Source organism: Ranitomeya variabilis, chromosome 8 (genome assembly GCF_051348905.1).
Source record: "Ranitomeya variabilis isolate aRanVar5 chromosome 8, aRanVar5.hap1, whole genome shotgun sequence".
In the NCBI taxonomy this organism is placed as follows: Eukaryota; Metazoa; Chordata; class Amphibia; order Anura; family Dendrobatidae; genus Ranitomeya; species Ranitomeya variabilis.
This window is the reverse complement of record NC_135239.1, coordinates 176,989,317-177,133,495: the sequence shown is the minus strand read 5'-3', so window position 1 is coordinate 177,133,495 and position 144,179 is coordinate 176,989,317. Positions and strand designations below refer to the sequence as shown.

Here is a 144,179-nt window from a genome sequence, read left to right as displayed (position 1 = left end):
CCTGAACTGTGTGTGTGAGCTGAAGCTGCTACAGAGAGAACTTTGTGCTCTTTGCTACAAGAAAGGTCCCACAGCCTGGGACGGAGTGTACTTGTGAAATTTGCAAGACTTTTCTGAGTACAGCAAAGGTGGCTGTTCTGTGCTAGTTTGTGAAGCCACGAAGATACTAAGAAAGGGACTTACCGTTTCCAGGAGCATCCCTAGGACCCAGAAGCAAGGAGAAGACCACAGTTCACAGAGCTGACAGAAAGCCGTGCACACCACTGTATTAGACTGCTGGGGGCCCCCTGGGACTGGATCTGATTCCCCAACATCACCGTGAGTTTGTTCCTGTTTGGTGCACCTGTTAGGGCCTAGTGTAGGCTTCAATAGTCAGTACACGGGAGCCGTGTGGCCTGCTTAGTAAAGGCCAGGGAGGTTATATGTAGAGTAGCATCGTTATTTGTTTATTGTTTAAATTTGCTTGTGAGACATATTTTGAGTCTGTAATAGTTGGAGCACCGTGCTATTTTACAAAAAAGATAAAGTTTATAACTCTTGTAAAGTGTCTCTTGCCATTGCATACCCCTGTTTGCATCTTCCTCACCCACTCCATTCCTTGGCTCCCAATAAATCTACCCTTTGTTGTTTGCACCTCATCTTGTGTACAGTAGTCTTCCTGCACCGTGGTGGTCCCCCGGTCATCACTTCACGCACCTATCGACTTGTGTGGGTGTGTGATCCGATCATCGGATGCTCCCGCAACATGCAGCAATTATCTTCACACAGACCACCAATCTATATGAACAATTGTATGACGACTGATTGTATATGCAGCCAGTGTGCTGCCCATGATCAACGGACAGTACGAGACCAAATACACAATCATCTGAATGAGACAGAACTGGTAGAACTCTTGAAATAAATGTAACCCCTTGATCGTATGTCCTGGGTTGGGTCCTGGAGCTGAGTACGCTGTTATGGTTCTCAATGGCAAGAGAACATAGCCCAGCAAACATACGAACTAGCTCTTGGAAGGATGGAAACTAAACTGACCATGAACTAAACCTGCCGCACAACTAACAGTAGCCGGGTAGCGTAGCCTGCGTTTTATCCCTAGACGCCCAGCGCCGGCCGGAGGACTAACTAATCCTGGCAGAGGAAAATATAGTCCTGGCTCACCTCTAGAGAAATTTCCCCGAAAGGCAGACAGAGGCCCCCACAAATATTGGCGGTGATTTTAGATGAAATGACAAACGTAGTATGAAAATAGGTTTAGCAAAATTGAGGTCCGCTTACTAGATAGCAGGAAGACAGAAAGGGCACTTTCATGGTCAGCTGAAAGCCCTATCAAAATACCATCCTGAAATTACTTTAAGACTCTAGTATTAACTCATAACATCAGAGTGGCAATTTCAGATCACAAGAGCTTTCCAGACACAGAAACGAAACTACAGCTGTGAACTGGAACAAAATGCAAAAACAAACAAGGACTAAGTCCAACTTAGCTGGGAGTTGTCTAGCAGCAGGAACATGCACAGAAAGGCTTCTGATTACAATGTTGACCGGCATGGAAGTGACAGAGGAGCAAGGTTAAATAGCGACTCCCACATCCTGATGGAAACAGGTGAACAGAGAGGATGATGCACACCAGTTCAATTCCACCAGTGGCCACCGGGGGAGCCCAAAATCCAATTTCACAACAGTACCCCCCCCTCAAGGAGGGGGCACCGAACCCTCACCAGAACCACCAGGGCGATCAGGATGAGCCCTATGAAAGGCACGGACCAAATCGGAGGCATGAACATCAGAGGCAGTCACCCAAGAATTATCCTCCTGACCGTATCCCTTCCATTTGACGAGATACTGGAGTTTCCGTCTGGAAACACGGGAGTCCAAGATTTTTTCCACAACGTACTCCAACTCGCCCTCAACCAACACCGGAGCAGGAGGCTCAACGGAAGGCACAACCGGTACCTCATACCTGCGCAATAATGACCGATGAAAAACATTATGAATAGAAAAAGATGCAGGGAGGTCCAAACGGAAGGACACAGGGTTAAGAATCTCCAATATCTTGTACGGGCCGATGAACCGAGGCTTAAACTTGGGAGAAGAAACCCTCATAGGGACAAAACGGGAAGACAACCACACCAAGTCCCCAACACAAAGCCGAGGACCAACCCGACGCCGGCGGTTGGCAAAAACCTGAGTCTTCTCCTGGGACAACTTCAAATTGTCCACTACCTGCCCCCAAATCTGATGCAACCTCTCCACCACAGCATCCACTCCAGGACAATCCGAAGATTCCACCTGACCAGAAGAAAATCGAGGATGAAACCCCGAATTACAGAAAAAGGGAGACACCAAGGTGGCAGAACTGGCCCGATTATTGAGGGCAAACTCCGCTAAAGGCAAAAAAGCAACCCAATCATCCTGATCTGCAGACACAAAACACCTCAAATATGTCTCCAAGGTCTGATTCGTCCGCTCGGTCTGGCCATTAGTCTGAGGATGGAAAGCAGACGAGAAAGACAAATCTATGCCCATCCTAGCACAGAATGCTCGCCAAAATCTAGACACGAATTGGGTACCTCTGTCAGAAACGATATTCTCCGGAATACCATGCAAACGGACCACATTTTGAAAAAACAGAGGAACCAACTCGGAAGAAGAAGGCAACTTAGGCAGGGGAACCAAATGGACCATCTTAGAGAAACGATCACACACCACCCAGATGACAGACATCTTCTGAGAAACAGGAAGATCCGAAATAAAATCCATCGAGATGTGCGTCCAGGGCCTCTTCGGGATAGGCAAGGGCAACAACAATCCACTAGCCCGAGAACAACAAGGCTTGGCCCGAGCACAAACGTCACAAGACTGCACGAAGCCTCGCACATCTCGAGACAGGGAAGGCCACCAGAAGGACCTTGCCACCAAATCCCTGGTACCAAAGATTCCAGGATGACCTGCCAACGCAGAAGAATGAACCTCAGAAATGACTTTACTGGTCCAATCATCAGGAACAAACAGTCTACCAGGTGGGCAACGATCAGGTCTATCCGCCTGAAACTCCTGCAAGGCCCGCCGCAGGTCTGGAGAAACGGCAGACAATATCACTCCATCCTTAAGGATACCTGTAGGTTCAGAATTACCAGGGGAGTCAGGCTCAAAACTCCTAGAAAGGGCATCCGCCTTAACATTCTTAGAACCCGGCAGGTAGGACACCACAAAATTAAACCGAGAGAAAAACAACGACCAGCGCGCCTGTCTAGGATTCAGGCGTCTGGCAGACTCAAGGTAAATTAAATTTTTGTGGTCAGTCAATACCACCACCTGATGTCTAGCCCCCTCAAGCCAATGACGCCACTCCTCAAAAGCCCACTTCATGGCCAAAAGCTCCCGATTCCCAACATCATAATTCCGCTCGGCGGGCGAAAATTTACGCGAGAAAAAAGCACAAGGTCTCATCACGGAGCAATCGGAACTTCTCTGCGACAAAACCGCCCCAGCTCCGATTTCAGAAGCGTCGACCTCAACCTGAAAAGGAAGAGCAACATCAGGCTGACGCAACACAGGGGCGGAAGAAAAGCGGCGCTTAAGCTCCCGAAAGGCCTCCACAGCAGCAGGGGACCAATCAGCAACATCAGCACCCTTCTTAGTCAAATCAGTCAATGGTTTAACAACATCAGAAAAACCAGCAATAAATCGACGATAAAAGTTAGCAAAGCCCAAAAATTTCTGAAGACTCTTAAGAGAAGAGGGTTGCGTCCAATCACAAATAGCCTGAACCTTGACAGGATCCATCTCGATGGAAGAGGGGGAAAAAATATATCCCAAAAAGGAAATCTTCTGAACCCCAAAAACGCACTTAGAACCCTTCACACACAAGGAATTAGACCGCAAAACCTGAAAAACCCTCCTGACCTGCTGGACATGAGAGTCCCAGTCATCCGAAAAAATCAAAATATCATCCAGATACACAATCATAAATTTATCCAAATAATCACGGAAAATGTCATGCATAAAGGACTGAAAGACTGAAGGGGCATTTGAAAGACCAAAAGGCATCACCAAATACTCAAAGTGGCCCTCGGGCGTATTAAATGCGGTTTTCCACTCATCCCCCTGCTTAATTCGCACCAAATTATACGCCCCACGAAGATCTATCTTAGAGAACCACTTGGCCCCCTTTATGCGAGCAAACAAATCAGTCAGCAGTGGCAACGGATATTGATATTTAACCGTGATTTTATTCAAAAGCCGATAATCAATGCACGGCCTCAAAGAGCCATCTTTTTTAGCCACAAAGAAAAAACCGGCTCCTAAGGGAGATGACGAAGGACGAATATGTCCCTTTTCCAAGGACTCCTTTATATATTCTCGCATAGCAGCATGTTCAGGCACAGACAGATTAAATAAACGACCCTTAGGGTATTTACTACCCGGAATCAAATCTATGGCACAATCGCACTCCCGGTGCGGAGGTAATGAACCAAGCTTAGGTTCTTCAAAAACGTCACGATATTCAGTCAAGAATTCAGGAATCTCAGAGGGAATAGATGATGAAATGGAAACCACAGGTACGTCCCCATGCATCCCCTTACATCCCCAGCTTAACACAGACATAGCGTTCCAGTCGAGGACTGGGTTATGAGATTGCAGCCATGGCAATCCAAGCACCAACACATCATGTAGGTTATACAGCACAAGAAAGCGAATAATCTCCTGATGATCCGGATTAATACGCATAGTTACTTGTGTCCAGTATTGTGGTTTATTGCTAGCCAATGGGGTGGAGTCAATCCCCTTCAGGGGTATAGGAGTTTCAAGAGGCTCCAAATCATACCCACAGCGTTTGGCAAAGGACCAATCCATAAGACTCAAAGTGGCGCCAGAGTCGACATAGGCATCCGCGGTAATAGATGATAAAGAACAAATCAGGGTCACAGATAGAATAAACTTAGACTGTAAAGTGCCAATTGAAACTGACTTATCAAGCTTCTTAGTACGCTTAGAGCATGCTGATATAACATGAGTTGAATCACCGCAATAGAAGCACAACCCATTTTTTCGTCTAAAATTCTGCCGTTCACTTCTGGACAGAATTCTATCACATTGCATATTCTCTGGCGTCTTCTCAGTAGACACCGCCAAATGGTGCACAGGTTTGCGCTCCCGCAGACGCCTATCGATCTGGATAGCCATTGTCATGGACTCATTCAGACCCGCAGGCACAGGGAACCCCACCATAACATCCTTAATGGCATCAGAGAGACCCTCTCTGAAATTCGCCGCCAGGGCGCACTCATTCCACTGAGTAAGCACAGCCCATTTACGGAATTTCTGGCAGTATATTTCAGCTTCGTCTTGCCCCTGAGATAGGGACATCAAGGCCTTTTCCGCCTGAAGTTCTAACTGAGGTTCCTCATAAAGCAACCCCAAGGCCAGAAAAAACGCATCCACATTGAGCAACGCAGGATCCCCTGGAGCCAATGCAAAAGCCCAATCCTGAGGGTCGCCCCGGAGCAAGGAAATCACAATCCTGACCTGCTGAGCAGGATCTCCAGCAGAGCGAGATTTCAGGGACAAAAACAACTTGCAATTATTTTTGAAATTTTGAAAGCAAGATCTATTCCCCGAGAAAAATTCAGGCAAAGGAATTCTAGGTTCAGATATAGGAACATGAACAACAAAATCTTGTAAGTTTTGAACTTTCGTGGTGAGATTATTCAAACCTGCAGCTAAACTCTGAATATCCATTTTAAACAGGTGAACACAGAGCCATTCCAGGATTAGAAGGAGAGAGAGAGAGGAAGGCTGCAATATAGGCAGACTTGCAAGAGATTCAATTACAAGCACACTCAGAACTGAGAAAAAAAAAAAATCTTCAGCAGACTTCTCTTTTCTCTCCTTTCTCTGTCAATTAATTTAACCCTTTGAGGCCGGTCAAACTGTTATGGTTCTCAATGGCAAGAGAACATAGCCCAGCAAACATACGAACTAGCTCTTGGAAGGATGGAAACTAAACTGACCATGAACTAAACCTGCCGCACAACTAACAGTAGCCGGGTAGCGTAGCCTGCGTTTTATCCCTAGACGCCCAGCGCCGGCCGGAGGACTAACTAATCCTGGCAGAGGAAAATATAGTCCTGGCTCACCTCTAGAGAAATTTCCCCGAAAGGCAGACAGAGGCCCCCACAAATATTGGCGGTGATTTTAGATGAAATGACAAACGTAGTATGAAAATAGGTTTAGCAAAATTGAGGTCCGCTTACTAGATAGCAGGAAGACAGAAAGGGCACTTTCATGGTCAGCTGAAAGCCCTATCAAAATACCATCCTGAAATTACTTTAAGACTCTAGTATTAACTCATAACATCAGAGTGGCAATTTCAGATCACAAGAGCTTTCCAGACACAGAAACGAAACTACAGCTGTGAACTGGAACAAAATGCAAAAACAAACAAGGACTAAGTCCAACTTAGCTGGGAGTTGTCTAGCAGCAGGAACATGCACAGAAAGGCTTCTGATTACAATGTTGACCGGCATGGAAGTGACAGAGGAGCAAGGTTAAATAGCGACTCCCACATCCTGATGGAAACAGGTGAACAGAGAGGATGATGCACACCAGTTCAATTCCACCAGTGGCCACCGGGGGAGCCCAAAATCCAATTTCACAACAGTACGCGCTCTTACAGGAGCTGAGCACTTTTGCACCATCGATCTACAGGTTGTTTAAGGACCTACATTATATGCAAAAAACTTATAAAGGTTTAGTTACTTTTTAGTAATAATACACAGATGAAGGTGTTCTATTCCCCGTAGTTAATGTTTTCCTGAGTACAAATTTCCAAGATATGTATAGATAAAGTCTCTTCTTTCCTTTCATGGGACTTTGAAAATCACAAGACAGTCACAGTATAGATGAAACATATTATGTAGCTAATGTTTTGCTAAATTGTTAACTAATTTACCAGGTAGGAAAAAAAATGAATGGAATGATGTCAGCTCTCTAATTATAGGGAGAGACAATTAGGAGGAAACTTATTAAATGGAACCTGTCACCAGATTATTCTCATGTAATCTGAGAGCAGCATGATGTAGGGGCAGAGACCCTGATTCCAGTGATGTGTCACTTACAGTGCTGCTTGCTGCAGTTTTGATAAAACCACTGTGTACTCTGTAATTTTTTATAAAACCACTGCTACAGATCTAGCGGTTCTCTGAATGCTGAGCTGTGTATAACACGGCCCACATCACTGTGTACACACTGCAAAGGCAGAAAGGTGTCAATCAGTTTTGAGGACCGGGTTACACAGACCAACTTGTCTTGTAGTGATGAAACACTGATTTAATTGAAACTGCAACCAAGAGCCTCGTAAGTGACACATTGCTGGAATCAGGGTCTGTGCCCCTACATCATGCTGCTCGCAGATTACATGGCAAAAACCTGGTGACTTTAAGATGACCATACACATTAGATGTCTGTCAGACGATCAATGCTTTGGCACATCGTTCAGCTGACAGCCATCTTAGCCGACTATCTCATATACAGGAGCTCTCATTCAGTCAAGTGATCATGTGTTCTCTATGAGAAAGCTACCGACTGACAGCCAGACAGACAAAGTGATGATCACCTATTTCTCTGGCAGTCCAAGAACCAAAAAATAAAATCTGTGCCTGCCAGTGGTGGGCGTTGATTTCCTCTATGCAGTAATAATAGTAAATGTAATATACCTCTAGGGATTATATAACTTAAAAAAAGCTAGACCTACATTTTAGAAAAGGGTAATGGAAAAAAAGTTGCAAATTGTTGCACAAATAGGATGTGCCCCGTAATTTGTGAATTTTTGTATGTAAAAAAAATGGCAAATTCCCCATTATTCTACACGTACCTGAAATCTCCCATTAATATGCCTCATTTTCTCTCCATTTGTGCAGACCCTTTTCATTCCTATACCTGTTCTATTGATTTTTGTAGAACACTAACCCAACATATTAAATACATCAGCATAAAATATCAGTCACAAACAAATACAACTAATTCACCTCTTCCTGAGATAACCAGTTCTTCAATTAAGTTTTTTCATTCCCATCTTTCAAGAGTAAGAATTTTCTTGTTTCGACAAACGTACCAGAAAAAAAGAGAGGTAGAATAAATAAATAAATAAATCAGCTACCATATTTGATTTTGTGATTCAGTTTATTCATTTTATAACAGCACCAAATAGGTTTTACTTTTCCAATAACTTTAGTAACTTTTTTTTATTTTTTTTTCCCAATGAGGCAGTGTAAGGATTTGTTTTTTATGGGGTGAGCTGTAGTTTTTATTAGTATCTTTTTTTGGCATGGATATGGCATTTTGATTGCTTTATACTTCGTTTCATTGGGAAAGCAAAGTAACTAAAAAACAGCAATTCTGGCATTTATTTGTTTACAGCATTCAGTGTGTGGCAAAATAATGTGAGATTTTAATAATATTTTTACAGATGGTGGTGAAAAAAAATATATTTTTTAAGCAAATAGGGGAGATTTAAACTTTTTTTTGTATTAATTGTTTAAAAAATACACACACATCACAAAAGATAGAAGACAGAACACTATCACTTTTCTGACTTAGTATATGAAAGGAAAAAGAAGCACCTAAACACATTCATCTACAGGAATACTTGCCGTGTACCAAGTACATCAATAAAATATATCAGCTGTATCTTAATCTTTAGCCTTATATAAAGAGAGAGAGACCCTGAATGAAAAAATGGGTTAAATTAAAGGAATAGAAATTCTTCCGGGCATGCTCAGTTTAAAAAAACGGAATCCGTCTCTGGATTCCATCTTCTGATGGACACCGACAGATCCTGCGCCCATAGGCTTCCATTATAGCCAACAACGGACGGCGCAGGATCCGTCGCTGTCCGACTTTTCAATGTACACAAAAAACATTACTTTGTCTGTAGTCTCCAGCCGACGGACAAAGACTTTACGACGGATCCGTCAAAAAATGAAACGCAAGGCCATGCGTCACAATCCATTGCTAATACAAGTCTATGGGAAAAAACGGATCTAGCAGCAACATTTGCTTGATACGTTTTTTTTCTAAAAAAGACGGATTGTGACTGATGACAAAAAAACTGATGTGTGAAAGAGGCCTAAGTGCTTGCAGAGATAAGTAAATTGATCTGCAGGACCCTCCCCCGAGGAGCCTGATTGTGTCAGGGAGTGCGGGGTTCTGCAATCCCATCTGTAGATTTACTTGACTTTAATCTCAAGTCCCTGATGGAGACACTACCGTCCTATGGCTGTGACACAACGGATGTCCTCTCTCGGATTGAGGGCATCTTTGTGGAAAAAGGTACTTTACTAGACACGGCAGACATTGAGACCATATACTATACACTTGTATCAGCCATACACATGGCATGGATGTGATCTGCCTATACATCACTCTGCATACACAAATGATCATCAATTTCCAGAGAGATGTCCAGGAAATCTGTTTTTATTAGAATTATAATTATATGTTAGTCTGATATTGCGTGAGTTGGTGTTAAGTTGGTCCATGAACATCTGGAGCTGCGGCACCATCCCACCCCACAATATAAGGATGTCAGAGGCAGTGATATTATCCATACGGGGATCAGAGGTGGTAATATTAATAAAACTTCTAGCTCAATTTTAAACCAAATGGATAGTGACACTTGACACCATGACCCCTAAGGGTCTGATTGAGACCCCTTCCTATAGATATGTGGCACTTTGCCCATATTAGCTCTTTATTATGTTCACATCTTGCCTCCCATCCTCTTACGGATGTTCAATGTGTTTTTATTCATTTTTATTATTTCTTTTTTATTTTTCATATATTTTCTGTTATGTCTTTTATCATTTAGAGCTATGACCTTGCTGTGGGACCATCATTGACCTTTGATGGTCCCTCTTCCCACTGCTGTCCATTTCATCTTCCTACAATTAGTGATTGGATCATGCTGTTTGAACATTTTGTAATTTTGGTTACCGTATATACTCGAGTATAAGCCGAGATTTCAGCCCATTTTGGGGGGCTGAAAGTCCCCCTCTCGGCTTATACTCAAGTCGTTGTCCCAGGGGGTCGGCGGGTGAGGGAGTGCGGCGGCTGTCACATATTCACCTGCTCCTGGCGTGGTCCCTACATCTCCGATGGTCTCCGGGCGCCCGCAGCTCTTCCTGTGTTCAGCGGTCACGTGGTACCGCTCCTTAAAGTAATGAATACGGACGCATATTCATTACTTTAATGAGCGGTACGTGACCGCTGAACACAGAAAGATGCTGCTGGTGCCCGGAGACCATCTGACAGTGAGAAGCTGCCAGGGACCGCACCAGAAGCAGGTGAGTATAAAGGGGAGGGTGAGCATTGTGCGATATTCACCTGTCCCCGTTCCACCACCGGGCGCCACTCCGTCTTCCGCGTCCTCTGGCTGTGACTGTTCAGGTCAGAGGGCGCGATGACGTAGTTAGTGCACGCCCTCTACCTGAACAGTCAGAGAGCCGGAAGACAGAGCGGCGCGCAGCTGTGGAACAGGGAAGGTGAATATCGCAAGTGCTGGGGACCTGAGTGACGAGAGGTGAGTATGTGATTTTTTTATTTTAATAGCAACAATAGCACATGGGGCATAATCCTTGGAGCATTTTATGGGGCATAATCTATGGAGCATCTTATGGGGCATAATCTATGGAGCATCTTATGGGGCATGATCTATGGAGCATCTTGTGGGGCATAATCTATGAAGCATCTTGTGGGGCATAATCTATGAAGCATTTTATGAGGCCATCAACCTTTATACAGCATTGTATGGGGCATAATCCATGGAGCATCTTATGGGGCCATCAACCTTTATGCCGAATTGTATGGGGCATAATCTATGGAGCATCTTATGGGGCCATCAACCTTTATACAGCATTGTATAGGGCATAATCTATGGAGCATCTTATGGGGCCATAATCAACCTTTATACAGCATTGTATGGGGCAAATGTTTCTATGGAGCATCTTATGGGGCCATTATTAACCTTTGTGCAGCATTATATGAGGCATATTTTAATATGGAGCATCTTATGGAGCCCATCGTGAATAGTGTTGAGCATTCCGATACTGCAAATATCGGGTATCGGCCGATATTTGCTGTATTGGAATTCCGATACCGAGTTCCGATATTTTTGCGATATCGGAAATCGGAATCGGAAGTGTGCGGTGCGTATGGTTCCCAGGGTCTGGAGGAGAGGAGACTCTCCTTCAGGCCCTGGGATCCATATTCATGTAAAAAATAAATAATAAAAATAAAAAAAATTGATATACTCATCCTCGGACGGCCCCTGGCTCTTAGCGGTGCCTCCGTTCCTAAGAATGCAGGGAGTGAAGGACCTTCAATGACGTCGCGGCTTGTGATTGGTCGCGTGAGCGGTCACATGAGCGGTCACGCGACCAATCACAAGCCGTGACGTCATTGAAGGTCCTTCACTCCCTGCATTCTTAGGAACGGAGGCAGACGCTTGGACCGGTGAGAGCCGGGGCCGTCGGAGGGGTGAGTATATCAATATTTTTTATTTGTATTCTTTATTTTATACATCAATATGGATCCCAGGGCCTGAAGGAGAGTTTCCTCTCCTTCAGACCCTGGGAACCATTCCGATATTTTGTGTCCCATTGATATGAATTGGTATCGGGTATCGGTATCAGCGATATCCGATATTTTTTGGATATCGGCCGATCCAATCCGATACCGATACCTTTGCATATCGGAAGGTATCGCTCAACACTAATCATGAAGTGTATGGAGAATTATATGGGGTTCCTGATTCAATATGGATATTCAAAAACACTTAACCTACTGAAATCTCAATTAATTTTACTTTTATTGGTATCTATTTTTATTTTTGAAATTTACCAGTAGCTGCTGCATTTCCCACCCTAGGCTTATACTCGAGTCATTAAGTTTTCCCAGTTTTTGTGGAAAAATTAGGGGTCTTGGCTTATACTCGAGTATATACGGTATATATCATCATTTGTCTTATTATGTTATGTATTGCTATTTTGCACAATTTGCACAATATTGACTGATGTTTCCACTAATGTTTACTGCTCGCTACTACAGGGGGAAACGTTTCGATAGGTCATCAACTGTTTAATCCTTGATAACCCCTTTAAAAGGAACTTGACAGCTGGCATATGCTGCTTGATCCACAATCAGAGATTTGCTTTATGATTTACAGGTTTTACCCTATAAACATGCAAGAAGAGACCTTTCAGTCAAGAGTTGTGGACAGGGATACAAGTGTGGTAACCATGTGGTTGTCTTGAAGAAGAAGTCTGTATACTTCAAAACGCGTTGACAAATAAACCACCTACGCTACGATTGGCATCCTTCATCCTTTCCACATGGCAGCGCAGATTTAACCCATTCGCTTCTCCATTGCCTAAAGCTGATATGAACACAGCATTACAAGAAAAACTAATGATTGAATAGCTACTCCAGCGATATCACTATGGTTTGATTTGGTTGCACAGGTTTGCTCGTACACCAAGAAAACATTATATGAAATATTGCTTCTCCAAAGTCAAGTAAAACAACATGTTTTATCATAAGGAGAGGGAAAAGATTACACCTTCCCAACCGTGAAGCATGGTGGGGCAAACATAATAATTTGGGGGTGCTTTTCTGCAAAGGGAAAAGGACAACTATACCGTATTGAAGGGAGGATGGATGGGGTTATGTATTGTGAGATTTTGGCCAGCAACCTCCTTTTTTCAGTAAGAGCCTTGAAGATGGGTCATAGCTGGGTCTTCCAGCATGATAATGACCTGAAACAAACAGCCAGGGCAACTAAGCAGTGGCTCCCTAAGAAGCATTTCAAGGTCCTGGAGTGGCCTAGCCAGTCTGTAGACCTGAACCCAATAAAAAAATTTTGGAGGGAGCTGAAGCTCAATGTAGCCCAGTGACAGCCCAGAAACCTGAAAGATCTGTATGGAGGAGTGGGCCAAAATCACTGCTGCAGTGTATGCAAACTTGGTCAACAACTACAGGAAACGTCTGACCTCTGTAATTGCAAACAAAGGTTTCTGTACCAAATATTAAGTTCTGTTTTTCTATTGTATCAAATACTTATTTCAAGCAAAAAAATGGAAATTAATTATGGAAAAATCATACAATGAGATTTTCTGGAATCTTTTTAAGATTCTGTCTCTCACAGTTGAAGTGTACCTAAGATAAAAATTACAGACCTCTCTATTCTTTGTAGATGGGAAAACTTGCAAAATCTGCAGTGTATCAAATATTTTCCCCACTGTATGTTCATGCATGTGTCTGTCTGTCTGTATGTATGTGCATGAATGTATCTGTTTGTATGCATGTTAGTTTTCTTTAATGTCTAAATAGCTTTTTACGTATAAATCTTCTTCAGACTTTTAGTTAGCTAAGCATTACCTGTTATGGAAAAAACTGAAGTTGAAACTAACTACAGGCATGTTTTTTAAGGTCAGGGCGTTGCATGTTTGTTCCCCACTATTCTTAGTTTTGTTTGCATTTGCAACCCTGCAAAATTACATACATCCCCATTTTAAGCGGATGATTTTTTTCTTTAAAAAAAAGTGGTTTGTGGATAATTCATCTACGTCTCTAGGATGACAAATGTGAAAAATTGTGCAATACTGAATGTGCTGCCTTAGCCAAATTGCATCCAGGAGAAGGAAGAGTTGCGATGTGTGGTGATGACCACCATCGAATCTTCTCCAAACAGAATTGTCAATAAGGTTCTTGTCCAGACTGCAAAAAGGTGAATAAAATGTTCTGGATGAAACTGATGAATGCAATCCAGCTATACCGCATTAACAGAAGTTGCCTTTTTTCATATAATGTAAGAAAAACAGGAAAAGATGGTAACAAATTGCAAGCTTTCGAGACTACATACGTCTCTTCATAAATACGTGCATAAATATGTGATTCTTCAGAATTTGTTTTAGTCTTTGCCTGATGAAGAGACGTATGTAGTCTCGAAAGCTTGCAATTTGTTACCATCTTTTCAGTTAGCCATTAAAAGGTATCAACCACTGAGGACTCTCAATTCTAAATATTTTTCCAAAAATTATAGACACCCAAAAACAGTTATGAGCAAAAGAGAAAAACAAAAATATAATAGTATCTCAAGTTATCTAAAATACATGGTAGATTTCTATAGCTGATATGGACACAGGATTACAAGAAAAACTAATGATTGTGTAGCAACTCCATCGATAGCAACCATACAAATATACTATATGAAATTTCGCTTCTCCAAAAGTCAATGTAAAGCAACATATTTTGTCACAAGGAGAGGAAAAAAATATATATATTTTTTCTTGTATTTTTTTTCTCTCCTTGCAATATTTTTGTATATTTAAAAAAAATCTGTACTCTTACTAAAATTCCCAAATATATATAAAGTTCCCAAATATATATAAAAAACACTTCTGTATAAGTAAAACAAATATACTGTATATGTAAATAGATAAAGATTAAAACAATATAATTTAAAAATGGATCGAGATGAAATGAAAATCACTTTTTTGTCAAAATTTATGGATCTCGGCAAATTCAAATAATTTGATAGTTGATCAGCACGAATCCGGAAAAAATGCCCTGTGATATTTTACACATTGCAGAAGATTGCATCAGGCACAGAAGACTCATATAACCTCAGGCACAGCTATGTGGGCTTTCCCATAATGCCTTGCCGCTATCACATCACATGTTATAATTAGAGATGAGCGAATTTGCTTGGATTCCCTCTTATTTGGCCAGCTATAGTGCTTGCCGAATAGGCTGCAGAGGGAACCCGGCTTCCTGGATCGCGCCGGCTGATCAACTGATCGGCGCCGCAGCTGCATGCGCTACGGCTGTGTGACGGTCACTACACATGCATAGAGAACCTGTTTGTTGGGCTCTCCATGTATGTGTCATGATTGTGACACAGCCACGGCACATGCAGCTACGGAGCCGATCATTTGATCTGCCGGCGCGATCCACGAAGCCAGGTTCCCTCTGCAGCTTATTCGGCAAGCGCTATAGGTTGCCCAATAAAAGGGAATCTGAGCAAATTCGCTCAACTCTAGCTATAATACAGCCAATCAATAAATCAATAATGACTATCATAGCCTGTATAAAAGCAGGGCGAGGGAGTGCAGCAGCCACTTTGTTATGAATCTGGATTGTGCGAGGACATCACAGCTTAGGAATAGTTATAGAGAGCGAGAAAGCCATAAAAAACTGAAGAAACATTAAATATAGTGTGTGACAGCACAGCAGTAAAGGCAGGCTGTATGAATACTAGGATCAAAACTGATTATGAGAACTGGAGAAATATCTTGTAGGAATAATTGTACATATTACCTGCTATACAGCTCTGGCAAAAATGAAGAGACCACTGCAAAATGTTCAGTTTGTCTGATTTTTCTCTTTATAGATATATTTTTGAGTAAAATGTAAATTGTTCATTTATTCTATAAACTTCTGACAACATGTCTTCGAAGTTCCAGGCAATATTTTTTTTTTCTGAAAAGTAGAAATGGTCCAAATTAAAAAACCCAGGGCTTTCAGACCTCAAATGATACAAAGAAAACAAGTTCACAATCATTTAGAAACAACAATACTAATGTTTTAACTCAGGAAGAATTTTGTGGAATAACTATGTGTAATGCCTGCTGCAGCACAGTAGCACATAACCTCCACCAGGGGTGCGGGTGAAGGAAAATAGGTACACTCACAGAGAAACCACAGAGCAGCAGGCAGGAGCCACTAGGTGGTGGAAGAGCAGTCAGAAAAGCCGGGTCAGCAACAGAGAGGGAATGAAGTACCAGAGGTCACAGCAATACACGTGGTCAGAAACAAGTCAAAGAAGTCAGAGCTGGTGGGGAGCAGGAAAGCCAGAGACGGAAGACAATCAAACAGGTCAGGGGACAAGCCGAGTCAAATACCAAAAGGTATACAACACTGAGAGAGAGTACTAAGATGAGCGAAGTCACAGGGGAAAACAGGAATGGGGCCTAGGCAAAAGGGCAGAAGACAAATCAGGGTATAATGGGGTCAGCTGCTCAAGTCAGAGACTGAAACTATAACTGACACAGCTTGCAGGAAACAAAGGAGCTAAAATAGCCAGACAGATACCAAAATGAGGCAGGGGAGATTAACCCCCTCATGACCATCCTGGGGAGAGAGTAATCAGAAACAAACCCCGGCCTGGATCATGACACCATGATTTTTAATCACAGCTTTCATGTGTCTTGGCATGCTTTCCACCAGTCTTTCACACTGCTTCTGGCGCAAAAATGTAAGCAGTTCTTCCTTGTTTGATGGCTTGTGATTTTCCATCATCCTCTTGATTACATTCCTGTTGTGAACTATAGTTCTTGGCTCCCTCTTGTGGTCATTAGCGGTATGGCACTTGGAGTGTCTTTCCCCAGGTTGGCACTCACCTGCTTCGTTTGGCTTGGGTGTGCCTATATAAACTTCCTGGATACTCTGTATTGTGCCTGGATTCGTTGTTATCAGACCTTGTCTGTTTTCTCCTGTCTCCTGGTCTCCTGTTTTTGCAAGATAAAGCTAAGTCCTGCTTTCTTATTTTTGTGCATTTGAATTTCCTTTATTTTGTTCCAGCTTTGTTTAAAATGTGATTCCTGATTTTGCTGGAAGCTCTAGGGGGGCTGTTATTCTCCCCCCACACCGTTAGTAGGTGCGGGGGTTCTTGGATATTCAGCGTGGATATTTTGTAGGGTTTTTTGCTGACCGTATAAGTCATCTTGCTATTTTCTGCTATTAGTCAGTGGGCCTCTCTTTGTTAAATCTAGTTCATTCTTACGTTTGTCATTTCTTCTTACCTCACCGTTATTATTTGTTGGGGGCTTGTATTTAACTTTGGGGTCCTTTCTCTTGAGGCAAGAGAGGTCTTATTTTCTCTGAAAGGGTTAGTTAGTTCTCCGGCTGGCGCGAGACGTCTAGAACCAACGTAGGTACGTTCCCCGGCTGCTGCTAGTTGTTTGTGCTAGGGTCAGGTATACGGTCAGTCAAGTTACCACTTCCCTATGAGCTGGTTTTTTGTGTTTGCAGACTTAGCTGGTACTCCTGAGATCCTCTGCCATTAGGATCATAACACATTCCAGAGGTTTTCAATGGGGTTCAGGTCTGGAGATTGGGCTGCCCATGACAGGGTTTACATGTGGTGGTCTCTTAATTTTTGCCAGAGCTGTATGTAAATCCGATGAAGCACAGATCTTTACTTAATAAGGTTCTAGGATGAAATAATTGAAAATGTCACTTTTATTGGTTGAAACAATTGTAATACATTTTACAAAGGAATAAAGCATAATATGTTAATACAAAAACTTAAAAACATGTAATTTACTCATTAAATTCCTACTCATTTTGGGCTTTGGAGTCCAGTGGGCTGTCAACTCAGGGAATGATAGCCTTTGCAAGAGGAATGTGCTTCCTGAGATAGCTGTCAATCACTATGTAGGACCGCCCACTGGACTCCTAAGACCTGAATGAGAAGGGATTTAATGAATAAATTGACTAGAGGTACAGAATCTTTTCCCACAAAAATATATACAGCTCTAGCAAAAATTAAGAGACCATCGCATCAAAACCCTGTCATGGGCAGCCAAATCTCCAGACCTGAACCCCATTGAAATCCTCTGGAATGTAATCAAGAGGATGATGGATAGTCACAAGTCATCAAAGAAGAACTGCTTAAATTTTTGTGCCAGAAGCAATGTGAAAGACTGGTGGAAAGCATGCCAAGACGAGTGAAAGCTGTGATTAAAAATCATGGTTATTCCACAAAATATTGATTTCTGAACTCTTCCTTAGTTAAAACATTAGTATTGTTGTTTCTAAATGATTATGAGCTTGTTTTCTTTGCATTATTTGAGGTGTGAAAGCACTGTTTGTTTGTTCGTTTTTAATTTGGACCATTTCTCCTTTTCAGAAAAAAAACCCACAAAATTTAGTGCTTGGAAATTCGGAGACATGTTGTCAGAAGTTAATAGAATAAAAGAACAATGCGCAATTTAGTCAAAAATATACCTATAAAGAGGAAATTCAGACAAACTGAACATTTTGCTGTGGTCTCTTAATTTTTGCCAGAGCTGTATATGAATCAGTTCTCTGCATTTTGCTCTAAAAAATTTGTGTTTGCGGTAAAGACAGCATTTTTATACTGGCAGGTTTCCTTTAAAATGTCTTGTTAATAATCTGGTTTGCTTTAGCTGCAAAAAAAACATTGAATATACAAAATGTGAATATACCCTGTTTGTTACAACACATGTGGCCAACACAAAACCACAATCCAGTAAATAATGGTAATACCAACTTTATCCTTCTGCTCAGTAAAAGGAGTAGTAAAAAAAATCTTCTCGGCAAGCTGAAGAGAATGAAAATATTAAACTTTACAAACAACACTGGGAGTGTGCAGTGCTAAGAAATACTTAATTTGTCACAAATTAATAAGTAACGTGACAAAAGAGCTCACTTACAAAGAAGGAGGAGATTGCTCATTTTCTCAGTGCCCCTACACGTTTCGCCATGCTTCATCAGGGGCATTTCTGTAGTAACTGATGGTAGAATGACATTCAATGTCTGAATAGCTCTCCAAAATGCACAAGACATTTTGGCAATCTATCTTTTGTGGTTAGTGCACTGCTATTATGATAGAATGGGAAGATGAGGTATGAGGGGTCGCTGCAGAAGAATCTCTTCCTCAGTGTGAAGACATGCTGTGAGAGGGGAAGGAAATAACAGTGGAGACATACAATTATTAATCAAAATAAACAAGGCCTGCACCCACAACCAAAATAGGAATGGTGCATAAGTAAAGGTAAAGTGCCAATTGTAATGAGAAATCATATAAGAAAAAAAGCACCATAGATACCAATAAAATTACAAAAGTTATTCAAAGAACATTAAAAACAGAAAAGGTACAACAAAGTATAACAGGGATGTGACACGGTAAGCCAATAGTAGATGGCACCACAGGCAAGAACAGAGAAACAATCAGGTATGTATTAGGAGTACAAAGTGCATGCTCAAAGATAATAACCCAGCAGTTGTGCAAAAAAGCCTAAACAGCAAGTAGAAAGCAGAGCGGCTGTATACCACTCATGCAAAGAATGAGCAAACAGAATAGTAAAGTGACTAAGTGCTAAATATGATATACCTGAAGGTACTCTGGAGCTCTGAGGTGCCACCGTCCCCAACGCGCGTTTCGGCGCTTAAGCCTTCTTCCGGGGGAAGCCGGAAGAAGGCTTAAGCGCCGAAATGCGCGTTGGGAACGGTGGCACCTCAGAGCTCCAGAGTACCTTCAGGTATATCATATTTAGCACTTAGTCACTTTACTATTCTGTTTGCTCATTCTTTGCATGAGTGGTATACAGCCGCTCTGCTTTCTACTTGCTGTTTAGGCTTTTTTGCACAACTGCTGGGTTATTATCTTTGAGCATGCACTTTGTACTCCTAATACATACCTGATTGTTTCTCTGTTCTTGCCTGTGGTGCCATCTACTATTGGCTTACCGTGTCACATCCCTGTTATACTTTGTTGTACCTTTTCTGTTTTTAATGTTCTTTGAATAAACTTTTGTAATTTTATTGGTATCTATGGTGCTTTTTTTCTTATATGATTTCTCACATACAATTATTAGTAGACAGTAAACGCCATATCTCTAGCATACCTGCCCATTTAGAAGGTATAGTGAGAAAGAAAAAATTAAATCACGGAGAACTAGAAAGGCGAGAAAAAAAAACCAACAAAATATGCAAATTGGCTGCTTTACATCTGATGGATATCTACCGCTCATGGTGGCTTAAGGCCCCGTCTCACATAGCGATTTACCAACGATCACGACCAGCGATACGACCTGGCCGTGATCGTTGGTAAGTCGTTGTGTGGTCGCTGGGGAGCTGTCACACAGACAGCTCTCTCCAGCGACCAACGATCAGGGGAACGACTTCGGCATCGTTGAAACTGTCTTCAACGATGCCGAAGTCCCCCTGCAGCACCCGGGTAACCAGGGTAAACATCGGGTTACTAAGCGCAGGGCCGCGCTTAGTAACCCGATGTTTACCCTGGTTACCAAAAAAACCAAACAGTACATACTCGCCTTTCGGTGTCCGTCAGGTCCCTTGCCGTCTGCTTCCTGCTCTGACTGAGTGCCGCCGTACAGTGAGAGCAGAGCGCAGCGGTGACGTCACTGCTGCACTCTGCTCTCACTGTACGGCTGCACTCAGTCAGAGCAGGAAGCAGACGGCAAGGGACCTGACGGACATCAGATGGTGAGTATGTACTGTTTGGTTTTTTTTTACATTTACGCTGGTAACCAGGGTAAACATCGGGTTACTAAGCGCGGCCCTGCGCTTAGTAACCCGATGTTTACCCTGGTTACCAGTGAAGACATCGCTGGATCGGTGTCACACACACCGATTCAGCGATGTCAGCGGTACCTCAGCGACCAAAAAAAGGTCCAGGCCATTCCGACACGACCAGCGATCTCGCAGCAGGGGCCTGATCGCTGGTACGTGTCACACATAGCGAGATCGCTACTGAGGTCGCTGTTGCGTCACAAAACTTGTGACTCAGCAGCGATCTCGCTAGCGATCTCGCTATGTGAGACGGGGCCTTTACCTTATTTATTTATTTTTCTATGGACCAATTTGCTAAAACTCACAGATAGCCTTTAGGCAGACATTGAATATTCAAAGTGAATAAAAAGATAAGACATTTATTTCTACTGTACATTCTCTTTAGGTGATGTTTGGATAAGTTGTGCCAAAACTACAGATTGCCAAAGCACAAAATAATTATATATGGGTGCTATAGACCTGATGCACATTCCAGTCCTGTTAGCACAGAGGAGAAATGTTGTTTCATGTTTTATCAGATTACGTGAAGTGGTGGAGCAATCCGGAATTTCTTGGCCTTTAACAGCCAAGGTGCCTACCACCACCTACCCCCCATACTAAATGTATACTGGAAACACGGCTCCCGTATTAGATGTATACAGTATACAGAGCGTTTACACATTAGACACATATAGCACACTCACTGCTAATATATTACACACATACAGTACAGTCATATGAAAAAGTTTGGGCACCCCTATTAATCTTAAGCTTATATTTTTTTTTGCAACAGCTATTTCAGTTTCATATATCTAATAACTGTTGGACACAGTAATGTTTCTGCCTTGAAATGAGGTTTATTGTACTAACAGAAAATGTGCAATCTGCATTCAAACAAAATTTGACAGGTGCATAAGTATGGGCACCCTTATCATTTTCTTGTTTTAAATACTCCTACCTACTTTTTACTGACTTACTAAAGCACTTTTTTTGGTTTTGTAACCTCATTGAGCTTTGAACTTCATAGCTAGGTGTATGCAATCATGAGAAAAGCTACTTAAAGTGGCCACTTGCAAGTTGTTCTCCTGTTTGAATCTCCTCTGAAGAGTGGCATCATGGGCTCCTCAAAACAACTGTCAAATGATCTGAAAACAAAGATTATACAACATAGTTGTTCAGGGGAAGGATACAAAAAGCTGTCTCAGAGGTTTAACCTGTCAATTTCCACTGTGAGGAACATAGTAAGGAAATGGAAGTACACAGGTACAGTTCTTGTTAAGGCCAGAAGTGGCAGGCCAAGAAAAACATCAGAAAGGCAGAGAAGAAGAATGGTGAGATCAGTCAAGGACAATCCTCAGACCATCTCCAGAGAGCTGCAGCATCAACTTGCTGCAGATGGTGTCACTGTGCATCGGTCAACTATACAACGCACTGTGTTTTTTGCCGCCATGCATAACGCCTTTTTGTATTACCAAACAACTCAATCTTGGTTTCATCAGTCCACAGGACCTTCTTCCAAAAATAAATTGGCTTCTCCAAATGTGCTTTTGCATACCTCAGCCGACTCTGTTTGTGGCGTGCTTGCAGAAACGGCTTCTTTCGCATCACTCTCCTGGAGCGCCCCCACACCGCCGCAGGGCCGAGGGGTACCCGGAGCCGGGCCTCTGGGTCTCAGTCCTGGGGTTGTCACGGTGGCTAGACCCGGTCCGTGCCCTGTCTGTCAGTGGGGGACGTCCGGTACAATAAGTGGTGTTGTAACGGTGCAGTTGTGGGGTGCAGGTCGCGGTAAATAACGAGGACACCAGGTTGCAGTCTCTTTACCTCTTTACTGAAGATCTCTGAGTCCTCAGTCCAGAATACGGCTCACCAGGCTACGCAAGTCCGGCCGGTCCAATGGCACTTCCAGAGTTCTCTTCACAGGAGGAAATCTGTGCCTTCCCCCTAGCGCTATGTGTTGTAGTCCTTCCCTGCTGTGCTTACGGAAAGTACCCCACAACTGTTGTGTCTGTTTCTGATGTTCCCTCACAACTCGATTAGATGATGTTCTGCTAATCCTCCGTCCCTCCCTGAGGTTCGGGTAGGAACGGCACCCGTTTGACGGGTAGGCCTGGGGTTCTTCCGGGACCCTAGAGACGCCCCTCTCCCGCAATTGCCTCCCAAGACTTCATAGGTGATTTGAGTTAGACAGCCCGCCTGAGACTGACTGTCCTGCCGCTGTTTGGAGTATTGCTTGAAGCTGAATGTTATTCTACTCCCTCGGCGTTCCGGCCACCGGTAGTGCGCCTCAGTAGGATGTTGCTTCGGTCTTACAGCACGACTCCTACTGGTATTTCTCCTTTGCGTGATCCCGTTTCTCACTCAGCACAATCTATCTCTCTTCTAATCCTTTCTTGGGCACCGCCGCTACCCGGAGCAGGCACGGTCCCGTTACGTTCGTTCTCGTTGCCAAGCCTCTGTCAGGATCCCACCCCTGACAGAGACCCTACTGTATCTTCCCCTACAACACCCTCTGCCACAAGGTGTTGCCTGGTTCCAACCCAGTCAGCTTTCTGATCTAACTTCCTGCCTGACCCCCAGTTTACCCACTATGGTGGGGAGTGGCCTAATGAATAGCACCCTTAGCTCCCCCCGGAGGCCCAGCTGTGAAATGTATTGGTGTCTGTGATACCTGATCAGATGAACTCCTTCAGTGCCATCGGACGCACCATAGCTCCCCATAGTGGCGGAGCCACAGTACTGCAACGACCAGGACTCTGGGGCGCTGCACTCCCATACAGCTTCTCCTTGTGCAAAGTGCGTTGTATAGTTGACCGATGCACAGTGACACCATCTGCAGCAAGTTGATGCTGCAGCTCTCTGGAGGTGGCCTGAGGATTGTCCTTGACTGATCTCACCATTCTTCTTCTCTGCCTTTCTGATGTTTTTCTTGGCCTGGCACTTCTGGCCTTAACAAGAACTGTACCTGTGTTCTTCCATTTCCTTAGTATGTTCCTCACAGTGGAAATTGACAGGTTAAACCTCTGAGACAGCTTTTTGTATCCTTCCCCTGAACAACTATGTTGAATAATCTTTGTTTTCAGATCATTTGACAGTTGTTTTGAGGAGCCCATGATGCCACTCCTTGGAGGAGATTCAAACAGGAGAAGAACTTGCAAGTGGCCACTTTAAGTAGCTTTTCTCATGATTGCATACACCTAACCATGAAGTTCAAAGCTCAATGGGGTTACAAAACCAAAAAAAGTGCTTTAGTAAGTCAGTAAAAAGTAGGTAGGAGTATTTAAAACAAGAAAATGATAAGGGTGCCCATACTTATGCACCTGTCAAATTTTGTTTGAATGCAGATTGCACATTTTCTGTTAGTACAATAAACCTCATTTCAAGGCAGAAACATTACTGTGTCCAATAGTTATTAGATATATGAAACTGAAATAGCTGTTGCAAAAAAAACAATTTTTATAAAACATTAAGCTTAAGATTAATAGGGGTGCCCAAACTTTTTCATATGACTGTACATGCCACACACTTAATAGATGCATGCACTGCACAGCACTGACATATTAGACGCATACAGCACACACTGCTCATACATCAGCACATACAACACACACATTGCTCACATAATAGATGCATACAGTGGATACATTGCTTATATCAGACACATACAGCGCACATAATGCTCATACAATACATACAATGCTCATACAATACACAGTGCTCATACATTACCCATACTGCTCATACATTAGACATATACAGTATACACATTGCTCATACATCAGACCCATACAGCGCACATAGTGCTCATACAATACACCCACTGCTCATACAAAACACCCACTGCTCATACAATATACAGTGCTCATACATTAGACATATACACCACACACATTGCTCATACAATACACCCACTGCTCATACAATACACACTGCTCATACAATACACACTGCTCATACATTAGACATATACAGCACACACATTGTTCATACAATACACCCACTGCTCATACAATACACCCACTGCTCATACAATACACACACTGCTCATACAATACACACTGCTCATACATTACCCACACTGCCCATACATTAGACATATACAGCACACACATTGCTCATACAATACACACACTGCTCATACAATACACACTGCTCATATTTTACCCACACTGCCCATACATTAGACATATACAGCACACACACTGCTCATACAATACGCACACTGCTCATACAATACACACTGCTCATACATTAGACATATACAGCACACACATTGCTCATACAATACACACACTGCTCATACAATACACCCACTGCTCATATATTACCCACACTGCCCATACATTAGACATATACAGCACACACACTGCTCATACAATACACACTGCTCATATGGAGCGACCCCACTGCTGCAAGGCTGAGGGGTACCCGGTACTGGGCCTCTGCGTCTCAGTCCTGGGGTTGTCACGGTGGCTAGGCCCGGTCCGTGACCCTGCTGAGGGGCGTCCAGTGAAAGTTGAGAATGAGATGATGTTGTGGTGTGGTGTAGGTCACGGTAAATAACGAGGACACCAGGTTGCAGTCTCTTTACCTCTTTACTGAAGGCTTCAGGATCCTCAGTCCAGAATTCGGTTAACCAGGCTACCTGATTCCGGCCGGTCCGATGGCACTCCAGAGTTCCCTTTGCAGGTGGAAATCGGTGCCTACCTTCTAGCGCTTGTGTGTTGTAGTCCTTCCCTGCTGTGCTTACGGGATAGTCCTCACAACTGTTGTGTCTGTTTCTGAAGTTCCCTCACAACTCGATTATGATGTTCTTCTTCGTCCCCCCAGATGATATGGCTAGGACGCACCCGTATGACGGGTAGGCTCGGAGGTCTTCCGGGACCCTAGAGTCACCCCTCTCCAAATGTTACCCCCTGTGTCTGCTTAGGTGATTTTGGGTGAGACAGCCCGCCTAGAACTGACTGTCCTGCCGTAGGTTTGAAGTTAGGCCTGGAGCTCTATACTTCCTCGGCGTTTCCGGCCACCGGCTGCGCGCCTCAGTAGGATGTTGCCTCGTCTTACAGCATGACTCCTACTGGTGTTTCTCCTTGTTGCGTTGATCTCGTTTCTCACTCAGCACAATAAACCTCGCTTCTTGTCCTTTCTTGGGGTACCGCCGCAATGAAGTGCAGGCGCGGTCCCGTAACGTTCTTTCTGTTCGCTAGGCCTCTGTCAGGATCCCACCCCTGGCAGGGACCCCCCTGAATCTTCCCCTGCAACACCCTCTGCCACAGGATGTTGCCTGGTTCCAACCCAGTCAGCTTCTGACTAACTTCCTATCTAACCCCCAGTTTTACCAGATTGTGAGGAGTGGCCTAATACATAGCACCCTTAGCTCCCCCTGGAGGCCAGACCGTGAAGTGTATTGGTGTCTGTGATACCTGGTCAGGTGAACTCCTTCAGTGCCATCAGACGTACCATAGCCCCCCTTAGCGGCGGAGCATCAGTACTGCAGCGACCAGGCTCTGGGGTGCTGCACATATATTACCCACACTGCTCATACATTAGACATGTACAATACACACACTGCTCATACATTAGACACATATGCAGCGCCCCAGAGTCCTGGTCGTTGCAGTACTGATGCTCCGCCGCTAAGGGGGGCTATGGTACGTCTGATGGCACTGAAGGAGTTCTTCTGACCAGATATCACAGTCACCAATACACTTCACAGTCTGGCCTCCAGGGGGAGCTAAGGGTTCTATGTTGTAGGCCACTCCTCACAATCTGGTAAAACTGGGGGTTAGGCAGAAAGTTAGATAGAAGCTGACTGGGTTGGAACCAGGCAACACCTTGTGGCAGAGGGTGTTGTAGGGGAAGATTCAGAGGGGTCCCTGTCAGGGGTGGGATCCTGACAGAGGCCTAGCAAACAGAGAGAACGTTACGGGACCGCGCCTGCACGATATAGCGGCGGTACCCCAAGAAAGGACAAGAAGCGAGGTTCATTGTGCTGAGTGAGAAACGAGATCAACGCAATAAGGAGAATACTAGTAGGAGTAGTGCTGTAAGACGAGGCAACATCCTATTGAGGCGCATAACCGGTGGCCGGAACGCCGAGGAAGTATAGAGCTCCAGGCCAAACTTCAAACCTACGGCAGGACAGTCAGTTATAGGCGGGCTGTCTCATCCAATTGACCCAGGAAGACACAGGGGGGGTAACAACAGGAGTGGGGCGACACTAGAGTCCCGGAAGAGCTCCAAGCCTCCCCGTCATACGGGTGCGTCCTAACCATAAGATCTGGGAGACGTGGAAGAACATCGGAATCGAGTTGTGAGGGAACACGAGAAACAGACACAACAGTTGTGGGGACTATCCCGTGAGCACAGCAGGGGAGGACCACAACACACAAGCGCTAGAAGGTAGGCACAGATTTCTACCTGTGAAGGGAACTCTGAAGGTGCCATCGGACCGGCCAGGCTTGCGCAGCCTGGTTAACTGTATTCCGGATTGAGGATCCTGAAGTCTTCAGTAAAGAGGTAAAGAGACTGCAACTTGGTGTCCTCGTTATTTACCGGCACTGCACCGCACTACCACCATCATCCACATCTATTATTGGGCGCCCCTCAGCAGGGTCACGGACCGGGTCTAGCCACCGTGACAATCCCAGAGCAGAGACTCAGAGGCCCGGTACCGGGTACCCCTCGGCCCTGCGGCAGTGGGGGCGCTGCAAACTTGGCGTCACGAACAGGATCTACTTAAGCCTGAAGAATCGGGTCATGTGTGCCTTGGAACTGTGATTTATTGTGCTTGGACTGTGACTTATTGTAAAGACTGTGTATTGTCACTTGCCGCCAAAAGTTCCCGCCAAGATCCGCCGCCATTGCAGTACCACGGGGAGCGCAGAGGAAGAAGAGGGGCGTGCCATGGGATGAGACCACCAAAGCGGCGCCAAAAGTAGCGACCGTCCCCTCCGACTTCTGCTGCGAGATGATGACCTGCCCAGCAGCAGAGGAGAACCGCCCCCTGATTTGCAACGGCGGGAACGAGCCGAAGAAGGAGCTCGACCTAGGAGAAATGGCGGAGCCAGGTGCATGCGTTGCCGCCGAATGCCAGGCAGCGACGATGAGCAGCAAGTGCCCGAGCGACGGCGAAGTGATCCCGGCTTGCCCTCACCCACCAGAGGCGGACTCGCGTCCACCGCCGGTGAAGGATCTGAACTCCTTGGAGCCGCCGACGGAGGAGCTGAGCCTACCTATCCCAACCACGGAGCCATGGAGGGCAGAGCCACATCAAGAGGCCATCTCGGAGGAACCGCGGTCCGGGCTGCAGCCGATTCCAGTGTCCTTGTCGGCGGAACGGATCGACACCGGTGGAATCACATCAGGCGCAGGTATGGAAAGCGCCCCTACTCCCCCGGCCGATTCTGCTCCCCTGACCGATCCGGCTCCCCTGACCGCTCCCGCTCCCGTGACCGCTCCTCACCCCAGCAATAACTGTTTCCTCTCGGTGGAGCGGGTTATCCTTACCCCCGACATGATGGGGAAGCTGGTACCTCCACTACCGACCACGATGGGGGAACCCATAGATGTGAGCCCAGAAGGGGTGATCCTCCAGTGGGACACCCCCTGGACCGGGCCAGAAGGAGCTCGGGAGGAAGGCTTCATCCTTGCTGTGCTCACCTGGGAACAATATAAACAATGTCTGATCCTATATTGGAAGAACCGGAAAGAGACCGGACAGACTGATCCACTAACCGTACGGCGCCCAAAGCCTGCGCACGGCAGGAAGGACGCGGTAAAGCGGGGAACTGTGCTGGCCTTTCACCCAAAGCGGGGTTGGGGCTCCATACAGGAACCGGGACTACCGACTGACATCTTCGTTACTAGTTATAACGTGAAGACTCCCTGCCGCGATCAATATGGAGACCCACTATTGCAAAGGGGGGACCAGGTGACCTACACCCGCCACCGGAGTGCGCAAGGATGGTGAGCTCGGAACGTCCAGCGATGTGGGCCTGAGGGGGTGTCACCTGTTGTCCCGACCATGACTGATCCTGACCTGACAGATCTTGTTACTATTGCTACTGTACGCCTTGTTGCGGCTACCGAGCTTGCAGCCAGGGTTAGCCTTCGAATCCAGACACCGGGTGATCTGACTGCACCCGAGAGACCAACCCTTGACACTGACACCGCATCAGCCGCAGGAAGGAGACCGCCCCCTGCGCAGCCAGAAACTGAGTAAGCAAGAATGCTTCATAATGTAAATAGTTAACTGATTGTCTTTTTGCTGTTTTTGCTGCTACAACCCGATCAGGGTTAACTCTTAAAGGGATCCCTTTGTTTACCCGGGATCCCTTCTTTTGCTTTTTGTTTTCTACCTGTTTGCACAAGTTATCAAGAACTGCTGAATCAAGAACAATGCATGATTACAAACTTTTTGTACATAGTTTGCACCTTCTTAAAGGTGCTCTCTACTGGTTTTACACAAGGAAAGGACTCTTTGCGAAGACACTGGTCTTGGAACCAGCACCGGAGTCCTTACTGCGAACAGACTTGCAGCTTGAGAAGTTGCACTACCTCATAGAGACTTGGTCCCCTCTTAAATGGAATGTTCACATTTTGCACTTATGAACAGTGTTGCCTTAAGATGGTTAAATGGCAATAATGTCTTGAAAAGAAGAAGTTAAATGTAGCTAACTAGTTTATTGTGAGAAATGTTTAATGATGTTGATAAAAGAATGAGGACAGAAAGTGAACCCGAACGGGGTTAGTCAGTGAGTCCTCCTAGGAGCCATATAGAGATGGCTCAGTAATCCTGAACTGAAAGATGGATGATAAGTTCTATACCATGTATAGTAGTAGAAAGGCAGTAGGCCCGGGCAGAAAGGGGCGGTCCTGTAACAGAAAGGAGAGGCAGTAGGCCTGGAGCAGATAGGACAGGCGGTCCTGCAGATGTAAAGAAGGAGAATGCAGAAAAGTTGATTAGCCTTATAATGTTTTATAAGAAGGTCTTTAGTGGATTCAGCGAGTACGTCCTTAAAGGCAATGTTAAATTATTGTTCAAAAATTTTGCACTTAGTAGAATACCCGGTTGGGTAAGAAAAGTTATTTATAGTATGTTATTTAAAGTATTTAACCATGTTTGTAACGTTCAAGTGTCCTCACCTCCCATAAAGGGAAGCTCTGTTAAAAAGTTTACTTGTACTTGCATTTTCAAAATTGTATGTCTTTTTGCTGACATGTATTGTTGTTTTCTTCCCAGTCCAGGAGTACTGGATTTAACCGGGGGGGAGTGCAGCGCCCCAGAGTCCTGGTCGTTGCAGTACTGATGCTCCGCCGCTAAGGGGGGGCTATGGTACGTCTGATGGCACTGAAGGAGTTCTTCTGACCAGGTATCACAGTCACCAATACACTTCACAGTCTGGCCTCCAGGGGGAGCTAAGGGTTCTATGTATTAGGCCACTCCTCACAATCTGGTAAAACTGGGGCTTAGGCAGAAAGTTAGATAGAAGCTGACTGGGTTGGAACCAGGCAACACCTTGTGGCAGAGGGTGTTGTAGGGGAAGATTCAGAGGGGTCCCTGTCAGGGGTGGGATCCTGACAGAGGCCTAGCAAACAGAGAGAACGTTACGGGACCGCACCTGCACGATATAGCGGTGGTACCCCAAGAAAGGACAAGAAGCGAGGTTCATTGTGCTGAGTGAGAAACGAGATCAACGCAATAAGGAGAATACCAGTAGGAGTAGTGCTGTAAGACGAGGCAACATCCTATTGAGGCGCATAACCGGTGGCCGGAACGCCGAGGAAGTATAGAGCTCCAGGCCAAACTTCAAACCTACGGCAGGACAGTCAGTTATAGGCGGGCTGTCTCATCCAATTGACCCAGGAAGACACAGGGGGGGTAACAACAGGAGTGGGGTGACGCTAGAGTCCCGGAAGAGCTCCGAGCCTCCCCGTCATACGGGTGCGTCCTAACCATAAGATCTGGGGGACGTGGAAGAACATCAGAAACGAGTTGTGAGGGAACACGAGAAACAGACACAACAGTTGTGAGGACTATCCCGTGAGCACAGCAGGGGAGGACCACAACACACAAGCGCTAGAAGGTAGGCACAGATTTCCACCTGTGAAGGGAACTCTGGAGGTGCCATCGGACCGGCCAGGCTTGCGCAGCCTGGTTAACCGTATTCCGGATTGAGGATCCTGAAGTCTTCAGTAAAGAGGTAAAGAGACTGCAACTTGGTGTCCTCGTTATTTACCGGCACTGCACCGCACTACCACCATCATCCACATCTATTATTGGGCGCCCCTCAGCAGGGTCACGGACCGGGTCTAGCCACCGTGACAATCCCAGAGCAGAGACTCAGAGGCCCGGTACCGGGTACCCCTCGGCCCTGCGGCAGTGGGGGCGCTGCACATACATGCTGCGCTTATACAAGACACATGGAACACACATGCCTCACATTTCAAAGACATGCAGCACACCAGGCCAGCAGCTGATCCATAGGAGTGACATCATATGTTGCCCTTGGCAGTTACGCCGATGTCAGCTGCCAGCCTCTGTGCCGGCTAAAGAAGAGGGCACTGCACGATGTGGGAGCAGGGGAAGGTGAGTAGAATGCTGGGGGGTTTTATTAGGCATTAGAGAACAGCAGCAAAATGGGGGACATATGTATTAGGAAGGAACTCTGGATGGGGGTCCCACTGGAGTCTAGTTAAGCTTTACATTTACATTTCGAACAAATAATTCCATTTCTTTTTTTGGAACAACTAATTCATCCCCAAAACAGATCTGTTGCATAACTGATGCTGACGGAATTAGAGGGGTCCCAATGATTATTTTGGATTATGTTTGGTGTCTGCTTTTAGATCGAGAGGAGAAGACCCAGTGCCCAGTCCGGCCCCTGTGCACCGAAATCTAATTAGCGGAAAACATCAAATGGTGATTAAAGAAGAGCCACAAAGCGGATTTCTTTACCAAATGTATCAATGTAATCTGTACTACAGCCCCATAACAGCTATGTCAATTATATTATTACATTGTGCGAACAGGTTCTTTTTAATAGTACACAGCTTCAAGTATTTAGAGAATTTGCTGTTTTTGTGCATTTTTTTTCTCTATGAGCTTCTATGTGGAGCTGAAAATAATGCATGTAGAAAAATGCCATTGCATTTTCAAGAGCAGCAAAATCAAAACCTTTCTGTACTTATAAAAAGAACATTAAAACATCTGCTTCAAATCTGCACCAAAAATTGGTTGGGGGTTCAAATCCAAGTGGGACCAGAACTCAAAAAAAGAAAACTGTTCATTTAATTAAACAGCATGGGACTCATGTAAAGTACAATGGAGGGAGCTGCATGCAGAATCTAAACCCGTTCTGGAGTTTGAACAGGGACTTTCATCCTTCCAGTAGGAGAGGCTTGTGGAAAAAGGAATCAGCATGTATCAGACATTTATGGGATGTACATTCAATATGCTATAGAGGTCTCAGATAGTAATACACCTCCTCAGATGCACCTAAAGGCTCGGTGGCGGTCACACTCTGCAACCACCATTGTTACACCCATCTCCAAGTGCTATTGTTAAAAATGTGGCCGAGCAGAGAACACCGACCTCCTGCTTTGTCATTCAGTCTAGCAACCCAAATGTTGATTCAAGCACAATGTAGGCACTATTACGTCATAGAGTCACAATGAGGTAACTACTACTTTATAGAGTAACACTGTCATGGCACTGTTGCAGGATCTCCCTGAGTTAGGGGCTCTTTCCCTACCTCTAAAGCTAGAGGTGCACTAGCTATCCCTGCTCCCCAGATTACTTCTGATGGTGAAGATGCTAGGGCCACATGCCTTGCTGAGCTCCTAAATGAACCTTTCTCTTTCTCCCCCACCTGGGGAGGTAGAGAGTTGTATTGTATATGAATACACAAACCAGACTAACAGGGGAAGACGTACAGGGATAAATGAAAATACCAATCATAAAAATATGCACTCACAAACAACAGAGTGGAACACCGGGAAGTAAAAACCAAATAGGAGAGGATGAGGATATACACACACATAAATCATCAAGCAATAGTTTTCTGAATAACACTTCAAATACCACCTCAAACAACCAAAACTTCAAACTCCATAACCAGGCAGTATGAAATTAACACTGGCATCCCTGATTGCCAGAGGGAGTAAATATAGCATAGAGGTGTGGCCAACACTGAACAGCTGAGTTCATCAAAGCAGAAAAGCTCCAGGAGCTCTCAAATGAACAGATTAACCCTTGCACTGCTAACAGAAACTTGCACTGTTTAATATGATGGTGAAGTGCTTCTAATCAGTGCAGGAGTACGTGAAATCAGACACCACAATGTCCTGGCCTCCCTCTGTCACGGTAACCCCATAGCACACACAGGGGCCATGATTACTATACTGAGACACAGAGGGGGCACTACTATTATATGGAGGAACAAAATAGGTACAGTAAATGGAGGTACAGAAGGGGCCACTATCATTATATAGATGCATAGGGGAAGCACTATTGCTATATGGCGGCATAAAGGAGGCACTACTGTTACATGGAGGCACTAAGGGGTATTGTTACTATCTGGGGGCATATGTGTGCACTATTGCTATGTGAAGATATAATGGTGGACTATTATCATATTGAGACATAGAGAGGAATACTATAACTATACAGAGGTACAATAATATCACTATTACTGTCATGACTCTGTTGTTGGGTTTTTCGGGACCAGGGGCTCCTTCCCTGATCCCAAATTAAAGTTAGTGTAAATCTGAGATAGGTGTCTAACTTCTAGCAAGATCTATCACACAGCGTGTGCCACTGTGATCAATCTGATGTATATGCAGACTGCCAGGACTACATTTCCTGATTATTAGACAGCTGTCACGACTCTGTTGTCGGGTGTCATGGGATCAGGGGCTCCTTCCCTGACCCTAACGCTAGGGGTGCCCTAGCTCACCCTGTTCCCCAGATAACTTCTGATGGTGAAGTGCCATGCCTTAGCTCCTTAATGTGCCCTCATTCTGTAACCTTTCCGTACCCAGCGAAGAGGGGAGTAGTAATGTACCATAATACACCAACCAGAATAGCAAGGTAATACAAACAAGGATAAAGAATAAATACCAATTATACAAATATACTCACATAAACAACAGAGGTAAACACCGGGGAGAGAGGGATGGGGTAAAACCAAAGTAGGAGAAGGAGGGTATTAGCACACAACTGAAACCATGCAACAGTCTCAGATAAATCCACCAACAGATAAATCCACCAAACGCCTTCTCAAACAACAACAAACCACCATCTCCTAACCATGCAGCATAAACTACCTCTGACAATGAGTGCTTGCCAAGGCACAGAATATGTTGGAGAGGGGAGTGGCTAACAGTGAACAGCTGAGAGCCTTAAAGCAGGAAAGCTTCCAAGAGCTCTCAATGGAGCAGATTAACCCCTGCAGTGCTAAAATAAAACTGCACCGTTTAATATGAAGGTGAAGTGCTTCTAAACAGTGCAGGAGTAGGAGAAATCAGACGCTGCGGTCTTCTGGCTCCTCTCTGTCGCGGTAAACCCATGACAATTACTAAATGGAGGCACTATTTGTACATAGAGGCACAGAGGGGGCATGATAATTATATGGAAGAATGGAGGCGTAAAGGGAGTATCATTACTAAATAGGCATACAAAGGAAACATTATTACTATATGGTAGCACAGGGTGATACTATTACAATATGGAAGCACAAAGGGGGTACTATTACTACTATTAGGCCCAAAAGGGGGTGTTACTGCTCTACAGAGGCATAAAGGAGACACTATGACTATCTGGGGTTACAGAGGAGGCCACTGTTTTATAAAGGCACAAAGGGGTGTGGGTTCAATATGGAGGCATAAAGGAGGCACTGTAGCTCTGTGGAGGCACAATGGGGTGCTAATACTATCTGGGAGCATAGCTGGGCACTTCATTATGTGGAGACAAAAGGGCACTATAGCTACATATATAAAGGTACAATTGGGGCACTGTTACTATATTAGGGCACAGAGGAGGAACTACTACTATATGAGGGCTTAGATGGGGACACTATGAATATTTAAAGGCATAGAGGGAGCACTATTACCACATGGGAGCATAGAGCACATACATACGCTGTATGGAGGCTTTATAACTGTATGAGGCACAGAGGTAAACTAAAGGTGACGTTAAGAGCTGGAGAGAGAAGCTGCAACTGGGCTTCCTCCACGCTGAGCGCAGATACCGGTAGCCGGAAGACCGAGGTTGTGCAGTATTCTACATCTCGCAGCAGAAACCGGCGGGACAGCAGATTGCAAGTTACCTGTCCACCTTACACCTGAAGACACAGTAGCAGATAGATCCCGGGTCCTGATAGAGATCTTGTAAAAAGGCTCGAGTTACCTGTCAAGTATTGTCCTACCTAAAGGAGGACAGAGAGATAACGTGAGGACCTTGTGTGAGGCCTAAGGCAGCAAGGGACTACAACACCACAGCGCTAGTAGGAAGGCTTCCAATCCCACCTGGTTACAGGGATTCCAGATTCGAGTCCAAGCCGGCCGGACCATACCAGCATCTGTGATCCGGTACCCTGGACTGTGGCTGTACAAAGTTAAAGAGACTGCAACCATGTGTCCTTTGTTTCTTTCTACACCACCTACCACCTGACACTACTACACCGGGAGCCCTGGGGACCCTGCTTCACCTGTGGGAAGTCATATCATAATTGCTGCCATAACATCACCCCAGAGGACCCCTTTAAGCAGCGTCAGTCATCACTGACCAAGAACCACAGGTGACGTCACGAACAAACTTTATTCACAAAATCCCCTTAAAGACATTCCCTTTTACTTGGGCGCCCAGGGCCACGGACCGGGTCGCCGTCGCCGCCGTAACACATCCCCTTTAAGTACCGGACCCGGTATCAAGTACCCCATGGCCCTACCGGGCGTTCCACAAGGAAGCACTATTTCTATATGAAGGCATTATAACTATGGGGGCACAGGGTTGCATTATTACTAAATGGAGGCACAGGGGGGTATTATTACTATATGGAGTCACAAAAGGGAAGCTACTGCTATATGGATGCAAATAGGGGGCTTTATTACTAGTACAAAGGGTGAACAATGATTATATGGAGGCATAGGAGGGCAATATAGCAATATGGAAGCACAATAGGGGAGCTATTATTTTGTGGAGGCACAGAAGGGGCCACTATTACTATTTAGAGGCACGGAGTGGACATTGTTACTATGTGGAGGCACAATATGGAGCACACATACTGTGCTTTCAATTGTCAGCCATGAATTTGAGTCCCATTCTGGCACTGAGAGGGGGTGTTATAAAAATCAGATTAATATTAGGACTCGCTCACACGAGTGTATACATTGGCTGAGTACTATCTTATGTTTTATCGGATAGCACTCATATTATCATTATTTTATGGGGCAGGGCAGATCTGCGTTTTTTTCTCATACCGAGTCGCGTGACAAAAAATCATAGAATGCTGCAATCTGCAGGCAAATCGGATGCCACTCACCCATTCAAGCCTATGGGCGCATGGAAATCATGGACTGCACTCGGATAACATCCGAGTGCAGTCCCATTTTCCTGGGCTCACAGAATGGAGAAGGAGGATAAATTTAGTTCTCAATCTTCTCATCTGAGCTACGATTTTCTCATCGGATCACACTAAGCTGACACTCGGATGGAACTCTTACCAGTGTCAGATTCCTCTGCTTTTAGTCAATACACCGTGGATGAGTGTGACTGATGCAGCAGAGCTCAGTTGGCTGGTTCACTTAGCTCTTCTGAGGAAACCAAGCAAAACGCTTGTCCAGGGGACTCCGAGTCCTGATAGTTTAATCTGTATGGCATGACATCTTCCATAATTTATGTAATTTTGTGGGAGAAAAAGGTAAAAATCAGTCACTCTCAAGTGGATGAAAAAGGCACTTTATGGTGCAAAAAATAAGTAAAAAATGCAGCATATGAAAGACAAAGCAGTAACTGACGCGTCTCGAACACAGCATGTGTTCTTACAGTGCTACAATTAAGAATACACACCGTGATTGTCATTGATTCCTTGTCTTTCATATGTTGGATTTCTAACTTATTTTTTCTACAATAAAGTCATTTTTAATTTTTCATTAACTTGTAAGCGCCGGATGTTTTCCTTTTTTTCTTCGGTGTAGGCGATGCCAATATTGAATCCGAGCACCTACCCGGTCAGATCGAGGGTCTAAGTGCAGGCGCCAGGCGGATCAGAATACTATTAACCTGCAGATTAACCCCATACCTGAGGCTAATAGTGTTTTTTCACATGACAAGTTCCATTGAGGCACATTTGAGTATATGCATGATATATTTATTTTACCATGCCTGTCCCCATTGGGGCTCACAATCTAGATCCCCTATCAGAAGTGTGGGAGGAAACTGGAGAACCCAGGCAAACACGGGGAGAACACACAATCTCCTTGCAGATGTTGTCCTTGGTGGGATTTGAACCCAGGACCCCCACGTTACAAGGCTGCAGTTCTAACCATACACATGTCATTTCCTGATAGCTACATCTTATGTACTACGTTCACATGACACTTATTGCTTTGGATTACCATTAGGTTCTCTGTCTTCTATATATAGTATCCCTGTATATTTTTAGATGTTTTCTATTGTAACGTACTGCGAATCAATAAAGCATTGTTATCTTTTCTGATCACATTATGGACAGGAGTCTGTTCTTTTCTCTTCTAGTTAAATAGCGCGGACAAAACAGGGTGACTGCCCTCCGGCACCAAGGGGGTCCAGAGCATATGTTCCGCCATCTCTCTATCTGCTATATATTTATATAAATGTCAATTTTGATTAAAGAAAGAAACTTATAAGCCAGTAGGTGGCAGCATCTTCTAATCAGCTTTATTTGACAAATTTTGGAATTGCTCGGGGCACCCTACAAGTATTGGGATCAGACAGTCAGGGGCTGATAGTTCAGTGCAGATAGGACAGTCAGTAATGTGCTCTCTCCAGAGCCTAGGAGGGTTTGGGGTGGGGAGAGGGAGGATCTGACACAGGGAAGGGGAGTGACACACATTGGAGAGCTTGACAGTAGTACTGGCAGGGTCTGATGAGAGGGAAGAGGCACAGTGACAGAATAGTGGAGACTGAAGTGTCCTCACTTCATGTGACAGCTGCAGCTTTAAGTGGACACTATCCCCTCCAGTCTGGACTCTGCTGCCAGCTTATGGCTGACTACTACTGAGCTGCAAGATAGCACGCCTGTCCTACTGACTGACAACCATTGCAGGTCAGTGACATCCACCTTCTTACATTCTATTACATTCTATTACTCAGACACATTGGCACTTTAATTCCCTTCTGTTGCATGTGATATAAAGGGGGTTTCTGGTTATTTAATAACTTATCTGTTAGATATGATGGAGGTCTGGGAAATGTGACCCCAGCTGATAATTAATATAACATGGATCACAGCATTGACCAGTTCAGTCTGAATATTAGTGGGACCCCAGATTCCCAATGACATATTATGATCAGAGTACCCCCTTAACTTGACTTTACATAACCAAATGTTACTTTCCAGAGTAAATGACTGGATGTATTTGCTACATGATCCATAGTATTCTGTATTTTCTAGGCTTTTGTTTACAATTTTGCAACATTGTTGCACTTGTGTTATTTCAAGATTCTATACACTTTTTTCTTAACGCTATACCAGTGTTCTAATACACTGGGGTGAGAGAATGAAGAGCAAGTGATCAGCTGTACTGTACTGCTCATTCACACATCAGTATTTCATCAGTATTTGCAGCAGTGTCTCAGATACACAGAACAGGTTTCAATCTTTCAATTATAGTTTTTCTCTGTAAGGCCACATTCACATGTTCAGTATTTGGTCAGTATTTTACATCAGTATTTGTAAGCCAAAACCAGGAGTGGAACAATCAGAGGAAAAGTATAATAGAAACATATGCCCCACTTCTGTATTATCACCCACTCCTGGTTTTGGCTTACAAATACTGATGTAAATACTGACCAAATACTGAACGTGTGAATGTGGCCTAAGTTCCACTTCTGGCTTTGGTATACAAACACTGATGCAAAATACTGATGTGTGAATGAGGCCTTATTGTGGGCTACAACACTAATCATTAGGATTCATTCACACATCAGTATTTGGTCAGTATTTTCCATCAGCGTTTGTATGCCAAAACCAGGAGTGAAACTTACAGAGAAAAACTGTAACTGAAAGATTGACTCCTGTTCTGTGTTGTAGGCCATGTTCACACTAGCAGTATTTGGTCAGTATTTTACATCAGTATTTGTAATACAAAACCAGGAGTGGGTGATAAATATAGAAGTGGTGCATATGTTTCTATTATACTTTTCCTCTGATTGTTCCACTCCTGGTTTTGGCTTACAAATACTGATGTAAAATACTGACCAAATACTGAACGTGTGCAAATACTGATGAAATACTGATGTGTGAATAAGGCCTCAGAGACACTGTTGGGTATGACTTACAAATACTTAGGTTAAATACTGACCAAATACTGAATGTGTGCAAATAGTAAAATACTGATGTGAACGACTAACCAATTACTGAATGTGGGCAAATACTATTGAAATACTGACCAAATACTGATGTGTGAATAAGGCCTCAGAGACACTGTTGGTTATGACTTACATATACTTAGGTAAAATACTGATCAAATACTGAATGCGTGCAAATACTTATGAAATACTGACCACTACTGATGTGAACTACTAACCAAATACTGAACTTGTGCAAATACTGATGAAATCCTGACCAAATACTGGTGTGTGAATGAGGCCTCAGAGACACTCCTGGTTAAGGCATACAAATACTGATGAAATACTGATGAAAAATATTGACCTATGAATGAGACTTTAAATGGAGATATGTAGGTTCTTCAGACTACACATTGCTCAGGACGATGTTCTGAGGACAGGAGACTGGTCACTAGGCCTGGAGTGAGGTCGGTATGTAATGTACTGAAGAGCGTGGTCGTTACTGGTCAGGGTGTTTCTGTGATACGTGATATACACCAGTCAGTAATGGGGCTGATATGGGATGCAGTGTGTCCAGGTTACAGCCTGATTGCAGCAGACTGGTTTTCTCAGTATCACGTTACCTATTTTGTAATGTAGTAATGTCTCGGGTGATGTATTTGTAATGACAGATTAGCCAGATTATCTAAAGTGAACAAAGATTAAAGATTGCGGTTACATAATATGAATATTATTTTCTATGTATTCTCTTTGCTGTTTAATTCTGCACAACTGTATAGACACAGATACATTCCCCCCACCTGATCAGGCAAACACCAAACATACCAAAATGTTATGCCATAAATCATCCTGATCATAGCAAAAATAATACATAAACTCATTTTTTTATTATTATGCGTAATGATAAAATATGACTGTGGCAATAAGAACTGGAAGGTGCCTACATTTGGGAAATTAGAAATATATAGCAATATTTATATAATTTATTTTAGGGATACATTGTAGTCTATTATTCTCATACGACAAATGTGCCTCTAATCAAACACCGAAGTTTAAATCAAAATTTTTTGATTTTTTTTTTGGCCCGTGACGTCACAAATCACATTCTTCACGTGAATCAGCAGGAATACTTTGCAGAGTTTTCACTTCTCGGGTCACATGATTTAAAAGCGATTTAGGAAGTGAATTTTTGGGGAACCCACGTGCGCGTCTGAGCGATTTGCAATCAGGACAGACACTGACATGTTCTGTCAAGGAAAATGTTGCAAGAGAATTTTTTTTTTTTGTATTAAGAAATAAAAGGAAGTTTGAGATTTATTGAAAAGTTAGATTCCGGAATGTTATTCTATAAAATGATTATTTAATTAGAGCAGAATAGTTCCTGATCACAGCTCCTGGGTCATTTTTCATAACCATCCGCTATATATTCTATAGTGTATCCTAGATATTACTCCATGAAGAGCTGTGGACTTATCTGATCTATATATTATAGACAAGCAAAATATGTATAAATCCTGTTATCACTGATCGGTGACAAGTGTGAGCACTACATGTCCCCTGTTATATGAGTCCTACCGAAATCAATACATAGAAACCCTTTGAACCCTATCAGCAGTTCAGGTCAAACGAGTGCATATTCCACCCTACGAGTTACAGTAGGTCACAATGATCGTCTCCGTGCCAGGAGACTTTATACCGACCGCAGCGTGAGCACAAGTGTCTGTTCTCTGCTCTCTCCAAACTGATGAGACCTTGTCGTGATGATGTCTTACACTTGACTGCTCGTAGTGTCACATTCCTGCCATCTATGAATGATTATGAGGTTAGGCAGGTTTTTCTCTGACATTCAGGTTCCTGTTTGTTCTAGATGAAGAACAAGCAAACAGGTGGACATTAGCTAAGAGCCAAACTCCACTTAGTCTTATTCGAGGAATCCATGACATGCCATCAAAGAAAGACTCTCCACTAGCCTCCAGTCTGAAAATTAATACGTTTGTCCACTAGCCTCCAGTCTGAAAATGAATACATTTATACCCAACAGTAGAACGTAGTGCAAATCAGGTATTTCCAGCAAAATGGGTTTATTTTCAGGTTTCCTTTTGAGACAAAAAATACAACTATTTAACATTAATTTTGACATAAAGTCTTGATGGTCTATCTTTACAGAACCCAATGACCATGCTCAGGGCTGGACTGGCCATCTGGCAATTCTGGCAAATGCCAGAAGGGCCTGTCTGGTCATGGGCTGCCTTGTCTGCTACGTTGTTAACAGAATCGGTGTTCTCAAGACATCCATACTGTTAAGAGTTGTGATGCACCGTCACTTGCCCCAGCAGGCCACGGGCATCATTAGAAATATTGGTCTTGTAGAAAATCTTCCTTTCCTCCATCCAGAGTAATATTAGTAATATATCCCATCTGGTTCATCGGGATGAGGACAAAATGGGCCTGTGTGATTTCAAAAGCCAGGGCTAAATTTCAGCCCCAGTCCGTACCTGACCATGCTTGACCTGTTTCTGAGGTTGACAAAATTTAAGGGTAAATATAGCAAAAATCTTTATAGATTTACGAAATGTTCATCCTAAATGGATGTCAAAGATTAAAACCATCAGATTCGGAATAACATCATTAATATTCAATTAGGGAAACACAAATTCCCTTGTTGATGTTCTTCGGGTCGTCGGGTTTTCTCCACAATCACACAAGTACTTAGCTCGAAACTCCATCATCTTTTTTTACCTTTCCCAATTAATACTTTAGATCAGTGGTATAAAATATATCATCAATATAATATGTGATATTGCTCAAATTGTGGGGTGCCAGAGTGACGCGTTTCGATCACCGAGGTGATCTTTGTCAAAGCTCTGACAAAGATCACCTCGGTGATCGAAATGCGTTGCTCATTTGGACTGTCTGATATTCTATGTCCCAGAATTTCTATGGAATTTTAATGTTTTTCAAATAAAGAATTCTTGAATTTTATCTTAGGAGCAGGAAGAAATTTCCCTTGTTTTTGTATAGTACTAGTGCCCATGATATTCTATGGGGCTGTGCACGGTCCAATTTTTTTTCTTAGACCGAGCAGTCCAAGGAAAAAATTGGAGACATGTCAAATTTTGATCCGAGTATCAGATCAAAATGGCAATGCAAGCCTTTGGGTCCGTGAAAAAACATCGGACTTCACTCAAATGACATCCGAGTGTTGTCCGAATTTCATGGACTGACTGAATGGGGTAAGTGGAGAAAAACTGGCGCCACTCTGATCAAAGTCTGATCAGACTGTTTCTCTCAAATGGATAGAAAGCAGTTGTGTGGATCTACCCTAGTGGGAATCACTTGCCCTTTCAATAGATATTATATTGTGAACAAGTCTGAGAGGGGAGAATTGTGGACCGAGTGATCTGCACCGAAACATGGAGACATGTACAATTTGGACCCAACTCACGTATCAAACTAATCAATGGACGTCAATGAGTCTGGGGGGAAAAAAGGACAGCACTTGGATGCTATCCGTGTGCCATCCAAGTGCTGTCCACTTTTCATCTTTGTTTGAGAGAACTTTGCCAGTCTTTTGTATAGAAGAAACATCACTGAAGTCTGAATGAGCCCTTAGAATGACACTTTATCTCATCTACATGATATGGAAAGAAGAAGAACAGGTTCCTGTTACTGAATTGCTTGTAGGGGGATGAAATAGCAAATGGAAAAGGAGTTCACTTTTGCTTATCGGCCTCTTCTCCTGTATGCATTCTCCCAGAAAAAAAAGAATTATCGTAATTCTGAGATCTGTTTTATTATGTTTCCATAAGAAGAAAGTTATTCTGCTGTACCCGGTCTCTACTGTCTACTCTGATCATTTTGATGTCACCATATCTTTATTATTATCATGATATAAAACTATGAAATTACTTATTGAGTCCATTGATTGTAGAGACCTCATACACCTTTTGTTGGTAACTTATGTTTTTTGACGAACAATGGACTAAACATATTCATTATGTACGAAATAGAAGTAAGTTGTCCCTGGAGTCCATAGAGTCTTCTGTGAACATTACATTTGTGCAGTAGGTCTATGGGATCTATCTCGTCACTCTGGGAAATAGCCCATCTGAGCCTGAATGCCGTTGATAAGAAAAATGGCATACTTGTTGACATATATTCTTCCATACTGATATAGTATACGGCTTCATTACATTCATAGTTTCCTATTAGCTTTTCGAACAAGTTGTTGACATTTTGAGACCTTAGCCTAGATCTCAGCTAAAGTTCCAACCTCGTCGCAGTTTTGAAAACTTGTTTGGATGGACCAAGTTTAATTTTGATAATGTCTCTGGGATGAGCTACCATGTCGTAAGGAAAGTATAAGTCATCTTATTTATGTTAATCGATCAATTAAAGATTTGTTGCCAACTGCATGAGTCTGAGAGAGGACCTAAGTCTCTCTCCTACACTTTCACATTACAAGCAGTGCTGGCTTAGCAAATGAGTTATATGGCCAATAGATGAACCACTTACCTCCGGAAAAATGGTGCCAGGAAAGCTCAAAAGTTATAATTTATATTTCTTTGGGAATAGGAAACGGTTGGTTGTTTGGTAGTGAAGTGGCGCCTTGGCTCGGCATGTCGGAAGAGATTAATATGTTACAAAACATGTGTATAATATGGATGCGCCTTATAAGTAAGCCTGAAACAGAATGACTTCTTCAATATCAATTGATCGTTTCACTCAAGTGATGATGACTCTTATATTAAAGCCAATGGGAAGATAATATGATCATTGTAGTCCGATTTAGTTTTATAGGATTTAGAGTAAATGAAACTTTTTTAAATCTCTAATGTACATTAAAGGCCCGGAGCGCTTAGTTGTTCATTCCTGTGATTGTTGGGGTCCCACTTAATGGACGACAAGGGGCTTTCTTTGCAACTGTTTCATGGAAATATAGAAAAAAAAGTTCACATCACTTTATACCACTGTAATGTGGCTACATTTTATACAACGTCTTAATAGGGCTACAATACTGTCGAGAATATAACCCTTGATCCAAGACCATTAGTATTAGTTTGCCTGTCATATTCATTTTTACATGACTATAATTTTGACATGAACCTGTAATTAAGGTATTGCAATGAATTCAGGGTATGATTTTAGTACATATACTTTGGAGAAGGTCACATCTGATGTCTAGCAGACGTTGGTTGTGCTGTGTGTGACCAGTGGCATGTGACTTCTAGTGAGGGCTAGTTACATCACAGTACTGTATGTATGTTACTATGCTTACTGTGTCTGTGACTGTCTTGCAGTTCTTAGATAGGGAAAGTCTTACAATTAGCAGACTTTAAGAAGCCCTCCCAAGAACTTTTCTTGTCCCGCTAAATATATGTACATGTGTATGTAGTTTAGTGAGTGTCTTAATATATTCTCATCTATTGCCGTCTTCTCAGTGTCCAGTGCCTCTTTTGAGTGATGTCAGCATCACCGCTCTTCACACTCTCCGAGTCACACTGCGATCTGTGTGACCTGACCAGTAATTGGCTTTTACAGTGTAACTCTATGGAGCATCAGGACAAGACTCTATAGGCTTTCACTGTAAAAGAGACTTCAAGCTCACGCATAGCACATGGAATGATTTGGAGACTCTGAAGAGCGGTGACGTCACTCTGCTCACGCATAGAACATAGAGAACTCTGGAGACTCTGAAGAGAGGTGATATCTCTCAGCTCGTGCATAGAACATAGAGAGCTCTGGAGACTCTGAAGAGAGGTGATGTCTCTCAGCTCATGCATAGAACATAGAGAGCTCTGGAGACTGAAGAGCGGTGATGTCTCTCAGCTCATGCATACAACATTAAGTGATCCAGAGACTCTGAAGAGCGGTGATGTCACTCAGCTCATGCATAGAACATAGTGAGCTCTGGAGACTCTGAAGAGCGGTGATGTCACTCAGCTCATGCATAGAACATAGAGAGCTCTGGAGACTCTGAAGAGCGGTGATGTCACTCAGCTCATGCATAGAACATAGAGAGCTCTGGAGACTCTGAAGAGCGGTGATGTCTCTCAGCTCATGCATTGAACTTTGAGTGATCCAGAGACTCTGAAGAGAGGTAATATCTTTCAGCTCATGCACAGAACATAGTGTGATCCGGAGACTCTGAAGAGCAGTGACATCATTCAGCTCACGCATAGAACATAGAGTGATCTGGAAACTCTGAAGAGCAGTGATATCACTCAGCTCATGCAAAGAATATAGTGTGATCTGGAGAATCTGAACAGCGGTAATGTCACTCAGCACATGCATATAACATAGAGTGATCTGGAGACTCTGAAGAGTGGTGATGTCACTCAGCACATGTATAGAACATAGAGTCATCCGGAGACTCTGAAGAGTGGTGATGTCACTCAGCTCATACATAGAACATAGTGTGATCCGGAAACTCTGAAGAGCGGTGATGTCACTCAGCTCATACATAGAACATAGTGTGATCCGGAGACTCTGAAGAGCGGTGATGTCTCTCAGCTCATACATAGAACATAGCGTGATCCGGAGACTCTGAAGAGCGGTGATGTCACTCAGCTCATGCATAGAACATAGAGTGATCCGGAGACTCTGAAGAGCGGTGATGTCACTCAGCGCATTCATAGAACATAGTGTGATCCGGAGTCTCTGAAGAGCGGTGATGTCACTCAGCTCATGCATAGAACATAGTGTGATCCGGAAACTCTGAAGAGCGGTGATGTCACTCAGCTCATGCATAGAACATAGAAACTGTACAAGGAGCCATGTATCATGGTGAAGGAGCAAAACCTCAAAGCAGTTGATAACTTCACCTACTTAGGCAGCACACTTTCCCGTGAAGTAACCATAGATGCTGAGATTAATAACAGAATCGCCAAAGCCAGTGCCACCTTCGGGAGACTGCGTAAGAACATCTGGGAATGAAGGGGACTCAGCCTTACCACCAAGCTGAAGGTCTACTGCGCGGTGGTCCTCACCCCACTTCTCTATGCTTGCAAGACCTGGACAGTCTACAGCCGGCATGCTAAACAGCTTAATCATTTCCACATGAGTTGCCTCCGCAGACTCCTCCACATCAAGTGGCAAGACAATGTCCCGGACACAGCAATTCTGGAACAAACTGGGCTCTGCAGCATTTACACTCTCCTGCTGAAAGTCCAAGCCAGGTGGGCTGGACACGTGGTTAGAATGCCTGACAGCCGACTACCGAAACAACTGCTGTACGGAGAACTGTGCCAAGGAAAGCGAGCAGTTGGGTGGCAGAAGAAACACTATAAAGACTGCCTTAAGGTGTCTCTCAAAAACCTAGAAGTCAACACCAATGAATGGGAAGAGCTTGCCCTGGATCGTCCAGGTTGGCGGGGCAGGATCACCTCAGGAGCATGTGCAGCTGAAGATAGGAAAATCTTTGACGCAAAAAGAAAGCGCGCTGTATGCAAGGCACAAGTAGAATCTGGTGTACTGACCACATATGCTTCCTTATGTCAATTATGTGGGCGAACCTTCAGGGCCCGGATTGGACTCATCAGCCACCTCCGGACCCATAACTACTAATTCTTTTCTAACCCTGAAGTCATGATCATCTTCGAAAACGAAGGACGAACATCATCATCATCAGAATATAGAGTGATCCGGAGACTCTGAAGAGCAGTGATGTCACTCAGCTCATGCATAGAACATAGAGAGCTCTGGAGACTCTGAAGAGCGGTGATATCACTCAGCTCATGCATAGAACATAGGGTGATCCGGAGACTCTGAAGAGCGGTGATGTCACTCAGCTCATGCATAGAACATAGAGTGATCCGGAGACTCTGAAGAGCGGTGATGTCACTCAGCTCATGCATAGAACATAGAGTGATCCGGAGACTCTGAAGAGCGGTGATGTCACTCAGCTCATGCATAGAACATAGAGAGCTCTGGAGACTCTGAAGAGCGGTGATGTCACTCAGCTCATGCATAGAACATAGAGAGCTCTGGAGACTCTGAAGAGTGGTGATGTCACTCAGCTCATGCATAGAACATCATCTGCTTGCCACAGTGACTTCTATATGAAAAATAATATCATGTATCATGTTTTTTGTTTTTTTTAAGAATTATCATTATGATTTTCAGGTTTTGACCTAGAAAAAATGGCTGTAACTGATATGAGCAGTGCCTTCTGTAGACTGCAGATTTTACGTTTAGTATTCCGTGTGCCACAAGACTTATGGTAATATAGTAAAATAATTTTCCTTTATTTTTCACTTTAATTGCAATATTTAATGAAACAATAACATTATGATAAATTTGAATATTGCTGCACAATAACCTAGTGACTTTTAGGTATTAGCAAACCACATAGTCATCAGGTTCTGCCCACGTTTTTAATGTTTCAATCGTCATTCATGAATTGTGAAACCAGCAGGTTTCAGACATTTCCGTTTGATATATTCACTTGAACCCTTTCTATAAAACTTTGGGAAGTTACATTAACCACATCACATCCACGCTGTTATTAAAGAGCCTACAGTTCATTTATGACATCATTTATTGTGTAGGAGGATTTTATTTCACAATGGATTCAAATATAATTGATTGTAGGGAAAAGGTCAATGAAGTTAAAATATTGAGATACATTCTCTAAATTTCATCTTCTCTGACCTTTTCCCGACATGGGATAAAAGGCATGACTGTGACTGGTTAATAATGGAGGCCACAAGTTCCTTAAATGTAGTCACAGAAAAGTCTAAAGACCCCACTCATCATTGAGTTTTTCTTAAGTCACTATTCTCGTTCTGTCTTATGGTGTTCATTGACGTTCATTGCTCCAAATTCTTCAAAATGACGCATGCGATTTATGAACTTTTGCGCAAAGTCCAAAACGCTCTTTATTTTCGTCTTTACCTGTTTTGTGATTTTTTTTTTTAGTGCAGTTTTGAAAAATGATACAAAATTTACACCTAAATACTCTGGTGTACATAAAATCACTCAAGAGGAAAATGGAGAACATTTTCAGCAAATTTTCCGACTTTTTAAAAAGTTGCAATTGATGAATCAGCTAAAAAACAACTAGGAACCACAGACGCAAAATAACAACAGGTGAACACATATAAAATAGAATTTAAAAAAAGATGCAAAGAAGAATAAGGCGCAAATCAAAAACTGGTGAAAAACACCAAAAATTAGACCAAAATAAGGCACAAATGCACAAAGTTCCTATGAGTGATGAGGGGGCCATGTTCCAAATTTTCCACTGTTGCCCAAGAGCTTGAAATTGTATCTATGCCAGTGCTATATAAAAAAAATATAGTGGGCCCAGGGGGTCCCAAAAAATTATTTTGAACCATATGAAAATACAAGTACTATTGAAGACCAGTAATTTGGGGCCCTGTTTTATTTTTCACATCATATCTGAAAATCAAAACGTTGAAAGACACAGGCTTACTATTAAAGAGAATCTGATTCTGTCACCAGGTTTTTGCTACCCCAGCTAAGAGCTGCTTGATGTAGGGGCAGACACCCTGATTCCAGTAATGTATCGCTTACAGAACTGCTTGCTGTAATTTTGATAAAATCCCTAATTTATTTGCTGCAGTTCTCTGAATACTGAGCTGTGTACAGCCCCTCCCATACCAATGATTGACAGCTCCCTATTTACACTGTGCATAGGCAGAAAGCTGCCAATCAGACGTGGGTGGCGGAGATATACAGAGCTAAATACTTTGAAGGACTACCTGGCAACAGGATTACTATTTCTCTAGTGATAATCTCCTGCTGATAAAACAAAGATATTATAAAAACTACAGCAAGCACCCGAGTAAGTGACACATCGCTGGAACAGTGTCTCTGTCTCTACATTATACAGCTCTCAGATTAGTTGGTAAAAACCTGGTGACAGGTTCCCTTTAATTCTGTGAAGAGGTCAGCACTACTTTACAGCCATGATTTATAAACAGTGACTGTGTAATGTACCCTCTTTTTAAAATATAGCTTTACATGTTTTGATGCATATGAATCCATATGACATTTTGTGATCCTAGCATGTTTAAAAAAAGACTTCTACCCCATTTTTATTGGCATAGAATGGTGTAAAAAAAATACAAATACAGCTATGTTTTCTAAGTCTGTAAAGTCTCTAAGACTGGGTATAGGAGTTCCTGACTGCTTTGGGGGTTCTGTCTGAAAACAGGATTTGGACATGCTTCAAACAGAGCCATAAATTTCAATTTCAAATGGTGTCCAAACCATGCTTTTTTCAGACATATCCATTGTGACTGGCAAAGTACTGGAGAGGCGATATGTTTCACTGAGGCTATTAGCTTCAGTGATTTGAAACCTAGAAGTTTTGCTCCAACAAACTAAGTGCTGAGAGGGGTTAATCAGCCATGTTTTGGGCTGGGTTTTTTGTGCACAGCTAACGTGTGGTTGGGAGGTTGTCCACCTTATCTCCACCTCAGGGTGTGGTTTAGGATATACACTCACTGGCCACTTTATTAGGTACACCTGTCCAACTTCTTGCTAACACTTAATTTCTAATCAGCCAATCACATGGCGGCAACTCAGTGCATTTAGGCATGTAGACATGGTCAAGACAATCTCCTGCAGTTCAAACCGAGCATCAGTATGGGGAAGAAAGGTGATTTGAGTGCCTTTGAACGTGGCATGGTTGTTGGTGCCAGAAGGGCTGGTCTGAGTATTTCAGAAACTGCTGATCTACTGGGATTTTCACGCACAACCATCTCTAGGGTTTACAGAGAATGGTCCGAAAAAGAAAAAAAATCCAGTGAGCGGCAGTTCTGTGGGCGGAAATGCCTTGTTGATGCCAGAGGTCAGAGGAGAATGGGCAGACTGGTTCGAGCTGATAGAAAGGCAACAGTGACTCAAATCGCCACCCGTAACAACCAAGGTAGGCCTAAGAGCATCTCTGAACGCACAGTGCGTCGAACTTTGAGGCAGATGGGCTACAGCAGCAGAAGACCACACCGGGTACCACTCCTTTCAGCTAAGAACAGGAAACTGAGGCTACAATTTGTACAAGCTCATCGAAATTGGACAGTAGAAGATTGGAAAAACGTTGCTTGGTCTGATGAGTCTCGATTTCTGCTGCGACATTCGGATGGTAGGGTCAGAATTTGGCGTAAACAACATGAAAGCATGGATCCATCCTGCCTTGTATGGAGCATCTTTGGGATGTGCAGCCGACAAATCTGCGGCAACTGTGTGATGCCATCATGTCAATATGGACCAAAATCTCTGAGGAATGCTTCCAGCACCTTGTTGAATCTATGCCACGAAGAATTGAGGCAGTTCTGAAGGCAAAAGGGGGTCCAACCCGTTACTAGCATGGTGTACCTAATAAAGTGGCCGGTGAGTGTAAATAGTCGGCCTTCTGAGGCATTCAGTGTTCGTAGGCCTGGAGAGTGGAACTTCAGTGCTGTGTCCTGATAAGGAAACCTGAACCATCGTATGTTGATTTTTTTCCTGAGCGGGCGGATCTCCGCAACAACATGGACTGTGCTGTATGTTATGTTTTTCCCTTAGGCCAGAAAGGCCTTGTTTATTTTTGCTAACTCTGCACTAGTTTATGCAGGACCCTTAATAAACCAGTGAGAGATTTAAAGAGACAGCATTTCCTGTGCCTACCTCCGTGTGTAGCCGGTTGAGCCAATCTACCACACAGTCTTTGAAGTCAGAAACGATAGCTGAGTAGACTTCACTACTGTATACAACTTCAAAGATGGATACGGCTAAAAAAAAGCTCAAATGGAGTCCAGACTTGCATGTTTTGGAATGAATCTGATAAGTTTAAGGCAAATCCAAAATCCCGTTTTTTGGGTGGATCAAACGTATCAATCTATGGCGTCCCGAACATATGGCCAAGATGAGATATGAACCTGACTTTACTAGGACACAATCTAGTTAGGGCTGATATTCACTAAGGCTCTGTACACATGGGCAGTAATCATTCATTAGAACGTCTCCAGCAGTAATCCTTTGACAAAAATGTTGTGCAGAAACAACTTTCTTTGTCCGGCTGAAAAACCTAATTTCAACTGGATCCGTTTTTTTAACATTGAAACATTTGAAAAGGATCAGTTTTTTGCTTTCAGGATCAGTTTCAAATGGAAGAAAACAGATGGCTAGATAACAGATCCATTTTCTGTAGAATTCAGTGATAAAAAAAGGATCCAGTTTAAATCAAGTTTTTTTAGCCACAAAAATCACTGACGCTTAAATGAGCCTTAACGGTCTGACGTTTCAGCATTTCATACTATTGAGCACAACTCACTATAATATGTTTTCTCCATCCAAATCTTTCCAGTGTGTAATATTTCGTCAGATAGGCTTTTATAATACCTTCTTGTTGCATTTAAAAAAAAAAAAGTTTGTGAGTTAATGAACTTTTTTCCCTTGAAATCTCTTCACCTGCAAATTCTTGAATTCTAGACTTTGCCAAACACAGGAAGCCATCCACATCCTACCCACAGCGAGGTTAATGTATAACTCAAAGAAATGATTCTATAAAAAGAGAACATAAATACAAAGCATGCTAACTCCTGACAAGAAGGAGAAAAAAAAAAACTCGATAAAGATATCTAACTGGTTAGTCCTGCAGATTTTATGGTTGAGGAACTGGATAATAGGTGTGTCCAGGGCAGCAAATCACAAGCTGGTCAAACTGTAATGGGCCATACAGATCATTATCAAGACCAATACAAGTTCACACGCAAGATGCCGTCCTGCCCTGTGCAAATAGCGCTTGTATAATCATGGCTTCCAGCTTCACACCTCTCTGGAGAACCAGAACAAAGACTCAAATGTGATAGAGATAAATGTATTTAGCAAACACTGGTGGTAAAAGCTAGAAGGAAAACACCTTCCCTTTAGCTCAGAAATATAGTAGGCAAATAGCCCAACAAGCCTCTTGTGAAGTCCATTGGACATACAGTTTTGCTGCAATTTTTTATGTATTTTTTGGCCAAAACCAGTAGGTCTCAGGGTCATATACCCTAGATTTTGGTATGGGGTGTGTGGGCCTGTGTCTGCAAACTGACCTGGTGAAAGAATTCTTTTTGGTGGACCTATGCTTCGAAATATATAGTGAAGAATGACATAATTTGTTGGAACCATTGAGATGCCGTCGTTATCGCCTGGCTACCTTTGTAATTTTTTTCTAACAAGTCAAAGAAGAGTATTTGAATGTGGCTGAGGAACATTTCGGCTGTGTTGTTCAGTTCAATGGGGCCCTTTCCTGGAATCATGGGGTTTTCAAAACTTCTGGGCTCCCAAGATGCACACAAGTCCTGTAAACTTTCTCCTGCAGAAAGAAAAATTAAAATAACCACTGTGTCTAATGCTGTTCCCCAGCCAATAACTTCCATTTTAAGTTTCCTGTTGTCCATTTAAGCCTCAGTTCAAGGACATCGGAGTAAGTTGTTGGGTGACAAAGCAAAGTTAGAAAATATCCAGATCTCTGGGAATTGTAGACTATGATGTAAATGTAAGGTTATAAATGAAGTATACAGTAGGTAACACAACGAAAGTCAAATTGTGTGTTAATTACATAGATCTATCTATCTTTGGTATCATTGATCACAAACATATTTTCCAGAAAGACTTTGAGGTTACTTCTGAAATAAAATAATCAAGAGACAGATAGATAGATAGATAGATAGATAGATAGATAGATAGATGATAGATAGATAGATAGATAGATAGATAGATATTTTGTAAGTTTGCCCACTGACAAAGACATGAACAGTCTATAATTTTAAACGTAGGTTAATTTTAACGTTGAGAGAATAGAATATTAAAAATAAAATCCAGAAAATCACGTTGCATAAATTATATAAATTTATTTGCATTTTGCAGTGAGAAATAAGTATTTGATCCCTCTGGTAAACAAGACTTAATACTTGGTGGCAAAACCCTTGTTGGCAAGCACAGCAGTCAGACGTTTTTGCAGTTGATGATGAGGTTTGCGCACATGTCAGGAGGAATTTTGGTCCACTCCTCAATGCAGATAATCTCTAAATCATTACGATTTTGAGGCTGTCGCTTGGAAACTCGGAGCTTCAACTCCTTCCATAAGTTTTCCATGGGATTAAGGTCTGGAGACTGGCTAGGCCACTCACTGACCTTAATGTGCTTCTATTTGAACCACTCCTTTGTTTCCTTGGCTGTATATTTTGGGTCATTGTCTTGCTGAAAGACCCAGCCAAGACCCATTTTTAATGTCCTGGCGGAGGGAAGGAGGTTGTCACTCAGGATTTTACGGTACATGGCTCCATCCATTCTCCCATTGATGCGGTGAAGTAGTCCTGTGTCCTTAGCAGAGAAACACCCCCAAAACATAATGTTTCCACCTCCATGCTTGACAGTGGGGATGGTGTTCTTTGGGTCATAGGCAGCATTTCTCTTCCTCCAAATACGGCGAGAAAAGTTAGGCTATGTTCACACGCTGCAGATTTTGCTGCGGATTTTGCTGCGGATCTGCATCGTTTTCGCAGCTGCGGGTCCGCAGCAGTTTCCCATGTGTTTACAACACAATGTAAACCTATGGGAAACGCAATCCGCAGTGCACATGCTGCGGAAAAAACTGCGCAGAAACGCAGCGGTTTACATTCCGCAGCATGTCAATTCTTTCTGCGGAATCCACAGCGGTTTTACACCTGCTCCATAATAGAAAACCGCAGGTGTAAAACCGCAGTGGAATCCGCACAAAAACCGCGGTAATTCCGCAGGAAATCCACAGGTAAAACTCAGTGCCTTTTACCTGCGGTTTTCAAAAATCAGCTGCGGAAAAATCCGCAGACCTCAAGAATACGTGTGCACATAGCCTTAGTGCCAATGACCTCAATTTTTGTCTCATCTGACCACAGCACCTTCTCCCAGTCACTTACAGAATCATCCAGGTGTTCATTGGCAAACTTCAGGCGGGCCTGCACATGTGCCATCTTGAGCAGGGGGACTTTGCGGCCACTGCAGGATTTTAAATCTTTACGGCGTAATGTGTTACCAATGGTTTTCTTGGTGACTGTGGTCCCAGCTGCCTTGAGATCATTAACAAGTTTCCCCAGTATAGTTTTAGGCTGATCCCTCACCTTCCTCATGATCAAGGATACCCTATTAGGTGAGATTTTGCATGGTGCCCCAGATCGATGTCGATTGACAGTCATTTTGTATTTCTTCCATTTTCGTACTATTGCACCAACAGTTGTCTCCTTCTCACCCAGCGTCTTTCTTATAGTTTTGTAGCCCATTCCAGCTTTATGCAGGTCTATGATTTTGTCCCTGGCATCCTTATAAAGCTCTTTGGTCTTGCCCATGTTGTAGAGGTTAGAGTCTGGGTAATTAATAGAGTCTGTGGACAGGAGTCTTTTATAAAGGTGACTATGTAATACAGCTGTCTTTAATGCAGGTAACGAGCTGATTAGGAGAGTCTAACTGGTCTGTAGGAGCCAGAACTCTTATTGGTTGGTAAGGGATCAAATACCGATACTTGTTTCTCACTGCAAAATGCAAATAAATTTATATAATTTATACATTGTGGTTTTCTGGATTTTATTTTTGATATTCTATCGCTCAAAGTTAAAATTAACCTACTCTTAAAATTAAAGACTGTTCATGTCTTTGTCAGTGGGCAAACTTACAAAATCAGCAAGGGATCAAATACTTATTTCCCCCACTGTAGATAGATAGATAATAGATAGATAGATGGATGGATAGATAGATAGATAGATAGATAGATAGATTTAAGATAGATATATTATAGATAGCAGACTGACTTCCTATCTCTTTTCTTTAAAGGTACCGTCACATTAAGCGACGCTGCAGCGATAGCGACAACGATGCCGATCGCTGCAGCGTCGCTGTTTGATCGCTGGAGAGCTGTCATACAGACCGCTCTCCAGCGACCAACGATGCCGAGGTCCCCGGGTAACCAGGGTAAACATTGGGTTGCTAAGCGCAGGGCCGCGCTTAGTAACCCGATGTTTACCCTGGTTACCAGCGTAAAAGTAAAAAAACCAAACAGTACATACTTACATGCGTCCCCCAGCGTCTGCTTCCTGACACTGACTGAGCTCCGGCCCTAACAAGCACAGCGGTGACGTCACCGCTGGTGCTTTCACTTTCACTTTAGGGCCGGCGCTCAGTGTCAGGAAGCAGACGCTGTGGGACGCGCATGTAAGTATGTACTGTTTGTTTTTTTTACTTTTACGCTGGTAACCAGGGTAAACATCGGGTTACTAAGCGCGGCCCTGCGCTTAGTAACCCGATGTTTACCCTGGTTACCAGTGTAAAACATCGCTGGTATCGTTGCATTTGGTGTCAAACACAACGATACACAGCGATCGGACGACCAAATAAAGTTCTGGACTTTATTCAGCGACCAGCGACATCACAGCAGGATCCTGATCGCTGCTGCGTGTCAAACTAAACGATATCGCTAGCGAGGACGCTGCAACGTCACGGATCGCTAGCGATATCGTTTAGTGTGACGGTACCTTAATCTTTAACTTGATTTCTTTATCATTCTTTCATCTGTTTATCTATTATGTATTTATTGTTCTATGCATCTATCAAGAAGAAATAGTACCAGCTACGCTGTGGGATATTGGGTACAAGTCCCTGAACATCAATCTGAGGGCCACTATTTAAAATATAATAAAAGGCAGGCAGTACTCCAAGTAAAGTGTTTAACAAAAGTGGGGACATTAATAAAAAGTATATAAATGTATTCTATCTAAATAGAAAAAATGTAGGCGCAAAATGAAAAATTTAACAGCCCATAGTGACGGCAACGTTTTGGTCCAATCGAAAAAGGTCCTCAACTGGAACAAAATGTTGCCGTCACTATGGGCTATTACATTTTTCATTTTTCCTAGTTTGGTAGTGCTGCCTTCATTGTGTTCATCTATCTATCTATCTATCTATCTATCTATATCTATCTATCTATCTATCTATCTATCTATCTATCCCCTTGTATTTCCTGTAGGATTACGAACCATCTTATAATTTGTCTTTTTGAGGTCCTGTTTTAGAGTCATCCCAATGATCCCTTGCCATATTCCTTCACATAAAGGAAGTTCACCATCTCCCTTAGGGACAATTACGTGTAAACTGGATACTAAAATAAGAAAAGTGAGGGAAAGGTTATATCCTAATAATCTGTACACACTGAGCTTCTCATGAAGCTTGAAATAATTTCTGAAAACATTATTGAGTAGGAGTAACAGCGGGGGGACTCCAGTCCTGGACGTCTTATTGTCTATGTACATGTGAAATCAAGTGAACAGGATTCTGTTTGTTATCAAGCTTTTTTTAGGAAATCACTGGCTCGTTGTCAGGTTTCCTTTTAAGCATTTGTGTTTAGAGCTTGTGAGTATCTGGATGATGTTAATAATCTATAGACATTTTCATAAGGATAACTTGAAGCTCCTGAGGACCAATGTAGAACCTGTAAGAGCCTCCAAGGAAAAACCAACCTTTAATTTGCTTCCTGCTTTGATAATGTATTTCAAGACGGTACGTGTTGGGGTAGCCGGGCTCAGTTCTTCCTGGGGTCCCAATTGGCATTTAATTGGGTTTTGTGGTGCGGCCTTGGCCTGGCTAGCTTAAAATATTCCAGGAATAACGTGCAAAAGCCTCCATAGCTTATACGTGTTGCACAAGCGTAGCGGGACTACAGAGGAGACCTGTTATCGCAAGCTACAAATAACTGCACTCTTCTCAGTGAACTTTGGTTGGGAATCAATAAACCAATAAATGAGCATTTGCTGAACACATGTATTGAAGGAGAAAATGTTACTTTAATGCATAAATCTTCTAAATTACATGTTTATTAATGTGGTTAATTAAAGGGGATATTGTGATCTGATGCAAGCTCCCCGAACCTTGGGCAGCATGAATCAGCTACGTGCAGCCGTGCATGTTTTTCTCTGACTCGCTGCAGGGCTTCAGAGACAACATCTATGCATGACTTGTCTGAGGCCGGTCCTCAGACAGTTTCTCCCATCTCTGCTCCCCAAAAGTGACAGGTCTCTTCCTATATGTATGGGGAGACGTGTTAGTCTAGGGGAGCAGAGTCTGGAGAAGCCAACAGGTACCTACCACGGACTAGTCACACCTAGTCAAAGTAAGTGTAACATGGCGTGGGACGGTAGCCATGGGCGAGGTACTCCTCTCTCATGCCCTCGCACCAGGGGTGTAACTACAACAGGTGCTAGGGTTGCAATCGCACCCGGGCCCTGGAGCCTAGGGGACCGTAAAAGTCCCTTTGGCCTATAGAAAAAGACTATTGCTATTAAAGATTTAAAATGTTTGGGGGCCCCGTTGGAGCTTTCGCATCGGGGCCCATGAGTTTCAAGTTGCGCCACTGCCCGGCATGTTACATGAAAGTCGGGGTCCTGGCTGGGTGTGTGGACTTGTGTTGTGATGGCACTACGCTCATGCAGGCCTCATGTGATTGATTTTGCTGGTTTGCAAGAACCAGGTATTAAACAGTTCCGTGAGGGAGACCACCATTTGAATATAAAGATTTTACTGAACGGGAACTTAGTAGGGAACATATACAAAAGAGATAGCGGGTACAAAGTCTTATGAAGGCTTCCTTTACAACTCAAAGCATTTTCCACAGTGTCCTTCCCTCTGTCCTCTATTGTTCACCTTTCCTCTTTACTTGTCCTCTGTCTCCACTGTTTCTCACTACTTCACCACAACCCATCTAGACTCTACAATTTTGTTTAGCAAGACTCTTAAACTCGACTCACGGTTCCGCATCCTCCTTCCCCTTAATGTGACAATATGGTCTGTACTTATTTCCTCTGATGCTGATGCTCTGGAATTCCTGCCCAGGATATTTTATTTGTCTCATGAACTCAGTCCTGTAGGCCCGTTACCTACAATTGTTATAAGCTCTGGGTCTTTCAGTTAGGCGTCCTCTTCCAGGACCCGTCTCTAATAGATCACTCTGTCTCTTACTCACTTATGTTTCAGATCTCACTATCTCTTTTCCTTCAGTCTCCTCTCACTTAGGGACACCCAAGAATGCTCAAATGGGACCTTAGGTCCTTTCTCTATGTACTCCGGCCCTACCTAACATTCTGACAGGAAACTGTCTCCTTTCCCTTCATCTTATCCCCTCCCATTATGGGCTAGTCCCAACATTTTACCTTACTCACTCTCTGATGCTGGGCAGAACACAGCGTTCTCAACGCACAGTGCAAAAGACTACAATGCACCACAACACAATTAACATAATATACATTATATTATACACAACGTGGAACTTGGACAGTAAGTCCATCTCCTTAAATTTGTACTCTTTGAAACACCACAGCGTTTCAGAGTAAAATATACAGGGCAACAATAATGCAGCCAGTGTCCGATTCAGGCTGCCCATGGTTTGGCCAGCATGAATCAGAAGGTTTCATTTAAAACACAACAGTTACTGTATTTAACAGTTAATAATTAGAAATGCCATAGAATGCTGAGAGTTACAGCCTGTATTAAAGTCCAGAGCTGTATTTACAATTTTACATGCTTTAGAGCTGAAATCTTTCAGCTTTATTTGTTGATTTCAGTGTCCACACAGGGACGGTGCAAAATTTTGATTTTAGTAACTTTTTTCTTTACACAAGTGCTGTAATTTCATGCAGGAAAAACTAACTTTTAGTAACTGAGCTACAAGTTATGTTGAATTCTTCCATTAGCGACAAGCTGACTTATGAATGCAGCTCCAGATTATTATTCATAAACTTCATCGCAGTTTTATGACAAATGTTGACCAATTCTAAATGCAAACTGTAAAATCCGAGCTAATGACCGGAAAGCACGGCTGCATTGTTGGATGCAACTACGTAAAGTCCTTTAGGCACATACAGTAAAATAATCAGAGTTATTTGAGTTTGTTTGAAGACGTGAATGAACACATATATGTACATCTGGGAAACCTGCCAGGTCAATGTTCATTTCATGTTTAGCTATTATATTTCTAGGCGATATGCCAAATTAATAGAGTACAAGAAGTGTAAGTTATATATTATCGGTCTTAGCAGACAGTGTGCGTTATGTAGCATGAAGTTTGCTTTGTGATTGCACTGGCTGCAAATACATTTGTGGTTCTTGACATCATGATGCTGAAGAAAGCAAAATCGTTCGAAACCACAAAAGAAACTTGCTCAACAAATGGACGGTTTGAAGAGTCAGCAAATAAACAACAATCAGATGAGGTCGGTGACACAATATGATTTGAGATGGGTTAAACTTTGGATGCAGCCATAGGCCAGCAGCTCTTCCTCCAGATCCCTCAGACACATGCACACTCATCTCAGGTGTGCTATAAATGGGGAAGATTTAAAAAGAAAAAAAAAATAATTTTTAATAAATCACTAAAGAGGATGACCACTACTCGTTCTCGGATGATGGCCATTACTTTTATTATTATTATTATTATTATTTATTTATATAGTACCATTAATTCCATGGTGCTGTACATGAGAAAGGGGTTACATACAGGGTTATAAATATCGTTTACAGTAAACAAGCTTACATTGACAGACTGGTACTTTTGTATTGATGGCCTATCCTTGGGATAGACCATCAATGTACGATCGTTGGGGATGCGACCAACACCTGCCGGTCGACTGTTACGTCATCGGTGGCCAAATGTTCTCGGATGATGGCCACTTCTTTTGTTTTGATGGCCTATCCTTGGGATAGACCATCAATGTACGATCGGTAGGAATGTGACCAATATCTGCCGGTCGACTGTTACTGCGTCAGTGGCCAAAGGTTCTCGGATGATGGCCATTACTTTTGTATTGATGGCCTATCCTTGGGATAGACCATCAATATACGATCGGTGGGGATGCTACCAACACTTGCCGGTCGACTGTTACGGCGTCGGTGGCCAACAGTTCAAGGATGATGTTAACTACTTTTGTATTGATGGCCTATCCTTGGGATAGACCATCAATGTACGATCGGTGGGGATGCAAACAACACCTGCTGGTAGACTGTTACAGCGTCGGTGGCCAAAAGTTCTATAGTTGTCCGGGTACTGCAGACCCCCTTCTATTTCAATCAATAGGGGGTGGATCTGTGGTTTCTGGCCATGGCCACTATAGCTTTAATGGAGATTCTGTGGTATGGCAGCATCTGAGAACTTTTGGCCTTCACCGACACTAGTAACAACTGATCTGCGGGGATGCCGGGTGCCGCACACACACCTATCACATATTGATGGCCTATCCTAAGGCCTAAGGATAGGTCATCAATTAAAAAAAGCAGTGTCCAATCCCTTTACATACCTGTCACATGAAAAAAAAGCTATTAACCTGAAGATATGGGTTTGATCTGCAGGTTAATAGTGTTCTGAATCTGCCTGGCACTACTGGGAGCATTAGGGCAGGCTATCAGTCAGTGCCGGGGGAGCAGTTACAGCCGCCGCTCTCCAGTCCCATAGATAATTCACCGGCACCATCTGGCAATTATGTGGTTATGGGCCTCATGCTGGGTCCAGGATAATTCAAAACTCCAAGGAAATCGAGGCACCAGAAGGCAAATCCTTATAAAAACTTAAATCTTTATTCCATAATATTAAAAATGGGTCACAGCAAGAAGACAACTAGACAAGGCAACGTTTCAGCCTCATCTGGCCTTTCTCTTCATTTTCTCTTTGCTGTATAATTATGGTCTATAAAGTTTGCAGATACAGCTTTGAGGTCAAAAGTTTGCAGCAGGTATTCAGGAGCCGAACATCCTGTCAAATAGAAGTTTCTATAATTGGTGTCTTGAATGTGCCGCGAATTACGTTGTATAAACCACAAAGGTAAAATAATACAATGAATTTGAAAGAACATCTAAGTGACACCGGTATGTCAGATTATCATTACGAATCTCACGCCCTTTGCTTCTTTAAACTGAAGATCCCGTCTGTAACATGACAGTGACAGTCCATGGGAATGCATTACATGAGGGTTGCATGTCTACTTGTTGTTCCTATAACTATAAGTCTGATATACAAGCAAAAACGATAAGGAAGTTGCATGTGGTTAGACTACAAGTCACCAGTTTGTTGCTATTCAAACTCTCGTGGCAAAAGTCTGTGGATAACGTAAAGAGTGATTTTAATTTTTATTTCATAAATCAATAGTACACATGAAAATAAGCAACTTTGTAACATATCTTATCAGAAAAATCAGCTTCTTTCACCTCCTGAGCTGACATTTTATTCTCGATTAGTGAGTAGAATCTGTATTCAGTGAAGACAGATTTCCCATTCCGGAGATAGAAGATGACAGTTGATGACTATAAAATTCTATGGAGAAGGGAGGAGCTAGAGGCTGCAAGTTCTCCTGGAATGACAGTTACAGTTCTCCATAGAACTCTATGAGCACCAACTGTCATGTCTTGCCTCAATAATGGGAAAATCTGTTCATGGAAGACAGAGTTTTGAGAATTTTGAGAATTAATGATCAGCTCAGGTGCGGAAAGAAGGGGATTTCTCTGATATGAGATAGAGATATATATATATATATATATATATATATATATATATATATAACAAAGTTTCTTATTTTCATGTGCTCTATGGATTTAGGAAGAAAAAATAAAAGTGATAGTTACTCTTAAAATTTAGGCCAATGGTTGTTTTTGCTTAAAAGGTTTGTCAAGTACTCTTATGTTGATTGCCTAACCTTAAGAATTGGTCATCAATATCAGAGCAGTATCCAGCACAATGCCTATCAGCTGTTTTCAGTGCTGGTGGCGGAAGGATGTGATCAGTTGCGGAGCAAAACAGCACAGCTCCATTAATTGTATAGTGGCCACAGCGGGGTACTGCAGATCAATCCCCATTCATTGTAATAGGGGCAGATGTGAAGTACTCGGCCGCTACCACTATACAGTTGTACAGTTGATGGAGCTGTGCTGCTCAGCTCCACAACTGATACCTTCCGTCGGTTGCCGGCACAGAGAAAACCGGAACGGTGGGAGTGCCGGGCGCCTCATCCCCACTGATCTGATATTGATGACTTATTGTAACGATAGGCCATCAATATGAGCCCCCTTTAATGAAAAATACATTTGTAAAAATTGTACAAAAAAAAATAAAAATTAAATGTTGAACATAGTAAACTAAAAACTTCCGTCCACAAATTCCGCACTACAGATACATCTAATTTTAGCGTTTTGGTTCTTCACATCCACATATATAATGGGAAGGACTCACACACACTTGTGTTCTAATTAGGATAAAAGTCAACTGGTGTATGGGTGATGTACACATCATCAGTCATTAGACTGACCACCACGCAAGCAGCTTAGTTACTCATCCGAATTTCTCCTCGTACCAGTCATATTGCATCTGATGATGACGAATGCGCGTGGTCCATAATTAGTTTTGATAGCGTTCCAATGGAGACAGAGGTTAAGATGAAGTCCGAGCCACAGCTGTTTATCAGTTTCTTCTGGAATTATTGTCCAGTAACCACTTCAGATTTGATGCTGAAATATTTATTTTCTGTTGTATTGACACTGAAAACATAAGTATCGAGTGCCAATTTTAGTGACTCACTGGATTGAGGAACAAGTTGGTTGTTTCTGCTCAAGAAAGATTCTCGGGAGTAGCTCCTGGATCCTACTCGACAATTCTCAGAATAACTTTGTGACAAGACTTCTCACGGATTGTCAATTATACTAAAAGAAAATACATGATGTCCTAATGGTCTTGCATGTCTACTAGTACCTCCACCACCTTGTAGATGTATGGACCTCCACAATCTACTCATCCTGATGGATGTACAACGATCCTATTCTTTTTTTAATAGGAGTAAAGATGGCTACTCATTAGTGTGGCTCTTTCTTGTGAGTTAATTGCTTTCATACTACGCCAATAAGAATATGTGCTTACCTGGTGTCTTTAAGGAGAACCATTATTTTCTTGAACTCACATTTGTAAGAGGATTGTTGGCTGAAACGACTTTGTAAGTCTCCAAAAATTCAGCCAATAGGGCTACATGAATGCACAGTCATCTTCAATGTGTTTCTGTAATAGAGGCATGATCGATCTTATGTTGGATGATGCCCTACACAGTACTGCCTCTGTGTGGGTGCCCCCCCAACCGCAATGTAAGTGGTCATACAGTGACTCTACCACCTTCCATTGGAAAAAGTGATATACTGTCCTATACAGTGCCTAAGTAGGAATTATGGTAACATTTTTCTTGACCAAGCCTTCATGTGTTTTAAATGTCGTTAGTGGAGAGAGCCGTCGCCAGACAGACGTGGCAACGGCTTATCTCATAGACAACAAAAGGGTCAGATGTTTAATTTGAAGCTGCCTGTCCCTTATCCACCCCACCGTAATCATCTAGGATGACATTAATTTAGGCAATATGGCAGGATTTACCATTATACATAAGTAACTGGTGCTTTGTAACTTTTTGAAAAATGCCAAAACTTTCAAAAATGTCAAAAAAGATCATTTTGACTTGTGAAAAAAATGTAATCTTTTTGACTCCAGTTCATGCAGGTAACGATATACAGTGATCCCCGATAGTGCCCACCTTATTGCCAACATGCCAGCTTATAGTATGTCCAGTGACATTTCAATGATTAGTGTCAGACTCATGATAGTGCCCATATTCATGTTAAAATTCAACATACTTTCCTTTGTTGTCAACATCCAGGAAGTTACATGAGAGCATCCTCACAATAGTAGCTGTAGGGGGCAGCCTCACAGGTGTTGCTGTTGGGGACAGCCTCACAGGTGTAGCTGTAAGGGGGTAGCCTCACAGGTGTAGCTGCTGTATGGGGCAGCCTCACAGGTGTAGCTGTAGGGGCAGCATCACAGGCGTAGCTGTAGGGGGCAGCTTCACAGGCGTAGCTGTAGGGGGCAGCCTCACAAGCGTAGCTGTAGGAGGCAGCCTCACAGGTGTAGCTGTAGGGGGCAGCCTCACAGGGGTAGCTGTAGGGGGCAGCCTCACAGGCATAGCTGTATGGGGCAGTCTCATAGGCGTAGCTGTATTGGGCAGCCTCACAGGCGTAGTTGTAGGGAGCAGCCTCACAGGTGTAGTTGTAGGGAGCAGCCTCACAGGTGTATCTGTAGGGGCAGCCACACAGATGTAGCTGTAGGAGCACCCTCACAGGTGTAGCTGTAGGGGGTGCAAATGCAGCAGCCCCATACCAATATTATAATTGGTATAAGGTATGTAAGGAACCATGTTATAGATTTCGCATTCAGAAACTAAATCTTCAAGCTAAGTCTGTTGATTGGCCTTTTTGTGCTAATTTTGACCAACGCAAAGCTCCGACGCCACATGTAGCTCTTCAGCCCTCTTGCTCGTAGCTCACCAGCTTCAGCAAAGATGTCATATCAAAATTAGAACTTGATACGAAAGTCAAAAATATTTTACTAGCAATTTAGAAATATTACTCAGTTTGTTGTCCATAGATTGGGTTGCAGCATATGGACAAACTAGGGTTGTAAAATGCAAGATTAGAAGGGTGGTTGACCTTCGCTCTTTGCTTCATGGACTGCTTCTTACTGATTGCCGATCACCCTCACTGGGACACTGGAAGTTCTGGTGTGACTATGGTCAGTTTATATTGTGTCTGTCACAGACTCGAAATTGGCATGGTCTACTGGGAAAGTGTCATGTCTATGGCCAGCTGTAGGGCAGATATGGGAAACATATGTGCTAGCATGCTACCCCTGGCAGTCATGGAGGGGCACTGCCCAAGGCTAATTGAGCACATCGCCTTTTATTTTCAGAGCACAGCAACTATACTGTATATGCCAGATATTCCTACTTTAGTATTTTTCAATATATTTGTACTGGAATGTTTTGTGCTTCTGTTCCTGAGTCACGTCAAGTTTGTTCTACCCTTTGGTGTCTATCATCATTGCCATCACCATGGTCGGGATCCTGATGTGCTTTTTTTAGTTGACATGATAATTTTATATATACAGTATATATATATATATATATGTATATATATATATATAGATATATATATATATATCTATCTATATATATATATATAGATACATATATAATTATAATTATTTATATTCATACTATATGGTAATTAGTGTTGATTTACAGTAGTCAACCACATTTACGGAGCTTTCTCTTTATTGGCACTGGATTTCAGTTCACGGCAGACCTGTTTGCATGCTGTGTTCATTGTGTTCAAGTGTCTGATCGGTGGGGTTGGGTACTATTTGGACCCAGTTGACAAAAGGACTGGAGTCTCGTGTGTCCTGTTCAAATGCTGAATTGGTTGTCCATGCAAAGGAATTAAAAGTTACCTTTCATGAGGGACATAGATCAGTAGGGATCTCCGCAGCGGGACCCTTAGTGATCTGTCTATACTGTCGTACTCGTTATGTGATAAAATTGGAATTTTGGGACCACCTTTTTAATTATACAATCAAACAGGCAAAATGTAATAATATCATATGCCTTTTTATGCAATATGTGGCACCTTATCGGATGACACATATAGTATATTACATACTGTAATAGAAAGGAAGGAAATAGTGGATGTTAAGAAATAAGTTGACTTTGTCACTGTGCACCTTCCATTAGCAAACAGGATTCATTTAAGACATCCTCAATGACACTGATTTTACATCATACGTTACAACAGTCATATATATATCATACTCTCTGGAAAACTGGTAAATTTGTAGGATGGGCATTTACTTAAAGGAGTTCTTCTCTTGTTAGAAAAGTTCCTTGACAATTAGCTGATTGCACAAAGCCAGTGGCGTAGCATGGGCTGCCAGCAACCAGGGCAAGGCAAGTATTTGCCCCCCCTTATACCAGGGACCATTAGCACTCCCTTCTAATAGTCGATTAATGAATCTGTTATTCCCCAAGCATTCTAATAAAAATACTAATGTATTTATAGTTTGCCCTTTGGATCTCTATAATTTTTCTTTCTTCTAAAGTTTGGCACAAAATGTAAAAAATAATCCGTTATACGTTTTTAGAAAACAGTTCTTAATTGCACTTAAGTATTTTTTAATATAACTATTTTATTACAGCTGACCTAAACCTAACCCTAACCCTGCCCTAACTCTAGCCCTAACCCTAGTAGCTGCTCTGCCATTCCAGTTGTTTACAGAAATTCCTATGCAGAGCGCAGAATTCGAAACAGGTTTGTCATTGGCTGCTGTGCTCTGCAAAGGCAGTGACTGAGATGACAAAGCTCACTTAATTATACAATGATCTTCATCTTGGTTGCTGTCTCTGCAGAGTACAGCAGATGATGAAAAACTCATCCCGGCTGCTGCACTCTGCATAGAAATTTTCAGCATTGAACAAAGTGACAAAGAAGCTGCTTGCCAGCGAGCAGGAAAAAGCAGCTTTTACTGGCACTACTCAGTCAGTAGACAATGTGGACAGATTAAGGGTAAAATGTTGTGACCCCATAGAATTTGGCACCCAGGGTAACTGCCCCTATGACCTCCCCAAACCACTCAACTGTACTGAGCCCCTTGCAATCAACTGTAACATGCGGGAAACCTAGCAGTCCATTGCAGGACAGGACAGGTCCTCCAGAAAGAGAATCGCTTTTGGTAACTGCTTTCCTCTCTGGTTCAAACATGAGAATCCAAAATAAAGGACCCCCTACTTTCAACTCAACTTCATTTGTATACCCTGCCATCCCGCTATACACAAAATTATCCATAATTATATACCAGAGTGTCTGACGTTTCAACAGTCTGTTTCAATCGCAGAATAATCCTATGTGTTTAGCCATGAAACGACACATATTTTTCACAGTTTCTTAACAGACTATTTACTCTCTTCCAGGAAACAACAGCAATCATGGTCGACACAGAGATGCCATTTTGGGGGATGAATTTTGGCATGAGCTCAATAGACCTTTCTGCCATTGAGAGCCATTCCCATGACTTTGACATTAAGCCATTTGCAACGGTGGACTTTACAAGTATTTCTGCGGCTCAATATGAAGACATTCTAGAAGATAAGAACTTCCTGTGCCGAAATGACCAAATGGACGCTGATTATAAGTATGAGCTGAAACTACAAGACTGCCAAAGTATGCTGACTCATTCCATGCTCGTGATTGTTCTCTGGAGTCTTGTATAATTATTACCTTCATGTAATACAATATAATTGCTCAATAATGTACCGGATAATTTAAACAGTGGTGTCTTATATATCCTGAAGGCCTAAAAATTGCATCAGTAACTTAAAAGGGACAAATGTTAAAACTGGATGGTTATGTTGGTACACAAGGGTGAATAGCTAGACTGCATGGTTACGTTTAATGTCTTTATTCAAAACTGGCGGTCACGTCCTCCTGGGAGATCTGTGGGTGGAAGATCACTATGTATTGTTAAGTGCAGATCTTCCACTTAGCCTGTGTGTTTGTGTCACATATTAAATGGATTTGGTTTCCATTGGTGCTACAGAGGCTAGCGACCCTTTCTATGCTGGTCAGAAACTTGCAGCTCCATTTTCAGCTGCTTCTGATCTGGTCATTACCTCTCTCTATGAAACCTGGCCAGACCCTCTCTGCCTTGCCTGTGAACACTTTGCTTCCTAGCTCATTTGGAGAAGCTATGCTGAATAGGAATTTGTTCTTGCTACTGGAGATTCGTCTTCCTGTGCTGAGTGCTAAGCTTAATGGCTGGAGTGGAGTTGCTGTAGTAGTGATCTTTAGTTTGCTGTAGTACTTGTGTGTTTATCTCCTGGTTCCTATTCCCATTTGGTTGGTACATTCCTATCTTTCCCCATATACACCTTTACCTTTGGTGAGTGTTTGCATGTTTGTTGCTTTCTGATATTCCTGTTTTGTCTTTATGTCTTGTTTGCCTTATATTTCTGTCCCAGGCCTTTAACTTCAAGTGTACCCCCGAGACAGGGATAGTTAGGGTCACTGTTTCGGTGACAGTTTGAGGCCCCCCTTCCTTACCGAAGACTGTCATAGTGTGACACTAGCATACTTATTTTGGCTTATTTCAATCACCACCAGTGCAAGTTTGCATCATATCTGATTTATTTTACTGCAGTATATACGTTGGCTAAATTACCATTTTTGGGATATTGCCACAAAGATCATGAATGCATAATATGAGAGTCACGCAGGCCTCTTATGAGCTTTTATCCCCCATAACACCATGGTCTTCTCCTTCATATCTTCTGCAAGACAGAACAGTGTGTACCTACTATCATCCATGTACAAAGACGGTATAAGGCAAGATCTGCACACACTGAAATTGTCATTGCATATGAGATATTGCATCTAATGATCTGCTATGGTGTTATGTTGCAACCTGCGACCTACTGCGATTGCAACAGAAACTGCATATGTTTGCAAATGCATAGGATTTTCAGTCTCTGGCTGCTGGACACACGTGACTCACTAACCATGGACTTTGTTGAAAGTTGTATGCGACTGAGAATTGCTTGTCTACGATTTGACCATTTTTTTTTATAGCAAAATCAGCCCTCTAATAAAAAAGTTGCATACCTTCAAGTCGCAGACAAGTTGCACTGATGTTTTTGGTTGGACTTGTCTAAGAAATGCTTTAGCGAGACTCATTCATAGGCAGATACTGTATGTCGCATGCAAGTCGCAGATGTATGCGACTTGCATTAAAGTCTATGGCAAGTCAGAAAGCGTACAACTTGCAACTATCAACAGAAAGTAGAACCCATTTGGAAACATTTGGAGTTGCAGCAGGTCGCAAGGTGCAATGCGACACAAATGGAAATCATTAGTTGCGATGTTGCGACACTGAGATAAACTTGACGCAACACATATTGCTTTGTAGCCCTTTCCTTATAATTAAATGAATAACTTCACACACATTGTATGATTTTTACACAATAAATTTGCATTTTATTGCATGAAATAAGTATTTGATACAATAGAAAAACAGAAATTAATATTTGGTACAGAAACCTTTGTTTGCAATTACAGAGGTCAGACATTTCCTGTAGTTGTTGACAAAGTTTCTAGACACTGCAGCAGGGATTTTGGCCCACTCCTCCATACAGATCTTCTCCAGATCTTTCAGGTTTCGGGGCAGTCACTGGGCAACATTGAGTTTCAGCTCCCTCCAAAGAGTTTCTATTGGGTTCACATCTCGAGACTGGCTAGGCCACTCCAGGACCTTGAAATGTTTCTTACGGAGCCACACTTTAGTTGCCCTGGCTTTGTATTTTGGGTCTTTGTCATGCTAGAATACCCAGCCATGACCCATCTTCAATGCTATTACTGAGGGAAGGAGGTTGTTAGCCAAAATCTTGCAATACATGACCCCATCCATCCTCCCTTCAGTACTGTGCAGTTGACCTGTCCCCTTTGCAGAAAAGCACCCCAAAAGTATGATGTTTCTGCCACCATGCTTCACGATTGGGCCGGTGTTATTGGGGTTGTACTCACCCTTCTTCTACCTCCAAACACGGCAAGTGGAGGTGATACCAAAAAGCTTTATTTTGGTCTCATCTGACCACATGACCTTCTACCATGCCTGCTCTGGATCATCATGATGGTTATTGGTGAACTTCAAACGGGCCTGGACATGTGCTGGCATGGGCAGGGGGACCTTATGTGTCCTGCAGGAGTTTAATCCATGACGGCGCAGTGTGTTACTAACGGTAATGTTTGAAATTGTGGTCCCAGCTCTCTTCAGATCATTGACCTGGTCCTACCATAGTTCTGGGCTGATTCTTGACCTTTTTCAGAATCATACTTACCCCACAAGAGGAAATCCTGCATGGAGCCCTAGACGATTGACAGTCATCTTGTGTTTCTTACATTTTCTAATAATTGCGCCAACAGTCATTGCCTTCTCACCAAGTGGCTTGCCTATTTTCCTGTAACCCATCACAGCCTTGTGCAGGTCTACAATTTTGTCCCTTGTCCTTAGACAGCTCTTTGGTCTTGGTCATGGTGGAGAGGATGGAGTGTTATTGATTGTGTGGACAGGTGTCTTTTATACAGGTAAGAAGTTCAAACAGGTGCAATTAATACAGGTAATGAGTGCAGAGTAGGAGGGCTTCTTAAAGAAAAATTAATAGGTCTGTGAGAGTAAGAATTCTTGTTGGTTGGTAGGTGATGAAATACATATTTCATGCAATAAAGTGCAATTTAATTATTTAAAAATCATACAATGTGATTTTCTGGATTTTATTTTTAGATTTTGTCTCTCACAGTTGAAGTGTACCTACGATAAAAATTACAGACCTCACCATTTTTTTAGGTGGGAAAACTTACAAACTCCGAAGTGTATCAAATACTTATTTTCTGCACTGTATTTATGTTTGCAGTTTTCAGTTGCATGTTTAACATTACAAGTCTTGAGATACAAGGAAAATCCAAAATTCTTCTAAGAATCACATGATATCCAATGTCAAAAAAGCCACCAAGAAAACGCAATACAAATTGTTTGAACAGAGAAGAAATAACAATAGAGGTTTATAGAGGAAAAATGCCACAAACTGCACAAACAATGCTATATGTAGAGCATGGTTTGAATCTAAAAAAAAGCAATAAACACAAAAAAAAGAGGTGCTCTTACTGATACTTTTAGAAATGTTCTAAGTAATTACTTTACATTGCCTTATTTTGATTTCATATTGTGTTTAAAAGATTTTAACAAAGTTATATCAACTACGAGGAAAAACGCGAAATAGTTGCCTTCATGTAAATAAACATATCTTAAAGGCGACATTTCTTGCAATGATTTATTTTTCCATTTCCTTTTACTTCAGACACAATAAAATTGGAGCCTCCTTCTCCACCTTACTATTCAGACAAGTCACAGTCGTTTACCAAATCTCCGGACGAGGCCTCCAACTCCTTCATTGCCATAGAATGCCGCGTGTGTGGAGACAAAGCCTCGGGATTCCACTACGGGGTCCATGCATGTGAAGGCTGTAAGGTAACATATTTGTGTTATATTTGCTGTAATTATATTATTAAATAATTATTGACTAATATTAATTGTATGATCATATTCTGGGTGCCATTAATTAGACATTTCTGGAAACTCCCTGGTTAAAATAATACATTTTTTAAAATGTTTTGGGATAATCTATCAATATAATTGAATTGTGAACTATTCCTTGTGCAAATATTTCATGCAAAAGAATTTCAGAAACATTTATAAAAATTGTCTTCCGGTAAAACTGGACCACATTGCATGGACTGGCCAGCGGCTCTTCTGACCTGTCACACTCAGGTCGGTAGAGCCACCGGCCGGTCCGTGCACTGCGGTCCGATCTTGGCTGTCTGACTACACCCAATAGATCAGAGGTGTCAAACTGCATTCCTCGAGGGCCGCCAACAGGTCATGTTTTCAGGATTTCCTTGTATTGCACAGGTGATAATTTAATCACCTGCACAGAATGATTCCAGCACCTTGTGGAATGCTAAGGAAATCCTGAAAACATGACCTGTTGGCGGCCCTCGAGGAATGCAGTTTGACACCTCTGCAATAGAGGACAGTGGGGCTAAGTGAAACTTTTATAGGAAATGTTTAGCCCAAAGTTGGGTTTACATTTTTGCATGAAGTTAACACCTTCAGAAACTTTAATAGTCATAAATAGTGATGAGCGAGCGTAGTTGGATAAGGTGTTATTCTCGGGTGCTTACCGAGTGACTTCGGCGTGCTCGAATAATATGTTCGAGTCTCGGCGGCTGCAAGTCCCACGGTTGTTTGTTGGGCAACCCCTGCATGTGTTGTGACTGTTGAACAGCCATGAGACATGCAGCTGTGGGGACTCGAGCATATTTTTCGAGTACGCCGAAGACACTCTGGACACGAGCATGCTCAGATAACACCCTATCTGTGCATGTTCACTCATCACTAGTCATGAAAACTATGATATAGTTGTAAACATGAAACCATGTTACCTAAGGAAAATTTACACTGGAGTTCTTATATATCAACATGGTCACTTATTAAAGGGCCAGACTGTTCTTCCGTTACTGAGAAATTAGCGTTTGAATTTATATACAGATGGCTATGACAGATCTGAAGCCTCTGTCACTCCAGATCTATTCCCCACCCACCAGCTCCTCCCACTGTTTGACTGATAACACGTTGGCCTAAAGTCACACATCATAGATGCTTCAGATCTACCATAGCCATTTGCATATCAATTCAAACGGTGATTTCTCAGCAAGGGAGGAATGAACTGGCCTTGTAAGGGTACTGTCACACAGTGCAATTTTGATCGCTACGACGGTACGATTCGTGACGTTCTTGCGATATCGTTACGATATCGCTGTGTCTGACACGCTACTGCGATCAGACATCACGCTGAGAATCGTACGTCGTAGCAGATCGTTTGGAACTTTCTTTCGTCGCTTGATCACCCGCTGACATCGCTGGATCGTTGTGTGTGACAGCGATCCAGCGATGTGTTCGCTTGTAACCAGGGTAAACATCGGGTAACTAAGCGCAGGGCCGCGCTTAGTAACCCGATGTTTACCCTGGTTACCAGCGTAAACATTAAAAAAACAAACAGTACATACTCACATTCCGGTGTCTGTCCCCGGCGTCTCAGCTTCTCTGCACTGTGTGAGCGCCTGCCGGCCGGAAAGCGAGCACAGCGGTGACGCGGTGACGTCACCGCTCTGCTTTCCGGCTATGGTGCTTACACAGTGGAGAGAAGCTGAGACGCCGGGGACAGACACCGGAATGTAAGTATGTACTGTTTGTTTTTTTAACGTTTACGATGGTAACCAGGGTAAACATCGGGTTACTAAGCGCGGCCCTGCGCTTAGTTACCCGATGTTTACCCTGGTTACCCGGGGACTTCGGCATCGCTCCAGCGCCGTGATTGCAAAGTGTGACCGCAGTCTACGATGCTGGAGTGATAATCATACGACGCTGCGACGTCACGGATCGTGCCGTCATAGCGACGAAAATTGCACTGTGTGACAGTACCCTAAGGTATTGCTGGACTTGTCTTTGAAAGAGCTGCATTCACAAATAAATAGATTTGGATGTAAACTGCTGCTCACACATTCCCTTTAATGCCCTGTATCATATTATTCAGTACTTTATTAGCACAGTCGCTTAATTTTGTCTTCTTCCAATAACAAAGCTAAAGCTTGTGTGGTCCTAGGCTGATGACCTCATGTAATTCACTTAGTTTTCTATTGTAAACAGTTGGAAAATTAGATGCAGCTACTCTGTATACTCTGTTGATTGCTCTAGACAAAGTCTTGGCTGTAGGTTATAAAAAATACAACAAAAAAATCAGTGTTGCATGTAAGAAGCACATATAAACTAATAAAATATTGTAAAATATGGCCACGAGCTCCAAATTATATTGGTCTAATAATGACATACGCCTTCCTATTTGTGCACAAATAATTTCCAGTAGAAAAAAAATCCTTTATTTTTTTGTGTGTGTTTGGTTAATTAGAATCAACTATTTATATATATAAAAAAATAATAATATTCTGATTAATTAAATGTCTTAGTCACCAAATATTGATGTACATCTGCTGTACATCTAGCAATTAATGTTCTTTATATTGATATTCTAGAATTTACATTTAAATAAATCAGATCCATTGAATAAGTTATTGATTATTATATCAGAATAATCAAGGGCTGGATAAATTAGTCATCGTAAAACAAGACATCTTTATAAAATATCAGAATTGCATGTTTTTGGTATTTTTTCCTTGCGTTTCAAATTGTTTTGCTTTCTGAAAAAAACTAAAACTTTTGTTATTAGATGGAAACTATCAAATAGCCGCTGTTATAGCACTAGATATTTCTATGTGTATTAATTAACTTTTTTTTGGATCAAAGTAAGACATGTCTCCTTTTTTTGGAGGGGGGCATTACGGACAATCATTCCTCAAAAATATAGGACGTGTCAACTGTGATCTATGCATAAAAATAACGGATAGCGCACAATTTTACTACAAAGCTGCCTGGTTTTATAATAGATTTCACATAGCAAAAGCAAAAGGCAAAATGAAAACCATATCTGTCTAGTTCTTTTACCGACATGTTAAAAATGATAATATTCCTCTCTCCAGGGATTCTTTAGAAGAACAATAAGATTGAAGTTAATTTATGAACGATGTGAGCTCAATTGTCGTATTCACAAGAAAAGTCGCAACAAATGTCAGTACTGCAGGTTCCAGAAGTGTCTGGCAGTCGGGATGTCTCATAATGGTGAGTTGGATGATCAGTTGCTCAATACTATACATATATAGACAGATACACATTTATAAAAACATAAATAATGATAAAAATAAATAATGGGAAACGGCACTTTGAGTCAAATCCAAATTGGATGGGTGCAAAGATCCACAGAGTTAACTCAAGTTCATAAGAGAAGTAAAAAAAGTAGATCATCCCCCCCCACAAAAAAAAAAAATATATATATATTCATGTTACAGTAGGTAGATGTATATGTGTGTACGTGTGTATATACAGTGTATAAATAGATAGATAGATAGATAGATAGATAGATAGATAGATAGATAGATAGTTGCACATTATAATAGATATATGCAAAAAAATAGAATAAGGCAGAACTCCCAAAAAATTCCAGTTACAAAGGTTTTTTTTTTGGCTTTCAAAACATGCAAAAGATAGACTGCAACGTTTAAATCTTTATAGAAATGTTTATAGGCTCTACAGAAAAGCTGAAATGGTGCTGTTTATATCTCACATGTTTTGACAGCAATAAACCACCTTTTTTACTGAACTTTTGTGTTGCTGTATTCTATTTATTTCCATGTATACATATAATTTGTGCACAAAAAAAGAATAAGAAAAAATAAATATATATATATATATATATATATATATATGTACACACACATGTACTTGTATATTATCTCTCTATATATTTTGCAAGTACGTGTGTGTATATATATATATATATATATATATATATATATTAATATATTAGTTATTTATACATATATATACTTTTTTGTGCACAAACGAATATATACAGCCTTGCAGAAGCAGATACTATGTGAGTTTGTGGACATTATACTTTTTAGTATGTTAGGTATGTCTAGATAATTTTCCATCAGGTTTTCACCTTGACCTTTTCTGTCTGCCGCCCTGGAAATTTTCTCTCTTGTTTAACTTTAAAAAGTTGAAATTGATAATTTGTGAAGGGACTTGTTCCTCCTGGAGCGCAGAGTGCATGTTCATAACAGCGTGTGTCCGTGACAATGCTAGCTAAGGCGTAAAATACAGAGTCATTATGAAGGAGCCCACACCAGAATGGCCTGCTAAAAAGGAGGAGACTGGCAGGAATTACCTCATTCCTTCATCTCATCTCATCGTTATGACAAGAAGTGAAACTGGTTGGGCGGGTTGAGTGGACAATGCTTTTAAAACATCATTTGAGTAGTAATGCAAACACTAAACAGGCCAAGCAAGGACTGACGATGTCAATACACCCCCTCAGGCCTACTGACAGGGCACTAAATCAAGCAAAGTCTTGATTTCTTGGTCAACAGGTTTATAAACAATTATAATATTACTATGATACTGGGCTTGCGCGTTTTCTTTGTCACAAGTACATTGGCTCAAAACCGTCTATCAGAAAGATAGGCCTTGTTCCCAATAGCAACCAATCAGAAATAAGCTTTTATTTTGTACACTGCATTTGAAAAATATAAGCTGATTTGTGATTGGTTGCTATGAGCAACCAGGCCTACTTCTCTGTTCTCTGCTTTGATAAATTTGGTCTAGGATCTAGAGGGATGTGCTGAGGGGTTTTTCGAAAAGCCAATTTTATAGGGGTCAGATGCTTCTTGGTTCACAGAACCCTTTTTGTTTGAGTTGGGTATGGCTTCAGAGACCACTAGCAATGCCATCTTCTAACTGACCCCCCATCCTTGTGTTAGGCTGCTGTCACACTAGCAGTATTTGGTCAGTATTTTACCTCAGTATTTGTAAGCCAAAACCAGGAGTGGGTGATAAATACAGAAGTGGTGCATATGTTTCTATTATACTTTTCCTCTAATGGTTCCACTCCTGGTTTTGGCTTACAAATACTGATGTAAAATACTGACCAAATACTGCTAGTGTGACGGCAGCCTAAACCATGTCAATTTTCATGTTTAAATTTTTTTTAATAAAAGTTCATTCACATGTTCATGTTTAATCACATATGTGATAAAATGGTAGCGATGTAATCAGTGTTTTGGATCAGTGTGTCCGTTTTTACCATCCGTGTGTCATCAGTGTTTGGTCTGTGTGTCTGTTTTTACCATCAGTGTGTCATCAGTGTTTGGTCCGTGTGTCCATTTTTACCATCTGTGACATCAGTGTTTGGTCTGTGCGTCTGTTTTTACCATCAGTGTGTCATCAGTGTTTGGTCCATGAGTCCATTTTTACCATCTGTGTCATCATTGTTTGGTCTGTGTGTCCATTTTTACCATCAGTGTATCATCAGTGTTAGGCCCTTGTGTCCGTTTTTACCATCAGTGTATCAACAGTATTTGGTCCGTGTGTCTGTTTTTACCATCTATGTCATCAGTGTTTGGTCCGTGTCTCCGTTTTTACCATCAGTGTGTCATCAGTGTTTGGTCCGTGTGTCCATTTTTACCATCAGTGTGTCATCAGTGTTTGGTCCGTGTGTCCATTTTTGCCATGTGTGTCATCAATGTTTGGTACGTGTGTCCATTTTTACCATCAGTGTGTCATCAGTGTCTGGTCCGTGTGTCCGTTTTTACCATCAGTGTATCATCAGTATTTGGCCCGTGTGTCTGTTTTTACCATCTATGTCATCAGTGTTTGGTCCGTGTCTCCGTTTTTACCATCAGTGTGTCATAATAATAATAATAATAATAATTTTATTTGTATAGCGCCAACATATTCCGCAGCGCTTTACAACTTATAGAGGGGACTTATACAGACAATAGACATTACAGCATAACAGAAATCACAGTTCAAAACAGATACCAGTAGGAATGAGGGCCCTGCTCGCAAGCTTACAATCTATGAGGAAAAGGGGAGACACGAGAGGTGGATGGTAACAATTGCTTTAGTTATTTGGACCAGCCATAGTGTAAGGCTTGGGTGTTCATGTAAAGCTGCATGAACCAGTTAACTGCCTAAGTATGTAACAGTACAGACACAGAGGCTATTAACTGCATAAAGTGTATGAGAACATGATGGAGGAACGTGATTATGTTGTTGTTTTTTTATTAATAGGCCACACAGGGATAATTAGGTTAATGCGTTGAGGCGGTAGGCCAATCTGAACAAATGAGTTTTTAGGGCACGCTTAAAACTGTGGGGATTGGGGATTAATTGTATTAACCTAGGTAGTGCATTCCAAAGAATCGGCGCCGCACGTGTAAAGTCTTGGAGACGGGAGTGGGAGGTTCTGATTATTGAGGATGCTAACCTGAGGTCATTAGCAGAGCGGAGGGCACGGGTAGGTTGGTAGACTGAGACCAGAGAGGAGATGTAGGGTGGTGCTGAGCCATGGAGTGCTTTGTGGATGAGGGTAGTAGTTTTGTACTGGATTCTGGATTGGATGGGTAGCCAGTGTAATGACTGGCACAAGGTAGAGGCATGGGTGTAACGGTTGGCGAGGAATATGATCCTGGCAGCAGCATTCAGGACAGATTGGAGCGGGGAGAGTCTGGTAAAAGGTAGGCCAATTAGTAGAGAGTTACAATAGTCCAGACGAGAATGAATAAGTGAGACAGTAAGAGTTTTTGCAGAGTCGAAAGTAAGAAAAGGGCGAATTCTGGAAATGTTTTTGAGATGCAGATAAGAAGAGCGAGCCAGTGATCGGATGTGGGGGGTGAATGAAAGCTCGGAATCAAGGATGACTCCAAGGCAGCGGGCATGTTGCTTTGGAGTAATGGTGGAACCGCACACAGAGATGGCAATGTCGGGCAAAGGTAGGTTTGTAGAGGGAGAGAACACGAGGAGTTCAGTTTTTGACAGGTTCAGTTTCAGATAGAGGGAGGACATGATGTTAGAGACAGCGGTAAGACAATCACTGGTGTTTTCTAAAAAGGTCGGCGTGATAACAGGAGAAGAGGTATATAATTGGGTGTCGTCAGCATAGAGATGGTACTGGAAACCAAATCTACTGATTGTTTGTCCAATAGGGGCAGTATACAAAGAGAAGAGGAGGGGGCCTAGGACTGATCCTTGAGGAACCCCAACAGTAAGGGGAAGGTGAGAGGAGGAGGAACCAGCAAAACAAACAGTGAAGGATCGGCCAGAGAGATAGGAGGAGAACCAAGAGAGAACGGTGTCCTTGAGGCCGATGGAGCGGAGCATAGTGAGGAGGAGCTGATGATCCACAGTGTCGAAGGCTGCGGAGAGATCCAAGAGAATTAGCATGGAATAGTGACCATTAGATTTAGCTGTTAGTAGGTCATTAGAGACTTTAGTGAGGGCAGTTTCAGTAGAGTGTAAAGAGCGGAAACCAGATTGAAGAGGGTCGAGAAGAGAATTATCTGAGAGATAGCGGGTAAGACGGGAGTGGACCAGGCGTTCCAAGAGTTTAGAGATGAAGGGAAGATTAGAGACAGGTCTATAATTAGCGGCACAATTTTGATCGAGGGAGGGCTTTTTAAGTAGTGGATGTATGATGGCATGCTTAAATGAGGAGGGAAAAATACCGGAAGTGAGGGAAAGGTTGAATATTTTTGTTAGGTGAGAGGTGACAGCCGGGGAAAGGGACTGGAGGAGATGCGACGGAATGGGGTCGCTGGTGCAAGTGGTCGGGCGAGAAGATGCAAGGAGCCTGCTTACTTCTTCTTCTGTAACTGGTTCAAAGTCAGAGAGTGAACTAGATGCAGTGGGGGAGGGAGGACAGTGCTTGGTATGAAGAGATTGGGAAATGATTTCCTGTCGAATGTGGTCAATTTTTTCTTTGAAGTAATTGGCCAGATCGTCAGCGCGGAGATCTGTGGTTGGGGCCTGCTCTCTTGGGTTGAGTAGGGACCGGAAAGTGTCAAAGAGACGTTTAGGGTTATTGGACAGCGAGGTGATGAGGGTGTTGAAATAGGTTTGTTTGGAGAGGTGAAGGGCAGAGTTGTATGTTTTTAACATGAACTTATAATGGATGAAATCTTCGGGTAGATTAGATTTTCTCCACAGACGTTCGGCGCACCTGGAGCACCGCTGCAGGAAACGTGTTTGCAGCGTGTGCCACGGTTGTCGCCGTCTGTGCCGAGTTGTTCTATGTATAGGAGGTGCAGCTTCATCCAGGGCACTTTGCAGGGTTTCATTGTAATGCTTCAGAGCAGAATTAGGACAAGAGATGGATGAGATTGGGGCCAATGAAGACGGCAAGTTCTTCATAAGTTTCTGGGTGTTAATGGCCTGTATGTTTCTATAAGTGTGGAAAGTGGGGGTGACCTGAGCGGGATGGCAGTTCTTGATAGAGAATGAAAGAAGGTTGTGGTCAGAGAGCGGGAGAGGGGAGTTTGTGAAATCATCCAGTGAGCAAAGCCGGGAGAAGACCAAATCAAGGGAGTTTCCATCATCATGTGTTGGAGAGTTAGTATGCTGCGAGAGGCTGAAAGAGGAGGTTAGAGATAAAAGGTGAGAAGCAGATGGGGAGAGGGGAGAAGCAATTGGGATATTGAAATCACCCATGATGAGGGTGGGGGTCATCAGTGTTTGGTCCGTGTGTCCGTTTTTATCATCAGTATGTCATCAGTGTTTGGTCTGTGTGTCCATTTTTACCATCAGTGTATCATCAGTGTTTGGTCCATGTGTCCATTTTTACCATCATTGTCATCGGTGTTTGGTCCATGTGTCCATTTTTATCATCAGTGTGTTATCAGTGTTTGGTCCATGTGTCCATTTTTACCATCAGTGTGTCATCAGTGTCTGGTCCGTGTGTCCATTTTTACCATCAGTGTGTCATCAGTGTCTGGTCCGTGTGTCCGTTTTTACCATCAGTGTCATCGGTGTTTGGTCCATGTGTCCATTTTTACCATCAGTGTGTCATCAGTGTTTGATCCATGTGTCCATTTTTACCATCAGTGTGTCATCAGTGTTTGGTCCGTGTGTCCATTTTTACCATCAGTGTATCATCAGTGTCTTTTTTTACCATCAGTGTTTTTCACGGATGCATGAATAGTTAAATGACAAAGCTTCCCAATCCTTTGCAATGTTAAGTACGGACTGATAATTGATGGCACAGTGATGCCATCCATGTACTGTAATTGTTTCTCACGGACGCAAAGACTTATATTGACACTTTTCATCCTTGATATCGGAAAAAAAGTCTCCATAACGCTTAGGCCACGTTCACATGTTCAGTATTTGGTCAGTATTTTCCATCAGTATTTGTAAGCTAAAACCAGGAGTGGGTGATAAATACAGAAGTGGTGATGTGTTTCTATTACACTTTTCCTGTTCCATTCCTGGTTTTGGCTTACAAATACTGATATAAAATACTGAGCAAATACTGAACGTGTGAACATGGACTTACATGGTCCATGAAATAACACCAGACATGTGAACATTCTCATAAACTATATTGGGTATGTGTTGTATCCGTGAAAACCACTGATGGCACACGTTCGTGCAACACGGACATATGAATGAGGCTTTACTCTAATATTAAGGAACCCCGTGGATTGAAATCTATGCAAATATGAATGAGACCTTTCTTATAGGAGAACCATAAAAAGAAATAATTTCACATTTTATATCTTTTAGTCTGTTATAATAAATTGGATCCATTTAAATGCCCGTTTACGTGCCCATGTTAACAACGGACCTGCGAACATGCAAAACAAATTATTGGAAAGCTGGTTGCATCTTGTATGCTGACTAGGGGTGTACAGCCAACAATATGTAAACTGTATAGAGTCAATCAACCGTATTCATCTCAATGTAGTTTACATGGATCCTAAACTTAATTCTCCCTTATCCTTTTGCAAACACCCAGAAGGGGAGGAGCCAGACATGTGAGACCAAATCCCGCCCACATTTACTGCAGTCGTAATGCGAGCTAGCAGTACGCTAGGTTTTCATGGCAAATTTCAGCAGCTGCTCCCCCTAGTGTTTAAAAGATGAAAACATCAAAACTTTTTAAATACTTTTTCAGATTTTATACTATCATTTATTTAGTATTTGTAAATATTCTAAAAATATGAAAACATTAATTCTTTTAATTTTTTCCAATTGTTGAAAAGAAAAAAATTGGCAAGTGATTTGCAAAGTTTTAATAACTTTCCATACTGGATAAAGTTATTAATAAACAAATGATAGTTTAATTACTCTTTAAGTCAACCCCTTTAAATGATTGACTTATTGGTAGAAATCTGTCCATGTAAACTTTAATTCATATAAAAAAAAAACTATAAAATTAAGCGGTAGCTAAGCTACAGTATATGTGCACATAACTGGTTACAGAAACCTCGGCGCACACCCGTATGGATTTTTTTTAAAGGAAGCCTCAGATTTCTTGCTCCCTTTTGTCACCTTTTAGAGCTTTAAAGTTAGAAGATGAATGACCTTTGAATGATCGACTTAAAGAACATTCTGCTGACGGTTTCCCATTGTCGTCCTGTAACAGAAAACCAATGAATCGTGGTGCAGTTCAGATCTAATTGTTTGGACAGAAAATATTCGTTCACACTTAGTAAATACTACGATCGTCTATAGAGGTACATGGACAAACCTTGGGTAAATTCTGCAGCATTATAACATAACGTCTATTCACCGAGCTTTTGAGAATTGCCATTATTAGCAATTCCCGAATTTAATAGTCTTTTTGGAATGACTTCCTGCCCAACCAAGGGCTATATGAAAATGAAATGCCCTTCATCAGGCATTAAAATCAATGTGTCTCTGCACATGTCAGCGTGTTTTCACGGACCGTGTGTCCGTGTGCAAAACACGGAGACATGTCAGTGTTCGTGGGAGCGCACGGATCACACGGACCCATTAAAGTCAATGGGTCCGTGTAAAACACGTACCGCACACGGATGCTGTCCGTGTGCAGTCCATGTGCCGTGCAGGAGACAGCGCTACAGTAAGCGCTGCCCCCCAACGTGGTGCTGAAGCCGCCATTCATTTCTTCTCTGCAGCAGCGTTCGCTGGAGAGAAGATATGAAAAATCCTTTTTTTTTTTTTTTCGTGTTTAAAATAAAGATCCCTGTCCCCTCCCACCCCCCACCCCCTGTGCGCCCGCCCGCTGTTACTAAAATACTCACCCGGCTCCCTCGCTGCATCTTCTCCTCGCCGCACCTTCTCCTGTATGAGTGGTCACATGGTGCCGCCCATTACAGTCATGAATATGCAGCTCCACCCCTATGGGTGGGTCCACATGTAACACGGAAAACCAAACATATATGGACCAAACCTTGCAATGGATAAATGTGAAAGGGGTCCTTTGTGAAGGACTACCCTACATGGCATTTATATGCCTAAACTGAGTGACACAAACAGTGGTATTTTAAAAATGTTATTACAAAATATGTCCTATACATTTCTGTATCTGTGTCCTCTTCTACCTTTAAGACTGCTGCAGCCCATCGCTGGCCTCAGCTGAGTGCATTGATTATCTGCAGCGGTCACTTGGGTAGATAGGGATGTTATCATTGATGGAGGATAAATAAAAATCGGTGGAAAGCACACGGGAACGCTGGAGACAGGTATAGGGTTTTTTTTTGTTATTTTTAGCCATTTCCTCCTTTCTTTTCAGTTTTTGGAAAACCCCTTTAAGTCAGATTTCATATAATCCAATGAGGAAACGCTGATGAATGTATTTCTCGAGCAAACAACCAAATAGGTGTGGACTCCTGATAAATCATTTTCCAGTTATTAATATTTTCTGTTTGCACTTCGTATGGAGTTAGCCCTAGTAAAGTCATCATGTCCCTAATCGGTGTGCCCGGTCCAGAAAAAAAATGTGCTGATAAATAGACCCGTAATTTAGTATTAATGGGTTTGTTTTAAATTCATTCCACATTAACATCGTGCCAGGAACACAAATAGCCTGAGATAAAAAGTACAGGTTAAATTGTCCTTTGTATCAGCAAAAATTCCAGCAGACTTCACTGAAAGGTTAATGGTTTTTTTTTTTAATGGGTGCAGTACAATGTGTTATCTTATACAGATATCTTAAACACAAATGTCTAAACCAATATTGCTTTGTACTGACTATTTTGACACATAGCGGCAATTTATAATGTTTCCAGGTTTGCTACAGTAGCTAACAAAAAAAAGTTAGTTAGCATGGAAATAATCCTGGACCTGCAGAAGTCCATTCTGAAAAGGTCAAAATGACCTTTTGGCAAGTTATATTTTTAGAAAAAAAGTATTATTTCACCACTAGGGGGCATCTGATAAACTTTTATGAGCTTCAGATACAAGTAACCCTCACTCATAAGATAGATAGATAGATAGATAGATAGATAGATAGATAGATAGATAGATAGATAGATAGATAGATAGATAGATAGATAGGTAGTAGTCCAAAAAAGGAAGCAACACACCACTGTCTGTGAATAAGGAGCTATTTTATTTAGCCCATATTTCTATTTCTTAGATAGATAGATAGATAGATAGATAGATAGATAGATAGATAGATAGAGATAGATAATAGATAGATGATAGATAGACAGATATTAGATAGATAGATCGATAGATAGATAGATGATAGATAATAGATATAGATGATAGATAGAAGATAGATAGATAGATAGATAGATAGATAGATAGATAGATAGATAGATAGATGATGGATAGATATGATAGATAGATGATAGATATAGATGATAGATAGAAGATAGATAGAAGATAGATAGATAGATTATAGATAGATAATAGATGATAGATAGAGAGATAGATAAATAGATAGATAGATAGATAGATAGATAGATAGATAGTAGTCCAAAAAGGAAGCAACACACCACTGTCTGTGAATAAGGAGCTATTTTATTTAGCCCATATTTCTATTTCTTAGATAAATAGATAATAGATAGATATGAGATAGATAGATAATAGATAGATAATAGATAGATAGATAGATGGATAGACAATAGATGATAGATAGATAGATAGATAATAGATACATAGATAAATGATAGATAGATAATAGCTAGACAATAGATAGATTTGCTAAATGTGGCAGCAACTTATTTTTGAATATATATTGTATATAATTTTCTTTACAGAATTTACCTTTTCTTGATTGTGAGCTGTTTCTTACACAAGGACCTTCTACTTACGTTTCCTGCACAGTCAGTTGATTGTAGTGCTGCTCTTTGTCCGCACAGTGACTGCAGCCCCTCTGCGCCCCATTCAGATGGGTGTACTTCACAGTCTATATACGGACTCCAATGCCCGGATTGACCGTGGGTCGCCTGAGCTGAGCTTACAGCTTCATATATGCTTATTAGTAACATTGGCGGACACAGACATAAGAAGGCCCTTGTGCAAGAACACTATATGGGTCCTTTGCGGTCCTATAGCTCCTCTTGGGCCCCTGTGCGGCTGCTCAGGTTACACCAATGTTATGTCCGTACTCGATTACTAATACCTAAAAAACTGCCCATAATAAATAAGACCTCAAGTACCTAGTATTAATGTGATCACCCGGCATTACAAATCAATCCTAATAAGTTAAGAGGCATATATGTAATACAAATATATATCTTTATTAAATATAAAGGTTAAAAAGAATAATAATAAAGTAAAACAGACAAGACAGGAGGATTACAAATATCCCCCTAGCCCTTTAAGATCAATGTAGAACGCAGCCCAATAAGTGACACATCATAGATAAAAATGTATATGTTTCAATTCCTGTGGATTTCGCCTCAGGGATCAGTTTTAGGGCGGCATTTTGTTTACTACATGCCACAGATCACACCAGGACCCACACAAGATACTTTTCTGGCATCGATCCTGAACTGTAGGAAAATAGTCTTGTTTTCTGCTGTGGGTATTGCAACAACATTGTCAAATGACCAATAAATCAGGACATATTTGTGCAGATCACATTTTCGGGTTGGCAGTTCATATTGTCTTTAAGGGAGACGTTTCCTGTTTGTTTAACTCTAGATCTTGGAGAGGTCGTCCATATTATTTCAGGTCATATTACTAAACAATAGGATATTGGTATATCCGCTTCATGGCGGCCGTTGTCACAAATATGGCGCTTTACGGTCACAGCAATACTCAGGATATTTATATATAAGGTTACTGCCTTCCAATCTGCATTATAAAAATACAAAACTGTAATCTGATTGGTTGCTGTTTACTGGAAAATAATACCTGGAACATATTGGTTGCTGTAGGCAATACCTTAAGGTTTTTTAACTTTGATGCGTGTATTTGGGGACTAAAAACATTTTTTCAGTTGGATATTATTAAGAATTTTGTACGGTTTGCCTTCTGTAACCTCTGGGCTGCACTGTCTATTGCTGGCTGCTGAATGAGTTAACTGAGCACCAATCAGCGAGCTCGCTATGACAGAGCTTGCATAGAGTTAATCTGTTTTCTCTGAGCTCTTCTTATGACCAGAGACCACATCAGAGTTGAATGTCTAGGGAGAAAAGAAGCAAAATTAGTGTAAAATGTCTAATGAAACCCAAATGCAAAAATAATTTTTTGCCATAAAACATGCATTTAAGTTAAAAAAGTAATAACAATTGTGCCTAAATAACATCTTTAATGAGCATACACTGCTATATGTTGGAATTAAGATAATGCAAACCCAGGACGGAGTTATATCTATCTATCTATCTATCTATCTATCTATCTATCTATCTATCTATCTATCTATCTATCTATATATACATACATATATATATATATATATATATATATATATATATATATATATATATATATAGTACAATACATACAGTATGATATACGGTATATATATATATATATATATATATATATATATATATATATATATATATATACAAGCTGTAGGCATACTATGAAAAACCCACAGTGCAACTAGGAGCTGTTTTATGTCTAATTTAGAGGGGGCGTCCACTTCTTAGAGACTGTACAGTAAATATTGAATTGTTTCTCACAGACTACAAAATTGACGGCCTTTTTCTAAGAAAGGCCATTGACCTCAGATAGTGGGGGTCATACTGCTAATACTCCTGCTGATTATAATTTTACTTCTTTCACTGGTTGATTACAAACAACAGAAAATGTTCAAATTTTGCTATAAAAAAACAAATTTGCAAGAGGATAAATAAATCGGGTTGTCATTGTGTGCCTAGTAATAAACATACAGTATATTGAAATCACTGTACATTATGCCTGTGTCCTGCACTGAGGTAGCTCAGCTCATTTGTGACATTTTATATAAACTGGAAACTAATTAATCTGTGTTGGTTTAGTTTGAGAAATCTTCTTAAGTTATGCGGTTAAAGAATGACTGGATCACATAAACATTATCCTGTGTAACACTTGCTCTTCACAATTAACACGGCTTTATTCTTTCAATTATTTGGGGATTCTGCCATGGTTTCTTTAAGCTTTTCTGTTAAAGGTGTTATTCGCAAGTTATTAAATTGCTTTAGATAGTTAGACAGTATGAAAATAATCAAGTTTGCGATTGACATGCTTTTGCTATCTACTGTCATTCTCCAGCAATGACAGCTTTTATCTTTCATAGTGTACAGCGGGTTTCAGTGGAGCAAGGCCACTAGTACCTGCCCAGACACTGTCTGAGACTACACAGTAGTTACATTCCAGGAGAGGGATTAACATACCAGCCACCTTTCTCCGGCTAATTGATTTCTATAGAACATACGAATAGAAGAGAAAACGAGGCTGCACTCACCAATCTTCTTATGCAGGAATTTTATTAGGAGAAACTTCACGGCATCGGGGGTTCCACCCATTGAAGCACCGGATAGGTGCGAAACGGCCGTCGTTCCGCTTGCACATTTCCCTGCATGTACTCACCCCCGATGCCGTGAAGTTTCTCCTAATAAAATTCCTGCATAAGAAGATTGGTGAGTGCAGCCTCGTTTTCTCTTCTATTCGTATGCTACATTGGAAATCTCTGAGGCTTGTTGCACCCGATATCTGAGGACCAGCTGTAACCAATTAGTTCCTACGGTTTGCGGTGGTGCGGGTGTTTGCTTTTATTTGCTCTTCCTAGTAACGTTATTTCTATAGAACAGTTAGCTATTCTTCTACCTCCCACTCGCTCTTAGCTCCTGACAAGCTGCTGTTATAAATCTTGCAAAATCACCAACCCTGCAGCTTTCAAAGCAGATCTGCTAATCATGGCTCTCACTTGCAGCTTGGGCTGTCCAGAGCTGTGTACTTGTTCAGAGGCGCAGTTATCTCTATGTGTAGAGATGCATGACCAGCTCTATCCTCACCTACTGTATCCTCACCCATCCCTTGTAGATTGTGAGCCTTCACGGGCAGGGTCCTCTCTCCTACTGTACCAGTTATGACTTGTATTGTTCAAGATTATTGTACTTGTTTTTATTATGTATACCCCTCCTCACTTGTAAAGCACCATGGAATAAATGGCGCTATAACAATAAATAATAATAATAATAATAATAATGTGTAAATGCAGTGATATCAGTGTAAACTCAGACAAACCACTGATAGCAGAATGTGTTACAGGCGCAGATCTTCTGCTGAGCTTTAGGGTACCGTCTCACTATACGATTTACCAACGATCACGACCTGCGATACGACCTGGCCGTGATCGTTGGTAAGTCGTTGTGTGGTCGCTGGGGAGCTGTCACACAGACCGCTCTCCAGCGATCAACGATGCCGAGGTTCGCTGGTAACCAGGGTAAACATCGGGTTACTAAGCGCAGGGCTGTGCTTAGTAACCCGATGTTTACCGTGGTTACCAGCGTAAAAGTAAAAAAAAAAAACAGTACATACTGACCATCTGATGTCCGTCAGGTCCCTTGCCGTCTGCTTCCTGCTCTGACTGAGTGCAGCCGTACAGTGAGAGCAGAGCGCAGCAGTGACGTCACCGCTGTGATCTGCTCTCACTTTCCGGCCGGCAGACAGACAGAGCGGGAAGCGGACGGCAAGGGACCTGACGGACATCAGATGGTGAGTATGTACGGTTTTTTTTTTTTTACTTTTACGCTGGTAACCAGGGTAAACATCGGGTTACTAAGCGCGGCCCTGCGCTTAGTAACCCGATGTTTACCCTGGTTACCAGCGAACGCATCGCTGGATCGCTGTCACACACAACGATCCAGCGATGACAGCGGGAGATCCAGCGACGAAAGAAAGTTTCAAACGATGTGCTACGACGTACGATTCTCAGCAGGGTGTCTGATCGCAGTAGCGTGTCAGACACTGCGAGATCGTAACGATATCGCTAGAACGTCACGAATCGTGCCGTCGTAGCGATAAAAATGCCACTGTGTGACGGTACCCTTATAGTTCTACTAATACTACAGCTCGGGTAATCACCAGAACTGCCACTTTAGGAAGAGAGTCTGCTCTGCCGGAAACCATGAAGTTAGGAGAAGGTAGAGTTCTGAGCTGCTCAAGAGACAACTCAAGAATAACTTTTCAATGGCAAAAATAATACTACGCTATAGTTACCATCAAAAATATTAAAAACCTGAAGAACTATATTAAAGTCATTTTTGTACATTTTTTTAGTTTACTGCACAGACGTTTCAAAACAATATGTAAGGCTACTTGTTTTATTTAAATAAATGCCACAGATATTGATTGAGTTACGTCAAAGCTTAAAATGTGTTTTCTTCCCAGCATTTTATATATAAAATAGTGAGACGTCTCATTTATCAGTTACTTATACTTTTCATAAAGTTTTAAGATGGGGGTCATCGAAGTTCAATAAATTTATAGCGATAATTAAACATTATTTGCGCGGAGATATTGTATGAAAAGCACACCTCAGTATATGCTGAACTGCATTTATGGCATGTTTTATGACACCACATTCTTGTTTTACCACCATACGGTGTCTCTCCATAATGTTAATAATAATCCCACTCCTAGTAACAGAAAAAAAAATGTGTTTTTAGCTATCAGGTTTGGACGGATGCCGCAGGCTGAGAAGGAGAAGCTTTTGGCTGAGATTTCCAGCGACATTGACCAGCTAAATCCAGAGTGTGCTGATCAGCGAGTCCTGGCCAAGCACTTGTATGACTCATATCTCAAGTCCTTCCCTTTAACAAAAGCTAAGGCCAGAGCCATATTGACAGGAAGGACAACAGATAAATCGGTGAGTGGGAGTTATGAGTGTAAATGATTTACTATCATTATATTTTCTACTATTGTAAGACAAGGCTGGGGCTACACGGAGATCTGTCATGCTAGAGCAATTCTCTGGAAAGTCGTGCAACAAAAAACAGTTGTGCAGCTTGTCTGCGGACTTGCTGGCATGCAACTATCTTAGAGTTGTGATTTTGCTGTTAAAAAATGGCCAAATTGCCTAGAAGATTCACTGAAGTCTCTGGCAAGCGACCGGCAACCAGCAACGGAAAAGCCCACACATTTGGAAACACCTTCGACTCTAGAAGCAGGAGGTGCAACCTTACAGGAATTCATTAGATGCGATGTCATGTCGCTGTGTAGCTTTAGCCATATCCAGAATTATTTTCAAGAGGTTGTTTCCTTTTTATATAACTGAGACTAGTTTTGGAAGTTTGCGATTATTAGATACAGGACGTAAATTTAGACAAGGTCATGCATTATCTTTATCTTGGGCTTCCGATCTAAGTTGTGTAGAAAATCGGAAAAACTATGATATATGTCCAGAGCAAGGATATACTGTAGATATAGCAAAAGCCAAGGCCATCGTATGACTAGAGCCAAGTAATAATATGTTATGGGGATGATTCATCAAAGCTTTTACGCCAGAAAACTGTTGTAAAACGCTTTGAAAAAAAAAACAAAAATTTTTGTGCAACTCCACGACATTTGGTGTTTTCACGGAAGTTTGAAGTAATTCCACCAAAATTGGAGGAGGTGGGGAAGAGTTGGGGTGTAGATACTCTTGCCTGTTAAAGTTTTTGTGGCGTTTCTTATGCCAGAATTACTCTAGTCACATTCCACAGAGACGATGCGCCAAATTCTGTAAATGGGGTGGCCAGGACTATTATATATATTTTTTTACTATGGGCCTAAAAACTAATAGGCATGTAGTTGCTAACAGAGGCAACTACCTTCCTGTTCTACCCGGCGCCAGCTCAGAGCAGTCATTGACCTCTCCTGGCAGCAATGCAGCTGCTCTATGTCAACAGAATAGTTCTTCTTCTTCCGGGCTGCTATATTAATGGGGCATGACTGATGACGTCATGCTGATTGACAGCCGGGTCCCTGCGACTAGGCAGCGGGGAGCCAGCTGTCAATCAGCATGACATCAGCAGTCACACCCCTCAACAAAGCCGTATGGATGAGAAGCTGCTGTTCTGTCAGCGTGATGTCAGCGGAAGCCACAGAATTGGCAGCAGGAGAGGACTTTGATCGCTCTGTGCCAGCATAGATCAGGGCCAGGCGCAATAGGCAGGTGGGTAGGTAGGAATCTGCATGTTACTTCTTAGGTTTGTAGTAAAAAAATTATATATTCCTAGATAACCCCTTTAAGTAGCTTACTCTTAATGAATTTGGCATATCATTCTCCAGCAATACCTTTATTAAGACTGATATGCACAATGCCAGTCTTAATAAATCAGCAACTATGAGTTCAGTCCTTAAAAGGGTTATCCGGCCTTTGACATGGGGCCATGATGTGCACAAGCATTTGCCCCAAATCATTGAAGATTTTGCTAGTTTTCAAAAATGGGCCAGCCTATAGAGATTAGGACATTAATATATCTAAGTAGAACATATCTTTGGGAAATAGTAGAGGACACAAGAGTCATTTTAATGTCTGTGCTTCTTCTTTTAGCCTGTGGTGATCTATGATATGAACTCACTGATGATGGGAGAAGATCAAATCAAGTGTCAGTACTTGACTCCTTACATGGAGCAAAATAAAGAAGTTGCAATTCGCATTTTCCAAAGATGTCAATCTCGATCAGTGGAAGCCGTCCGGGAGATCACTGAATTTGCCAAAAACATTCCAGGATTTGTCAATCTTGACCTAAATGACCAAGTAACTCTCCTGAAGTATGGTGTCCATGAGATCATATTTACAATGCTGGCCTCTCTCATGAATAAAGATGGGGTTCTCATCGCCGACGGCCAAGGATTCATGACCCGAGAGTTTCTCAAGAGCTTGAGGAAACCATTTGGTGAATTTATGGAGCCCAAGTTTGAATTTGCCGTAAGATTTAACGCTCTAGAATTGGATGACAGTGACTTGGCCATTTTCGTAGCTGTCATCATACTTAGCGGAGGTAAGACATGTTTTGTGCCAGTGGGTGGTTTGCGTGCATGGCTTGGTTCCCAGCTCTACTTGGTAGATTTTATGAGATATGACATCAATGTTAGGCAGAGAAGGAGAATTTGTTAAAGTGTAACCATCTAGTAAACGTCAGATGAAAGCAATGTCATTTCAGGATAAGTTCACTGGGTGTACTTCTTTTCAGGTGTAGAAAGAATACAGCAGCAAGTTCAAACCAGACTCATCTACGAAGAAGTAGATGATGAAGGAAATGTTGAGTGTTTTCAAATTACAGACTATAAAATATTAACATTTTATTATATGCCATATAATACTTGAGGCATATTTTATTTGTATTTTAAGAAAAAAGGACAGTTTATATGACCACGTAAAAATCATGTGGGGAACATGAAGATGACCTGCAAATCTGTCCAGCATGCTATATAAATCATTGTTTCCATTTTTATTTCATAAATCAGTAGTTCACATGAAGATAAGCAACTTTGTAATATATCTTAAAGCTATAAGAGCAATATGTATTATTATAAGACACATTTTTAGTTTCCAAAACTCTAAATTTACGGGTAAAATCTGTCTTCAATGAAGACAGATTTTTACATTACTGAGATAGGAGACAGTTGGTGTCTATAAGATTTTATGCAGGTGGAGACGGGAGCTCTATCTCTATCTCTTTTCTCCCCCGTCCCTACAAATAGAATGTTATCAATTGCAACTGTGATCTCAGAAATATAAAAATAAGGAAAGAGGTAAGATGGTCCATGCCCAACTCCCAAGCATGACATAAAAAGGTGATGAACTATTGGACTGGAAAGGGCACACATGCTCGTCTTACACAGGGGCCCTCTTCTGTCTCTGTCCGGCCCTGCATCTAGAGATTCTTGCCTAATTATTCAAGTTAATATATTTTGTAATTCAGTATTTATTGTTGAAGCAGATCTGTCACAGGATTTCAAAATACACATGCATTATTAATCTCTTAGACCTGATGAGTCTTATGTATTTACTCTGAAATTTGATGTTAGAATGGCTGTATAATCTTTTCTGAAAGTTTCCCTCTCTGATATTACAATGGGCATTTTGAGTCCTTCTAGACTCCTTTTAATATCTGAATTATCCAGCTATTTTCACATGGATTTTCAAGTTAAAGTACATCAGGTCTAAGAGACTTGTTCGATAATGTATGCAGTTTATATTATTACATATGATGAGAGATTTGATTTCAAGAGGGCCTGTCACCACGTCAAAAGTTACCAGTCACTTTTTGCTCCTAATTTATTCCCACCACACCCCTGAGTATTCCAGTTTTTGTTTTGTTAAAATCCGACCTACAGTTCCAGAGATATGGGCCTTTTTGTTTAGGGCTAATTACTCTGGTCTTTGCAAAAGGGGTGTTGCTCACTGGGTAATTATGCAGAGTAGCCTAAAGATACGCCCCAGAGGATCCTGTGAGCACTTGCCCTTACATAAAAAGCCTATTATCTCTGGAACCGTATAGCGGATTTAAGTAAAACAAAGACTGGGATATTCAGTTGAGTAGCAGAAATAAAATAAGAGCAAAAACTGACCTCTTTTGACCATGTCACTGGTCATCTTTAAGTTGAAGTGCAACATTTCAGCAATCTGTAGTTCAGCTTTTCTTGCCTGCTGGCTCTTTAGGAAAAAGGCTCCTTATTCTAAATAAATCTGCCTAAAATAAGATAGGCTGAAGGGTAGGAGGGGGATGCAGCTGCAGTTTCTTACATTTTTAGCAAAACCACATGAGAAAGAAAAGGGAATGTTAGCAAAAGATAGGAGGGGGGCATTTTTAATCAGCTAAAAGCACACACATCTATGCGCTTACTTTATACCAAGAGGAGCCCACCCATTCAGGAGCCACTGGGGAAAAATGGGATATTTACACATACGAGTATAGAGAACAGAAAATGTCTCTATACGTACAACATATATACTATGTATGCAAATTTGACACACTGTTTCTAGCTGCTCTATAGCGAATACATATACAGCTGCCAAAGAAGTGATTATAATTTGTGATACACTTAAATCATTCTGATAAAATAAAAAATCATGCTGTACACTAAAACTGTAAGTCTTCTAAAAAAAGGGGTTTGTTCATCTTTAAGGTCACATTTTTTTCTTACTTAAATGCATGTATTTCGAGTTAAAAAAACATTTTGTAATTGAGTTTTATTGACCCCTTCAATTTCCATTTTTGCATTTTTCTTTTTTTCCCAGAGCTGTAACTTTTTTAAATTTCTGTCCACATAGAAATGCGACGTTTTTTTGTTACGTGGGTCGAGTTGTACTTTTGAATGACACCATTCATTTTACCCCATAGTGTACTGTAAAAAGGGGAAAAAAATCCAAGTGGGGAGAAATTGTGAAAAAAACGCAATTCTGACATTGTTTTTTTGGGAATTGTTTTAAGGTGTACATTTGGTCGTACAAATGACCCTGCAATATGATTATCCTCATCAGTACGGTTATGGTGATACCAAACATATCCAGTGCTTTTATTATTTTAGTGGTAAAAAAAACAGAAGTTTGCAAAAAAAAAAAACCATTTTTTTGGGTTGTGTAACCATTTTGTGAGACCCGTAATATTTTTTTATTTTCGACTGATGGACCATTGTGATGGCTTAATTTTTTGCGGGGTAAGACGCTTTTTTTGATACCTTTTTGGGATAGATATGACATTTTGGTCGCTTTTATATGGTATTGCAGTGACCCAAAAAGCGTAATTTGGGCGTTATTGACTTTTTTTTCATTTACAGTGTTTACCGATTGGGTTAATAATTGTTATTTTTTGATTGATCGGACTTTTATGAACGCGGGGATACCACATTTTTTTAAATATTATTATCTTTATTGTAATTAGGGAATTGCTGTCTTGGCAATCCATTGGTGATCACATCACAATCACATAGATAGACATGTAGAATAACGTGCCCCCGTACGGGCGCGTTGCTAAAGCCCCTGTCAGAGATTGACAGCGGCATTTAACAGGTTAACAATCGCAGGACAGAGCAGGTCCTGGCTGTAATACTCAGCCATCACCTGATGAGTATGGGGCGGGCTCCATACTCAGTCAAAAATGAAAAATATCCCCTGGAGAGGACAATCCCTTTAGAAACAGTAAATGTTCTAAGATAAAAGGTTTGCCCCAGATTGTTCTCAAACAGATGGAACCAGTTAAGCCATTATGTCCCAACCAGTGACTCTGGGCCACATGTAGCCATCCGGACCCATAGCATGTGGCTTGCCAGCTGTTGGCCGCTGCAGATACTATTGTGCACTAGCATTAATAGAACTTGGCACCAGGGTCAACGCTATATCACTGGCAGTGAACACTGGCATTAAGGTCATTAATTGGCTTTGGAGTGTGGTACAAATATGGTCTGAGAGTGGTCCGAGTGTAGTCGGAGTGTGGTCCAAGTTTGGTCCAAGTTTGGTACAAGTATGGTCCGAGAGTGGTCCGAGTATAGTCGGAGTGTGGTCCAAGTGTGGTCCAAGTATGGCCCGAGTGTGGTACAAGTATGGTCCGAGAGCAGTCTGAGTGTAGTCAGAGTGTGGTCCGAGTGTAGTCAGAGTGTGGTTCAAGTATGGTCCGAGAGCGGTCTGAGTATAGTCAGAATGTGGTCCAAGTATGGCCCGAGTGTGGTACAAGTATGGTCCGAGAGCGGTCTGAGTGTAGTCAGAGTGTAGTCAGAGTGTGGTCCGAGTGTAGTCAGAGTTTGGTCCAAGTATGGTCCGAGTGTAGTACAAGTATGGTCCGAGAGCTGTCTGAGTGTAGTCGGAGTGAGGTACAAGTATGGTCCGAGTGTGGCCTGAGTATGGCCGAGAGCGGTCTGAGTGTAGTTGGAGTGTGGTCCAAGTATGGCCTGAGTGTGGTACAAGTATGGTCCGAGAGCGGTTTCAGTGTAGTCGGAGTGTGGTCCGAGTGTAGTCGGAGTGTGGTCCAAGTATGGTCCGAGTGTGGCCCGAGTGTGGTCCGATTTTCTTTAGTGTGGAGAAATTTAAAAAAATCTCCACCTTCTAAATTTTGAGAGTCCGTGAAAATCAAACTGCATTCAGATGTCGTCTGATTTTTTTATGGAGCCATTGAATTGCATTACCAATTTTGATATGACCCTCGGATAAAAATCAGACGTGTCCAATACTGCCCTCCAAAACACTCGGTCCAAAGGAAAAAATCGAACACATGAATTTCCCAGAGACTAATTACTGGTACGAGTGCTATCCGTGAAAAACACGAATTGCACTTGTATGCAAAAATCACATGTCTGAATGAGACCTAAGTCTAGGTAGAAAGAAAATCTTGTTCTGGAGCTTTATAGATTAGTCAGTCCTGCCACTCATCTCGCAGATGCAGTGGTGTACATCATGTAGCGTTAAGGGGTTAAGTCCGAGTCATGTCATTATCACTTACGTACTTGTGTATATGGATTGTGTGAATGGTTTCATTGTTTTCCATTGCACTTTTATTGCTTTTACAGTGCAGCATAATGACTTTTTTATGGCCACAAATATCAATATTAGACCATTTACCTTGGATTAATTTCTTTTCATCTTCTTCTTTGCCCAGATCGCCCTGGATTAGTGAATGTGAAGCCCATAGAAGATATTCAGGACACTTTGCTACAGGCCCTTGAACTGCAGCTCAAGTTGAACCACCCGGACTCCTCTCAGCTCTTTGCTAAACTTCTTCAAAAGATGACGGACCTTAGACAAGTAGTGACAGAGCACGTCCAGTACTGGCAAGTTATAAGGAAAACGGAAGGAGAAATTAGTCTCCATCCACTCCTGCAAGAGATCTACAAGGATTTATATTGATAAAATTCCACCTAGAGCTGAAATAGACATAGTACAAAGACTTCTCTGCCTTCAACGACATCCACGTGAGATTGGCAAGGACTTGTACCGAGTCTGCACACAAAACTACAAGAAGTTGATAAGGATATATACAGAGACGTAACATACATTATTACTATATATTCAATTCCAACTAAAAACAAAAAATAAAGACTTGTGCGAAATCATCCACCCAAATCTCCGAGAGATCTACAAGGACTTGTTCTAAATGTCCAACCACACCTGCCAAAGATCTACAACTCTTCCAACGACAAAGTATTTTTGTGAACCTCGGCATCTGTAATAGATTTATAACAACCCATCTTAAACCTCCACCACTCCTGCAAGAGATCCATAGGGACCTGTACCGAACTAACCTTTTTATTTTCCAATTATGTATTTTTACAATTTGCACTATTTTTATGAGGGGAAACAGTAACAGCAGATACAATTACTGTGATAGAGCCTTAAAAGACGCAAAGCTTTCATATAACTGGTCTATTTTATGCAACTGGTTTATAAAGCACATGTACAATGACTTTTAATATTAAAATATTTTACGAAAAAGCGGATCTTAGTTATTTTTGCCATCCATGGTCATAACTTAGACTTCTGATTTTATTTTAATCTGCCCCCTCAAGTCTTTTGGTTCGAAAAAACGCATAGTATGATACTCCCAAAAATGTAACCTATCTTACGTTCTGCAATAGTAAAGGTCCCTATTAGGATATGTGCAAACGGTAACTTTTTTAGGTGGATTCCTCCTGGAAAGCACCGAAAACAATGAACATAGTGCGCAGCAATGTCAAAACAACAGTACTAAGCACATGTTTGGTCTTATGTCGCTTTTTTTTACTGCTTCAGGGTTCGGAAACTTGAAGCAGTCAAAAGAAATGACTTGTTAATTCATCAGGCTGCTTTGTTTGGAAGCAGCCTTCTCTATACACTTGAAAGTCTAGAGGAAAGCCACTGGATAAATGACAGAATAGACGCTGGTGAAGAGGCTTAGAGGGGTATTCCTATCCCAATATGTAGTAGGTATAATAAAAATATTAGAAAATACCTCCAATTAGAAATGTATAGTTTTTCTGATTCACTATGTCTCTTTTCTCATGTGCAGGCATTGCAGGACCTTAGGTATCCATGGTTACGACCACTGGCAACTAGCTAACTAACTGTCACTATATCGTCACTATATCAGTGTTCGTAACCATGGATAACTAAGGTCCTGCAATGCCCTGCACATGAGGAAAGAGACAAAGCGAATCAGAAAAACTGTACTACGTTTTTAATTGGAGGTATTTGATAATCTTATTATTATTTCACCTACTATATATTGGGATAGGATCTTGAAGATGGGAATACCCCTTTAAGGAAACCGCAACAGTTCTTCTGGTATCTTAAAGGGAACCTATCAGCAGGATTGTGCTGAGTAACCTACAGACAGTGTCAGATTGGTGCTGTTATACTGATTATAATTATATCTGGTGATGAAATCCGTCTTGTGGTTGTTGTTTAATCTTTATTTTCAGTTTTGAGTTAATGATATGCTTGTTCCCAGGGGTGGCCTGTGGGGGGGTCTTCATGTGGTGCTCTGATTAGATATTCATAATGCAGACTGCTGACAGGTCACTGATCCCTCAGTGACCTTCCCCCTAATTTGCATAATGAATATCTGTACATATTTAAAAGAAAAAACCTTCCGCAGGCAGGCGCCAGCCGTGGCACCTGCTCTGCAGCATAATCACATGTTTCATGTGCCTATAATAACTGTTCTTCGTGTTATTCAGCCAGAAAAAAAAAATCAATTTGAAAATGGCGCTGCCCGCTATTCATTATGTAAACTAGGGGGCAAGTCGGTGAGGGATCAGTGACCTGTCAGAAGCCACACAGATGAATACCTAATCAGAGCACCAAATGAAGACCCCTACAGGCCACCCCGGAGCACGAGCATATCATTAACTCAAAATTGAAAATGAATATTAAACAACAACCACAAGATGGATTTCATCAACCAAGGTATCATTGTAGTCAGTATAACGACACCAACCTGACACTGTCTGTAGGTTACTGAGCACAATTCTGCTGACAGGTTCCCTTTAAAGACGTGTATGTAACTCGCCCTAAGGCTATGTTCTCACAGTTCTTTTGAGCAGTTATTTGGAGCAGATCTGTTGTAAAATCCCCCTAAAAAAATATGGAAAACATCTTAGTCATTTCTATAGAAAATGCACTATGCTGTTCATATATCGTTTTTGAAAGTTGTTTTTTTTTCAAGAAGAGGTTTTGAAAAATGCCCATTAGAAAAAAAATGGGCATTTGACTTCTTTGTAACGGACCATGACGAAATCTGCTCCAAACTAGGCAGTGTCAAAGTAAAAGGCTGTAAAAAAACACTTTAGAAAAGAAAAACTCTTCCAAAATTCTTCAAAAACTCTTCAAGAAAAAGCTTCAGGAAAAGATAACTTCTCCAAAAAGTTTCCTGAAGCGATTCCAACTAGAATTAAAATCTCATCGGTTTTGCAAATCTCTGTGTGAAGATAGCCTAACAGGTCCTTCTTATTCAATCCTGAAAATTCTCAATAAGGATAAGTTCACACAGACATTTTTGAGGAGAATATTGAAGGAAAACGAATGTTTCCTAAAGGTAAATGCAAACGGCATGTTTTTCAGGTGGATTCTGCTTGGAACCCTAAAAAAGTGCTGAAAACCCCAGAGTCCTGGTCGTTGCAGTATTGTCCCTCTTCCACAAGGGGAGTGATGGTACGTCTGATGGCACTAAAGGAGTTCACCTGACCAGGTATCACAGTCACACACTACACTTCACACTCCGGCCACCAGGGGGAGCAAAAGGTTCTATGTATTAGGCCACTCCTCACACTCTGGTAAAACTGGGAGTTGGATAGGAAGTTAGAGAGAAGCTGACTGGGTTTTGCCCAGGTAACATCTAGTGACAGGAGAGCATTGCTTGGGAAGATTCAGGGGGGTCCCTGTCAGGGGTGGGATCCTGGCAGTGGCCTAGCACGAGACAGATTGTTACGGAGCCGTGCCTGCACTTCATTGCGGCGGCATCCTAAGAAAGGACACGAAGCGAAGTATATTGTGGAGAAGTGAGAAACGAGATCACAGCACAAGGAGGAGTGGTGCCCCAAGATCGGCAACATCCTTCTGAGGCGCTTAGCCGGTGGCCGGAACGCTGAGGAAGTAATAGACTCTACGCATTACTCTACTCAGGGCAGTTAACTCTAGGTTGTCTGTCTCACCTTTACACCTAATGAAGACAACGGAGGCAATTGTGGGAGAGGGGCGTCTCTAGGGTCCCTATAAAATAACTCCAGGCCTACCCCTTCATACGGGTGCGTCCTATCCAAACCATCTGGGGGACGGAGAGAAAGAACAGAAACATACATGACAGTTGTGAGGACTATCCCGTGGTGCTCAGCAGGGAAGTACTACAACACCCAGGCGCTAGTAGGAAGGCTACTGATTTCCACCTGCAAAGGGAACTCTGGATGTGCCTTCGGACCGGCCGGTCTCAGCCAGCCCTGTTAGCAGTGCTCTGGATTGTGGATGCCGAAGCCTTCAGTAAAAATGTAAAGAGACTGCAACCCTGTGTCCTCGTCATTTACTGCGACCTACACCATTACCATCTACTCATCAAGGGAAGCCCTGGGGACATACTTCACCTGTGGGAAGTTACAACATCTAGCTGCCATTCCATCACCCCAGCGGACCCCTAGCGGTGTCGGTCACCCTGACCGAATACCACAGGTGGCGTCACGAACACTTGACAAACTCTCACCTACACCTTTATTTGGGCGCCCCTTAGCAGGGCCACGGACCGGGTCGGGCCACCGTGACACCCCTAGAACCGAGACCGAGGGACCCGGTACCAAGTATCCCGCTGCCCTGCCTTTGGGGGCTACTCCATACTGCAATAGACGGCTTGCTGTGCATATGTTCCACCTCTTTTCACTTCTTTTAACCACTTCAGGTTTTGAAATTTGTGAAGTGGCCAAAAGACATAACCTGATCATTCTTCATTATATTATATGAAAATAAAAAAGAGATGCCGACTGCAATGCCCCCGCAAAGACAGCTACACATACGACAAAGAAAACGTTCAAGGAAAAACACAAGCAGCGTTTTCCTGAAGAGTCTTCTGCTTTAAAACCCATGCGGGTAAACCGGCGTTTAGAAGATGACATGTGGACATATCCCTAAGGCTGGGATCACACATGCGAGAAATACGTCCGCGTCTCGCATGATAATACCCGGCATTGCCGCCGTCACTCAGGAGCGGAGCATGAGGCCGCATGTGTTGATATGCGGCCGCACTCTCCGCTCCTGAGTGACGGGGCAATACTGGGTATTACCATGCGAGACGCGGACGTATTTCTCGCATGTGTGATCCTGGTCTTAAGTGGATGCTTCTTGAAAAACCTGTCGGATTTTTCTGTCTTTAAGGCCACATTCACACATTAAGAATTTAATGATTTTTTACCTCAGTATTTCTAAGCCAAAAGCACCATTGGGTGATAAATACAGAAGTGCTGATGTGTTTCTATTATACTTTTCCTCTGATTGTTCCACTCCTGGTTTTGCCTTAGAAATACTGAGGTAAAAAAAATGTTGGATTTTTCTGTCTTTAAGGCCACATTCACACGTTGAGAATTTGATGATTTTTTTACCTCAGTATTTCTAAGCCAAAAGCAGCAGTGAGTGATAAATACAGAGATGGTGAAGTGTTTCTACTATACTATTTCTCTGATTGTTCCACTCCTGGTTTTGGCTTACAAATACTGAGGTAAAAATAACTGACCAAATACTGAGGTAAAAAATACTGACCAACACGTGCACGTAGTCTTAGGTGGCAGTCAAGAGAATTTGATATGTTGACCTGACACTTAGGCATAATTCAGATCACTGGCTTAGGCCATGTTCATATGTTCAGTATTTCGTCAGTATTTTACATCCGTATTTGTAAGCCAAAACAAGGAGTGGAACAAAAAATGTATATTGTTAAGACAACTCCAAAACTAATAGATAAGAATTATCCTCACATCCGTGAATACTGTCTACACACTGAGTCTTTTTGTTGAGTTTTTGGTGCGTAATCTGAGCAGAAATTCCAAGCTTTGGATGAGTTTTGTATTTTTTAGGAGGATTTGGAGACTTTTTACTCAGTTTCTGTTCCAAAAACTTCTCCAAAAACTCATTGTGTACATTCCCTTAGATTGCATCCACATGAATCAGCCATGCTGCAATTGTGAACAGCTGCCTGTGCTTCACCGATACCCTGCACATCACATAGAAAGCTTTCCATCTATTTTACATTATTGTACTGCTGCAAAACAATCACAGAACATTCAAAGGAATCATTCTGCTCTGTCGCACAAGTAACTTGGAGATTGTGGTGGACGGTTCCATATTTGAGAGTCTTAAGGAACAAGACCAAGATATTATATTTTCATAAAGGCGATCTGTTACTAGATTTCACAATACAAACTGCATACAATAGAAAATTGATCTTAGACCTGAGGAGGATGGTGTAGTTACTTTGAAAAACCATGTCAGAATAAATGTATCATCCTGATATTCAAATGTGCATTTTACGAGTTCAGCTATAGAGTGAAAGAGGTCATGAGCCTTTGTTTATTCAGTCTCTACTCACCCAGCCTCCCTGACAGCAGCAGCTTGTACTGAGCAGTGTGAGACCTCAGCAGTAGCAGGGAGGAGGGACACTGAGGAGCTGTCAATCAGGCTTTATATGAGTTTTAAAAAAAGGATTATAGAATCATTTTTATATGGATTCGTTTAAGAAAGTACAACAGTCTCATGAGGTCTAACATATCTATGTGATAATGCATGCAATTTGTGAAATTTGGTGATAGATCCACTTAAGGTATTATTCCAGAGATTGTACTATACCTGGCATTTCTTCCTTGGGGTATTAGTAAAGTTCCAAAAGTACAGACTTCAATTAATACACCTATGTCTATATGACTGCTCTGAAATTTAACATAGGGATTTATAAACCATGAATGTAGTGATAATGATATAATCTGGTTACATGATTAATTAAAAAAAATATCTTTAGGAATAAACCGTATAAGGCAACATCACGGGAATTCATTCACGGTGCAAGTCTGCAGTCACTCTAAGTGACGGCAGACTGTGAATCCTCACATTGCGCGCACTTCTCGCTGTGAGGATTCTCTGGTAGTCCGGCACTGGGAGCTGGTATGCTTCAAGCCACATTCAGACTAGACTGTATCCGACCTCGCTCAATATATCAATATACTTGCAATGAGCATGGCTGCGCCCATCTAGTCGGCACGTGACTGCACATATGCAAATCACATACTTGCGATCATGCACCAGCCACTCCTTGCGCCGGCATCAGAGAATCCTCACAGCGTGCAATGTGCCCAACGTGAGTATTCACAAATCTGCAGTCGCAGAGAGTGACTGCAGACATGTGGGTTAAGACTGGACAACCCCTTAAATAAGAAAGATCTGTGTCAATCTACTTTAACCTATTCCTACTGTAATGATTCAGACAAAAGCACACAAAAAACAGTAAGGGTATGTGCACACAGAGTCTTTTTGCTGAGCTTTCAGAGCAGAAATTGAGTGGAAACGCAAGATTTTGAGGAGTTTTGAGATCTTGACAGTTTCCACTCAGTTTCTGTTACCAAAGCTCCCAAAAAAATTGTTTTCACATAGCCTATGGGTATGTGCACAAAGTGTCTTTTTCAGGCGGAATCCACCTGAAAAAGCACCCCATAAATGGATTTAATGCACAGCAATGTCAGGACAACATTGCTGTGCACATGTTCAGTCATATGTAGCATCTTTTAACCACTTCAGGGTTCGTAGCCCCTGAAATGGTAAAAATAAATGATATGCTCATTCTTCGGGCTTTCAATTGGAAGCCGCTTGCTCTCTATACTCTGCAAGAATGGAGTTTCTGATACAACAAAGAACCCTATGTATGGAGGTCAATACATGTATGTTATAAATAATGTACTGGTGTATAGCAGCCAAATTAAGAACAAAGTAAAGACAAAAAAAAGTGCAATATAGTAAAATGCCTTTATTAAAATATATATATAATGGGCAACAAATGACAACAACAGAAGTGTGCCTGTAACTGGAGGTAAATATATGAAAAATATTTAAGCAAAAAAATAGCAATAATTGAACGGACGCAAAGGAGGCAGTATAAATAAAAAAATTATATATAAATAAGTACAATTCAATGGCTAAAACTAGGGGCACTCAGCATTTGTAATGAGGGGTACACAAAAAAATGTATATATAAAATATATAAAAAGGTATGAAAACCGTGTGCTACACTCAAAGTGCAAAAATGGCAAATAAAGTGCACAAGAAAGTATACAGAGCCTGTATTACAGGCAACAATAGATGTGAAGCCAGCTCATAGGCAAACAGTGAAGAGTGCATGTAAACAGTGTCAATGGCATATGTGAATAGTGTGGCTAATGCCAAAGTCGCAAGATGCTGAGTGCAGAGTTAGATGAACAAAGGCTAATTACCTCCTTCTATAAGCCGTCCGATCCTCCAGGTACAGCGCACCCCGACGCGCGTTTCGGACTGTGTCCTTCGTCAGGGGGTGATGTACGGGAGGAACGGAGGTCTATTTATATGATTGAACATACTACCGATGAAGGGAGCAGAGGCGTAGCGGCGCATGCCCCGCCAGGAGGACCTGGAAGTGTGCGGCACCCACGTCATGCGACCCAGCAGAAAAAGGCTGCCATGGTAACAAAGACGCAGGACGCACAACTAGAGGGACACAGGCAGCGCATGCGCACAGCGACGGCATCCGATCATCAGATAAATATGCGTATCCATGTTACCGATGGAGGGAACAGAAGCATAGCGGCGCATGTGCCGCCAGGAGGACCCGGAAGTGCGCGGAACCCGCGTCATGAATCCAGGCAGTGAAGGGCTGCCAAGGCAACAGAGACGCGGGACGCTCAACTAGAGGGACACAGGCAGCGCATGCACACAGCGACGGTATCCGATCATGGGCAGATAAGAAAAAAGAAGAAAATACATATAAACGTAAGTGCAGTCCCAAAAGTTATGGTGCCGAAAAAATGGGTGCATCAAAATATACATTGGCACATAATAATGCCAAAAAAATCCATAAAAAAAGAATAAATACAACAACAAAACAATGAAAAATGAACAAGTGTGCTAACCACGTAAGAAAATATTCGAAGTGAAATACACATATACATGTAAGTATATACACAAGATACAAGGTATGCATAATTATAGTAGTATAAACATATGCAAGATAGTAACTCAATTAAAGAGATGGAAAATGTATGAAACACAAGAGAAATAGAAGAATTATTATCTATGCAAATATCTATATATACACTTGTACACATGTAAGAATAAAAGAAGAAATACAAAATAATAAAATAAACAAAAAATAAGAAATAATAAAATAAAGAAAATGAGAATGGTAAACAAAGTCCAATGGTATGAAGGAAGCAGTCACACCATGATGGTCCTGGAAGCGATGAATATATCGACATGGATGAATCAGATTCAACAATGAACGTATCGACATAGATGCACCAGGAGTTTCTGCAAGAACGATGGCGAAACCACAGTAAAAGCCATCAGTGTTTTCCTGAAGTGGCTGTACCTGTGAAAATTCGGCTGGTGCGCCGTCATCTTAAGGACACCATGTGCATGTATGTGTCCTAAAACAGCTGACAATTACAAGAGAAGATAAAATTTGCTTTTTGACTCAAAAATATCAAGCAAAAGAAATCCTTTGATCAAAGTCCCATCTCCTTTGAACTAGAACAGATACCTCGATATATTATGTTTTACAATTAAAGCATCCAAACTCCAACTAATTTAATGAGTCAGCTATTATACCGTCACTTGGCGAAAAGTTCCAAAATTCCAACGGTCTTCTAAAAAACATTCACCTTTCTATGTGTTTATTTGTCTTTTTATTTTCTTATTTCTATATGTCTTCAATATGTTGTTCTATGTGTATATACTCATGTGCATAAATATCAGTAAACCATATATATATTTCTTTTTACTGCATTCCCTTCCAATCAATTTTCCTATTTAGTCATTAGCCTCTGCCATTGCATACAATCTGCATGTACGGTTCCTCTAGCTTCATTTTTGTATCACAGGGAACATTCATAGTTTTAGTGCACTCTATACACTCTAATCTTGTGCATTCTACTTGCCTTGGCAAGTGACGTCTTCCTATTAATTTATATCCAATACTTTGGGAAATACATTTACATCTGGGATATTCTCTTTATGAAAGGCGTCCACTTGAAGACCTAAAGAAAGTATTTTTCCTTTATCAGTCACGTTTGGAGATTGAAATATAGGGTATATGTTCATTTTGTTTCTATCATAGGATTTATATGAGAATAGTGCAAGATATTAAAGGGGCTGTCCGGTCTAAATTGAACAAGTCTGCAGTCACTTTGTATGTTTGCAGACTTGTGAATCCTGCCAGCGTACCGACGGTGCCCCAGAAACGGCAGTCAAGAACACAATATGCACACTCCCTGGCAGCACCCGTCTAATGGACACGGCCTCCCTCAGTATACTTGTAGTGAGCGAGGGCCGTGCCCACTAGACAGGTTCTAGCATATCGCATACTCCACCACTGTCCTCGGGGCAGACATTGGCGAATCCTCGCAGCACATTGTGCGTGCGCTGGGAGGGGTTTACTAGTCTGCAGTCGCACAGAGTGACCACAAACTCGTCATTTTAGACCGGACAACTCCTTTAAGCAAGGTGCAAATATATGCTCATATTAAAGTGCAAACATTAAAGCCAATAAAATGTGTATACCGTAAATATGAACTAGCATACAATAACAATGCATGCATAAACTAAAGCACTATATATATTTATATACAGTGTATATATACAGTATATACAGCTCTGGCAAAAATTAAGAGACCACCACATCAAAACCCTGTCATGGGCAGCCCAATCTCCAGACCTGAACCCCATTGAAAACCTCTGGAATGTAATCAGGAGGATGATTGATAGTCACAAGCCATCAAACAAAGAAGAACTGCTTACATTTTTGCGCCAGAAGCAATGTGAAAGACTGGTGGAAAGCATGCCAAGACGCATGAAAGCTGGGATTAAAAATCATGGTTATTCCACAAAATATTGATTTCTGAACTCTTCCTGAGTTAAAACATTAGTATAGTTGTTTCTAAATGATTATGAACTTGTTTTCTTTGCATTATTTGAGGTCTGAAAGCACTGTTTTGTTTTTTTAAATTGACCACTTTTCTTTGTCAGAAAAAACTTCGGAGACATGTTTTCAGAAGTTTATAGAATAAAAGAACAATTTACATTTTACTCAAAAATATACTTATAAAGAGAAAAATCAGACAAACTGAACATTTTGCAGTGGTCTCTTAATTTTTGCCAGAGCTGTACGTGTAGTAAAATATTTAGTAAGACTAGGGACATGCCAGCTATACACCATATGCATGTTACACTACATTTTTACATTTATTTTGCTCACTTATATCGCGCTATTAATTCCACAGCACTTTTCAGATATTATCGGCCCTGTCCCCATTGGGGCTCCCAATCCAGATGAGCTTTTATGACATCAAAATTTAGATCTATAGATAGTAATATGGAGTTGGTTCCTCTTTTGCAGTTACAACAGCTTTCACTCTTCTAGGAAGGCTTTTTGCTAAATTTTGGAGATGACTTTGAGACACAGAAGAGCATTTGTGAGGTCAGACACCGGTGTTGATGGGCTGGCTTGCAATCTCCAATCTAGTTCATCCCAAAAATGTTGGATAGGATTGAGTGCTCTGTGCAGTCGGTCATATTCTTCTCAGAAATTTCACCCCAAACATTCCTTATGGACCTTGCTTTTTTGCCAAAGACACAGTCATGCTGTAACAGAAAAGTATGGTGCCCCAGGGTCCTGGTCACAGTGGCATTGCTTTCTTCCAGGGGAGAGTGATGTTACGTTTGGAGGCAAGGAAGGATAACTGCATCCAGGTACCACAAGCATGAAACATATTCACACTCCAGGCCACCAGGGGGAGCTTTTGATCCTATTTACTAGGTGACTACCCATATATATATAACTGGTAGTCTGTAGGGAAAGTTAGAAAGTTCCAGACATTCGTCTGAGGAGGACTGAGGGTCTACGGAGCTGTGCAAGCCCTAAGAGCTGCAGCTCCCAGAAGGAGACATTTCAGAAAGCAGAATACGTTGCAGTGAGCATGCAGGAAAGCAAAGCACAGGAGAGGATACCAGAAGGGGACCAGCCCTGAGCAGGCTGCCTCCTTCTGAGGCGCAGATAACCGGTAGCAGGAACACCAAGGTAGTAAGGACCTCTACGCCTCACTTCAGAGACCGGCAGGACAGCTAATTGCACGTTACCTGTCCGCACTTACACCCAGGAGGCACGGTGACACCCCACAGAGGATGGAGCATGCTAGAGTCCCCATAAACCGCCTCAAGCCACCAGTCATACGGGTTTTGTCCTATCCGACTACGGGGCACAGAGAGAGAGAGACACAACATCTGTGAGGACCTTATTTGAAGCTTATGCAGTAAGGGACTACACCACTACAGCGCAAGGGAAGGATACTGATTTCCACCTAGACAAGGGGACTCTGGAATTGCCTCCAAGCCGGCCGGACTCTACCTGCCCTGTGATCTGGTGCCCTGGACTGTGGCTGCTGAAACCAACAGTAAACAAGGTAAAGAGACTGCAATCCTGTGTCCTCGTTCTTCACTGCACCTCTCACCATTCTACTATCTACACACTGGGAAGCCCTGTGGATACACTTCACCTGTGGGAAGTTATACCATCTAGCTGCCATAACATAACCCCAGCGGACCCCTTAAAGCAGCGTTGGTCACCCTCACCGAATACCACAGGTGGCGTCACGAACATAAGCCTTATCCCTTTAAAGACCTTTCCCTTTTATATGGACGTCCCAGGGCCACGGACACCGTGACATCCCCCTGTGACGTGCAGGACCAGGTACCAAGTATCCCCCTTGCCCTGACGGGGCGCTCCAAACTGACCTTCCCCAAACTGTTCCCATGAAATAGGGAGTTACAATTATCCAAAATGTTTTAGAATGCTGAAACATTAGATTTCCCTTCACTAGAACTAAGTGGCCTAGGCCGACTCTTGTAAAACAACCTCACAGCATCCTCATCTACCAAACTTTGCAAATGGCACAATGCTGTTAAGATCGTAAAATTCTCCTGACATTCACCAAACTTCAACTCTTTTGTCAGACTTCAGATAGAGAAGTTTGATCCGTCACTGCACAGAACATGTTTCCACTGGTCCAGAGTCCAGTGGTGGCAGCTTTACACCACTCTATCCAACCCATGGCATTGTGCTTGGTGATATACAGCAGCATGCCGCTGCTCAGCCATGTTGTTCCCTGTGGGGGCACAGTTTTTATGCTGTTATTAATATCAGTGGGGGTTAGGACTCTGCAGTTATGGAGTCAGCAGGGCACTGGTGACAAATCTCCCTTCTGGTCCTCAGCACTTGGTGACCCCGCTCTGTAACTTTACGTGGTCTCCACTTTGGGGCAGAGTTGCTTTGGTTCCTAAACACTTCAATTTTTCGATAATATTACTCAAAGGTTATCATGGAATTTTAACGAACTGACATATTTCAACAGTGACACTGGTATTGGTGAACTCTTTAGAATGGCCTATTCTTTCACAAATATTAGTAAAGGCAGACTGCATGGCAAGAGGCCGTATTATATAGATCACCCATACTGTGCGGCTGGTCACATGTGGGCAAAACTTCTGATTTTGTTTCACAATTGTGCAGCGGTTCATCTGTATGTGCCGTCAAAACTGTGTCCCTATAAATTTATCCATATAGTCAGTGTCAGACTAGGGTGGCAAGGTCCCACCAGTAACATTGACTTGGGGGACCCACTGTTCATCCTAATGCAAAAATTAAATTACCGTCTTTCACAAATTTACTTCTGCTTCTATATAATAATAAACTAGGTCGTTTGTTTAATGAATGATGAGATACTGCTTTTATCTGTACATAGTGAATTAATGTATTGGTCAACTACTGCTCATATTTGGGGTAAATAGCTTACTCTTGTATAGGGGCCCACCGGAGGATTCTCCTGTTCTCCTGTTGGCCAGTCCGAGCTGGCATATAGTGTGTAGTTCAAGAGTACTTTCTAATATGTAAGTTGACCATTGCTTTATAAAGTAGTGTTCTCAAACAAAGTGACATATGACAAGGACAATACTAAATTGCTTATTTCTGAATATTTTCTGATCTGATTTACTGAATCTTCAAAAAAAAATCACCTTTGCTCCCTTGATCCAGGTGTAGTGGCATCCTGCTAAATAAACCTGCCCTTTAATAAAAATTCTGTTTTGTCAATTCTCTTAAGATCATTTCATAAAATATTTCGAGCATCAACATTTTTATGAGAAAACTGTTTTACGGCAGAGGAGTAATTATGGTTCTGTGTCATGAAATCCTAACTGCATATTGTGGTCATAACTGCCACTGACTTTACTACTGTACGAGAGCAAAGCCAACCACTAACATATCATCTCATATCATTCTTGTCTTGCAATTGAACTATTAACTTTGTGAAAAATCTCAATTAAAAGTCCCTGATCTGTGGGAAAAAAAGTTTAATACGTTTGGGAAAAATGCACAGCAATAGAATGATGCCCAGTCCTGAAATCGGTTCAATGGCTTTGCAATGTTAACATATATGAATGCATGGAATTTGTTTTAAATGTTTTTTTTTCCCATTTCTCAAAACCCCCTAGTATAACATTTTTTCTGTAGCAATGAAGTGGTATAAGTCACATGTGGCCATAGAAAACCAATCAGTTCCTGCAGTGGATACATCAGCATGACTGACCCATCACTTCTAAGGTCAGTGTTCACATGCTGTGATCACATGTTAAATATGTCATGCCATTGATATGGACCAAAAAAGCAAAGATCACCTGGAGACCGTGTATATGAGAACAGGGGAGTTTAAAAAAAAGATGCAAAGTGCATGTGTGATGCACTAATTTTATCCTTTTAAGGATTCACATATAGTACTTAAAGGGTAGTTAATGAGTAAAATTGCAAACTTGGGGACTTTAGTTTTATTGTGCACTCCTCGATGCTTAGGTTAGACTACATTGATGACTGGATTGCTGTTTTTTTAGGCAAAGATTGCAGCACTGACAAGCTCTTTCCATTAGAGTTTGCAAGTGATGTTCTAAAGCAAGAGTGACCATGCGCTCCTCTGATTCAGCAGAGGAAAAGATGCCTCTTAATGCCGGTTTCACAAGTCAGTGGCTCCGGTACGTGTGGTGACAGTTTCCTCACGAACCGGAGACACTGACACACGTAGACACATTAAAATCAATGTGTCTCTGCAGATGTCAGTGATTTTTCGCGGACCATGTGTCCGTGTGCAAAACACGGAGACATGTCCACGTTTCTCCGGCAGCACGGTCCACAAAACGTCCCGCACACGTGCACACGGAGAACAGTGTGCACTCTCCTCCGTGTGCACGTACCGCCGCAGGAGAAACAGCGCTAGAGTTAAGCGCTGTCCCCTGCTTTTGGTGCTGAAGCCGGCATTCATTCCTTCTCCCCAGCAGCGTTCGCTGGAGAGAAGGAATGAAAAAGCAAGGTTTTTTTATTTTTTTATTTTTTTAAATAGAGGTCGGGGTCACCTCCCGCCTTTCACCCCCTGTGCACCCGCCCGTTTGCATTAAAATACTCACCCAGCTCCCGCGATGCCTCCTCTCTGCGCCGGCAGCTTGTCCTGTGTGAGCGGTCACGTGGTACCGCTCATTACAGGGATGTATATGTGGCTCCACCTCCCATAGGGGTGGAGCCGCATATTCATCCCTGTAATGAGCGGTATCACGTGACCGCTCACACAGGACAAGCTGCCGGAGCTGATAGGAGGCATCGCGGGAGCTGCGGGAGTATTTTAATGCAAATGGGCAGGCACACAGGGGGTGGGAGGTGACCCCGAACTCTATTTTTAAGCAAAAAATAAATTAAAAAACCTTGGTTTTTCATTCCTTCTCTCCAGTGAACGCTGCTGGGGAGAAGGAATGAATGCCGGCTTCAGCACCAAAAGCAGGGGACAGCGCTTGACTCTAGCGCTGTCTCCTGCATGGTCCGTGTGGTCCTCAGTCGGCACACGGGCGGCACATGGCTGCCGCCCGTGTGCCACACTGATGTGCCACGTGAGCACGCGGACACACGGACACGGATAACTCTGGTACCGATTTATCCGGTACCGGAATTATCTGGACGTGTGAGACTGGCCTAATACAGCATCTTAGGAGGAAAAAGGAAAAAGCAGGGGGGCGGATATATTGAGGGTGCTTCGAAGAACTCCACATTATTTTTCACACAGCACAGTAAATGCATACTTATTTCTAATGTACAGACTAAGTCCAACATAACGTTTCTTTCTTGTACTTTTGTGCCTATTCATTTTTATCTGTCCCATTGTCTGTCTAGGTTCACATAGCTGAATGGGTGGTTCTATTCTCACACAGCTAAAACTACATTTGCCAGCAGCACTTGCTTCTCCTCGGTGCTGCACACCCCTCTAACTTCTCCTCAACTAGCTCAATCTTTCTGAGATATCATCAAGCTACATCAAGCTAATCTAAGTGTAGAATTCACCTTATGCTAATGTTCAAAGCTAAGATGCAGGGTAGCTTTGAAGTGTTGAACATTGGAGCCGCTTTGCCAAGCATGGCATGGAGTGAATGTCATGAGATAGACCAGGAATCACTTGAGAAGTCCACTCTACATAGGCTGACTGCTTCGGGCTTCTGAGATACCAAGGTCAAATCAGACCATTGGCACTAAGTAGGCAGAGGTTGAATCTTCCTTCTCTCCGAGAGCCTCCCAGCATACTAATGGGATAAAATGGCTTCTTATTAAATTGGCTCTCGTGGGTTTTTTTTGGAAGAACTTGTGGGAAATTTATTATGCATTTCCCAAGAACATCAGCTGATTTTACTAAGGCTGGAAAGACCAAGCATACAGACCGTAAATATATCCCAACAAAGCTTTAGTCAGATATAATGTCGATGTCAGGGATTTTAATATGAGTGTATGTGAAGAGAAGGGGGCTAGAGATTTCCAGTCTATGGGGACCTGCGACGCAGACCCCCTCCAAAGTCCCCAGCTTTCTGCGGTGACTACAAATTCCCACACACACACAGGAATGACATAGATCTTCTCAGTGGTTCACCAATGCTCTCTTCCACTTGCCAAATTCAACAATGGAATCTTGAAAATATGTCTCTCCTCGATTAATTCCATTCATTTTTTTACGACTACACTGGCTGAATTCTCGCTGCGTACCCAATGTATTTATGTTTCGTTTCAGTTCACGACAACCTTCCTTATTGTGAAACTCTCAGTGGAATTTTCTTGGTTTGAAAAGAATAATGATCCGAAATATTTCCCTGTTCCCCTAAATTGTAAAGCAAACACTGAAATAAGGGGCATTTTGTGGTTTGCCCTGGTCAATTTAAAAATAGCAAACGAGTCAAATAAGGTAGCAATGTACCAAGCACTGTAATCTCCTATACAGCATGACTTTATAAAACCCCCTACTATAATTTCATACATTAAAGTTAATCAGGTGTGCACTATATGGAAAGACGGTACCTTAAATACAGAAAAATAATGGCAGTATTTCCACCAGCAACTTTATCCCAGGATCAGATAAATAATCAGAAAAACATATCTGTTATTGGACTTGGTAGAGATGAAACTCTTCTTTCTAGCCTGCAACTGTGGCATATCATGGACCGATATCAATTTTTAAGGAATTTTGTCAAAGTTTAAAAAAGTTTTCAGAAAAGTAGTGAATGTTCTAATAAAAAAAGGCAATGCTTACCAGATCAATTCCATGCTGTGCCTAATGTGATGACGTCCCCGCACATTATTCATCTGATCATGCTCAACAATCACTAGCCTCGTAGGTTTGCCCAACTGCGGCCATTGATGGGCTACATTGGTCATGTGAATGATGGATGGGATGTCAGAGACCACAAGAGAAAATGGAAACAACTATTAAGTCATGCTTATTTTACTTTAGAACATTCACAAATTTATAAAATGTGAGACAATCTCCTTGAAAAAAAGTAATCCAATCAAAATAATTTTCTAATATCGATAGATGTGAGTCCGTGATACTGAATCGCCAATAATCTCTAGGATGAAATAATTATGACCAAAGTGACATTGAAATCAACTGCATAAAACAAAAAGGCATATTTAGGCTGACAGGACCCATCAGAGAAGTGTCAGCTTGTCGCGGTTGATGGGCTCACATGAATTGGCCAATTTATGCACTTTTTTGTAAGTACTTTTTTTGAAAAAAAAAATATTTTTTTTACATTTTTGGTACAATTTATTCATCAATTATGTTAGATTTTGTGTTTGCATATATATTGGTCTCTATAGAGTGCTGCTGCGTCCTTCTTTTTTTATTAAAATCAACTGCGGTGACTGCGTAGAAAATTTTGAAGCGAGCTAACCTAAAATTTTCATCAGACCATTTAGTGAGTGTTCAATTTTAGTTAATTTTAAATTTGGATTTAGTTTTAGGGCAATAAATCTGTTTACTATAGAGTCAAACTCACATATCTGTGCAGATGAATAAGGATTTGCCATAGAACCTTGTGGTATATCGATCATAGAGACAGGGCACATAACTCCCGTGTAATGTACTGAATTACCTCCCCTCCTTGTGTAGCTACTTAATTGCTGATGCTTGCAAGTTCCTCATGCAAATTTATCCAGCTCCCACTACATTTAAAGGGCTTGACCACTAATATGGGAACCCCTTCCTAATCAAAATGCTTGGCGCCGATAAAATAATAAAGCCTATCCTCACCTCCCGTGGTGTACTCACTCGCTCTCCTGAGCATGAAGAGGAAATCCTGGCTGGAGTTTATCTTGGGCTTCCTTTTTCTGCTCAATTTGACAGGAGGCGGGGATAGCAACGCTAGCGCTGACTGGGCGCCAGTGTCACATGTCACAACAACAACATGGGACCCTTGGAAATGGAGTGTCAACACCGCGGGAACCACACTGGCACAGGGTGAGTATAGTCTTTATTATTTTATGAGGGCCAAGTGAGGGGTATGAGAGGAAGTTGTCCAAGTAGTGGACAACGTCTTTAATAATAGCGGTATATATCAGTATGCTTCCCCAAGTGGTGTATTCATGCATCTAGAATTAGGGTATATGATATATTTAAAAAAGGATCAACCCTAACAAGCCATCTATACGGGCATGCAGGTCAAAGAAAGTTGAATAAAATGATATCTTGATATATTTGATCCGATGTCTTGTTCCAGAGTAATCCACATTTTTCTTACATGCAAGTGAGCTTTGAAGATCTATGGGCTGGACATAGATTGATCTTCTTGAGAACATGAATCCAGAGCTTATTTTAAATTAAAGGTGGTATTACCAGAGTGAGACATGTAATGACTGTCAGTCTGCTAGCCTGATCTCACTGCAGAGCTGTGCCTGATTACAACAAATACAGTACAGCAGAGCTAAACTTTGTCTCATTACAAGCACATTTAAGGCTGCAGCTCAAATCTCATAGAGATGTCAGCTATGCTGTACTGCCCTTCACTCCACACTGGATGCATGTGAAATGGAAGCTGAAGCACCATTAGGGAACAACTGCAGCTGCAGATGGGTTTATAATGGGACAAAATTCAGCTTTGCAGTATAGTGCTAGTTATAATCCCACACAGCTCTGCAGTGAGATCAGCAGAGATAGCCATTACATGTCTCACACTGGTGACGCTCCTTTCATTCAAAATAATTTGTGTAGGCAGATTCTTGTGCAGATCAGTGAGATCTTAACAGCTCATTTACATATAAAGAAAAAAGTGGATTTCTCTGGAATAGCACATTGGATCGCAGACATCATGGTAACATTTAATTTAAATTTCTATGACTTGCATGCCCATATAGACGGCTTAGGAAGGTTAATCTTTCTGACAGATTCCCTTTAAGAGAGCCCGTCAGCAGTTTTGTCAGGTTGATAGTTGTATTAGTTATGTTACCGTGAAAATGAAGTTTGTACTAGAATTTGTGTCCACTGGACATTTCCTTACTGAGTCTGGGGTTCTCTGCACTGAACGCCCCCAACTCCTCTCCTATAATTTTGAGAGACACCTGTAGCAGTGTCCTGGTACAGACCTCATGTCATATCTTTCTTAATGAGGAGGAATTACTTGCTTAAAAAGAGTAGATGGCCAGTCACAAAGCATGAAAATTAATTAGATGGCAGGTTTAGAGGGGTTGTTTTCTGCTTGATAGGGGATGATGCGCTTCTGCTTGATTCACAGTTAAGACCAGTGGCATTGCTGCCACTCTTGCCAGAGCCATGTACTCTCTGATGCTGTAAGAAGAAAAAAGAGAGAAAAGCACTACCTGTGTGAAGCGGCAACCGCATAGGACAAGGTCCAAGTAAGCATTTCATATCTTCACTTATTTATTGCCATCACTGATTTTTCAAAGAATGGTGAAAAAAATGTTGTTAGAAAATAGTGCTGCATACAGTATAACGGCCACAAAAAGTGCTCCATACAGTGTAATGGCCCCACATAGTTCTCGACACAGTATAATGGCCTCAAAAAGTGCTCCATACAGCATAATGGGCCCCACATAATGTTCCATGCAGTATAATGACCACAAAAAGTGGTCATTATACTGCAGGTTTTCATTGTCCTTATTAGTTGAATAAAAGTTAAGTTTTATTATAGTCTTTAGTTAGGGTCTTGTAACCATACACTATAATGGCCCCACATAGTGCTCTATACAGTATAGTGTCCCCACATAGTGCTCCATAAAGTATAATGGCCCCACATAGTGTTCCATACAGTATGATGGCCCCACGTAGTGCTCAATACAGTGCGATTATATTGCTCCATATAGTATAATTGGCTCACATAGTCCTCCATACAGTATAATTAATAACACAATTGCTGTTCAATAATCAGTATAGGGTTAGGCACATAATTAACAATTTGCCATAAGGCAACAAGACCCTCTATAGGCATAGGAGTGATTTTTAATAGTGAGTTAGCAGTGCCAAATAATCTGATTAAGAGTTTACGTAGCACCGCACCAATCCCACATAATTAATTAATACTACTAAAGACACCAGATATAAATCAAATAGATTAGATTACTACAAAATATCTTGGTGATGGATACAACTAACTCAGCAGGTTTTAATTGTCCTTATTAGTTGAATAAAAGTTAAGTTTTATTATAGTCTTTAGTTAGGGTCTTGTAATCATACAGTATAATGACCCCACATAGTGCTCCATACAGTATAATATCCCCACATAGTGCTCTATACAGTATAATAGGACACACATTCCTTCATGGTGTCTCCAGATCCTCTGCACATATGGGTACAGCTGGCTCCCTCTTTTATCATTACTTGCAACTGTATCGGCCTCTAGGATGCTGATATAGTTTAAAGTGCATTGTTGGGAGTGGGACTCGTCCGGCGTTGTGTGCCTAATATACTTGGGTGACCGCCCAGCGTCATGACCAAATATACTCACCCGGTGGGCCAGAGTTTGACATTTGTGGTCTAGATGTACTTGTGTGAGTAAATGTGCAAAATAAGTACTATATGCATTGACATGTTGTCCTCCATTTGCAAAATTATTTTGTATTTTTGTCTTGGAAAATTAAAAAATACTGTCATTTATGTGGTACTGTCACTTGTCCCAGGTGTCCTTCCTACCCTTTGGTCCGCCCTACTTGATGTGCTCCACATCGGGTTTTGGAAGTTGCCTGACATGGCTCAATGACATCATCTCCCTAGACCTATAAGGCCCACCAAGACACACACATGTGTGTTGGGATTGAGACTCTAAAGTCCTATGTTTGGCGGTCTTCACCTTCTGTACTTAATTGTGCTTCAACTTTCATTCAGCCCTGCTGGATTCCTGTTCATCTGCCCTACTGCTCCAGAGATTTGTGATTTCCAAGTCCTCACGGTTCCATGTGTCATCTGGGAAGTTGCACCCATGCCCTGGGCCCATGTCCCCACCTGGATCTGAGGCTTAGTGAATCTACCTCACCAAGTGAGCCTAACAGGTACTATGCAAAGTTGCATGACAAAACAAACTCAAAATACTGGTACATATGTTGCTTAAAATATAAAGTTAGTCTAGCTTGCTCTATGCTTGGCTGGCAAACAGTAATAGTAGCTAATATGGCTGAAAGGCAGCAACTTCTTGCTGTTTCAGAAACATTTAACCAAAATCTGGAAGCCTACACTTACATGGAGACCCCGGAAAAGGGGTCCCAAATGACATGACTGCACTCATTATTTTAAAGAGGTTTCCCCATCTATGATCCAGTCTCTGAGTCAGACAGGAGACTGGTGAGCATTGACTCCTTCTCCTGTCGGTTTTGCCACTCCATGTATAATGTATTATGTAATACTACATGTCTCTTGTAGCTGATTGCTGGAAGGACTTGGGGCTATTAGATGATTACTGTGTTGGCTTCATTTTGTGCATGGATCCTCTACACATAGAAACAAAACTATTGGGATTTAGTCTAGATATCATGGTAAGGAGACAAATAAACGCCAGGTTGTCATCTTCCAGTTGGTTAGTGCAGCGCCCCAGAGTCCTGGTCGTTGCAGTACTGACGCTCCGCCACTAAGGGGAGTGATGGTACGTCTGATGGCACTTAAGGAGTTAACCTGACCAGGTATCACAGTCACACACTACATTTCACACTCCAGCACCAGGGGGAGCAAAGGGTTCGATGTATTAGGCCACTCCTCACACTTGGGTAAAACTGGGGGCTGGATAGGAAGTTAGTCAGAAGCTGACTGGGTTGGATCCAGGCAACATCCTGTGGCAGAGGGTGTTGCAGGGGAAGATTCAGGGGGGTCTCTGTCAGGGGTGGGATCCTGACAGTGACCTAGCGAACAGAACAGATCGTTACGGAGCCGCGCCTGCACCCGTTGCGGTGGCATCCTAAGAAAGGAAACGAAGAGAAGTTTATTGTGGAGAAGTGAGAAACGAGATCGCAGCAAAAAGGAGATAAAGCCGGTAGGAGTCGTGCCTTAAGATCGTGGCAACATCCTACTGAGGCGCGTAGCCGGTGGCCGGAACGCCGAGGAAGTATTGGGCTCCAAGCATTACTTCAAACAGCGGCAGGACAGTTGATTATAGGTTGGCTGTCTCACCTAAAACACCTAAGCAGACATAGGGGGCAATTGTGGGAGAGGGGCGATGCTAGGGTCCCGGAAGAACTCCAGGCCTACCCATCATACGGGTGCGTCCTAGCCATATCATCTGGGGGACGGAGAAAGAACATCAGAACAGATACGAGTTGTGAGAAAGAACATCAGAAACAGACACAACAGTTGTGAGGACTATCCCGTGGTGCTCAGCAGGGAGGTACTACAACACACATGCGCTAGAAGGTAGGCACTGATTTCCACCTGCAAAGGAAACTCTGGATGTGCCTTCGGACCGGCCGGTCTCAGCCAGCCCTGTTAGCAGTACTCTGGATTGCGGATCCTGAAGCCTTCAGTAAAGAGGTAAAGAGACTGCAACCCTGTGTCCTCGTTATTCATCGCGACCTGCACCACACACCATCATCACATCTTTCATTGGACGCCCCTTAGCAGGGTCACGGACCGGGTCTAGCCACCGTGACAACCCCAGGACTGAGACTGAGAGGCCCGGTACCGAGTACCCTGCGGCCCTGCGTCTGGGGGCGCTCCATTAGGAGTGCAAGTGTTAAAGCTCAAGTGGATCATTTTAATATTTGCAATGGGGCCCACTTAACCTTAATTATACCCTTGACTGTTTCTCAACTATAAGACTCTGGTGTTCTTATCCATTTGAGCAATTGTGTATCTTGGCCCCCTACTCTTATTTCTATCACTAGAGCCATTTCACTCTTTTCTGACAGTACTTGACATATTTGTTTCAAATCTTCAGTTTCATTGTGATATGATTCATGGAATATCATTCATTTTAAATATAGTAAAATCAGATATTTTATATCAGTGCAGATAAACCTAAAGAAGTTGGCCATCAATGTTAGAGAGCTGGAGTTCTAATGACCGTTCGGCCAACAGTCTTCTCTTCCGACTCACCCATACACAAGAGTGCTCAGCTTGGCCAAGTGTTCTTGTATTATCTGTGAGAGACCTGCTGCCAGATTCATCTGGCACCGGCTTATCTCTGCTCCCAACAAAAGGATTGGACGTTGAAGTTTAACAGGCTTGATTCTTCTGTCTCGATATCATCTATCGGGGGAGAGTCAGGAGGTCACTATTCATGTTAGATGCTTGGCTGATCACTCCGAAATCAATAGGTTAGGTAGACTTTTATCTGACGTCTAGGTGGCCTTATGTGTCCAATGTGATAATAACAGTTAATAAGGTTCTGATCCATTATAAAAGACCATTCTTTTTTTAAGCAGTATATCATGTAGCATGGTGCGAAAAAACAATTTGAATTTTTGCACATTAAGTGAATCAGGCTGATACCAGACACAGACATAGCAGGCTCCCATTCAGGAGTGACACAGATCAGACCCTGATGACCTATCCTACAGAGGATGGTGAGGTCGCAAACTGATGACCACTTTTTATGACCAAGCTTGGTATAAATGCCTACCGTATAGTGATACTGTAGAAACAAAATTGCAAGGCAGCAACGTGTTTGTATTTTGCCTCCAGAGATTTCTCCATATCAAGTCTGGATAAGGGTTCCGGCATTTTTTGCTGTGTTAATGAAAGGCAGCGTTATCTTCTCAATTAAACTACAACGCGATATGTCAACATGAGCATACAAGACCTCCCCCCCCGGAGAATAAATAAATAGTAATAAATGAAAATTTTGTAATAAGTCTCCCAGGGCTATTATTGCAAAGTTATGATAGAACAATGGCAGCAATGGCCTAAACTGTCTGGAACAAGCAAGTCCTCCGAGGAGTGACCTCTCTATTTATTGCAAGACTCAGCAAATTATGAAATGACTGAAATATCAGTACTGCTAGTTTGATGAGTGCAATGTAATTTATAAAGCTAGTTTGGTGTGCAAGCAAATGCAATTATTACATTGGTCATATAAAGTTTATTTCTGCACTAAACCACCATGTAAGATGTGAGGCCATATTTTCATGGTGATTAGGCATACATCTATACCTGGCAACTTTGGAGAGGGACATTTGGCAAATTCTAAAGATATTAGGCAACCCAGAATTTTGCACTTTCATGTTGTGACCAACCTAGGGCATTTCACTCGCAAATAGTATTTATACCCCATTCATCACAAGGAAAATGAATACACATAATGCCCACTAAACAAATACAAACCACACGGAGTATAATAATAAGGGAGGACATTGTATGAATTAAAAAGGGACAGTAATAAGGGACAATGTTTTATGCTTAAGGGAGGACACTGTATATAAATGTAATGCAGGTGTCGGGATGCAACATGCAGAGATCACAAGGCGGAAACAGCCAAGGGTCAATATAATGGTATTTATATACAATAATAGATGGCTTCCTTGCAATTACTTGTGAGGCAACTTCAGAATTGGGTGAATGCCATGGCCAAAACTATAGACCAATGTGATGGCAACAGAGGTAACTAAGCCCTAAGGTGACCACTAATTATGATTGCTCCAGTCTGCCTTCCCTTCAACCACCTGTAATGAGCCTTAAGATCTTAAGACAGTAACAATGACTGTGATCTGGAATGAGAAGTGGTTCTATGGTCCGACAAAGTGTTAAGAACTGTGGCATGTGATGACGAGCTCCACCTTGGTCTGAGATCATGTAGTCAGCTGTGACCAGGAGTTGATATCATTTGTGGTCTGAGACAACAAGGACTCCAGGACACATCGGGGGGAGTACGTGTCTCCAAATTCTGTTGTCACCTACAAGTAAACATTGCTTGGGAGCAAGGATCAATGGACTGATTTGAGTGTAGCCTACTACAAGGTACTCAATGTAACAGCCCCCCAAAAAACATTGTTTTGGGGCTGTGCTCTTTACCAGTGGACAGTGCCTGCTGTATTTGTGAAAGACACTGTAAAAGTTAAATGTTTGCACTTTCAAGCTTTCTGACTTTTTCCAGCTTCACGTCACACTTCACATCTTCATGTTATTGTGTAACCGCCAAGTTCAAAGCCTCAGCGTTGAAGTGTAACCATCAAGATCTGTGCCATCATTTTTGTATAACCACTAACCTTTTAGCTTGACATACTAGAATTTAATGTTCTAGAACCAAAACAACTACATATGTTTTGCTTTCGGCATTTGTTAAGATTTACTGTAGTTATTAAGAACAGAACCTCAGAACAACATGTTTTCTGCCGCTGACAGAACAAGACTTTGGTGTTTGCATCATATAAAATGATGAAAGAGAGAAAAGACACCCCGCAGTAGTGTCGTCAGCTGCATGTCATATAATAATTTTATCCACTTGTTTTTTTCCCTATAAACCAGTAAGTATTTAAATCGCTGAGATTGAAGGCAATCCCTGCAGTTTCTATATAAGTTATTTCATTTTATAGTTTTATGTCTTTTCTAGAAATTTTAAAAGGCCTTGTCAATTTTACTAGAATTGCTGCCCGGGATACTTGGAGTCGATAGTAAACCTAGTCATCAGCCCATAAAGTATTCTCTTGATGGGTGCGCTATCATACTGAATGCATCACGTAGCTTATTGCTCAAAAGTGGCTTTAGAGAAGGTCCTTGTGGCTCTCAGAGTGTTTTTTTTCCACGTTGTATTTTATGTTAATAGTAAATTGAGGTCCACATGTTTTTAATTTATTGAAAAAAAAACCTGAAATTTGCAATACAATTTTGAAAAAAATTGCACTTTTCACATTTTAATGTTTCTGCCCTTAAAACACGTCACACCACACAAAATAGTTAATAATTAACATTTCCCATATGTCTACTTTATGTTGCCATCATTTTTATCTTGGGGGGAACATTAGATGGCTTATACATTAATAAGCAATTTTTCACATTTTCAAAAAACTATCAAAAACCTATTCTCTTTGGCGCCTGTTTAAGTTCTCAAGTTACTTTGAAACCCCCAGCAAATCATCCCATTTGAAAAAAATGAACTTGGTAAAATAATTAAAATAGTGTTTCAGAAGTCTGTTAAATCTTCAGGTGTTTCACAAGAATTAGCGTAAAATTAAATGCAAAAAATTAAAAATTCTATTTTTCCCATTAAATTGTAGTTTTAATCTCAAATTTCTCATTTTAACTAGAAGTAACAGGAGAACAAGAATCCCACAATTTATAACAAAATTTCTCCCACGTACTGCAATACCATTTATGGGGAAATACGGCTCTGGCAAAAATAAAGAGACCACCACATTAAAACCCTGTCATGGACAGCCCAATCTCCAGACCTGAACCCCATTGAAAACCTCTGGAATGTGATCAAGCGGATGATGGATAGTCACAAGACATCAAACAAAGAAGAACTGCTTAAATTTTTGCCCCAGAAGCAGTGTGAAAGACTGGTAAGCATGTCAAGACGCATGAAAGCTGTGATTAAAAATCATGGTTATTCCACAAAATATTAATTTCTGAACTCTTCCTGAGTTAAAACATTAGTATTGCTGTTTCTAAATGATTATGAACTTGTTTTCTTTGCATTGTTTGAGGTCTAAAAGCACTGGGTTTCTAAAAAAATTTGACCATTTTTCTTTGTCAGAAAAAAAAAATACAAAAATTATTGCTTGGAAATTCGGAGACATGTTGTCAGAAGTTTATAGAATAAATGAACAATTTACATTTTACTCAAAAGTATACCTATAAAGAGAAACATCAGAGAAACTGAACATTTTGCAGTGGTCTCTTAATTTTTGCCAGAGCTGTATACCACTGGTTTCACACACAGAGGGGTTCAGAACAGAAGGAACGCCATTTGTCTTTTAAAGCACAGATTTTGCTAAAATAGTTAGAAGAGCCCCTGAGGTTGCATTTGTCAAGCCTCTGAGGTATCAAAACAGCAATTAACTCATTTTGGAAATTAGTCCTCTCAAGAATTAACCTATGGTTTGAGGAACACTTGATCCCATGGGTGTTTCTTAAATTTTACAGCACTAAGCTGAGAAAATGAAAAAGCATATTGTTTAAAAAATGTTGTTTTAGGTATCTTTTATTAACTCAAGAGATAAAATGAGAAAAAAGTTTTCTTTACAAAATGTCTTCCGAATACAGTAATAATCTATATGTGGCCGTATACTATTGTTTGGACACACAAAAGGCTTCAGGAGGGAAGGAACATTTGCTTTTTGGACTTTGCTGAAATGGTTGCCGAAACCTTGAGGTACCAAAACTATGGAAACCCACATTAGTGACTCCATTTTGGAATGTACACCCTGTTGCGGTGGGCGGAACGCACTATATAAATTATAATAATAAAGTGTGTTCGCCACCCGGGGTCCACCGTGCAGAGATAGTACACTGCAGCTAAAAGGTCAATGGAGAGACTTGCAGCGAGCTAAACAGACTCGCACTGAGTTGACTTCATAGGAGTTCGTTTACTCTGAGGGAAGGGAACTGGTAGTGGATTCCATACACAGAACTCCTCACCGGAGGGGCCGGTATTCTAAAGACACTAGCGCCTGCACTGAATACAAATACACAAGCTCCTCTCCTGTTAAGCCGGAATTCTAAAGGCACTGAGCCTGCCCTAACATATGTAGCAGAGTACACACTACTGAAAGGTTCCACAAACACACCAAACAGAAATGATCTTAGCGCATTGACAGGTGCGCTAAAGATCCTTTTATAATTTCTGTCAATCAGACAGGACCTTGCTCACTGGCCAATCTGGAGCCAGACCAGGACCTGAGCATGTGACAGGCGACCACCAATGAGAAGTCGACCAGTGAGCATGCTCAGTAGAGCGAAATCTGGTCTCAGGAGTGACTGCACGCTGCTGAGAATAGCCAGTTACTATAGCAGGAGAAGACAAGGCTTGGGATCCCCCCTGTGCAGAGGGAGAATCTCGGCCCCTAACGCACCCCTCAAGGAATTCATTTAGGGGTGCAATGAACATTTTTACTCTATCGTCGTTTCACACATTACCAGTGGGCTGTGAAAATGAAATACCACATTTGTTACAATATTATGCTGTTTAGGTCAAAATTACCAATGTTTTACAAGAAGAAGGAAGACAAAATGTACCCCCAATACATTGCACAATTTCTCCCAAGCATGGCAATACCCGATATGTGGTTGTATACTATTGTTTGGGCACACAAGGCTCTGGAATGGTTTCTAGTCACAATATCACAGAGCAATTGACATATTAGTGTAATGATAAAAATTATAACCCCCCAGAAGTGACCCTATTTGGGAAATTATACCCCATCAAGGCATCGATCAAGGGCTATAGTGACCATTTTGACGCCAAAACTGTGTTCAATAAATTAATGAATGGCAGATGACAAAAAGTGAAAAACCAAATTTTTCCCGTTAGGGTTATTTTTTTCACAGCATTTACCATGTGACATAGCTTTTATTTGCTGGTCAGTATGATTAATGCAATACCAATGGGTCAGTGTCCGAGAAAAGAAACAGACAGCACATGAACGTATACAACAGATGTATGTCGGGTGACCCGGGACCAGGGGCTCCTTCCCTGACCCTACCACTAGGGAGCACCCTAACTTGTCCTATTCCCTGGGATACTTCTGAAGGTAAAGATGCAGGGGCCGCCATCCTTGCCTTACCTACTGAGTTAGCGCTCCGTCAGTTCTCATCCCTCACCGTAGGAAGAGGGGCACTATTGTGCACTGCGGTAAACCAACCCAACAAACAAAGCTACACAAACAAGGGTTAACAGAAAACTCCAGGCATACAAAATAATAACTCACAGATAACAGAGGAATGCACTGGGGAGTGGAGGATAAGGAATAAACAAAAGTAGAGAAGGGAAGGGAATTACCACATTTACAAACCACGCAACAGTCACAAATAACTTCTCAAACACTCCTTCTCATATGAACACCTCTTCCTCCTGAAGCCATGCAGCAAATGCTAGCTCTGACATGGATTTGCATCAGAGCTTAGATTATAAAGGGGAAGGGAAAGGCTAACTGAGCTCAACTGCGAGCTCACAGTTTTCCAACATGGCCGATTAACCCCTGTTCTGCCAAAAGTAATATACACTATTTAAAACGAAGGAGAAGTGCTTCTCAGCGCTGGAGTAGGAGCAATCAGACGCTGCAGTCTTCTGGCTCCACACTGTCGCGGTAACCCTGTGACATGCGTGAATGTAGCCTAACTCTAAATGGCAGGACCTATTGTATGTCCATGTATACAGATGTTACTTCTCACACTGACCCACCACCTAGATGTTTTATCATATAATCCCCTGTTTTCGCTTTTGCAAACTTACTGGAAAATCGGCTGTGCAGGGATTGTCCCAGTCTGTTTTATTCTGTCTTGAAACAAAGGTGATCAGAGAAACTCTAAATAAGTGACCCCTGGAGACTTCTGTCATTGGGGAACATCTCTGTCAGGATTTCCAAGTCATTGAGTCTTCAGAGGAAGACACTTCTGGCCAAAAGCGTAGGGACGGAGGTTCAGGCTCATTAGAGTGAGATCCGGAGATTTGTATTACTCCAGGAGATAAGATTTATTATATTGCAGGAAGAGAAATACAGGAAATCTTGTACAGGAACTGATTTTATTCTTGGTGGGGTTTTTTATACATAGATTTAAAACGTGAAGCGTTGACACATCTGTGTCTATTACGTATTATCTGGAGGGAGAAGTACCTTAAAAAATTAAATAGACATTTACAATAAAGGGTTAGAAGCCACTTTCTATTATTATATTTAGTGTTCAAAATGATTTTGCTCATTGAGTTGTTCTTGTAAATGCTGCTAGTTTTCAAGGAAGCATATTAAAGAGTTATTCCCCAAAAATGTAGTTGCCGTCCATCCATTGGGTAGGGCTTAATTTGCTGATAATTAGTGGTCCAACTGCTGGGACCTCTGGGACCTTCATGGATCCTGCTGCAGATCTATCCTCAAACGCACAAGCTGAATGGTGGCATAGGTTGCACCATTGTATTCAACTGTATCTGCATATTGAGTATGCGGATACTGATAAAATTGAGACTTTGGTCAGGTAGGAGTCAAGGCCACCACAACTTACGGGCCCCATAGTAGCCACGCGATCTTCCGCCATTAGCGATATAACCACTACCTCTGCTTTACTCATTATCTATGCAACTGCTCAACTGTCCCATAGAAAATGAATGTAACGGAGATCTAGCACATCCTCTCCATCCAGGACAGGGCTACAGATTCCCATTCTCTGGCATCCAGAGGCCTGATCTCAGGATTGCTGGAGGTCCCAGCAGCCAGACCACAGCAATCCACAAGTTATCCCCTTTAGTTTTTGAAATACCCCTTTAAAGAGATTTCCTGGATGAAAAGAAAAACACATTCTCAATGTGTTCATGCTTGGTCTTCTATTCACTATTAGCTATAGAATAGAGTAATTACAATGAGTGTTACTTGCACTGGAGGACCCCACATATTCACGCCTTCCATAGACATCTCATGGATATACATAGAAGCCATATACAGGTTGATGTTCCCTGGGGTGACACTGATGGGGAATAAAACTCTTGCTACTGGGCTCTCTTACCGATTAGAACTTATTGCTGGAGCTCCCTGGAAGACACCCCATAGTCAGTATGAAGGCCATACTAAAGAAAAGCCATTGTTGAATATCAGAATTATATAAGAATTTCACCAAACAATGAATTTCTCTTTAATTTGTTATAGTAAAATAATAGTTTTACTCTTTAACCCTCAATGTATATAATAGATCGAGTACATACCGATATATTTAGTATATTCTGAAACATGCCCTCCATATGGGGAAGATATAAAGTTGTGTTATCATTGGGTCTTGGCTGGTGGAGAGCGCTATCACTCATTGCACTCACTCTCTTGTGTTGCCCAACAAGACCCAATAACTACATAACCCCCAGAGACGTGGGAGGGAAGTGAAACAGAACAGACTATTGGTTCTCATTTTGGGAAGAGCTGGCAGCAAACAACTGGATCTTGTCCTATTTGTTGCAGTTGTGATTAAATCAATCTGTGGTGTCAGCATTATATTCTTAATTTGTTAGTGTGAAATCTCAGCTTCCTGCGTCCTGCCAGATTTTGAATCAGACGTTTCCAAGCTTAGCAGAATCTGCTTTTAAATAGAAATGATGCAGACGCTGCTCCGGAGAGATGTTCCCCTGTTCAGATTCCAGAATCTCCTCCTGTCCTTGATGAGGAAAGAGGCTATCATTGTGATAAATGCAGCTCATAAATATAATTGTATTTCTTAATGTCCTGGTGCTGTCGCCATCTCGCCATTCATTGTGAAACAATTGGAAGGGGTCACATAGTCCTACAGTCTGTCTGAAAGATAATGGAAGACATCGAGGGACATTGTACGCAATGATGGATGCTAGTTCATTAATCGAAATATTGCAAGTCAACACATTTTGTCATTGTATTTTTATGGGAGTAAATTATTTTTACAGACACTTTGATTTTAAAAAGTTGAAATCACCTTCCCTTCATTTCTAAACCCTCTGATATTTAGTTTGCTCCTGTTCCTAGCTACCCACTTTTCTTATTCAGATCTGTTACTCCCAGACATACCTGCTGGATGTAAGGTCTCCAAGGTCAGGGTGCTGTTGTCTTCACTCTCATGTACCTGCAGCGCCCCAGAGTCCTGGTCGTTGCAGTACTGTGGCTCCGCCACTATGGGGAGCTATGGTGCGTCCGATGGCACTGAAGGAGTTCATCTGACCAGGTATCACAGACACCAATACATTTCACAGCCGGGCCTCCGGGGGGAGCTAAGGGTGCTATTCATTAGGCCACTCCCCACCATAGTGGGTAAACTGGGGGTCAGGCAGGAAGTTAGATCAGAAAGCTGACTGGATTGGACGAAGCAACACCTAGTGGCAGAGGGTGTTGTGGAGGAAGAGACAGTAGGGTCTCTGTCAGGGGTGGGATCCTGACAGAGGCTTGGCATTGAAAAGAACGTAACGGGTCCGCGCCTGCTCCGGGAAGCGGCGGGACCCAAGAAAGGACTAGAAGCGAGATAGATTGTGCTGAGTGAGAAACGGGATCACGCAAAAAGGAGAAATACCAGTAGGAGTCGTGCTGTAAGATCGAAGCAACATCCTACTGAGGCGCACTACCGGTGGCCGGAACGCCGAGGGAGTAGAATAACATTCAGCTTCAAGCAATACTCCAAACAGCGGCAGGGCAGTCAGTCTCAGGCGGGCTGTCTAACTCAAATCACCTATGAAGTCTTGGGAGGCAATTGCGGGAGAGGGGCGTCTCTAGGGTCCCGGAAGAACTCCAGGCCTATCCGACAAACGGGTGCCGTTCTAACTGTAACATCAGGAAGGGACGGAAGATTAGCAGAACATCATCTAATCGAGTTGTGAGGGAACATCAGAAACAGACACAACAGTTGTGGGGTACTTTCCGTAAGCACAGCAGGGAAGGACTACAACACATAGCGCTAGGGGGAAGGCACAGATTTCCTCCTGTGAAGAGAACTCTGGAAGTGCCATTGGACCGGCCGGACTTGCGCAGCCTGGTGAACCGTATTCTGGACTGAGGACTCAGAGATCTTCAGTAAAGAGGTAAAGAGACTGCAACCTGGTGTCCTCGTTATTTACCGCGACCTGCACCCCACAACTGCACCGTTACAACACCACTTATTTCACCGGACGTCCCCCACTGACAGACAGGGCCACGGACCGGGTCTAGCCACCGTGACAACCCCAGGACTGAGTACTAGAGGCCCGGCTCCGGGTACCCCTCGGCCCTGCGGCGGTGTGGGGGCGCTCCAGAACTTGGCGTCACGAACAGGATCTACTTAAGCCTGAAGAATCAGGTCATGTGTGCCTTGGAACTGTGATTTATTGTGCTTGGACTGTACTTTATTGCAAAGACTGTGTGCTGCGTCACTTGCCGCCAAAATCCACCGCCATTGCAGCGCTGAGGAGAGCGCCGGAAGAGAAGAGGGGCGTAGAGTAGGCGTAGACAGACTGGAGAGCGCGAACAACAATGACCGCCCAGTCCAAATACTTCTGTGTCCTGAGGACGTGTCCGTCAGCGGCTGAAGTCCGCCTCCTGATCCTGTTTGGAGGGTGGAGACCATGGAGACGGAGCCGCCCACGAAAGAGACCGCGGGAAGAGGACACTGGAGAAGAGGCCAAGATGGCGACACCAGGAGCACCGCGTGGGGCTGACCCGATCCGGCTTGAGGCTGCGCAACCCGACACAGCCCCAGAAACGCCAGCGCTGCGGGGTCTGACCCTTGCGGAGCCACCGATGGGCCGACCCCCCTTGCCGTTGTCTGAGGAGTGTGCGGCTGCAGCCGAGGCCCGACAGCTAGCACGCCGACTGGAGGATGATGCCCGCGTGCTTACTCGGCTGGGCCAACCAACGGAGATCCGCTTGTCCCCAGTGTCCCCTGCTCCTTCCCACCTGGCCGCGGCTGAAGGTACGCTACAGACGCCGGGCCTGAAGATCATGCCGGACGCCGAACATCTACGGTGTCTGATGGCAACATGGCGGAGCCGGCCCCAGCCTGCAGAGCAGATCGATTTAATTAGTGCTCCAGAGGTCCCGCCGTCACATTGGGGTGTAGTGGTGGCCTTTAACCCCCAGTATGGAAGAGGAGTAATCCAGGAGATCGGGGAGCCACTACAAGTCCGCGTGGACCGGGAGGAGGTGGAGCCCTGCAGCGGGAGGTTCGCTCGTGATCTGGAGCCAGGTGATGCCGTGACCTACACGAGGTGGAGGAGGGACGCTGGCGAGACGGGCTGGGTCGCCCGAGGCGTCCAGCGGTGCATCGCCCTCCAGGCTGCTGCCGGAACACCGGAAGATGATGCTCCTGTGGACAAAGCTGCAGAGCCCGGCCCCGCGGAACCTCGAGAGGCCCGACCTCGCCGTGCCCCGGAGGGACGTGTGCGCCTACCCGTGAGAAGGGCCTCCCGGCGAGGGAGCTTATCGTTGCTGGGACCGGAACCGCTTCCTGGCTCACCGGTGCGATCTGTCGGCCTGGTGAGGCCAGAGATGAGACCATCTTCTGATTCACCACAGTAAGATTTGACTGTTTTCTTATATGTACATAGTTTAACTGTTTGTTTTTCTGCTTTTACTGCTGCTAAACCCATCCAGGGTTAATTCTTATGGATCCCTTTGTTGACCCGGGATCCCTATTGTTTGTTTTTGATTTTTCCTTCCCTTTTCATTTTTCTAAAGTTTTTACACACGTTTCCAGAACTGCCGCAATCATGGACCGTGCATGATACAAACTTTTTGTATATAGTTAGCACCTTATTAAAGGCGCTTCCTACTGGTTTTACTTAAAGACTCTTTGTGAAGATACCTTTCCTACTGGTTTTACTTAAAGACTCTTTGTGAAGATACCATACCGGAGCTTTTGCTGAGAAAGGACTGGTAGCTAGAGAACAAATGCTACCTCATAAAGACTTGGTCCCCTCTTAAAGGGGATGTTCACGTGTTGCACTTAAAGAAATGGTATTGCTTTAAGACTGATAGATAGCAATGATGTTTGATAAGAGAAAATGATGATACTTACATGTAAAAGTTATATGTATCCAACTGGTTAACTGTAAAGAAATGCTGATAATGTTCCTTAGAAGAAAGATTGAGAGACAGAAGGAAGGTGCAGTAGGCCCCTAGGGGTAGACAGAGTGTCCTGCATAGTCGGAAGTAAGAAAGTATTAATGAAGGTTGATGATATAAGGAAATAGTTAATAATGTTGATAAGCAATGGGGATAGAAGGTAAACCCTGAGTCCTCCATAGAAAGTTAAGAAAGAGTTAGTAATGTGTTACTAAGGACAGAAAGTGAACCCGAAGGGTTAGTGGGTGAGTCCTTATAGGAGCCAAGTAGAGCCGGCTCGGTGTTCTCAAACTGAAAGAAAAGTTATGTTCTATACTGTGTATAGTAGTTGAAAAGGCAGTAGGCCCTGGCTGAACGGGGCGGTCCTGTAACAGAAAGGAGAAGCAGTAGGTCTGGTGCCGATAGGACAGGCGGTCCTGCAGACTCAAAGAAGGAGAATGACAAAGTTGATATGCCTTATAATGTGATTATAGGAAGGTCTTTAGTGGATACAGAGTGTATGTCCTTAAAGGCAATGTTAAATTATTGTTCAATAATGTTTGCACTTAGTAGAATACCCGGTTGGGTAAGAAAAGTTATTCATAGCATGTTGCTATGTTATTTAACCCTGTTTTGTAACGTTCAAGTGTCCTAACCTCCCTTAAAGGGAAGACTGTTCAAGTATACTTATTGTTATTTGCACTCACAAAAATTGTATGTCTTTTTGCTAAACTTGTATTGTTGTTTTCTTCCCAGTCCCGGAGTACTGTGTTTAACCAGGGGGGAGTGCAGCGCCCCAGAGTCCTGGTCGTTGCAGTACTGTGGCTCCGCCACTATGGGGAGCTATGGTGCGTCCGATGGCACTGAAGGAGTTCATCTGACCAGGTATCACAGACACCAATAAATTTCACAGCCGGGCCTCCGGGGGGAGCTAAGGGTGCTATTCATTAGGCCACTCCCCACCATAGTGGGTAAACTGGGGGTCAGGCAGGAAGTTAGATCAGAAAGCTGACTGGATTGGACGAAGCAACACCTAGTGGCAGAGGGTGTTGTGGAGGAAGAGACAGTAGGGTCTCTGTCAGGGGTGGGATCCTGACAGAGGCTTGGCATTGAAAAGAACGTAACGGGTCCGCGCCTGCTCCGGGAAGCGGCGGGACCCAAGAAAGGACTAGAAGCGAGATAGATTGTGCTGAGTGAGAAACGGGATCACGCAAAAAGGAGAAATACCAGTAGGAGTCGTGCTGTAAGATCGAAGCAACATCCTACTGAGGCGCACTACCGGTGGCCGGAACGCCGAGGGAGTAGAATAACATTCAGCTTCAAGCAATACTCCAAACAGCGGCAGGGCAGTCAGTCTCAGGCGGGCTGTCTAACTCAAATCACCTATGAAGTCTTGGGAGGCAATTGCGGGAGAGGGGCGTCTCTAGGGTCCCGGAAGAACTCCAGGCCTATCCGACAAACGGGTGCCGTTCTAACTGTAACATCAGGAAGGGACGGAAGATTAGCAGAACATCATCTAATCGAGTTGTGAGGGAACATCAGAAACAGACACAACAGTTGTGGGGTACTTTCCGTAAGCACAGCAGGGAAGGACTACAACACATAGCGCTAGGGGGAAGGCACAGATTTCCTCCTGTGAAGAGAACTCTGGAAGTGCCATTGGACCGGCCTGACTTGCGCAGCCTGGTGAACCGTATTCTGGACTGAGGACTCAGAGATCTTCAGTAAAGAGGTAAAGAGACTGCAACCTGGTGTCCTCGTTATTTACCGCGACCTGCACCCCACAACTGCACCGTTACAACACCACTTATTTCACCGGACGTCCCCCACTGACAGACAGGGCCACGGACCGGGTCTAGCCACCGTGACAACCCCAGGACTGAGTACTAGAGGCCCGGCTCCGGGTACCCCTCGGCCCTGCGGCGGTGTGGGGGCGCTCCATACCAGCACAGCTTCATTTCTCTACCATTTTCCTTTCCACGGCCTATAAGGTGACACACTGTCATGCTAGTGACACGCACTGGCTGTAAGCGCCATCCCACACACTGCGCGCAGCGCTCTGCTTCTACCACTGTCAGACCTTTTCGCTGAGCTGCCTCATGCAATACTTCCAGCAATGCTACATTCTCCTGTTGCTGGAAAGTCTCCACCAGCTATAGAAAGATGTGGATAGACACTGCTGACATTTTAAACCAATATGTTTTGCAGAATTTTGCTTCCCTGGCCTATCCCGTGTCAACACTGGATATATCAGGCACCTCCTCCCTACACACATTGTCTGAGCTTAGGACCTATCTGCAGTTCGTCACTAGTTCCCTGTCAAGGTGTATTATTGTTCTGACTCTCCTGTTACCGACCCTGCATGCTGACTTGTTTTCCCAGATCTCTCTGCTCCTGACGCCTGCTTCATTTTTTGAACCTGCGCTTCCTGCCCTGTCCATGGACTTACTGTCCATTATTTCTTCTTTGCCCTCTATGCTTCATATTTTTTGCCTTTGACCTGCCGGTCAGCTGCTGCCAGCTGGGAACTAACCCGGAGTGGCACCTTGTGACTACCCTAACTGCCCAATCCTATCCTCACCATCAGAGGCTCTAGTGAAGACCATGTAGTCACTTAGTTACATCCCTCCAGGGTAAGCCCAGCCCGTGGCTCAGTGGGTCCACACCCACCGTCGTTACACACGTGCTAATTCTGAGGAACTACCTCTCCCTATCTTTGCAGATTTTGTCCTGTTGCTCTCCTCCACAGTAATAAAAAGCTTGTGTTGGTCACCCTCTCCACCTGCAGACTAAGCAATGTGGACTATTTCCGATGGGTGACCTCATTACATAGTACAGTCTGGCTCTCCTTGCTAGCAATTACAGAAATGCAATAGGATTCTCAGCTTGGCTGTGTCACGGGTTTACCACGACAGAGCAGTGACAGAAGACCGCAGCGTCTGATTTGTCATAATCCTGCACTGATTAGAAGCACCTAACTATAATATTAAACAGTGCAGGTTTCTGCTAACAGTTCAGGAGTTATACTGTTCAGTTTAGAGCTGCTAGAGCTTTCCAGTGTTGATGGTTTCAGCTGTTCAGTGTTGGCCACTCCTCTCTCCTGTAAATACTTGCCTCTGGATATCAAGGATGCCAGTGTTAGTTTCTTGCTGCCTGGCTCTGGAGCTGGAGTAGTTGGTTGTTTGAGGTGGCGTTTGGAGTGTTTATCTAAAGACTGTTGCTTGGTTTTTCGGTTGTGTGCATTTCCTCATCCTCTGCAATTTCTTTTTTTTTCCCCTTTCTTTCACTCATTGGTGTTCCACTCTCTTGTCTATAATAAGCAAAAGTGAACAATTTGTAGAAGTACATTAAAAATGCATGATGTTAGGTATATATGTACTTAGAGGAATAGGACTGTTAGTGGGGCTATGCACCACAAAGTTCATAAATCATATAACAAAAGGTGCAGAAAGACCAAATAATAAAAATAATGATAAAAGAATAACTCTTTATTAGGTCATATTAAAAAATGTACAAACAGACAAAAAAATGTAAAAGGGACAGTATCCCCAGCAATTGGTAAGATGAATAAATAGTCATATATACTCACAAAGTATGTACAGGTAAAAAAATTACATGAACGCTCATAATATGGCGGGATCAATCATTTCAGTTCCATAGAAAGTAGTACAATAATAAACCTCCACAATATGAGTATAAATACAAGTGCATAAATCCTATAGCCATGTAAAGTGACAAAATGAAATAGAGAAAAGTAAGTATAAATACCAAAGCTAGTAGATGCATGACAGGTCCCCTACATGCCTTTCGGTGCTTGCCTTCTTCGGGGGGGATTGGCTTCACACAGAAAAGAGTAGCTTTAAATATAAACCAGTGACCAATCAAAAAGCATCTTTGCGGATGCACCGCCCTCCCCCAAACAACATTATCAGAAGTATCAAGGTGACTCCGTGAACACAAGCCCTAGAAGGACCGCCCAAGTAGGTCACATGAGCGGAGCACCGGATCACATGTGCAGGGCAACAACGTTGGATGATGTCGATCAAGGATGAGAACAGGGGGAGGACAGCCAACATGCGCACTGCTGATGTGCATCCGAAAAAGAAAAGTGCATTAGGAAAAAGATACCAAAAAGAGGAGAATTCATAAAGATTAATAATACAGAAGAATGTATGAATATAGAGTGATATCTTTTTTTTACCACACTATATAAAGGTGACAAAGACTAGATAAGGATATATATACAATAAAATACAATAAATATCAAAAAGATAAAAGCAACAAAATAATGAGAAAGCGATATGACAAGACCTCATACTATAAAGTGACAGTGCATAATAAGGGATATCTGCAGTATACATAGAAGAATAAATAGTGTGATTGGTATTTTCCTTTATCATTGTATGTCTTCCCTTGGTAGTCTGGTTTGTGTATTTTCATACACTACTACTACCCACTTCCCTGGGTGGGGAAGGGAACAGATTAAGTGTGGTTCAGGAGCTCAGCAAGGTACCATGCCCCGGCATCTTCACCATTAGAAGTAATCCAGGGAGCATGGATAGTTAGGGTCCCCTAGCACGAGAGACAGGGAAGGAGCCCCTGGTCCCGAGAAATCTGACAACAGAGTCATAACAGACTGGTGGAGATGCCGGGTGAAACATGCATAAAATGAGTTGTGCATTTTGCGCATTGGTGGACACATCAATTGTGCAACTTATTCAGCTTTACAGAAGCCTAGTAATTAAGATGGGCTACTTGTCCCCCTAAAAAAAAGATTGTGTTATATGCAATATTGCATATAAAGGGCCAGCTTCGGACTGGCCCATGGGGGAATAGGGAATATGTAGGCTCCTGTACATAAGTGGGCCTCCAGTCCCCCATCCCACTACATGAACAGTGCTTGGCCAGTACACTTGGTGCACCATGAACTGCCAGACCACCTCCCGGGGTATGAACATGTATAATTAAACCTGCCATTAATGCCACTTCTGGGATTCTCTATTGTCATGTGTGTGGGGGTCCATCAATTACACAAAGATCAGACAAAATTTGCATTTGGCTGTATAGTGGGCCATCTGAATCAGTGTTACTGTTGGGCCCTTGGCACCCCAGCCCGACTCCATAAAAAGTGCCTTACTTTCTGTGGTTCAAAATTACTATTGCAGAGCTAGAAAGGCATAAAGACTGCTGAGATCCCCACCGATTGCTAAAATCAGACAGCAGAATTACGCAGCTAAGCTCTGGTCTCCTCCAATACTGAAGACAGACTCAATGAAAAGTCAATGAAGACCACTTTAGGGTCGGAGAAGAGCAGCACTCAGTTGATTACTTGTTCCCCTATGTTTTAGTTACTGGTGGGTCTTAGCAATTAAACATTTTGAAATGTCTCTAGAATGTCAAAAGTTTCCTGAAATGACAGTTACATTTTACTGCAGCTCATAATTTAAATATAACACTTGTCAGGTTCTACAATAGGAAAGGTTAACAACCAAGTAAAAGGCAATGCAATATTCTGTCATAGGTAACATTCTAAGTGCATTCAGCTTTTTGGCCCAAAGTCTTACACCCGATATTGTTGTATTGATATGATTTATATGAACACTGTAATCGTAGTTAGGAAATGTTGGCCTTTGGCAAGCCTTTTTATTATTAGCATTATGGGAGATGTACCTTATTAACAGTAGAGCCCAAAGGTTGCTTAATGTACTGTAACTTTGTTTTAGTAACATAAGATAGTTTCTTAAAGGGTTGCAGATGTTGAAGAGGTATGATTTCAAAACAAATCAAATTTTGAAGTTGTTACTTGTATCTATCAATAAGTTGAATAAGTAAATGCACTCAAAGGGGGTTTCTGGGCTAAACATAAAATTCTGCAAACACTCTATGTTATTGCAGAATTGGCAGTGTGTAATATGAGCACTGTCATCAGCGTTCTCATCTACTTTCAGCTTGATTAGCGTGTCACGTGACCGCAATTTGCATGCTTGTGGTCACGTGCTGGATAGCTTCCCATACACGTCCCTGAATTTGCTGATAAGACGCTAGTTGACTTGTGACCACAAGTATGCCAGCCACATAATAGTAGTCACATGACTGCTGGCTCAAGTTGGTAATAGAGGGATATCCTGACAGTGTGCATATTGCACATTGTAAGGATTTCACAATCTGCAGTCAAGTAGAATGACTTCTACAATTTATGACAAGCCTGGAAATCCTTTAAGAGATAGCCAGATAGATAGATAGATAGACAGACAGATAATAGATAGATAAATAGAATGATAATAGATAGATAGATAGATAGATAGATAGATAGATAGATAGATAGATAGATAGATAGATAGATCGATCAATGTTAATCAGGGGTGGCTATCTGATTTACTGCCACTTATACTTACCGTCCATGTTCCCATGTACATTTACAGAATTATAGATTTCCCTATATTAAAGTGTCTTAGGGTTCCCCCTTCCCCGTCATATCCTGCCCTCCATTGTGTAATATCTCCCCCTCGAGTGGATCACCCACTTGGGGCCCTTTGGTATGTTTTTTTAATTTTCTTTTAAATTTTAAGCTTGTCTTCCTTTATATGTTTTTAGTTACATCACGACGTTTGAGATGCTGATGTCCTTATTTTTGGCGCAACTGTCTCCTGCCCGAGTTGAACTTACCACTAACAAGTTGTCACTCTTCAGCCACAGCCAGCATTTGATGGATTAATTATGTTGTATGCCTTAGATGCATTGTTTCATATACTGTGTCCTTCTCTAATATGCTGGGTGTTGCTCCCTATCTAGTGAGACAGTTGATAGATGCTATGGTATATTTTGGTGGTTAGGTGTCTCAACATTTTCCTACTTACAACGGGCAGATGCGTCATCAGGTCAGTACCTTTGCGGTGGAGCGCGTGCGTGACACGTCTTGCCCTGCCATTCATCCCAGCAGCGTCATCCCTGCCTTGCTTGTGCGCTTGCGCCCTCGCAATGCATGACGCGGCGGTGATGCCTGGTGTGGCTCGGGGTGTGCGCACGCGCCCATTCACCCCGCAACTCCGGGCTGACATTTACCTGGCCGGCGGTAGTGCGCCTGCGTCGCGCACTTTGCCCCGCCCTCCGTCCCAGCGGCGTCTGGACACTTGGCGCATGCGCCCTGGGTTGCTCCCAGCGGCGCCCGCCTTGTGTGACGCGGTCTGTGACGCCGGGCTCGGCTCTCTGCGCACGCATGCGCCGCTTTCATCCGCCGATTGAGACCAGGTGCCCGGTGATGTGATTAACTATTGGCGCTATTTAAGGATATCGGATACATCTCATGTCACCTTCCCTTGATAAAGCCGTCTTGGTAGGCGAAACGCGCGTCGGGGGTCGCGTTCGGTGGACCCCAACTGGTGTGCCCCACTGTGTGCCTCTCAGGGTAAGCGCTGCTCTCTTTTTAATTACAAATCTTTAACTATTCATGACACACCACATGGTGTGCCTGATGCTACTCTAACAATAGAGATGCTTTGGAGCAGCTATCTTCACAATATGTAGCCCTGCGTGATGGTATTCTTGTGGGTGCACACTGGGGGTCATCCACTCCTTTTTATCATGCTTGTCTGAATATACTTGCTATGTACTTTTTGTGCTTTCTTGTATTTTGCTATAAAGCTTGCTAATTATATGTTATTTAAATAAAGCATTTTTCTATTACCTAAATATCCTATATACTCCTAGTTTTCTCCTTTTTTCATTCAATTTCTATGGAGTTGGTTCTCTTTATCGGTGGGGGGTTACACAGCACTACTTAGTGCGGGTGGTCTCATTTCCCCCTTCCGTTTGTATCTAATGTGCTGCCTGAATCTGTTATTATTATTGTTTCTGTGTTTTTCACAGCTGTTTACAGGCCCACTATGGATTTTAGGGCACGAGACTCTACATGGCGTGCCCAAATAGACGATACGTTCAAGGATGGTTTTAATGGGGGTTTGGAGGGATCAGGTAGTGACCTACGGGAGACTATTGGACGTTTTAAGGACCTCCTGAAAAAAAGAACAAGAGTATGGTGGAATCATGCCTACCTTGAAAAATATTTGGAGGGGGGGCTTATTCCCCGTGGATTGAGAATCCAGGTCTTCCCATCATTCCCTACCTTAGATGAGGATTTTAAGAATAGGTGGGAGGAACTCTCTAATACTTGCTCATTCGGATTCATGACATTGCTTAAAGGCCTGGATTTATCTAAACTGGGTGAGATCGAGGCTGAGATTGAGACTGTTCAAACAAAGCTCAAAAAGGACATGTCAGGAGAAGCTATTAAAAAATTAAATGATGATGTGGATATAGAGTCACAGAAATGGGTGAACGAGATTCAGGGTCTCAAAGCAAAGAAATTTAAACGCGATGTACAGGATAAACAAACCTCCAACGTTTATAGATGGCGGAGCCTGGGGGATCGATCTCGTCCCCGTTTCAGAAATTTTTCAAGTTCGAGGTCACGCTCCAGATCCACTAAATCAAATATCCCCCACGAAGATAATGCAACGTATACTGAAGCAAGGGGGGAACACCCTGGATCTAATATACAGACTAAAAAAATCGTTACACGACAGACTTCAAAAACAATGGCTGCAGCGGGTAAACAACCGGGGACGAATAACAACGGTGGTCTCCAGGTATTAAATTTATCCACGCGGACTTTCTCTGACACTCAGATTGAGGTCCTGAGTAAAGGGTTAAGTTTTTCACCTACTAACTCTTTTGATTTCTTTCTAGCCTTGAAAGACCTTCACTTGTTTTCTCGGAAACTCATATTCAAAAAGCTTCATCACAGGAACCATCATACACAGGGGCCTTTGTCTGAGATGGAAAGGGGGGCTTTGCAAGACCTAGAGGATCTCCTGGAGGAGCAAGCAAGTAATCCTCAAGGTACGTTTCCATCAGTTTGCATGCCCAGACCGACGAGGTTCCCCCCCTTGTCTCTATGTCCCGCTGTGGATATTTTTACCCAGATGGTGACAGAAGACTTTAAACATTTGTCTTCAAGACGTAAATTTGATAATCTGACGTCAAGACAGAGAATGGCCATCAAAGAATTACAGTCTTTTAAAGACATTATTATTAAACCAGCAGACAAGGGGGGGAACATCGTGATCTGGCCATGCATTAAATATGAGAAAGAGGTGTTTCGCCAGCTACGTGATGGCACCACCTATACTAAATTAACTTATAACCCTCTGCCCTCCTTCCCTCCTTTTCGTCTCAGCTACAGGCCATCCTTGGTGTAGCCTATGAGAAAGGCATCATAGACAAAAAAGTATTGGAGGGTCTGACAGTCAGATCCCCAAAGATACCAACCTTTTACCTGCTTCCAAAGATCCACAAGGACCCCGTCAACCCGCCGGGGCGTCCGATCGTGTCAGGCATTGAAGGCCTATGTGAGCCAATATGCAAATTTATTGATTTTTATTTAAAACCCTTGGTTGAAATTTTACCATCGTACGTCAAAGACACGACGGACGTCCTCACGCGGGTTGACGGTGTCTTTGTGGATCCTGGCGTCCTCCTGGTCACCGCTGATGTGCAAACACTATATACGTGCATCAGTCATGAGGATGGTCTTGCTGCAGTCCGCCTCTTCTTGGGGACCTCCGACCTGGGCGGCCCCATGTGTGAGTTAATCCTCGAGCTGCTGCGCTTTATCCTTACCCACAACTTTTTTACTTTTAAGGACAAGTTTTTTCTACAAAAATGCGGCACAGCCATGGGCGCGGCCTGCGCCCCCTCGTACGCCAATCTCTTCCTTGGTGCATGGGAGAGACAGATCTTTGGCGACGGGGGGGTGCGGGGCGCGGACCATGTGCTGTGCTGGCTAAGATATATAGATGACGTCCTCTTTCTGTGGGAGGGGACAGCGCGGCAGCTCGGGGATTTTATGGATCAACTCAACGACAACCCGTTTAATATCAGGCTGACATATAATTGTGATTCGGAGCACATTGACTTCCTGGACGTCAGGCTGGAGGTAGACACCACACGTCGCGTCCAGACTGATGTCTTCAGAAAATCTACAGCTGTCAACGCGTTATTGCATGCTGACTCCGCTCACAATCCTACCACCATTGGGGCCGTCCCGGTCGGACAGTTCCTAAGGGTGAGGCGGATTTGCTCCACTGATGAAAAATTCTTTGCACAGGCGGTTGACCTCGAGGGACGCTTTAGAGATCGCGGATATAGCCGCAGGAGTATTAGGCGAGGCTTTGACAGAGCGAGGAGGACACCCCGCAGAGACCTCCTGCAGTCTAGAACAAATGATCGGAGGAGGAGGAAGAACTGTGAGAAAGTTAGGTTCATTACGACCTACAATCATGAGTGGTCCAACATGAGGAATATACTTAAAAAACATTGGCCAGTCCTGATGACTGAACCTTCATTAGCACAGGCTGTGGGGGAGTTCCCGCTTATGACGGCTAAGAGATCCCCCAACTTGAGTAGCCTCCTCGTCCGCAGCCACTATGTACCATCAATTACTAATCCCTTTTGCACTAGGGGTCCTGTATTTGGCTCCTATCCATGTGGCCACTGTATTGCATGTGCCAATATCATACGGGCGACTACCTTCAAATCCTCGGATGGCACCAAAGAATTTTCAATCAGGCAGCGCATTTCATGCGGTACATCCAACGTTGTATATTATGCCACATGTGGGTGTTCCCTAATTTATATTGGGTTGACATCAAGGGAGTTACGCGTACGTGTTCGTGAACATGTTAGGGACATATGCGCTGCAAAAACCGTAGAGGATGACTCTGACCTGAAAACAATTCCACGTCATTTCAAGATGGCTCACGGCTGTGATGCCAGGACGTTTCAGGTCAGAGGCATTGAAAGTATTCATCTCGGGGTACGAGGGGGCAACTATAAAAAGGTCCTTGCCCAGCGTGAAGCAGGCTGGATAGTCCGTGTGGACACCATGGTTCCAAAGGGACTTAACGAGTACCTGAGTTTCTCTCCCTTCCTTTAAAAAAGCCCTCCTCTCTCATGGATGTGCCAGTACGGCGTTGAGGGTTTCCCCCTTTTGTTCTATGGTCCATCTCTTATATTTAAGTATACTGTCTTGTACATTTACAGAATTATAGATTTCCCTATATTAAAGTGTCTTAGGGTTCCCCCTTCCCCGTCATATCCTGCCCTCCATTGTGTAATATCTCCCCCTCGAGTGGATCACCCACTTGGGGCCCTTTGGTATGTTTTTTTAATTTTCTTTTAAATTTTAAGCTTGTCTTCCTTTATATGTTTTTAGTTACATCACGACGTTTGAGATGCTGATGTCCTTATTTTTGGCGCAACTGTCTCCTGCCCGAGTTGAACTTACCACTAACAAGTTGTCACTCTTCAGCCACAGCCAGCATTTGATGGATTAATTATGTTGTATGCCTTAGATGCATTGTTTCATATACTGTGTCCTTCTCTAATATGCTGGGTGTTGCTCCCTATCTAGTGAGACAGTTGATAGATGCTATGGTATATTTTGGTGGTTAGGTGTCTCAACATTTTCCTACTTACAACGGGCAGATGCGTCATCAGGTCAGTACCTTTGCGGTGGAGCGCGTGCGTGACACGTCTTGCCCTGCCATTCATCCCAGCAGCGTCATCCCTGCCTTGCTTGTGCGCTTGCGCCCTCGCAATGCATGACGCGGCGGTGATGCCTGGTGTGGCTCGGGGTGTGCGCACGCGCCCATTCACCCCGCAACTCCGGGCTGACATTTACCTGGCCGGCGGTAGTGCGCCTGCGTCGCGCACTTTGCCCCGCCCTCCGTCCCAGCGGCGTCTGGACACTTGGCGCGTGCGCCCTGGGTTGCTCCCAGCGGCGCCCGCCTTGTGTGACGCGGTCTGTGACGCCGGGCTCGGCTCTCTGCGCACGCATGCGCCGCTTTCATCCGCCGATTGAGACCAGGTGCCCGGTGATGTGATTAACTATTGGCGCTATTTAAGGATATCGGATACATCTCATGTCACCTTCCCTTGATAAAGCCGTCTTGGTAGGCGAAACGCGCGTCGGGGGTCGCGTTCGGTGGACCCCAACTGGTGTGCCCCACTGTGTGCCTCTCAGGGTAAGCGCTGCTCTCTTTTTAATTACAAATCTTTAACTATTCATGACACACCACATGGTGTGCCTGATGCTACTCTAACAATAGAGATGCTTTGGAGCAGCTATCTTCACAATATGTAGCCCTGCGTGATGGTATTCTTGTGGGTGCACACTGGGGGTCATCCACTCCTTTTTATCATCCTTGTCTGAATATACTTGCTATGTACTTTTTGTGCTTTCTTGTATTTTGCTATAAAGCTTGCTAATTATATGTTATTTAAATAAAGCATTTTTCTATTACCTAAATATCCTACATACTCCTAGTTTTCTCCTTTTTTCATAGATAGATAGATAGATAGATAGATAGATAGATAGATCGATCAATGTTAATCAGGGGTGGCTATCTGATTTACTGCCACTTATACTTACCGTCCATGTTCCCAGGCTCACCTTAAGCTCTGAAAGCTGCCCCACTAGCTTTTGATATCAAATGATTGTCGTATTTGTGAGGTGCTGGTGGAACAGGGTGTGTGACCCTTTTCAACAAGGCAGGAGAAATTCACCGCAAAGTTACATAGGACGTTTCGATCCCACCAGGGCCTTTAAAACAATGTCGCTGAAATGGTAAGGCTCCATGAGGCGCTCCAGCAGATCATCTGGGCCTCAAATTGCTACACATTGTTCTTTCCCTGTAAGGTGCACAGGGTGGTAGTCATGGGCAAGGGGCTGCTTTGTTCCCACAACCTGGCACCTGACAAATACAGTAAACGATGTCCCGATTCTCCTGTGCAATGCGTGTGGTGCGTAACACTCAAATTTTGGTAGCAGGTCTATGCTGTCTCTGGTTGTTCAACTTCAGTAACCGGCAACTTCAGGCAAATTCAGTTGTTCAACTTGCAGAACAGCAAGTGCTCCTCATGCCCTCAGACCTCTAAATACTGTTCTCTCTGCAGAGGAAATCCGTGATGCTCCATCTCCACTGTTGTGAATTAGACTTTTTTTGGCTCCCTCTAGTGGTTACTAGTGATATGACTCTGGGATTTCCTTCCCTCTGTTTGCACCCAGCTGGGTCGTTACTTCAGGGGTGTTGCTATATAAACCTCCTGGAACCTTAGTCCAGTGCCTGGCATCGGTGTTATCAGACACATTCTGTTTGCTCCTGTTTGC

The 144,179-nt window shown here is 42.6% G+C and overlaps 1 protein-coding gene and 1 long non-coding RNA gene across 2 annotated transcripts; one reads left to right on the top strand and one right to left on the bottom strand.

Annotated features, from left to right (window-relative positions):
• The first annotated feature begins 37,366 nt into the window (after window positions 1–37,366).
• Window positions 37,367–96,673, top strand: PPARG (peroxisome proliferator activated receptor gamma). Its single transcript, XM_077276273.1, has 7 exons — window positions 37,367–37,688; window positions 66,757–67,006; window positions 70,693–70,862; window positions 73,988–74,126; window positions 88,943–89,142; window positions 90,811–91,261; window positions 95,855–96,673. The coding sequence occupies exons 2-7, from the start codon at window positions 66,772–66,774 to the stop codon at window positions 96,100–96,102; spliced, it is 1,443 nt and encodes a 480-aa protein (XP_077132388.1). The 5' UTR covers window positions 37,367–37,688; window positions 66,757–66,771; the 3' UTR covers window positions 96,103–96,673.
• Window positions 70,722–75,409, bottom strand: LOC143787488 (uncharacterized). The gene is made up of 3 exons (XR_013218382.1): window positions 75,235–75,409; window positions 75,010–75,152; window positions 70,722–70,855 (listed from the first exon to the last, which is right to left on the bottom strand). It is a non-coding gene; the product is annotated as an uncharacterized LOC143787488 (long non-coding RNA).
• Window positions 96,674–144,179: the final 47,506 nt, after the last annotated feature.

What these genes read in the sequence shown, in the direction of transcription:
- PPARG (XM_077276273.1), top strand. Translation starts at nt 66,772, where the DNA reads ATGGTCGACACAGAGATGCCATTTTGGGGGATGAATTTTGGCATGAGC. An exon ending in GAAACTACAAGACTGCCAAA is followed by an intron (nt 67,007 to 70,692) that starts GTATGCTGACTC and finishes CTTTTACTTCAG; the next exon opens with ACACAATAAAATTGGAGCCT. An exon ending in ATGCATGTGAAGGCTGTAAG is followed by an intron (nt 70,863 to 73,987) that starts GTAACATATTTG and finishes TCCTCTCTCCAG; the next exon opens with GGATTCTTTAGAAGAACAAT.